The sequence below is a fragment of the Phyllobates terribilis genome, unplaced genomic scaffold, assembly GCF_046119375.1.
Source record: "Phyllobates terribilis strain yellow unplaced genomic scaffold, ASM4611937v1 Scaffold_5__5_contigs__length_657084704, whole genome shotgun sequence".
Taxonomy (NCBI): Eukaryota; Metazoa; Chordata; class Amphibia; order Anura; family Dendrobatidae; genus Phyllobates; species Phyllobates terribilis.
Window position 1 is genome coordinate 203,269,725 of NW_027362765.1, and position 144,179 is coordinate 203,413,903.

At 45.2% G+C, this 144,179-nt stretch overlaps 1 protein-coding gene and 1 long non-coding RNA gene across 9 annotated transcripts; one reads left to right on the forward strand and one right to left on the reverse strand.

Moving 5' to 3' along the window:
- The first annotated feature begins 13,026 nt into the window (after positions 1-13,026).
- On the forward strand, positions 13,027-20,825 carry LOC141271053 (uncharacterized). The gene is made up of 3 exons (XR_012321811.1): positions 13,027-13,108; positions 13,766-13,868; positions 20,642-20,825. It is a non-coding gene; the product is annotated as an uncharacterized lncRNA (long non-coding RNA).
- A 1,450-nt stretch (positions 20,826-22,275) lies between these two features.
- On the reverse strand, positions 22,276-98,788 carry RALGAPB (Ral GTPase activating protein non-catalytic subunit beta). Of its 8 annotated transcripts, XM_073683735.1 has the most exons (33): positions 98,630-98,788; positions 92,307-92,518; positions 91,851-92,053; positions 77,740-77,903; positions 74,999-75,185; positions 73,807-73,938; positions 73,151-73,332; positions 72,727-72,774; positions 69,611-69,759; positions 60,048-60,264; positions 58,444-58,479; positions 52,821-53,022; positions 51,738-51,905; positions 50,412-50,526; positions 50,164-50,308; positions 49,403-49,467; positions 46,844-46,970; positions 42,457-42,492; positions 41,292-41,413; positions 39,476-39,658; positions 37,923-38,077; positions 37,059-37,246; positions 36,814-36,920; positions 35,640-35,792; positions 34,680-34,889; positions 34,421-34,579; positions 34,143-34,305; positions 27,300-27,422; positions 27,056-27,189; positions 26,317-26,425; positions 25,982-26,060; positions 25,750-25,898; positions 22,276-24,781 (listed from the first exon to the last, which is right to left on the reverse strand). In XM_073683735.1, exons 2-33 carry the CDS (start codon positions 92,490-92,492, stop codon positions 24,588-24,590), a joined length of 4,590 nt encoding a protein of 1,529 aa, XP_073539836.1. In that variant the 5' UTR covers positions 92,493-92,518; positions 98,630-98,788; the 3' UTR covers positions 22,276-24,587. The 8 variants fall into 8 exon arrangements, with proteins under 8 accessions (XP_073539836.1, XP_073539838.1, XP_073539839.1 ...); XM_073683737.1 differs by lacking the exon at positions 58,444-58,479; XM_073683738.1 differs by lacking the exon at positions 42,457-42,492.
- Between the last annotated feature and the right edge of the window lie 45,391 nt (positions 98,789-144,179).

Sequence of the window (144,179 nt, forward strand, 5' to 3'; positions counted from 1 at the left end):
TATCTAGAGGTATAGTGAGCATTTTTAACCCTCAGGCAATTCAAAGAACTGTATAACATGGGGCTTAGTAAGTGAAAATTACCATTTCTTCCACTGAAATGTTGCTTTGTCCCTAAGTTTTTAATTTTCAAAAGGACTAGTAGGTGAAAACGAAAAGTACAATTTATTACGTAATTTCTCCTAAGTTTGCCGATAGCCCATATGTGGTTGAAAACTACTTTTCAGGCACAGTGCAAAGCTCAGAAGAGAAAAAGCGCCATATTACAACGCAGATTTTTTGAAAGTTTGAAAGTGCCATGTCACATTGGCAGAGCACCTGAGGTGCCAGAACAGCAGAACCCCCCATAAGTGACCCCATTTTACAAACTACACCCCCGCAATGAATTCATCTGGGAATGCAGTGATCATATTTATACCACAGGTGGGTCACAGAGTTTTATACCATTGGGCAGTGAACAAAAAATAATTACAGTTTTACCACCAAAATTTTGTTTTAGCCCAGATTTTACATTTTCACATTGTGAAATGGGTAAAAATGGCACCAAAATTTGTCCCACAATTTCTGCTGAATGTGGCAATATCCCATATGTGGCTGGACAGTACTGCTTAGCCACACGGCAAGACTAGGGAGGGACGGAGCGCTGTTTGACTCTTGAAGCACAGATTTTCCTAGAATAGTTGCAGATTTTATACAGAGCTCCTAAGTGCCAGAAGAGCAGAATCCCCCTCAAGTGACCCCATTTTGAAAATTACACCCTTTTAGTTGTAGTGAAGATTTGACTTAATGAGTGTTTTCCCCAAATCAAGCAGCAGTGGATTAGTGGATGTTGATGAGTGAAAATTGAAATACTGATGTTGTAGTGCCCAGCACGTTGTAGTGCCCAGCTTGAGGCTCTGGTGACGCGCACTTGGAAATTAAAGGGTATCCATCAGGTCATTTTTGTGTCATACTCCTAGTATCCTGAAATAGTGATTGGGCAGCCCCTTCAGGATGTGTAGCTCTTATTGCTGTACGTTGCCCCATTGTGTTGTTGTAAGTCCTGGAAAATTTATAGCTGCTCAATCCTTGGGCAAGTAATCCGGTAGTCTGACTGAATCACTGACGCCTCGGCAGAGGGGTGAATATTCATTTGCCTTTAGATATGATTAGCGAGCCGGCACACAACTAACTTTTTCAGGGCTTACAGCAGCACAACGGGGCAACGTACAGCAATAAGAGTTACATATCCTCAAAGGGTTACCCAAGCACTATTTCAGGATACTATTAGTATGGTGCGCAAAAATGACCTGACAGATTCCCTTTAAGCACTCTCATCACTACAGAAATGCCAAACATGTGGATGTTAAATGTGGAGTAACCCCTTTACCACCTTGGGTTTTTCCGTTTTCGTTTTTTGCTACCCTTCTTCCAAGAGCCATAACTTTTTTATGTTTCAGTTAATATGGCCGTGTGAGGGCTTGTTTTTTGTGGGACGAGATGTACTTTTGATTGATACCATTGGCTTTACCATATAGTGTAATGGAAAATGGGAAAAAAATACAAAGTGCAGTGAAATTGTAAAAAAAGCGCAATTTTACAATTGTTTATTTTTACCATGTTCACTAAATGCTAAAACTGACCTGCCATTATGATTCTCCAGGTCATTACAAGTTTGTAGATACCAAACATGTATTAGGTTCACTTTTATTTAACCCTGCTGTTCTGTTCGGGTCTACTATACACTTATAATGTTCAGGTCATTTTTGAACGGACTAATTAAAGTCTTGATTTTTAGCTAATTAAAGTATTTTATTTGAATACTTGTTGCATTATTATACTTTATGTGAACATGGTTGTTCATAAACAAGTGAAAAATGAAATTAAAAACTTAATTTTTACTTTTTTTGTATCAAAAAATGTTACATGGCCTTATTGCAATATTCATGCATATTGCACATTTGCACATAAAAAAATATTCTTTACATAACTGTAAACTCTAACTAATAACGTCAAACTGTATGTAAATATATTTTTTTCCCAAAAAAATTTTAGTTTTTTCTATATAAAATGGTAAATAAGGTTCACTGTGCTAAATTTACTGTTTGCATTCGTCACAAGTATAATTTACATGTCTTTTGCATAAGTACTTTGCACAACTGCAACATAACACATTTGTTTTGTGATTACTTGATGTTGGACAGAAGACGCACCGTTTCAGTTTGAGGCTGGCTGCATTGCTGGTGGAGGCCCTGGGTATCGTAGCAGTGCCGGTAGAAGCCGTTGGTTCACTTTCTTTAGCATGCTGTTGGATCCCGTGGACAATGGCTGTTGCTCCATCATCTCTGAGTGTTACTTTTCTTTCTTCGATATATGGGCTAACCAGTGATTTTCCCAACTCCTCTATAAAAATTCTTCTTTTATATAGTTTATTTTTGTTCCAATTTGGGTGTATTTCACGCCATAACACGAATGCATTGTATGCCGACTAGTGTTGAGCATTCTGATACTGAAATATCGGGTATCGACCGATATTCGCGGTATCGGAGTTCCGATACTTTTAGAATATCGAATACCGGAATAGGAAGTTCCCATAATGCCTGCGCTCTGCAGTGTCTCTGAAGGATGACAAGCTGGATGGCAGCGCTCAGCTTACTGTACTTGTCATTTAGTGTAAAGGATTTATTAAAAAAAATAATAGTGTTTTCATGCACCGTCTCTTAAAAAAAAACGTCCGGCAATTCAGCAGCGGCATACACCGGTACCCGACAATTTAGAATAGAAAGAATAGAGCATCACACATAGATTAGATACATAGAAACATGTCAGTCACATATATATGAAGTACAGTGACAGTGTTGCTTACTGTACTTGTCATTTAGTGTTAAAGGATTTATTTAAAAAAATATTAGTGTTTTCATGCACCGTCTCTTTAAAAAAGCCGGCCGGCAATTCAGCAGCGGTACCCGACAATTTAGAATAGAAGGAATAGAGAATCACACATAGATTAGATACATAGAAACATGTCAGTCACACATATAATAAGTACAGTGACAGTGTTGCTTACTGTACTTGTCATTTAGTGTTAAAATAAAGGATTTATTTAAAAAAAAATTGGCGTGGGGTTCCCCGTAATTTTAGGCTCTAGCGGAGGTTAAGCAGACGGCTGGGGCAGATGTTTGAAGCCAGGGAAGGGGGTAATACCCATGGAGCTTCCCAGGCTACTAATATCAGCCCCCAGCTGAATACCTAGCCTTTACTAGCTATTATAATGGGGGACCCCAAAAAAAAGACGTGGGGTCCCCCCTATTTTAATAGCTAGCAAAGGCTAGGCAGACAGCTGGGGGCTGATATTAATAGCTCAGGAAGGGTGCCATGAATATTGGCCCCCTCCCAGGCTAGAAACACCAGCCGTCAGCCGCCCCAGAAATGGCGCATCCATAGGATGCGCCAATTCTGGCACTTAGCCTCGCTCATCCCACTGCCCTGTAGCGGTGGCAGTGGGGTAATAGGGCTGGGGTTGATGTCAGCTTATAATGCCAGCTGACATCAAGCCCAGGTTAGTAATGGAGAGGCGTCTATAAGACACCCCCATTACTAACCCCATAGTCAAAGTTAAAAAAAAACACAAACACCCAGAATAAAGTCCTTTAATTGAAATAAACACACAATTCTTTATTGTTCTAAATTAAACCATACTTACCATCACGTCCATTCCAGCTGAAGCCAACGATCTCCTGTAATAAAAGTTAAATAATAAAGCAACATCATCCTTACCTTTCCATCGTTCCCACGACAGCTTCAGCTCTGCTACATTCACATGACAGGCTGGATCGCTGCAGAAAGCTGCCATCCAGCTTGCCATGCCGCAGACACTGAGAAGCGCAGGCATGCTTGCGCTCCTCAGTGTCTGGCTGTGACGGCATAAAGATGAGCCGAGGTCATGTCCAATGAACTCAGCTCACCTCATGCACGTCACTGACAGCGTGGGAAAATTCTCCTGCACTCAGCGCTTCAGCGTGAGAATTTTCCCACGCTGTCAGTGATGTGCATGAGGTGAGTTCTTGTCCAATGAACTCCGCTCACCTCATGCACGTCACTGACAGCGTGGGAGAATTCTCCTGCTGAAGCGCTGAGTGCAGGAGAATTCTCCCACGCTGTCAGTGACGTGCATGAGCTGAGCTGAGTTCATTGGACAAGAACTCACCTCATGCATGTCACTGACAGCGTGGGAAAATTCTCACGCTGAAGCGCTGAGTGCAGGAGAATTTTCCCACGCTGTCAGTGACGTGCATGAGGTGAGCTCATGTCCAATGAACTCAGCTCACCTCATGCACGTCACTGACAGCGTGGGAAAATTCTCACGCTGAAGCGCTTCAGCAGGAGAATTCTCCCACGCTGTCAGTGACGTGCATGAGGTGAGCTGAGTTCATTGGACATGAACTCGGCTCATCTTTATGCCGTCACAGCCTGACGAGGAGCGCAAGCATGCCTGCGCTTCTCAGTGTCTGCGGCATGGCAAGCTGGATGGCAGCTTTCTGCAGCGATCCAGCCTGTCATGTGAATGTAGCAGAGCTGAAGCTTTCGTGGGAACCATGGAAAGGTAAGAATGATGTTGCTTTATTATTTTACTTTTATTGCAGGAGATCGTTGGCTTCAGCTGGAATGGGCGTGATGGTAAGTATGGTTTAATTTAGAACAATAAAGAATTGTGTGTCTATTTCAATTAAAGGACTTTATTCTGGGTGTTGTGTTTTTTTTAAATACTTTACTAGAAATTCATGGCGGTCATGTCTAATATTGGCGTGACCCAATGAATTTCGGGCTTAAGGCCAGCTGATAATACCAAGCTGGCCCTAACCCCCTTATTACCCAGTGAGCCACCGCACCAGGGCCCTGGATGAGTTGGGTACAGCGCCAGAAGATGGCGTTTCTATGAACGCGCCATTTTCCGGGGTGGCTGCGGACTGCAATTTGCAGCGGGGGGGGGGCAGAAAGTTTGGGACTCCCTGCGCTGCAGATTCCAGCCCCCAGCTGCCTTGTTGTACCTGGCTGGACACAAAAATAGGGCGAAGCCCCACGTATTTTTTTTCTTTAATTATTTCATGAAATTCATGAACAATTTGAATGAAGATTGTATGTAATCAATTCTTGAGATAGCATACCTAGTAGGACCTGGAGTATCTTTTATGACATTTGAAGACCTTCTATGAGCCTGAGTAGAAAACTGCAAGTTCCAAACTACATCTTTGCTTTTCTAATGGATTTCCTGCATCAGACTAGTTGTCTGGGTTTCCTCATCAGATTCCACTTCAGAATCAGATTTCTTTGCATTGGTTTCCCCATCACTTATGTGGTCCTCCTCTTCGGACACATTTTCAAGCAGGACATCATCATCTTAATCGGAGGCGTTTACAAGCTCCTCCAATTCAGCTTCAGTCAATATCCGTTTTCTCATCATGCAAAAAGGCAACACAGTGTAATGAAAAATAAAATATATACATAAGCAATAATAATAAAATGAGAGAATAAACTATTACCAGTTTCACAACAATACACACAATAAGGGCCGTGTCACACATTGAGACATCCCCTGCAATTGTGATGCTGGAGCGTCGCAAACGAGACCATCCATATAAGCATGCACTCATTCTATCACAGCAGTGAGAATATATCCCCCTCATAAGCAGACATTGAGTCTACACAGCCCTAATGCTCCCCCCACTTGCATACCAAAGAAAGGGTCATAAAAAGTACAAGTCTCATTCAAGATTAAATAAGTGTTGGGCATTATTTCAACAAGCAGGCAGTGAACATTGTCTTACATCATGACACAGTAATCAACCAATGGCTGAGCAAAATAAAAAAAATGCTGCTTTACACTATACAATCAAATCAAAAGAATTTAATAATTTGAGAATAAAAGAATAGTTTATCTGCTACATACCGTATTTTTCGGACTATAAGACGCACCGGACCATAAGACGCACCTAGGTTTTAGAGGAAAAAAAAAAAATGTAAACAAAAAATGTGTTCATGATGCACTTTTAAGGGGGAGGGGGGGTCTTCTGCTGACACTGGTATAGGGGTAATATCCCCCAATTCAGACAATATCCCCTATCCTGGTATATATGCCCCCCCCTTCCTTTTATACGTGGTCCCCATCCCCATCCTGGTATGCCTGGCACCCCTCATCCCTGTCCTGGTATGCATGGCACAGCAATCCCCATCCTGGTATGCATGGCCCCCTCATCCCCGTCCTGGTATGCATGGCACCCCTCATCCTCACCCTGGTATGTATGGCCCCCTCATATTTATCTTGTTATGTATGGCCCCCTCATCTTTATCCTGTTATGTATGGCCCCCTCAGCATTACCCTGGTATGTATGGTCCACTCATTCTTACCCTGGTATGTATGGCCCCCTCATCCTTATCCTAGTATGCATGGTCCCCCTAATCCTCATCAGGCTGCACATAAAAAAAAAAATAAACACTCCTACTCACCTTTCTTCTCTCTCCAGCGCTGCATCCTGTCTGCCCGCACTGATCTCTCCATGTGAGTCGCGCATGGAGAGATCAGCTGTCGGAAGTCACTGCTCCCCAAGCCGGGACTGTGTGCGCGGGGAGCAGTGACTTCATGCTCCTTCATAGCCGGCACACAGTGTAGCCGCAGCGCGGCTCCTGCTGAGGTTATTAGCAAAGTTATTTTAACCCCTTTCTGACGCGAGACGCATCTATACGTCCCTGCGCCCTGAGCCTTAATCATCAGGTACGTATAGATACGTCTCGGCGATCGCGCCTGCACCGAGTCTGTGCGTGCGCGATTGCCGACGAGTGTCTGCTGATTCTGACAGCTGACACCCGGCACTTGGTGACAGGAGCTGTCCTGCATTGCTCCCGGCACATTAACCCACGAAATGCTGCGATTGAAGTCTATTGCAGCATTTCGGGAGAAGGCAGGGGAAAGACAGCCCCTCTTACTTTGGATCGGAGACCCCCGCGACATTGTCACAGGGTCCCGATCATTGCCATGGTGACCCGATGTCATCATGAAGACATCCGGGTCACCAGCATGTTATTTAGATCATACGCAGTGCATGATCTATCTAACTTGTCTCAGTGCAGCTCTGACAGCCAGCATAGCATAGGGATGCTCCTTTATCCCTATGCTATACAAGCGATCAGCCTGAAAAAATATATATACACAGTTATATGAAAAAAAGTGCTTTAGTAATTCAGTAAAAAGTAGGTAGGAGTATTTTAAAAAAGAAAATGATAAGGGTGCCCATACTTATGCACCTGTCAAATTTTGTTTGAATGCAGATTGCACATTTTCTGTTAGTACAATAAACCTCATTTCAAGGCAGAAACATTACTGTGTCCAACAGTTATTACATATATCAAACTGAAATAGCTGTTGCAAAAACACCACTTTTTATAAAACATTAAGCTTAAGATTAATAGGGGTGCCCAAACTTTTTCATATAACTGTATATATATACACACACCGTAAATAAAAAAGAATATATATATTGTACCCATAAATAAATATTATGAAAAAAAATAAACGAACAATGAAAGTACACATATTTGGTATCGCCGCGTCTGGAACGATCTGACCTATAAAACTGTCCTGCTAGTTAACCCCTTTAGTGAACACGGTAAAAATAAAAAACGAAGCAAAAAATGGTGCTTTATCATCATACCTCCGAACAAAAAGTGGAACAAAACGCGATCAAAAAGGCAAATGTAAATAAAAATGGTACCGCTGAAAAAACAAGCTGCCATACAGCTCCAAAAATAAAAAAGTTATAGCTCTCAGAATAAAGAGATGTAAAAAAAATTATTTATCCTATAAAAGTTTTTATTGTGTAAAAAACAATATTACTGTACTATCGCTGTAAACGTACTGACCCAAAGAATAAAGCTGCCTCATCAATTTTACCACACGCGGAATGTCATAAAAAACAAAACAAAAAACAATTCCTGAATTGTTGGTTTTGGTTTATTCTGCCTCCCAAAAATCGAAATAGAAAATGATCAAAAAATGTCAAGCCCTTACATGACTGTCGGCCGAAATATGGAAAAATTATAGCTCTCAAAATATGGTGATGCAAAAACTAGTTTTTGCAAAAAAAAAAGTGTTTTTTTAGTGTGTGACAGCTGTGAATCAGAAAAACCCCATATAAATCTGGTATCGCTGTAATCGCACCGACCCGAAAAATAAAGTCGTCTAGTCACTTATACTGGACAAGGAATGGCGTAAAAAATAAATAAAACCAATTCTTCAGCCTGAGCAGTGAAAATAGCAGAAAGTCAGCATTCACCAACAGATGCTGAAACAAAGTCCTTTATTCCAAACTGGACATATCAGAAACAGTGGATGGCTAGGAGGTGCGGGGGTGAAGCGAGGACGATGGCCGTTTCGCGCACCAAGTTGCGCTTCTACGGGTCCAGTAACTTAGTATTTCTGCTATTTTCTCTGCTCAGGCATACAAATTTTGTCTATGACTAGCACCTCCTAAACACAGATTGCCGACAAGGCTAGTTATTCTGGAAAAAGGTAACATATTTAGAAGGCTGAAGATTGGATCAGATGCCGCTTCACTCCCTATTGAAAACCAATTCTTCACCTGCTGCTGATTTGTTCATTCTGCCTCCAAAAGATCGCAGTAAGGCTCGGTGCACATTTATCTTGCGCTGAGTGCTTACACCGGGGTTTCCGTGTAAATCTCTGAAATACGTGATTCAGATAGAACCCCAGGCAGATTCCCTGTAACGAGGCAGATGGAGTCACCATGGACGCCGTATGGCCTGTGATGCCACGGTGTCCGTCTTTTTATTAGGCGTGCATAAAAGTGCAGTTGGACAGTTTTGTGAACCTCTGAAAAAAAAGGACACCGCTCAACAGAAGCCAGATGGAGTCCAGAGTAACTCTGCTGCCTCATTATCGTGAATGGTTCCCTCGGGGGTTCATCTGAATTACGTCACTCTGAGATTTAAATGGAAACCCCGATATCAGTGCTCAACGTAGAGCCCAGGATAAATGGGAACATTTTACATAACATTTTGAATAAATATAAAAGCTTAATAAATAAAAGCTTAGACTCTATCCACAAAAAAGCAAGTCCCCACACAGGTCCTTCACCTCTTAATGGAAATATAAGGGGATTGCTATACTAGTAGCACAAAGGCTCTGGAAAAGCGAAATGGCCCTTGCCCCCAAAAGAAATTCAGCAAATTCTGTGCTCCCAATACAAATGCCCACCTCCCTTTTCAGCCCCACGGAGTGGCTAAACCGCACTCCACGTCCACATGTTTGATAATTCTGTAGAGATGAGAGCCTGCCTAATTTACGGGTGCATGTCTCCAAAAGCATGAGCTGGTCACTACAATGGCAGTTTGCCATTTCACTCAGCAACATCCACTACTGCTTGTTTCTGGAAAACACCCATGTAGTGAAAATCCTCACCACTGCTGTAGATAAATTTCCAAAGGGGTATAACTTCCAAAATGGGGTCACTTGAGGGGGGATTCTGTTCTTCTAGCACTTAGGTTCTCTGTATATGGAGTCTGCATACTGTTTTAGGAAAATCTGCGCTCCATCTCTCTCGAGTCTTGCAGTGTGGCTAAGCAGTACTGTACAGCCACATATGGGGTATTTCTACATTCAGCAAAAATTGTGACTAATTTTGGTGCCATTTTTACCCATTTCTCAGTGCGAAAATGTAAAATCTGGAGCTAAAACAAAACTTTGGTGGTAACAATGTAATTATTCTTTCTTCACCGCTCAATGGTGTAAAATTCTGTGAGGCAAATGTGGTGTCAACATGCTCACTGCACCCCTTGATGAATTCATTGAGGTGTAGTTTGTAAAATGGGGTCTCTTATGTGAAGGGGGGGGGTTCTGCTGTTCTGGCACCTTAGGGGCTTTGCCAATGTGACATGGCACCATCAAACCAGCCCAACAAAATATGAACTCCAATATGGCGCTCCTTCATTTCTGGGCTTTGCACCGTGCCTCAAAAGTAGTTTTCAACCACATATGGGGTATCTGCATACTCTGGAGAAATTGCACAACAAATTTTGGGGTCTATTTTCTTCTGCTGTCCTTGTGAAATGAAAATATTGGGGGCTAAAACAACATTTTTGTGGAAAAAATATAATAATAATAATCTTTATTTTTTTTTTCATCTTTACTGATCCACGTTCTAAAATTCTGTGAAGCACCTGTGGGTTCAAGGTGCTCACCACACACAGGTCTAGTTTCCAAAATGGGGTCACTTGTGGGGGGTTTCCACTGTTTAGTCACATCAGGGGCTCACCAAACACAACATGGCGTCCGCTAATTATTCAAGCAAATTTTACATTCGAAAAGTCAAATGGCGCTCCTTCCCTTCCGCACCCTGCCGTGCATCCAAACAGTGGTTCCCCCCATATATGGGTAACGGCGTGCTCAGGAGAAATTGCACAACAAATTTTTGGGTCAATTTTTTCATGCTACCCTTGCAAAAATAAAAAAATTGGGTCTAAAGTAAAATTTTTGTGAAAAAAAGTTAAATGTTAATTTTTCCTTTCACATTCCATTAATTGCTGTGAAGCACCTGAAGGGTCAATAAACTTCTTGAATGTGGTTTTGAGCACCTTGAGGGTTGCAGTTTTTAGAATGGTGTCACTTTATGGGTATTTTCTGTCATATAGACCCTTCAAAGGGACTTCAAATGTGATGTGTTCCTAAAAAAATGGTTTTGTAAATTTTGTTGGAAAAATGAGAAATCCCTGGTCAACTTATCCCATCTAGCCAGAGTCCCTTTAGATGCTGTCTGGCCTTTGTTTGAACCCTGAAAAAGAACAAACAGAGGTAGAAAACACATTTGGATGGCAGAAAACTAAGTATTGAATTACTGTATTTTTCGGACCATAAGACGCACCTAGGTTTTAGAGGAGGAAAATAGAAAAAAAAAATTGAAAGCAAAATATGTGGTCACGATGCACTGTTAAGGGGGAGTGTATCTGCTGCTGACACTGGAATAGGGGTAATGTCCCCCAATTCTGATAATATCACCCATCCTGGTAGATATGCCTCACCATCCTATTATACGTGGCTCCCATCGCCATCCTGATATGCATGGCACCCCTCCATCCTGATATCCATGGCACCCCGCATCCTTATCCTGGTATGCATGGCACCCCTCATCCCTATCCTGGTATGTATGATCCCTCTCATCCTTATCCTAGTATGCATGGTCCCCCTAATCTCCATCAGGCTGCACATAAAAAATAAACACTCCTACTCACCTTTCTTCTCTCTCCTCCAGCGCTGCATCCTGTCTGCCCGCACTGATCTCTACATGTGAGCCACGCATGACGTCACTGCCATGCACGGCTCACAAGGAGATCTGCTGCCGGAAGTCACTGCTCCCCACGTCGGGACTGTGTGCGTGGGGAGCAGTGACTTCATGCTCCTTAATAGCGGCACACAGCGTAGCCGCAGCGCGGCTCCTGCCGGGCGATTGCGTGTGCCCGCTATTAAAGGGCATGAATATTCATCCCCTCCCCACGCCGATGGGCATGGAGAGAGGTTGAATATTCATGCCATTTAATAGCGGGCACACTTGATTGCCCGGCAGCAGCAGGAGCCGCGCTGCTGATACACTATGGGCATGGGGAGCACTGAATATTAATTTTCTTTAGCAGCGCAGACAGTGTAGGCTGCAGCAGGTGGCTACTGCCTCCTGTGCCCCGCTCCTCCGCCGCAACCGCTCCCCCCAGCACAGTATTCATATACCCCCCAGCAACATTCGGACTATAAGACGCACCCCCCATTTTCCTCCAAAATTTTGGACGAAAAAAGTGCGTCTTATAGTCTGAAAAATACGGTAAACACCTAATGACATCTAAAGTATGGAATCTCATTCTTGGGGTCATTTCAAAAAGAGGGTAATATAATCTCTTGAGTCCTATGAACAGTTGAGGACGCCTTAGGGAGAAAAACTGGGTCCGGTCTAATGACCACTCTGTCAGGGAGAATAGAGCCAGTAATTTCCTTATCCTTCTAGCTGAGGTAAGGGCCACCAGTAGGATAGTTTTAAAGGTTAGAATTTTAAGCTGTATTTCAGCTAACGGCTCAAATGGGGATCTAGTTAGGGCATCTAAGACTAAAAAATGGGCCCATGGTGGAACCGGAGGCGGACCCACAGGTCTAGACCTCCCCACCGACAATATGAATCTCACTACCCATGGGTGGTTGGCAATTTTCAGGTTAAAAAGAACGCCCAAGGTTGATCTGTACCATAAGGGTGTTAACAGACAGCCCTAATTCCAGGGCTTTTTGAAGAATTCCAAAGTTCTAGACCATGGCTCTGGGTTATTCACAAAGGAATTTATATTGGAGAAATGTAAAAAAAACTCTTCAAAAGCCTTTCATAAATGTTTGTTGCTACCGTCTTCCTACACCCTATCAGGGTAGAAACTTTATTTTTGGAAAATCCCTTTAATTGAAGGGGCTGCCACTCAAACACCACACCGTGAGATGGAAATTCTTTACCCCGGGACCCTGAGAAAGGAGGTCCAGGATTTCTGGGAGGACCCATGGATCCTCCACTGCAATTAGTCTTAACCAAGTGAACCATGCTCTCTTGGGCCAAAAGGGTGTCATCAAGATTACTTCAGCTTGGTCAGACTGAATCTTCTTTAAAACCAATGGGAGCAGGGAGATTGGTGGGAAGTCATAAGCTAACTCCTGAGACCATTTGTGGAGAAAAGCATTCACCCCACAGGGGGATTACCTGGGATCTATGGAAAAAAAGAAAACAAAAAAAAAAACAAACTTTGGCACCTTCCTGTTGACTTTGGTCGCAAAAAGGTTCATCAGACCCTAAGACCCTTGTAAAATACTGCAAGGGTTCAGTGACCATTCGTCCTGACTTAACTGGTGGCGGCTTAGATAATCTGGTTTGGTATTGTGCTTTCCTTTTAGATAATCTGCTGATAGAGACAGATTTTCTTCTGTCACCATCATGAGTTTTCCTACTTCCGTCATCAGAGACCTGGACCTTTGCCCTCCCGCAGCTTGTTTATATAGAACACTGCTGTCCGAAAGAATTTTCATGTTTCAGCCTTCTAGTCCAGGTAAGGCTTCTACCAGAGCGAACCTGACTGCTGTTAGTTCCTTCAGATTTGAGGACAGTCGTCTCAGAGCTAGTGACTACTGCCCCTGAAAAGTTCTGCCCTCAAAAAGTGACCCCCAACTGAAAGGACTCACATCCATGGTGATAACTGACTGATCCAAGATTTCCCAGGGAACTCCCTGTAAAAAATAATCCCGGCAGAGGTACCAAACTAGGGACTCCCGCACTGTTTTTGAAATCAGACTTCTCTTATCTAGGTGTGTCCTGCATCTTTTTTCAGCATCCAGAACCTTCCACTGTAGTGTTCTGAAATGAGTCCATGCCCATGCAACTGCCGGAATGCACAACAACAGGGACCTTAAGATGGGTATAGCTCACCTCAGTGAGATTATTGGATTCCTGATCAGACTGGAAACACTTCCAGATACATTGCCTACTTTTCCTTCTGGAAGAAAAGATCCACAAATCCAGAATTCCCCGAAAAACTTGTCTCTGTTCCGGAAACACCTTTGATGTTTTTGCATTTACCAGCCATCCTAAGGAAGCTAGGACACTAGATACATGTTTTACCGGCGGACTGCAATCTAACCTTGTTTTTCCAACGATCAAGTCGTCATCTAAATATTTGGGATAAACAATATGTCTCTTTCTGTGATAGGGGCTGACATCTTTGCAATTATCTTTGTGAACACGCATGGACAACCCGAAGCGAAGAGCCTGAAACTGAAAATGATGCCAGCTTCCGTGTTTCTGAAGGATAGGTATGTGGTAATATGCATCCTGTAGATCTAATATGGTCATGTAGCATTTCAGAAAAAGGAGTTGTCCTGCTTTCAAGGGCTGGATTTCTGTGACTAAGAATCTTTCTGGCGGCCAGAAGCTGAATGCTAGCTTCAAACCCAGAACTATGGTATTTAAAATCAATTTGTTTCTTGAGATTTCTAACCACACAGGAAGAAAAACCTTTTCAGTCTTCCACCTACCCGGGGCGTGGCATCGTCTTCCGGATGTTTTTGTGGAGGGGTAAGGAGGGGATCAGAGGGAAACACCAAGGTTACTTACCGGTAGCCATTTTTTCCTGAGCCCATGACAGCACACCTGGAGAGAGGGATCCGCCCCACCAAGGACAGGAAACCGTCTGAAATAAAAGGGCGGCACCTCTCCCTCGCTTCAGTTGTTTACAGAGCATTGAGAGGACCTCCCAAACAGGTTAGGCATATAACCAACACCTACAATATATATATAACACCCAAAACAGTGCACACCAGGGTATGAGAAACAGAAAAAACAGGGGGGGAAAACTACAGGTGCTGTCATGGGCTCAGGAAAAACCGGCTACCGGTAAGTAACCTTGGTGTTTTCCCCTCACCCATGACAGCACACCTGGAGAGAATTATGAGCACCCTAGAGAGGGACCACAGCCTGAAGTACCCTTCTCCCAAAGGTAAGGTCAGATCCAACCGATAGTGTTTAAAGAAGGTGGATGGTGTAGACCAAGTAGCAGCTCTACATATCTGATCGATTGAGATGTCTGCCCTTTCCGCCCAGGAGGTTGCGACGGCTCTGGTGGAATGAGTCCTGACATTGTCCGGGGCCGGAACTCCTGTAGACGTATATGCTAAACAAATGGCCTCCCTAAGCCACCTAGAAATGGTACCCTTGGACACCCCGTGACCTTTACTATTCCCCTGAAAGGCCAGGAACAAGGAATGGTCCTTCCTCCATAACTAGTCATGTTAATGTACTGTAGTAGTGATCTTCTAACATCTAGGTAATGGAATCTAACTTCCCCTGGGTTTTTAGGATTGCTGCAAAACGAGGGAAGTACAATCTCCTGGTTACAGTGAAATCTAGATACCACTTTGGGAAGGTATGCTGGATCTGGACGCAAGGTGACCCTATCATCATAAATTTGTGTGTAGGGAGGATTAACCGAAAGGGCCTGCAGGTCACCCACCCTACGAGCAGACGTTAAGGCCACTAAGAGGATGGTTTTAAGGGTGAGGATCTTTGGAGAGACATCCTGTAGGGGTTCGAACGGGTCACTGGTAAGTGTGTTCAAGACCAAATTCAGGTCCCAGGAAGGAACTCTTAGGGACCGAACCGGTCTGGCTCTGGCACAGGACTTGATAAACCTCGAGACCCACCTGTTCCCAGCCAAGTTACAATTATAGAGCGCCCCCAATGCCGACACCTGAACTTTAAGAGTCCCCGTGGCTAGACCTAGGTCACACCCCTTTTGCAGAAACTCAAGGATTCCCCTGATTGGAGGCTTGTCTGATAATGGGGCATCTATAAATTCTAGGAATTTACTCCAGACTCTGTTATAAATCTTAGTCGTTATTGGTTTCCTACTACCCAGCAAGGTAGAGACTAACCCTGGTGAAAACCCCTTGCTACTTAGTAGTGACCTTTCAAATTCCACACCGCAAGATGGAAACCTCTGGCTTGGGCGTGGAATACTGGTCCCTGAATGAGAAGGTCCGGCCTCTCTGGTAGAACCCAGGGATCTGAAACCGACATTAGTCAAAGCAGGGAGAACCAAGGCCTCTTGGGCCAAAAAGGGGCTATAAGAATTACCCTTGCGCCTTCCTCCCGAATCTTCCTCACCACTACTGGAACCATTACTAACGGGGGAAAGGCATAGGCCTTCCTGAACTTCCAAGGGATCTGGAGGGCATCCACGGCATGGGGACTTTCCTGTTTGCTCTTGTGGCGAACAGGTCTATGTCTGGCTGCCCCCATAACTGGACAATCTGTTGGAAGACCTCCGGGTTTAAGCTCCATTCCCCCTGTCTTAGGGTATGGCGGCTGAGAAAATCTGCCTTTACGTTTTCTACCCCCTTTATGTGAAGGGCACTGAGGGATGGGAGGTGTCGCTCTGCCAGATGAAGGATTCTGTCTGCCACAGCCATCAGAGAGCATGATCTTGTTCCCCCCTGATGATTCACATAGGCTACCGATGTCCGGTTGTCGGACCTGACCTGGACGCGGTGACCCTGAATGTGAGGAAGGAAGCCTATGAGGGATCTCTCTACTGCCAAAAGCTCTTTTATGTTTGAGGATGCCCCCATCTCGTGGTATGTCCAGTGACCATGTATTGAGAGCTCTGCCAGATGACCCCCCCCCATCCAGAACTGCTCGCATCGGTCGTAATCACCCGATCTACTGGTCTGGACCACTGTACGCCTGAGGTCAGATTTCCCCTGTCTGTCCACCATGAAAGGGAATCTACAGCTTCTGGGGAGAGAGAGAACTTGCTTTCTAAATGCCCGTTGAAGGACCTCTGCGCTGACAGGACCTCCCACTGAAGAAGTCTCATATGCCCCTGAGCCCATTTGACTGCTGGGAGACAGGCCGTCATAGAGCCCAGGAGGGACATTGCCTCTCTTAGGGACATCACTGGAGATCGCATGGCTTTCAAGACTAAAACGATCAATTTGCGGACCTTGTCTTCTGGGAGGAAGCAGGCTTGGAGACGAGAGTCTAGGATTAGACCTAGGAAGGTCTGAGTCCTTGAGGGGGTTAGTTTTGACTTTTGGGAATTTACCAACCACCCTAGCTGATGCAACACCGTCGTGACTTCTAGAAGTTGACTGGAGCAGTGGACTTCTGATTTCCCTACTATTAAGAAGTCGTCTAAATAGGGCACGATCACTACGTTCTTGATTCGTAGAAAGGCTGTTACTTCCGCTATTAGCTTTGTAAATATTCTCGGGGCTATGGAGAGGCCGAAGGGTAGGGCAGCAAACTGAAAATGCCTCAGCTCTTCCTGAATGAACAGGGCTACTCTCAGATACTTCTGGTAGTCTGGATGAATTGGGACGTGATAATATGCGTCCTTCAAGTCTATTACTGTCATAAAGCAATTGTGGTGTAAGAGCTTCACTACCGAGCTCACTGACTCCATCTTGAAAGTCTGGTTTTCTATTAACTGGTTCAGACTCCTGAGGTTGATGATGTTCCTTAAGGACCCGTTGTTTTTTTTTTATCATGAACAGAGGGGAATAGAATCCCTTCCCTCTTTGTGGTATCGGCACTTCGAGAAGGACTCGTTTCCTTACTAGCCCTAATATTTCTGCCTCCAGTGTTATCTGTTCTTCCTGGACCTTCCTTTTGGGGGTAACCACAAAGGTCCGACAAGGGATCTGGCTGAACCGTATCTTCAGGCCACCACTTACAATGTTCAAAATCCAGGGGTTTGCTGTAATTGCTTTCCAAGCTGGAAAAAAGAGGGAAAGCCTCCCCCCAACCTCCGGCTTGGCGTCCTTGGGAGGATCGCTTTGTATTTGAGGACGGTCCTCCAAACATATAGCCCGACTCCTTTTTGGACTTGGTCTCCCATCTTCTCCTGTCTCCTGGAAGGCGACCTCGATTAAATTTCCTCCTCCGAAAACCAAACCTTTTTGAGTCCCCTGAAAATCCTGGGAACCCTTTGTTCTTATCGCCCGCCTTTGATAAAAGGTCTTCCACCTTCTGGCCAAACAGGAGTCTACCGTCACACGGGAGGGAACACAATTTATGCTTTGACTGTAGGTCGCCTGGGCAACCTTTGAGCCACAAGGCCCGTCTGGCAGCATTAGATAGACCTGCTGCTCTAGCCGAAAGCCTGACAGAGTCTGCTGAAGAGTCCGCCAGGAAGGCCGATGCCGCCTGCATTAAGGGTAGATCTGAAAGGATTCTATCCCTGGAGACCTTTTTATCTTTAAGTTGGTCCTCCACACCATTAGGGATTTTGCCACACAGGTGCCAGCTACCGCTGGCTTCAGGCCTCCTGCGGCAGCTTCCCAAGTGTGACGCAGAAAGGAGTCAGCCTTTTTATCAAGGGCATCTTTTAGGGCGCCAGAGTCCTCCAAGGGCAGGGAAGATTTTTTTGGACGACCTGGCTACAGTCCCGTCAACTTTGGGGATTTTATCCCAAGGCTCAGAGTCCTTCTCCTCGAAGGGGTACCTTCTTTTAGAGAAGGAGGGTAAGGCCCCTGATCTTTCTGGTTTCCTCCACTCCCGGTCAATGAGGCCCTGAATTTTAATGTGTACTGGAAAGGAGCGTCTCTTTTTCTCTCCAAGGCCCGCAAACATAATGTCTTCCTGGGATTTGGATGCTTTCTCCTCCCCCAGACCCATGGTTGATCTGACTGCTCTAACCAGCCTGTCCGTACTCTCAATGGGGAAGCAGGGTCTACCGTTATCCGAGGAGGAAGAGGATGATGAATCACTCAGCCACAGATCCTCGGACTGGGAGGAATCAGAGTTGGAGGAGACATCTCTATGGGATCTTTTCTTTCCTCTAAGCAACCCCTTCAGGGACCCCTGAACCTCTGCGTAGACTATAGACTTTAAATTAGATGCGAAATCCAGGGAATTTTCCGCTATAGTTTTAGCAACGCAGTTCGGGCAAAGCGGTTTTTGCCAATCTCTGGGGAGGGAAGTTTGGCATAGGGCACACATTCTGTGCTTTTGCTTGGCGCTACTCTTCTTAGGCTCCTATAAAAAGGAAGCACATAAGAGACTTCCCATTACTAAAAAGGTGACATTCACGAAGATCACTCACCCCCGGAAGTCACCAACGGGTACCGGATTCGGAGGCTGTAGCGGAACCGATGATTCCTTTCTGGATGGTCCAGAGACGCTTGACACCTTGCTCCTGCGGCTGCCACTACGATTGCTCGAGCGGCTGTCCGTGTGCGAGGCATCCCTCTGCTTCTTCCGTTGCTGGGGGGGGAGGGGGGGTTAGCTGCTGCTCTTGGCTATCCTGGTCAGCCATGCTTCAGAAGCGTACCACGCTTCCAGGATAACACCCCCCCCCCCTCTAAAATAGGGCCATCCAGAACCTCCTCTAGTTCATGGGCCCTCCCCCTTTCCCAGGCCGGAGCTCCAATCCGAAAAAAAACGTCCTGGAACGCTTCAGAGGGCGCCGCCATCTTGGATCGGGTACCGCCCCCTGACACGCCTCTCCCAGCGTGCCCCGCGCTGTGACGTCAGGCGCGTCATACCCGGAAGCGCGGCCGACAGGAGCGGCAGGGGGGAGGACGGCGCCGCAGTCTAAGGGAGGACGGAGCCTGCCTCACCGTGTGCGCCCGCTCGGACGCAGGACCCCAGGGGAGCTGTGGACGGCGCTTCTGGAGACTGGAACCCGGTGCACAGGCCAGTGCCCGCTCTTCCACACCGGAACAGCCCCAGGTAAGTCTTCTTTCTTCCAGACAGGTTCCCATCAAGGACAGGAAACCAACTGAAGCGAGGGAGAGGTGCCGCCCTTTTATTTCAGACGGTTTCCTGTCCTTGGTGGGACAGATCCCTTTCTCCAGGTGTGCTGTCATGGGTGAGGGGAAAAGGGGGTCATAATTGAAGCTTTTCCCCTTAGCTCTTAGGACCTTCCATCTGGGATCTCTGGTCCTTGTGGACACAAACTGTCTACTTCCAGAAGGACGAAATAATTTCCTCTGAAACAAATTAGTGGGGAACCCTACTGCTTTTACCAGGATCTCATCCAGGACTGGTCCGAAAATAAATTCCCCCCGACTTGGAATGCTGCAGTCTACTTTTAGATTGCAGATCCCCTGATCAATTCTTTAACCCAAGATCCTAGCGAGCGTAGTTAGATAAAGAGCACGAGCTGGCTGTAAGCCTTAGGAGGCCCGTGTCATCAAAGGGCAAAGCCGATTTGCGGGATACATGTGAAATGTATCCAACACGATACATTACAATAGATCCAATGTATCTTTTTCCAACACTCACAAATATGGATTCAAAAGGGGTATTTTCTTTTAACCCCTTTCAGAATGAATCCTTTTTTTTTTTTTTAATCAGGCTTCTTCCAATTCTAGATCAAGGAGGACAGTTTTATGTACTGGAAAGCAGAATCTCACCTCCAACCTCCCAAACATCACATCCTTTATTGTTTTGCTTCTCAGTAGGAACATAAGGGGTCCTATTCTTAAGTGATCTAAGTGAATTCCTGACCTCTGTTTTAATTATCGCTTCAGGTTCTTCATAAGGGATGAGGATTCTTCTACCAATGTTTTTCAATGCAATGTTGACATTGAAAATCATATGACTAATAATTTGGCTCTACAAAGTGCACATTCTTTATTTTATTCTGTGCTTTCCTAGGTCTGTCCTACAACAAAACACATTCAAGGGGAGAAAGCATTAGCACAGAACTCAGAAGGGAATTTGACTTACCCACCCCAGTAGGCAGGAACTATCATGCACAGAGGGGCTGCTTCCTCAACAGGATCCCTGGTTGTCTTCTTTCCATTCTGCACATGGTACACGGCAAGCACCTCTAACACCAGGTGTGCATCCATCTGAATCTTTATTTGAAATCTCCCGCCTTTGGGACACTGTCCCCCGGAAGGGACATCAGACACTTCAGGTCACCATCTTCTCCCCTTCACACATGCGCGCCCGTTAATTTTTTAATAAATTTTATTTCTATAGCGCCAACATATTCCGCAGCACTTTACATTTTATAGGGGACTTGTACAGACAATAAAAGACATTACAGAATAACAATAATCACATAAATCAACAGATACCATTACCCTCGAAACCATCACTGCACCCGTCGAGAAAGGAAGGGGAGACTTCGCTGCATCCTCCTGAGCTAGGCCTCACTGGACACAGGCTTGGCAGTCGGCGGCATGCAAGCCACATCATTTCAGCTGGGCGTACTGCCAAGAACCGCTGCGTCTGCTTCAGCCTCTGAAACCCACCCCCAGCCGAACGGGGAGTAAAGTAGGTAAGTCCCGAATATCCCTGGCATCACCAGGGACTGTAGGTTTCCCTCCAAGGACAGGAAACTACTGAAGCAGGGAGGAAAGGCCCCACCTTATATATATGTAGGTTTCCTGTCCTTGAGGGCGGATCCTCCCTCTCTTTGTTAATGTCATGGGGATGGGAAAAATATAATTTTTTTCAATTCAAGATTTTATTGATTTTATCGATGACAGAAAAAAGAAAATATATATTTTTTTGTCTCCCATGTCATAGGTGTTCCTAGCCTGTTTAAAAGAACCGGTCAGCTGATTCTTGCAGTAATTTCGGCATAAAATAAAACACACACACATGGACTTCTTTAAATAATAATAGCCTTTAAAATTTATTTGACTAAATGTGTTACATTCAATATCAGATGTGTATTCCTTTCAGAGACAGGCGACTGGCATGAACAAAAACCATGTTTCGTGGCTCAACAGGAAAAAGGTTACAGGAAATCTGCTAAACAGAGTCATACCTTTCTATTTACAGCTCTGTGCCGTCACCCTATATACAGAATAAAATACAGTAACTGGGAAGAAATCCACAGTGTCCATGACTAACAACAACTTGGATAAAACTGTGCACGCACTTTGCATCGGCAGATGCAAGCCAAGTGACTACATGTGTTCCCAAATAAAGTTATATTTTATTAAAAAAAAAAGTGAATACAAATATGAGCTTCAGAGTGCAAACGGGGCGCTGTCTAATCTGCTACATGGAAGCCAGATTAACCATTAGGTCAGTGGAGTTCAGACACAGAAGAAGAATCTGTACAAGTCATACCATGACAGTACACCCCACACAAAGGCAATAATTCAAGTGATAGTAAAGATCAAAGAAAATATTTGCAAGATATAACAGAAATACATATATGTACACTTAAAAGATGCCCTAATCGTAGACTATCGGGAGAGGAACCAGCCCCTCCGATTCGCAAAGTAGCAATTCTACTTGGACTTCTTTCCAGAGTCCTCGGTAAAGTGAATGTTGCTTGGGTAACTGTCGGGATTAGTTACCACGTGACGGAGCTTGCACGTTACAGATGGCAGTGGAGAGGTGTGTATGGCATAGAAGATAGCGCAGTGGTGTGGGACGGAAGATGACTCAGACTATAGTCACAATTCTTATTGCCATCAACAGGATCTTCAAAAAGTAGATTTCTTTACATCGAAAATAACTACAGTAAAATTCCCTTCTAGATAATCCAGAATTTCCAAACTGTGAAAGTAAAGCTCTAGAAGTATTGGGAATTTTCAGATACATATTTATGAAGGAGGATCACTTGACATCAAGCTGGGCATTGCTGAACTGAGGACGGTAAATATGCCATGGGCTGAAAAGGTTTCTCATGCAAGCAAAGTAGTTTACTGCAACCCAGCCCCCATAAAAAAAAAAAAATCTGTGGTGATATATTAAATAAATCTTTATATTGCTTTTAGCCCCATTGCAGCCACCTACAGGAAGATTACCGAATAAGATCATTGACAGCTGAAAAAACAAAAAAAGGAGTGCCAGAAGACGAGCACGGTAAGTCCACACGGGGAGTTGAAGGATTGAAACTCCACTTACTTTGTAGGGGGGAGAAGGATTCCTATTCCCCCTTCTTCCTGGTCAGCCTCGCCTCCTTGCACACTGAGCAATGAAGTGGAAGTTAAACCATATTCTGGAGTGATTGCCAATCCAGCCAGAGACTCGCAGAAATAATTTAATAGATAAAAATACTTTTACAGCTCGATAACAAACAGAGCCAAACCTTCCACTGTATTGTTCAGTGTGCAAGGATCAGAGGCTGACCTGGAAGAAGGGGGATAAGAATCTTTCTCCCCACTACGAAGTAGTTTTTTTTTTGTCTGTTTGCTTTTTCAGCTGTCTGAATAAGATCATATTACTGAGCTCAAACTATATGCTCCAGCAGACTACACATCACAAACTATATACATTAAAAAATGGATCTCGTAGATCTGATGAACTTGCTTTAAAAATCAATGTTACTATGCTGAAATGTAAAGAGCTTGACTTAACATTAAGAAAACTTTTTAAAGGGAATCGAGTAGGGAAAGATACCCTGATTCCAGTGATGTATCACTTACTTTACTGGGTGCAGCAGTTTTGATAAAAAAAAACAAAAAAAAATTATTTGTTGCAGATCTAGAACTCCTCTGAATGCTGAGCTCTTTTTAACCCCACTGATTGGCAGCTTTCTGTGAACACTGTGCATAAGCAGAAAGCAGCCAATCAGTGGTAGGGGTGTGGTTGGTTTACTTGGCAGCAGTAGTCCTCTAGTGATAATCTGATGCTGATAAAGCAGTGATTTTCTGAAAACTACACTAAGCAACCCAGTAAAATACATTGCTGGAATCAGTGTCTCTGCCCCTACAGTATGCTGCTCTCAGATTAGGTAGCAGAAAGCTGGTGACGGATACCCTTTAATGGGATTATACAGACATTATGACATGGATTTAGAAGTACAACAGTGTCATCGGGTCTGGGAGACCTGTTTATGTATACAGTTTGTATTGTGAAATGTGGACACAGATCCTCCAATTCTGTATTTATGCAGCAGATGCAGAGTTTCAGAAAAATAGCTCTCTGACTGAGCTCCAAGATATATTGACACACATATAAGACCAGAGCTTAAGTTTTTAATTTAGGTTTACTTTCGTAAGGGGTGGACATTCACCCAATACACGGATATATAACTTTCTATACCCAGAATTATATATATTTTTTTCCACAAGTACAACAGAAAACAGCTAAGGCTTCAAGATCACTGTTTCCATTGACTTCATTATCAGTCTGTACTAAACACAGAAATAAGTCTTCACAGAGGAAATATAGTTTTAGCATAAAATCCTGCTACCAAGAACTTGATTATAGATGACATTGCTCTCCCTAGCAAAAAAAAAAAGGGGAGCCGTTTGGAATTATTATAAATTATATAAATGGGAATCTAAAATATAAAAACATACGAATACAGCAAAGTTGTGGTTTAATCTATAGATACGGCAATATTTGATACGGCTATCTTCTGTAGGCTCAGCCTAGCAATTTGAACGAATGGCTAAAATGATGAAAACCTAAACGTAATGGTCATCTAGGCCCACAAATTGCAATGGATTTAGAAGCCTGTAGGGAATGAAATGGGTCAACAAGTCTGAATACATTTGCTATTTTGGACTAAAGGAGACTTTATGTAGGGTGCCTACTGTCCGAGCACACCTCACACCTCAATGCTTTTGGTGGAGTAACATAAAATAAACCCAACTGGAGGCTTGACGTTTGCATACATAATGAGGCTCCCTCCTAACCCCAACAAGTCGTCTTCCTGAATGGCCAAGTTACTAGCCCGCAAGTAATTTTATGCAAGATGGTGGCTGTTCGTGGGATGTATAAACGTATATGGCTAAACCCTTCGCACGCCTGCCCACAGCCTTCTTTCACGTCCTTCAGCTCACACCGGAGCCCGATTTCTGACATGTTGGCTATTTCTTGCATTGAGGATCCATTAAATAAAATAAATCTACTAGAGGCGGCCAGTGACAATCATTTGCCTACATCGCCCTTGAATATAATCCTATGGAAATCCCTCATGCCACAGACCCTCCTCACGCACACTGAGTGCATCAGCTCTTATTTTTTGGTTTCCAGACCCTGCCACATTGGCCCCCTTTAAACACAGTCACTGGCCCCTAGGCCCCACGGAGTGGGTGAATTTTGGTTTAAGGAGTGCAGCTCTTCAGGCCAACTTCATGGAAGAGAGAGGTGTAGAACTCAGGCTCCAGCTGTCTGTTTCTGTACTTGTTGACTATTTCTGTGATTTTCTGCTTTCGTCGCACGTGAGGTGTATTGTAAGAGTCACTTTCCAATCTCTTTCTCCTGCAGATGTTGATCACTGTTTGTCTTACTAAAAAGCCTAAAAAGATGGAGAAACCAAAAAAACAGCAAGAATGCCTTATCTTGTTTTAAGAGTCACTTAGAGGGTCGGAAACACATTTTAATTATTGCTTCAATGCATTGAAAAAAGAATTAACTGTGCAATTGGCCTTTATCAAAACTCTTAAGGTTTTGTCTTCAGCTCCTATGCAGTCACATGTGTCTCCATAGTAACAGATTACAAACAAACCCTTTTCAGTTTAATCCTACACTCCTACTCCCATCGCTCCCCCTTTCTCTGCCTAACATTAAGGTAGGCTAGCAAGATGCAGGGTACAAACGGAGAAGAGTACAACTTGATCAGAGTACTACAATTTGTCGGTCACCATGGACACACATAGCTCTGCTTGGCAGCTGTGAACAGAAAACATTAAGTTTTTAATGAACACTATTTGCAGAAGTGATGGAGTAATAAAGTGTGTCCATAGCCTTTAAATATGAGGATCAAAAAAATGTACGAGTCCAGAAAAAAAAATTATATCTATGAAGGGTTTAAAGGGGTATTCCCATTTCCAAGATCCTATCTCAATATGAGGTAGATGTAGTATTAGCAAATACCTCCAATTATAAATGTAATCTAGTTCTTCTGGTTCACTATGTTGCGTACCTCATGTAGGGCATAGAAGTAGCTTATGTATCCATGGTTACGACCACTAAGAGCTGTCGAACTGCCACTAAAAAAAAAAATTATATAGATCTAGATAGATATAGGTATCTATCTATCGACACCTAAGCTACTGCAGGGCATTGCACATGAGGTAAGTGGCATAGCTAATCAGGAGAACTATATTAAATTTCCCATTGGAGGCATTTCCTAATATTAGACTTCCTAAATATTGGATAGGATCTTGGAGATGGAAATACCCTTCTTTAATTCACAAATTTAGTTCTACTTCACCATATTTTTTTTGCTGTGAATTTAGATGAAACCTCAGACCTTGCACTTACCGAGTGCTCTCCTGCTCACCACCATTCCATCCACCAATGGGATCACCATATTGAATTTTCCAGAAGCCCCATGTACTTTCACACGGAACAAGCCGGTATATAGGGGGTGAATGAATATTACAGGAACCTCCTTCTCGGGTGTGCTGTTCCTGAGGAATGATGAAGAAATACATAAGACATTCAAAAGAATTCAGTTCCAGAACAGAAAGCTGATGCCAGGCGAATGTGTTACCTGAAGGAGGTGTTGCTGTTTGTCGTAGACTCTATACCAGTGCTGGTCTCTGCCGTTAGGTCTGACAACGGGAAGTTTTCTGGAAGGCACATAGAACACAATTTTTGTCATTTAGAAGTAGCTGATATTTGCGGTCACTGTGACAGAGGCAATTACAATATGAAAGCAAGTGGAGTAATATCCCACTGAAGGTGGGAGAAAATGCAATTAATGTGATTGTACAGGACTTAACAAAAGCAGGAAGGGCAAAGATAATACTCAGCTGAGATATAAAGCAATGAGCAAAATTGATAAAGAGAGGCAGAAAGGAATAAGTTACTTCCAAAAAAACATACCCAAGTCATCATATTGCTCCAGCCACACAACAGCCACCTTCGTCTCTGGCCCTAGAGGGGGAAGTGTTCGCCCGGGTGGAGCCTTCTTTGTCCTAGATGTGGGACTGAGCTGGAGAATAAAAAATAAAAAAATCCAACAGTTTATAAATAAGTTTCCTAAATCTGCATCCCCCATCATTAATAAAAGTTCTCATTGGAAAAAAAACTCAAGTGCTTCACTGTGTTCCCTAGTTCTCCTTCTCCAGCCTAAGCTGATATCAGTACATCATCTAGGGGCCTGCCTATATACTTATTACTTCTGGAGTGTCCCTTAACATTGGTAAGTCTTGCACAAATTAGAAGTGTCACTTTAAAGCAGGCCATAGAAAAAATCTTGATTAGCTGCATTCTGGCCAATCACCCAGGCATAGGGGTTATTTGTACAAACCATGCCACTAGCAACATGACAAAAAAAAAACAAAAACAGTAAGCCTGCACAAAGTGGCAAATAATAGGCCCCAAATCAACTGACTATGCCATAAACTCTTATTCTTGACTAACCACAAATTTTCACCTTGACAGATAACATTTTTTGCTTTGGTGGCGTTTATAGTTTTCAAGTGATTGTTGTCAGATATGCAGTTTTGGCTAATATTTAAGTTGAGTGTGCGATCTGCTTCGCACGCATTCTCTCGGAGTTGATTCCATTGAGTGGGTGAGTTTGTGATCTCTCTGATACCGATCTGAAGTAAGATCTCACCCTTTGTGTAGAATTCAGATTTTCTGTATGGTTCGGAAACAGTTCCAATGTCAATGGTTGCTTTAATATTCCTGGCATAAGATCCATGTTGGAGTCACCTTCCTGATCAGATACATTGCTTTCTGAATTGTCTGCTGTTATGAGGAAGAGCAAAGGTAAAATCGAATAGTTAATATGTCACCAAGAGAAGTTGTAGGAAAGTCAATCTAGGAAACATCACCAAATACAACCGAGCTGAACTTACTCTGAGATTCCACCGCTGATGGTACAACAAAAGCGATTTCTGTCAGGGCATCGGCATAATAAAGGACCTTCTTCTCCCCATTAAATATGCTTCCTCCAGTATCCCCAGATATCGCAGTTTCCTCTAGAGAAAGAAAAGTGAAAATCATGCCTTATTCAGATGACAGGACTTCTCTTTTCAGTGGGATCTTTACATTGGTTCCAGACATAGCATTTTTTCTTGTCAGAACAACAAATAAAGAGGGATTTTTGGTACTCACCGTAAAATCTCTTTCTTGGAGCCTTCATTGGGGGACACAGGACCATGGGTGTATGCTGCTGTCGCTAGGAGGTTGACACTAGGCAAAAAAGAAATCGCTCCTCCTCTGCAGTATGCACCCGCCTACAGGCACCAAGCTCACCAGTTAGTGGCTAGAGCAGTAGGAGAAACATAAAATAACCAACTATGTAATGCCCAACGGGGCACAACCGTGAAAAAACTAAATGAGATGCCCAAAAGGGCCAACTGGACATATGCCCAAAATCAGGGAGGGTGCTGTGTCCCCCAATGAAGGCTCCAAGAAAGAGATTTTACGGTGAGTACCAAAAATCCCTCTTTCTTTATCGCTTCATTGGGGGACACAGGACCATGGGACGTCCTAAAGCAGTCCCTTGGGTGGGAGAACACAAGATAGTCACAGACTAGGCCACCGCCTGCAGGACCTTCCGTCCAAGACTGGCGTCAGCCGAAGAATAAGTGTGGACCTTGTAAAACCTTGAAAAGGTGTGGAGTGAAGACCACGTTGCGGCCTTACAGATTTGAGAAGCCGAAGCCTGATGGCGAACCGCCCAAGAGGCCCCCACCGCCCGGGTGGAGTGAGCCCTTACTCCCGGAGGGAGAGGTTTGTCTGAGATGCGATATGCCTCCAAAATGGTCGAACGTATCCAACGGTCGATGGTTGACTTGGAAGCAAGAAGACCCTTGTGACGCCCCTCAGGGATGACAAACAGGGCATCCTAATGCCAAAGGGAGGCCGTTCTAGAAAGGTACACACATAGAGCTCTGACCAGATCCAGTTTATGCAGGGATTTCTCCCGTGGATGCACTGGAGCCGGGCAGAAAGAAGGCAAAACAATGTCCTCATTGATGTAGAAAGAGGAGACTACTTTCGGCAAAAAGGAAGGCACCGGCCTGAGCACTACCTTGTCTTGATGGAAGACCAGAAAATGTGACCGACATGAGAGGGCGGCGAGCTCTGCAACCCTTCTAATTGAGGTAACAGCCATAAAAAAAAACAACTTCCAGGAGAGAAGAGAGGCTGAGATGTCCTGAATGGGTTCAAACGGGGGCTGTTGGAGAACGCTTAGGACCATATTAAGGTCCACTGGAGGGCGATAAGGCGGCGCCAGGTGAGCCACCCCTTGTAGAAACGTCTTGACCTGAGGACGGCCAGCCAAGTTACGTTGGAATAGAATGGACAAGGACGAAACTTGGCCTTTGAGAGTGCTTAGAGAGAGTCCCGTCTCCAGGTCAGACTGAAGAAAGGCCAAAATGACCGGTAACGAAAAGGACATGGGAGCTAGCTGATCTTGCTCGCAGTGACGAAAAAAAGGCTCTCCAGGTTCTGTGGTATATGTGCGAGGTAGCGGGTTTTCTGGCACTAATTAGGGTCTGAATGACGTTGTTAGCAAAACCCACCTTCCTCAACACTGCGGCCTCAATGGCCATACCATTAAGTTCAGAACTCTGATGAAGAATAGGTCCTTGAGAGAGGAGATCCGGACGGTCTGGTAGTCTCCAGGGGGAGTCGACGAGTAGGTTTACTAGATCTGCGTACCAGACGCGTCTGGGCCAATCCGGGGCTACTAGAATTACCGGTACTCATTCTGTCTTGATCTTTTTGATGAATTGAGGGATCAAAAGTAGAGGGGGAAAGAGATAGGGCAGTTGGAACTGAGACCACGATATGACTAGCGCGTCTTGAGCGATCGCTAGTGGATCTCGGGATCGAGCTACAAAGGATGGGACCTTGTGGTTTAACAGAAACGCCATGAGGTCGATGTCCGGCGTGCCCCACCGTAAGCAAATCTGATGAAACACCTCGGGATGGAGGGACCATTCTCCTGAGGCAAAGCCCTGCCGACTGAGAAAGTCGGCCGCCCAATTGTCGACCCCCGGAATGTGGACTGCTGAGATTGCCGGAACAGTCTTCTTGGCCCAAACTAGCACTCTTGCCACCTCTTTCAAGACGGGTTTGCTGCGCGTTCCTCCCTGATGGTTTAAGTATGCCACGGCCGTGGCATTGTCCGATTGTACGCGGACTGGGAACCCTGCTAGAATCTCCTGCCAGTGACGCAACGCCAGGTAAATTGCCCTCATCTCCAAGACGTTGATCGGTAGGGAGACTTCGTGGGGACTCCACCGGCCCTGCACCGTGTGGTTGAGGAAGACTGCCCCCCAACCGATGAGGCTGGCATCGGTCGTGACCACCTGCCAACGAAGCGGTAGGAATGACCTCCCGGGTCTGAAGGAAGAGGGGCGGGTCCACCAGGTTAGTGACTTTCTCATCTGAATAGGTCACCTGATGCGTCGATCTAGAGATGACTGGTTCTTGTCCCAAGTCGACAGAAGAGCCAGTTGAAGAGGCCAGGTATGGAACTGGGCAAACGGCACTGCTTCCATAGCTGCCACCATTTTTACCAGGACACTCATGCATAGGTGAAGGGAATGTGGATTTGGGTCGGAGAGAAGGTGGATCCCCCGGAGAGAGTTTATCTTTTCCCTCGGAAGAAGGACCCGGGCATGGGTCGTGTCGAACTGCATTCCTAGAAAGGTTAAACGTTGAGATGGGACCAGGGAGGATTTGTCTGTGTTGATGAGCCAACCTAACCGAGAGAGTGTGTTCAAGGTGATCTAGAGGCTGTGGAGACAGTCCCTGAACGTGGGGCCTTTGATTAACAGGTCGTCGAAGTAGGGGATAATTACAATCCCCCTGGCTCGTAGAATGGCCATGACCGTCGCCATTACCTTCGTGAAAACCCTCGGGGCGGAGGCGAGGCCGAAGGGGAGGGAAGTGAACTGGTAATGTGCGTTCTGGAAGGAAAAGCGAAGGAACTTCTGATGTGATACGTGTCCTGAATGTCCACTGAACATAGATATTCCTCGGCTTCCATTGAGGCGATTACCGACCTGAGGGACTCCATTCTGAAGTGCCAGGCGCGTACTTGTCGGTTTAGTTGTTTGAGATCCAGGATCGGACGTAGTGAGCCGTCCTTTTTTGGGACAACGAAAAGATTGGAGTAAAAAACGGAAAACCTTTCCTGAAAGGGGACGGGAACTATGACTCCTGAGTGCAGAAGGGAGGCGATGGCCTAAGGAAGCCGGGAAGCAGAGATGGTTGTGGGGGGCAGGACTTGAGAAATCGTGTTCCTGGCCTGGCGTTGAATTCGATTTTGTAGCCGGAGGTCACAATCTCCTTGACCCAGGCGTCTTCTATTGCCGAGACCCAAGAGTCTCAGAACAGAAGCAAACTGCCGCCCACCCTGGGAGAAGTCCCAGGTGGGAGTGACCAGTCATGCTGAGGAAAATCTGTTGGATCGTGAACGGGATCCAGAGGACTTGGAGGAGCGACCCTTTGCGCGCCAGTTGGGAGTGGGCCTAAGGAAGGCTTACGTCTCTCGCTGTGCTGGGGTACGGTCCTGTTGAGAGGAGGGGCCCGGTTGAGCGAACTGACGAAAGGACCGAAACTGAAGGGAACGTCTCCTAGAAAAGGGGCGTTTAGGTCTTGGCTGGGGAAGGGAGGTGCTCTTGCCCCCAGTGGCATCAGAAATGATTTGGTCTAACTTAGACCCAAACAGCCTGGAGCCTTGAAAAAGAAGATTTGTTAGAGATTTTTTGGAAGCCGGGTCGGCGTTCCAAGCCTTCAGGGAAAGAATTCTACGTAAGGCAATAAGATTGCTAGAGACAAGGGCTGAGCAGGCAGCGGCGTCGAGGGACACCGTGAGCAGATATTTCCCTGCGTGGGTTATCTGATCCGCTAGGTCAGCCAGATAGTCCGGGGAAGCCCCCGTTAAGATGCCCTGCCTAAGCTGTTTGGCTCATGCGGACACTGCTTTTGATGCCCAAGTAGGGGCAAAGGAAGGACAAAGCAAGGCACCAGCAGCCTCGAAGGCTGACTTAGCCAAGGCTTCAACCTGTCTATCCGTAGTGTCCTTAAGGGAGGAGCCGTCTGGAAGAGACAGCACCGTTTTGGCCGAGAGACGAGACACGAGGATCCACTGATGGGGACTCTGTCCATTTGCTGACAAGGTCATGGTTAAATGGATATAGCATGTCTTACTGTTTCTTTCCAGTGAAGCGCTTTTCTGGATGCTCCCACTGTTTCTGAAAGACACCGTCAAATTCTGTATGGTTAGAAAAAGTGCGTGCTGGGCGCTTAATTCTCTTGAAGGAAACGGAGTAGTCCTGAGAAGGGCTCGCGACCTCTTTAACGTGCAGAGTCTGATTGACGGCCGATATAAGGGTGTCAATCATGTCCTGGCTCTTGGAATATTGGTCCGTGTCGGAACCAGAGTCTGAATCTGATACAGAGTTAGATCCCAGGGCGACCTCTGGGGAAGAGATGTGAGATGCAGGGAGCATCTTGCAGTCTGGAGAGCTGGAGGATGAGCTTGTGCGAGTCCGTTTTTGAGAACGTGCTCTCAGTCTGCCCTTGGGAGGAAGGGGCAGGGGTGCCTGCGAACAGTCCGTGGGAATGATCGGAGCACTGGTGGCCGTGGACAACATAGGCAAGCGTTCTAGGATCCGCACCAGAGATTGAGATACCTTGGTGAGGTCAGAGACAGACTGGGACAGAGCAACAGCCCACTCCGGAGGAGAGGGAGTTCCTTCGTCCTGGGTGGCGGGGGGGATCTTAGGGTGCCAGCATGGCGGGAGGTTTGCAGGTCGAGCAGAAAGCTGTTGTGAGACCCGCGGGCCACTTAGTACCGCAAAGAGCACAGGCGTAGTATGTGACTATGTGAGAGGGACGGACAGAGAGCTCCCTGGGTTTGGGCATATGTGCCTGACCAGGAATACTGCAGAGGAGGGAGTCTGTATGCAGGAAAGGGTGTGGGTCGGTGCCAGGGCAGAGCCTACCCGATCCTGAAGTAACCATGGTCCCGTGTCCCCCGTCGGAACTCCGGAGGGGAGGCTTGAGCGGGCCGCTGTTGCCAGGCAGAGTGGTGCCGCCGGAGTCAGGAGCAGAGCGGCGGTGATGAAGCAGCCAGGCAGAGTGATGGTGTCGGCGTAGAGGGACGGGGCAGGAGCAGAGCACGCTGCCCTGATGACGAGGGGCGCCGAGGCTGATTGGCGGAAGGAAAGGGGGCGGGCTTAAAGGACCCGGCCGCTGATAGGTTCGTGGGAGGGCTTGAGGGCGTGGCGGAAATGTCACAATAATCCTCGGCCCTGATTGGTCGACGAAGAAAGCGCAGGCAGTTTTGCCGCTCATAATGGGGAAGGAGGTGGGAATGAGGGACGCTGAAGATTCGAGGAGAGGGGGCGTGGCCCGGGAAGTGCTGCTGAAGTAAGCGTCATGTTTGATGTGAGGGGGAGAGGTGGCAGGCAACGCTGGTGGACTGGGACGTGCGGTTGTTAAACAGCAGGAGATGTACCTTTCTGTCCTTTTTTAGGGTCCCGATACCTCTTCTTCCTCTCCCCTTCTGAGGATGGTCACAGGAGGTCCTCCGTGGATAGGGGGGGATCCTGGCTCTTCCGCCTTCCCGCACTGTCTGGTCCTGGACAGTGCAGGAGACTGTGTCAACCCCAGAATCTGGGGGAAGGTCACCGCAGGGACCAGTGTCTCCCTCCCAGGCCACTCCGAGGAGGGGGCTGGGGTGGGGAATAGGCAAGGACTGGCCACCAGGAATCACCCTGAGACACCGAGAGGTGACAGGGGATAGGTCCTGCCCAGCGGGTCAGAGAGTGGGCGATGTGGGGGTTGCCACACTGCTCTCTCAGTCGCTTGTGAAATGGATTAACAGGGGACGCAGTGTTCCCTGTTAACCCTGAAGAGCTGTATCTGAAAAATAAAGAACAAGTAATAATAAAACACAACAGGGTTGGATCTGTTAGGATCCAGTCTACCTCCTACAGACACTAAGCTTAAACTGGTGAGCTTGGTGCCTGTAGGCGGGTGCATACCGCGGAGGAGGAGCTATTTCTTTTTTGCCTAGTGTCAACCTCCCAGCGACAGCAGCATACACCCATGGTCCTGTGTCCCCCGAAGAAGCGATAAAGAAAAACCCAAAGTTTATCCTTCATTCTTAAGATGTCATCCAACCCAAGATTTGAAGACAACATGGTGATCTATGCCCCTATTGACTCCTCTCCTCAGGAGTCTAACTGAAGAACTCATCCTTCTCTATGAAGGGTCAGTAGAGTCAAGAAGGGGTCAATTGTTTGCCGTTTGTAGGGGCTTTCGGAACAAGCAGGTCTAGCTGGTTGTGAGATGTAGACATCATATCCATCTGACTTTAGGTGAGGTTAAAGAGGTTGGCCACTACTTTAGTATTGATGACCTATCCTCAGGTGTGGGTGCGGCACCCGGCATGATCAGATGCTACCATTGCTGGTGGTAGCTGGAAATCCCGCGCTGATCAGATACCGATGGCCTACACAAAGGATAGGCCATCAACAAAAAAAGTAGTGGCCAACTCCTTTAAGTCTGATCTGACATATTATGCATACTGAAACGTAAACACAATCTGCACATATGAATATGCACCCTATAAAGGTTTACTGACTTCAGTAGATAGAAAAAAAAATTAGCGGACAGTTGGAATATCAATACAAAGAATCTGATGTTCTCATTGATTGCAAACATACCATGACCTTGATCATTTTCTCCTATGCAATTAATGGACCAGCTTGTAGACACGTGCCCTGTCCAACCTGGATGAGTCTCAACATCAACAGGCCAGCCTAGGGAAAGCAGAAACTCCAAGAAGTGGGGCTGAACGTTACTAGAAGACTCTACATTCTTCAAGATCTGCAAAATATAAGTCACCAATGGTTATAAATACAAAAAAATCCTTCAAAGCGGCAAGCAAGAACCAGACTATAGTCCTATAGGATGGCTAGGAGAAAAACCTGAATTCTCTTACCTCCTGACTTGTTTTTTGGCCAGCCTTCATGTAGAAAATAAAAACTGTATCAAAGGGACGACAAGGTAGCAAATCCAAGTATCCAATATCATCAAAGAAACCAGTGATGTGAGAGTCAAGTGCAATAAGGTGAGGAGGTAGACGGCTATTTACTGTCTCCTGAAGAATAACAAAGGTTACAATGTATTCATAATGACCTAGGACAGGTCTGAATGGAATGACTAAACTCATTTCAACATCGGGAATTTTTCTCACTTACTTTCAGTGCTTCAAGTGAGAGGAACCCAAAATGTGACAAGAGCAGGCGAGCGGTCTGGAACTCCTGTGCTGAAGGTGGAGGCTTGCACTCCGTAACAGGATCAGGGTAATTTTTCTTCTTAAACTCCTCTTCCTTCGTATGATCCAGCCCAGTCTCGTATGCAATCTGTTTGGCCATTCCAAGTTTCAGCTTCTCATGCCTCAGCTCCAACTTGGAAAACAAGTTATGTAAATCATTAAGCAATTTTATTTAAATTTAGGTTTTCCATCAATGCAAAAGAATGCACCGCTCCCCAGGTACCTACTTGTCGGAGAAGGGGGGGGGGGGGGCACTTGGGAGAAAGGGGAAGAATGCTGAGCTCCTGATTGAGCAACAGTTTTGACCAGTGGTATAGTCAGGTTGCTGGCCTGAACTGTACGCTCTTCCATGATGCAAACAGAGGCAGATTTATCCCTGCATCATTGGAGGAGCGCAGGAGCAATGAAGCTGGTCCGTTCCAGCCAGCTTCATAGTAGCACATAGAAACTCTATACTTGTAAGCACTGTGCTCCTTGCCCAAGAGCCTGGCCGCCTCTAATAGACTGCAGAGATGGCTATTAACCTAGACATCGAGGCGTAAACAATATAATTAAAAATCAAATTACAAAATTTAAATTTTAACCATTTATCACGGAGACATGGATGTAACCCTGTAGTGGAGAGCTGCAGGAATGCAGCATGCCACCATATGACGCCCAGTTAGCACCTTACTGCAGGGTTATTCTGCTACAGAATCAGAATTCATTAACACATGCACCATATTTTTCTGTTAGCTATCAAATGGAAATAATAAACCTAATCCCTAAAGCAGCTTGATACAACCCAGAGTCATAATACAGGCATGTGCATGAGGTATAAGGCAAGTAGTGTTCAATCTTGTTTAACGGAATGCAGTGTAGAAAAAAAAAAAAGCCGCCTTACCTCTTCAGTAACAATTTCATGCAGGTCGGGAATACTAAGATCTGCCTTAACAAAAGGGATCTTATCCACCTCTTCAGGAAATGGCCGATGCTTTACACTGTACTTGATGCCAACATCATTCTGAGGTTCTGGCCTGGTTTCAGGGATGAACATCTGTAAACAGAGGGCAGAGCTTATCAACTGGTTCCCAACATTGCCATTTAATTGTCATTTAAATGAGCCCCATCTCCCCCTGCCTTCTGAACTCAACAGAAATACAGTCAAAATCCATCTAGGTCAGGACAAGATGGACGGCAAGCTCATCAGGGATCAGGTCACAGCTGCCTACTGAAGTCTATGGAGAGCAGGAAGATTCTGCTGCTTTCCAATAAGGGTGTGCAGTGCATGAGAGACATCACTGTTAGTCTCCACCCAGGGACAACTGAAAACGCAGAATGGAAAATGAAGACCAGATATATATATAATGTTATTCCTCAAACACGCATATCTAGTTACTCAGAAAACCCAAGGTTTGGTTTTGGCTCATACACATCCAGATATGTGTCTTTATATACAAAACACTGCATATCTTCTAGAAAAGCTTATTCCAGGATTGCGGACATTACATTTCTCTGCTCAGTATTACATCTGTAAATGGTCTACCAAAGTATGTCATGGCTGGAATCTGACGAGACTCTAGGACATCATTATATTATGGATTATTATTATTATTATTAGAGCACCACACTGACCCCAAACTATACACACAGGCAGAAGTGGTGGCCTGGTATTAACTAACCACGGACTGCTAGGTGTTATAGAACTGAGAACCATGTGCATTAGGACAAAGCCACATTAAGTGTCACCACATTGTTATGTAAAGCCCAGCTGTATGCAATGGTTGTGATTGAAAAAAAGATGTCCACATATGGGTCACTATGTAGTGTATTCCAATAGTAATACAACACCCCCTTAATACAAAATATGAGCTTTATGCATAAAATCTGGTTAAAAAAAAAGTGATGGTAGGAAATTGAAGGATGACTTGTAATTTCATATTTTTTGCCACAATTTTTGTCCTTATGCTTTTTCGTACTTGAAGTTCAGGGCTTCTAGCTGCATACAATAGACTGCACATGTCCGTCTTCCAAGTTGATTAGACATTGATAGAATTTCTGGATTTACAAATACTCACTCTCTGATTGGCTCTTGCTGTTCGCGGTAGGTGGCAGAGCTGCATGGCCCATGCATGGCGACCGGACATGCCTCTGACTAGTACAGTGATGGACGGACATGGGTTACCTAAATAGAAGATCAAGATTAGTAATTCTGCTAAGCTTGGAGATGTTTACTGTCTGTGGTTACGTAGAGGGTAAGCAATGTAATGAGAGAGCCTGGGATAGACCATCACACTGAAATAACAGGACAAAAATGGCTTACTCTGCTCATTCCCAAGCGGTTGCTCCAGCATGGCCAGTAGAACGCTGTTATCTAGCACAAAGTAACGGAAGCTGTACTTGCTGACAGTAGGCAGTCGGGAGTAAGTGATCAGCGTGGTCTCATTCACTAGACTGCATGGAGATGCAGGGCCACTAGGAGGTGGGAATGCCCCAAGAAGCTGCATGATGCTTGACGAAATAAAAAATAGAAGTCCATGTAAGTAGTTAGCATTTATCTAACAGTATAAACCATTCTCTGCTACCAACAAGTGAGAAAACCAACATTCATGAGATGTCAATGAGCTTTATTCTGCCAAAGAAGAACATACTCCAATATTGTCTAAGACTTCTATGCTAGCTTGTTTGTTTCCATGGTTACAGACTACAAACTCTGTGTAGTCTGATCCTGCAGTCCTACTCCTACCAGGCTCCTTATTATTGCTAATCTGATCCTGCAGTCATACTCCTGCCTGTCTACCAAGTCTCATTAACCCAACAAAGATATTATAAGGGACAAATGGAAATAAGACTGCAAGATCAGAGTACACAGTTTGTTTGCAGTGTTACCATGGAAACATGTCGTCTACCACTGAGCTGTAGACTAAAAATTATGCTCTATTGTTACTGCTGATTATTTGCAATGTTTCCTTGTGAATGTTATTTCAATGACACCATATAATACATGGGGATACGTCTGCCATAGTAAATGGCAGTTTAGAGAGACATTTTGATATCACATAAGGTAGCTCAGTGTCGACAGAAAATTGATTCAACGATGATAGAATGACACGGGCATGTGTTTTAATCAGCCTGCACTGACATATCTAATGAACATGACCTGCTCTACAAGAATGGCGCTCAGTACCAGGTTAATGTGGCTTCTGCGGCATCTTTTACTCTCATAGAGGCTGGGTTGTGCTCTTTGTCCCCTTTAAATCGCACTTCTTGTAGCTCGGGGTTTTTGGACTTGCTGCCAGATATCCCCAGCTCTACAATCTCCAGCACCTCTTTTAGGCAGTCCTAAGAACAATAAAAGTTTAGTCTTATAAAACATAGCACAAAAGGTCCACCATCATACAAGTGAGCAAATCAACGATGCATGAGAACCTTCTCGGATATGGGAAATGGCAACCATTTAATTTAAAGCTCAATAGCTTATGGACACACAGTTGAGAAAAACAAAGTACACCCTTCGTGAATTCTATGGTTTTATCTAAGTGGTCTTAAAAGTACAACCTCAGATGACAAATTACACTTTTATTATTAACCAAAAAAATAAAAACTAAGCCCAAATGCTGAAGCAGTGTGTGGAAAATTAAGTAAACCCCATGAATCAATAACTTGTAGAACCACCTTGACTTCATCAGTCTCTCACATTGTCCAGGAGATATTACGGTCTACTCTTCTTTGCAGTGTTGCTTAAGTTCACTGAGTCTTGTGGACTTTCTAATTTTAAAGACCTTCTACGCTACGAACTAGAATTTTAAAAAATGATGTCCCGATTTGTAAAACCATAGAGTTCAAAATGGTGTACATAGTTTCTCATGACTGTATATGTACTTTTTTTTTTGGAAGAAACACAGTGTTTGCAAATAAGCAGCTTAGTTAATACTTGCAGTGTAAAAGAACCTAAAGATAATTGTAAACGAGAGTGATTAGGCTCATTTCACGATTATCTTCCAGTGTATAAACAGACAGCCGATCACCCAATGAACGAGGAAAACGCTCATTCATCAGGTGAAATGATCTTTTATGCAGAACAAAATATATTTCCTTGTGATGCATCATCTTGTGTAAACAGGACTCGCGCTGGCGAAAGCTATAACAGCTTAAGTGCACTGAGTGATCGAGTATAGATCGCTCAGCGCACATCGCTTACTTTGGTCTTCCTGTGTAAACAGGCATTCAAACTACGGCTGATCGGTAAAAGTTACTGGAGGTCATATGCTGCTGGTAGGTCTGTGTAAACAGGCATTCAAACTACGGCTGATCGGTAAAAGTTACTGGTGGTCATATGCTGATGGTAGGTCTGTGTAAACAGGCATTCAAACTACGGCTGATCGGTAAAAGTTACTGGCGGTCACATCATGCTGCTGGTAGGTCTGTGTAAACGCACCCTTAGTAATAGACAGTAGTGTACACTGGATAGAAGATAAAAGCGGAGACAATAAAATCTAAATAACAGGTAATGTGGGAGTGGGGAGAGCTATATACAGGACTTGACTGTACAGTAGTCGGCACAGCTGATCAGAGCAGGACTGTGGTTTGTCTGAGATTAGAAAGAAGGATAGTTTTAAAGGAAATGAGCTGCAATACCAAACACAACCCATGGACTAGAGGGGCACACATCCAAATTTATAGTCTCAGACAACCCTTTAATGAAAAGTAGAAGATCTGTGCTAGAATCGGTCAGGTCACCTTTTCATTTAACATATCGGGATGCTCGGTGAGCCAGACGCACAGGCACTGAAATGCGGCAACGATCATAGAGTGCAGGTCTCTGGAGTGATGTGGAGCAGGACGGGAGCACTGGTACACGATGTAGGTACACACAGAGCTCACAGCTCTCTTCCTGTCAGCAGAATCAATGCTGACCTTTACCTGGAAAAAAAAAGAGGATAACATGAGCATGTATGAGTAACTAATGGCACTAATTGTAGCTTAGGGTTCTAGGAGATCTGCATTTTAATGGCATCAGATTGGTGGCCCACGCCACATACAACCCCAGGTCACCGAGTGGCATGCCCATCACATATAAACCACTCTGCAGATTCTTATTGGAATGGAAATCTAGAGATTGCGGTTGTGCCTTCCTTTAGTTTGTGAACAGCCAGGTCAGTGATGGGGATCTGATCCTTCAACAATGGGCCCCATGTACAAAACTAATGCTGGTGATAGCCAAACACATATCAACTTTGTGTTTAAATGCAGGTCTGATATGGGGCTGAGATAACGTGCAATGAGCAAAACCTCCAGGTCTTCTCTTCTTAGGTTTGATACATGAGGCTCAATAACTAGCCCTGCAGGTCTCAAACTATCAGGAATATTTACCACTGACTCATTGTCAATTTATTCATACAATTCACAGCCCAGCTTCGCGTGTGCGCTCTCCTGCACGGCTTTCATACAGAATGCCGCAAGCCCGCGCGATGCTGGGCTGTGACTTGCAGTGAATATCTGCCCACAGCCCAGTCACTCAAGGAGACTGGGTCCCGCTTCGGTGCTGCCGGGTCAGCTTCCAATTCCAGAAGTTTAAGTGACATCACCGGACATCAAAGGCAGCTGCAGCCGGGGGGGGGGGGGGGGGGGTCACGTGATGAGGATGAGCGGACAGTGATAGCGCCACTCACAGACACATTTAAAACGCAAGGTATTTGAAGAAAGCCTTATTTCCAAGGTTTAAATCAATCTGCCCACTGCACATTGTAGTGGACAACCTCTTTAAAGAAGAGAAAGTCTCCTATAATTTTTTATTTTGGGAAATAAAAAGGGTTTACAAAAAAAATATATGCCTGGAAAACCGTGATCTCCTTCAAGTCTTTAGGCCAAGGGCTTACATACCAGTAAGCAAATCAGTGCACTTGTCTAATTATGTAAACCATAGCCCATTTCCTATAAGTAGTTCTGGCAGACCGATTATATTCTCACATGGTCAAAAGTATAACAATAGTGGATTGCTTATGACGACAAATGTCCCTCTGCTCACTAGAAGCCATCATAGTAAGGCCTGTTTCACAAATCAGAGTTTGGCGGTCTAAGATACATGGACTAGCTATGGGTCTCCTGCCTCAAGGGTATACAGATGCATCTTCCCCATGATTGTGGAGCCTACTTAGACTAAGGGACCCTTTTAAACATGTAGGAAGCCTTTGCAGGTGTTTTTTGTTAATTATTCTAATTTACTGAGATAATGACTTGTGTTTTCATTGGCTGTAAGCCATAATCAACATTAACAGAAATAATCATTTGAAATAGATCACTCTGTTTGCAATGACTATATAATATATGAGTTTCACTTTTTGTATTGAACTGAAATAAATTAACTTTTTGATGATATTCTAATTTAGTGAGATACACCTGTACCGGAGGCTGCAGAGATTGGCTTAAGAGACCCACGGCCAATCCGAGCAAAGTAGTCCTGGTACGGACTGCAGAACATGGATGTGTGAAACTGGCATAAGAAGACCATAAACCTAAGGAGACCATAAAACGAGAAGAAAATGTAACTACTGACCTTAGCGAGACCAGACAGCAGCTCCAGGGCCGCTAACGAGATGCTCATGTCTGGCCTCCACTGTGAGTTGAGTCTCTGAGTCACCAAGTGGATGCTGCGCATGAGCAGGCCGGCAGCTGTATCTGTATGAAGAGCTAGGATGTAACCGCAGAACCAATGCAAAGCAGGGGAGGGAAAACAACCGCTCGTTAGTAACGGGAAGCGGACAGCCCAGGAGCAGGGCACAGCCACAGGGCACAAAGACATGTAAAACATAGCTCCACTCCCTTATGATCATTACGCGGCACACATACAGGTGTTAATAAAATTCAGTCCACAATAAATGGACATATTAATTCACAGCAGATTCACAAGAACCACATGTAAATGTGGGTCTCACCGAAACTGAAGGGTCTGCACTCAAGTGAGTGAGGCTGATGGCAGTCCCCAGCACAACAGCCAGGCTGGCTTATAGGAAGAGAGGCTACAGGATCAAAATAAAGTTATATTCTCCCTGTAGCCTCTCGCTTCCGGCCATCGGGACGGTGCAGGGGGTGTTAGAGTCACCACTCCCTATACAGTGAGCATTCCCTCTGCACGGTGACAAAGCCTACGTTGCACACACTGCACGCAAACACTGCAGAGCGGACTGTCAGTCTCCAAGCAGGAGAGTGATGACAGTGCACTCACTGTATAGAGAGCAGTTATTGTAACCGCTCTCTGCACCGCTCCGATGACTGGAAGGAAGTGGCTGCAGGGAGAACAACATGTTATCTTCTCCCTCACTTCACCTCCAGTAATTCAGCCAGGCATGATTTAAAAGTCAATTACCTGCAGCCCCGTTTTTCTTTTGCTCCCTTTAACTGTTTTCCTTCCTACTAAGCCTATTAATAAACCAATTTATTATGTGCAAATATATATAGCAGACATCCTTCATGCTCAATGCTCATGTAATAACAATATAATAATCATCAGCATCAACCTTTAGAGCCCTTTAATCTACTGTGAATTAACATTAGCACGTTCAATGATGGATATCCATGCAGCATACATTTTGATAACATACAGGAAAAGTAGGGATTACACAGTGTTGTACATTGTCGGCCCGTGATTGTTAGTTGTGGATTTTTATCTGAGAAGTATTGTGCAGATTTGAGTGTAATGAAGAGAGAATTAAATGATTTACAATTAAGATAGCTGGCTGGATGGGTACCTGGATATCCTATGGTAAAAACAGTAAAGAGAACCAAGGTTATTTAATCCCCTCAGTGACACCAATGTAACTAATGACTGATAATCGTCGTGTAAAGCAATTATATAGTAAGGATCAGGCGTCGTGAGACAGGGGAATGTCAAACTGGGCATCTAGAAGGTGCAGACGAGTCCTAATCCAAGTACACCAGGATCTGCCCAGAGGGACGATTCATGGTAAATTAGGGAGAGGATGCCTGCACAACCTTTATAGCCAATGTCCTCCTGATCTGACAATGGATGTGACAAGAAGTCACTGCACGCCGGGCAGAATAGCAGCCTACACACATCTGATGCCCACAAGTATCATACATGGCTCCTGGTCTAATTAATAGGACTTTGTAGAATATTCGCTGGACATCCCATGGTTGTCTCAGTCTCTCCACATCCATGTCAGATAGCTGCACAAACCTTTAAGGCTACTTCCCCACGATGAGTTTTTGATGTTGCAGATTTTTGCCATTTATTAGGTAAATTAGGTTGCTTGTGTTTTTTTTTTTTTTACATGCGTTTTTGTCTTTTGTTGGTATGTCATGTTATAAATAAAGCTGCTTTGTTTTTGACACATCCTGGTATTTGTCTTTGATAAAACTTTATCGATACATTCGTGTGTGGATTACATGTGTTTTGATGGCTTTTCTGCTGCGGATATGCACTAAAAATGCATATGCATTTTTTACTTGTGGATTTAACACATTTAATGCAAGTTTATGGGAAAATCGGCACATAAAACTCAGTACCCACAAGAGAAATTGACATATTGATTTGAAACATGCACCACAGGTCAATTTACACAGTGTAAATAAGAAGCACAGTGAGATTTCTAAAAATCCCATTTTGATATAGGGAAAATATATATCTTTGTACCGTGTTAGCGTGTAGATAGAAAAATATTTAGCTTTGAGAGTCCTCAGTGGTTGATACCTTTTAATGGCTAACTGAAAAGATGGTAACAAATTGCAAGCTTTCGAGACTACGCAGGTCTCTTGATCAGGCTAATATACCACAAAATCTGAAGAGTCACATATTTATACACAATAAGACACACAAAAAATGCAATAGGTAATAGGTAAGACAGGTGATGGAAAGCAAAGTTATTATGGAAGAGATAAACCGTTCTGGCTGTAAATATTTTAGCAGTTAATAGATGAGGAGTGTGAAGGTTTTATTGTCCTGTGACTAGGTCCAGTGTTATGATAGCCTCACAAGTCTGAGGGGCACATTCCTTAGTTGATGTAGAATGGCATAAATCCATGCGACACATTCATTCCTGCTCTGAAAGTGTTAAAGGTCATCATCCGTTTATATTCTAAGATTCTTCTTTCTCTTTGAGATTTGAAGTTACCTTTTAATACCAGTAATTTCATGTCTTTTATGCTGTGATCAGGGGAACAAAAATGCTTGGCTACAGGTAGATCTATTCTTTTTTCTTTTATTGTGTGGAAATAATGGTTCATCCTTGTTCTAAGTTTTTGCCCTGTCTCCCCTACATAAAGACCCCCAGCTGGACATTTGGTACATATAATTAAGTACACTACGTTAGATGTGATACATACATACTTAGATATATAATTATTTTGAATTTCATAACATATCTACAGGAAACTGGTACAGCGATGTAAAGTAAAATGGCTCCACAGTACGCAAATCTTTTCATGGCCAAGCTTGAAAGTGACTTTTTGTCCTAATGTCCCATCAGGCCTCTGGCCTACTATCGTTTCATTGACGATATTTTAATCATCTGGACGGGGTCTGAGCAACAGCTGAAGACGTTCCATGAACACTTTAATCGATTTCATCCCATCATCAACCTAACACTCAACTACTCCTGTACTGAAATTAACTTTTTGGACACCATCATCAAGCTACAGAACAATGAAATAGAGACATGCTTGTACCGGAAACCAATCGACCGTCCTACATACCTTAAATGGGACAGTTTCCATCCAAAACACATAAAAAACTCTATTGTTTACAGCCAAGCCATCAGATACAATCAGATATGTTCCAACCCTATGGATAGAGACAAACACCTTGATGGCCTCAGAAAGACCTTTTTTAAACAGGGCTACCATCCAAGAACAATTGAGAACCAGATTACAAGAGCCACCAGAATATCAAGGAATCATCTCCTACATTACAAAACCAAAGAAGAAAACAACCGGATGCCTCTAGTAGTCACCTACAATCCAAATCTGGAGGCGCTAAGGAGAGCTGCACGGAAACTACAACCCTTACTACAAAAGGATGCCCGATTACAATCCATATTTCCAGACCCCCCACTTCTGTGTTTCAGGCAGCCCCCAAATCTAAGAAGCATCATTGTCATCAGTTCCCCGTCATCTCCTCCAGCTACAGGTACCTTTCCTTGCAACCAGAAAAAATGAAAAACCTGTCCGTTTATAATGACCACAGACAAGATAAAGATCCCCAATTCACATCAGGACTATAAAATCCCAGGTACTTTCAGCTGTATCACATCTAAAGTAGTGTACTTAATTATATGTACCAAATGTCCAGCTGGGGGTCTTTATGTAGGGGAGACAGGGCAAAAACTTAGAACAAGGACGAACAATCATCGCCACACAATAAAAGAAAAAAGAATAGATCTACCTGTAGCCAAGCATTTTTGTTCCCCTGATCACAGCATAAAAGACAAGAAATTACTGGTATTAAAAGGTAACTTCAAATCTCAAAGACAAAGAAGAATCTCAGAATATAAACTGATGGTGCCCTTTAACACTTTCAGAGCAGGAATTAATGTGTCGCATGGATTTGTCATTCTACATCAACTAAGGAATGTGCTCCTCAGACTCTCAGACCTGTGAGGCCATCACAACACTGGACCTAGTCACAGGACAATAAAACCTTCATACTCCTTATCTATTAACTGCTAAAATATTTATAGCCAGAACTGTTTATCTCTTCCATAATAACTCTGCTTTCCATCACCTGTCTTACCTATTGCATTTTTTGTGTGTCTTATTGTGTATAAATGTGACTTCAGATTTTGTGGTATATTAGCCTGATCAAGAGACCAGAATAGTCTCAAAAGCTTGCAATTTGTTACCATCTTTTCAGTTAGCCATTAAAAGGTATCAACCACTGAGGACTCTCAAATCTAAAAATCCCATCCACTTTGGTGGAACTGTAAGACGCTGCGTTTTTGAAGCAGAGAAAAGACAGCATCAAAAAGTCACCAAAAACTCATTGTGGGCACACAGCCTAAGGGTCCAAGCTTTGATACCCCCCGCTACCCAACCAAAACAGCATGACTCGTGCATGAGGATGAGCGTCAATTTCAGCTATATGGACAAGAAAAATAAAAAGGCTTATAGCTCTGATTTTGTTTCTTCAGTCCAATGTTGGGAAACCCATTTATACAGTCCATATATATTGGGTTAATGTTAGGGTCATCCATAAAGGAGTTGGCCGGCCTCCCTAGTGTCCTTCATTGAGAAGCATCAATAAAACAAGGGTCAGACATGTTGGATTTCAACATGCCTAATCATACCCAAGTTTCTGGCAGTGTCTTTCCAGTGAAATAATATCGGGAGATCACGGAGATTGTATGACAGCCATCATAGATGATAGATAAAGAAGACTTCTGCCAAGCTGCACCTCTCACTCATGTATGGTCATTCTGGTAGTAAATGGCTGCAGGTTGCAGCACCTAAAACTTTGGAGGAGTGGGCAAGGATCCCACATACTCATTTGGCATGTATATGGCTATCCTCTCGATGCTTGATTTGTTGTCTACAATATCATACATTAACTTACAAAAGGCGCCTCCCTGTGGTCAAAAAACTTAATTTTTCTAAACATTCATTTAACTTGGAGCCAAGAATCCATTTATATACAGGACGTCAAACAAAGCAAACACAGCACATGACGATGCACACATGACAATTTTTGGAAATAAATGCATAAGATCATGCAAAATGCAAGTTTCCCACAATGACTTGTGATTTTAAGTGCATCAGGTAACTACAATAATGAATGTAAGAAAAGGGGAGACATGGCACTTTATGGGGGGCTACAGGAGATCAGAAAAACATGGCTTTCTTCCACAAGCAGCACCACATCCACGAGTCCATAGGCAGCAGTAAATGAATACCCCACGTAACCCATGCACATGAGTTTGGAGAAGCAAGCAGCCATGTTTTTACAATCCTGTACAACCCTTTAAACCACTCAATCAATATAAAGAGCAACCTAACTTTTGTTATACATTTTAAAATAAATAAAAATCTTCCAAAATGCAAGTCATGCGATTTATTATCTATGGAACGTGTGCAGCAGTACGGAATGACTGTTCTTACCATAGTCCCGCAGCAGTGCCTGGGCTGGCCTATCACTGTCCGGGGTAGTGGGCTCAGTGCTGCCTCCGCTGGCGGTGCTGATGCCACTGTTTGTTCGGCTATGACTTTTCATCACATTATTCTCAATCTGTATCACACAGTTACATACACATAACTGCACTGAATTAAATGAATATGTCTATATATAAAATTATACACTGCGCATACGAATGTACAGGAGCTTTGATCACATCCCATAGTAGCATAACCTATGGGCACTCCAGATTTCTCACATACTCCTAACACAGTCTGGTTATTTCTAGCAAACTCTTACCAAAGAAGTATAAAATGTAAGAGATCGGGAAATTTAGTTGTGTGCTCCATGGGGGAGAGGGACAGATAGGAGTAAATGTAAGTGATGATCTGTGTCCAGTACTATGGACCATGCAGGTGCTATATACAGTCATGGCTGAAAGTGTTGTTCCAGAAAATGGGAGTATTTCTCCCAGAAAATTATTGCAATTACACGTTTTGCCATACACATGTTTATTTCCTTTTTGTGTTTTGTCACAACACAAAAAGAGAAGAAAAAAAGCAAATTGGACATAATTTCACACAAAACCCCAAAAATGTTGGCACCCTCAACTTAATATTTGGTTGCACACCCTTTGGTATAAATAACTGCAATCAATCGCTTCCTATAACCATCAACAAGCTTCTTACACCTCTCAACTGGAATTTTGGACCACTCTTCTTTTGCAAACTGCCCCCGGTCTCATACTTGAAGAGTGATTTCTCCCAACAGCAATTTTAAGATCTCTCCACATGTGTTCAAAGGGATTTAGATCTGGACTCATAGCTGGACAATTCAGAACTCTCCAGAGCTTTGTTTCCATCCATTTCTGGGTGCTTTTTGAAATATGTTTGGGGTCATTGTCCTGCTGGAAGACCCATGACCTTGGACGCAAACCCAGTTTTCTGACACTGGGCACTACATTGCAACCCAAAATCCTTTCGTAATCTTCAGATTTCATGATGCATCAAATGCACCCAGTGCCAAAGGCAGCAAAACAACCCAAAAACATCTTTGAAACTCCACCATAATTGACTAAGTACGGTGTTCTTTGCTTTGTAGGCCTCAATTAGTTTTCTGTAAACTGTGCAATGATGTGCTTTACCAATAAGCTCTATATTGGTCTTATTGTCCACAAGATGCTTTCCCAGAAGGATTTTAGCTTACTCACGTACATTTTGGCAAACTGCAGTCTAGCTTCTTTATGTCTCTGTGTCAGCAGTGGGGTCCTCCTGGGTCTCCTGCCGTAGCATTTCATTTCATTCAAATGTCGATGGATAGTTCGCGCTGACACTGATGCACCCCGAGCCTGCAAGACAGCTTGAATTTCTTTGGCACTTGATTAAGGCTGCTTAGCCACCATCTGGACCATCATTGCATTGCAATCTTTCATCCATTTGTCTCTCCCATCTAAGTCCAGGGAGATTAGCTACAGTGCCATGGGTTGTAAACTTCTTGATTATGTTGTGCACAGTGGACAAAGTAACATCAAGGTCTCTGGAGATGGACTTGTAACCTTGAGATTGTTGATATTTTTCACCAATTTTGGTTCTCAAGTCCTCAGACAGTTCTCTTCTTCTCTTTCTGTTCTCCATACTTAGGCTATGTGCCCACGATGCAGAATTGAAGCAGAACATTTCCGCATCGTTTCTGCATGTCCTTGGCAGTAAAAACGCTTGTGGATCTTACATGTGTTTTTTAAGCATTTTGCAGCGTTTTTACATGCGGATTTGACTTACTGTTTCAAATGCATTGAGTAGTCAAATCCGCATGCGGAAACGCACAAATAATGGACATGCTGCGGATTTTTCCGCACAGAAAATCCACTGCGGAAAATTCTGCAGCATGTGCACTGAACATGCGGATTTTCATTGGGGACAATGGGGCACGTATTACCAAGCATTTTTAAAGCGTTTCCGCTGTGGAAATTGCGCATCAAAAACGCTTAGAAAACGCATAGTGGGCACGCAGCCTTAGTGTGGCACACACAGACACATAATGCAAAGATTGAGTTAACTTCCCCCCTTTATACCTTGTTTCAGGTGTAATTTTCATATTACCCACACCTCTTACTAGCCATAGGTGAGTTTGAAGGAGCATCACATGATTGAAACAAAGTTGTTAACCTGCAATTTTGGAAAGGTACCAACAATTTATTCTGACCCATTTTTGGGGTTTTGTGTGAAATGTCTAATTTGGCATTTTTTCCCTGTTTTTTTGCGTTGATCTAATACACATAAAAGGAAATAAACATGTGTAATTGCAATAATTTTCTGGGAGAAATACTTCATTTTCTGGAACAATTTTAAGGGTGCCAATACTTTCAGCGATGACTGTAAGCATTAGGAAATAAACAAGATATAATCTAGTTTTGATCATACATTATTAATAGCAGAAGAGCACTGCATCACTGCATTGAGGATGGTGACAACAATATCACACCTACATGTTTTATCTGTAACACAATGTATCTAAAAAGTGCCATGACATAGCCAAAGTAACCTTACCGTCTCCACCTGGTTTCCCGTAGCTTCCAGAAAGGCAGAGTCTTGGACAATGTTCAGCATCGCACCTAAAACATAAATTCCACCTTCATACATAGTACATTTTGTCGCCTTGACATTTACCTTTCCGTACACGGTATGGGAAATAATCCATACAAAGCCGAAACTAGATACTGGTATTAAATGGAGTGCACATCAGGGGCATCAGATCACGGTAACATCTCACCAACATTTATGGGGAAGGGACACTGGCAACCAGCACAGATTATAGCCAACTAATAGGGAGGATTTATTTCTGAATACAGTGAAAGATATGGGACTGTGGCCAAACTCCACACCAACTCTTTCTAACATCTGTGCTTGAGAAGTGGCCAAAGCATCAAAAAGGGGTTCCCACATTGCAAAAATCACAGGACAATGCATTGTTTTGCTGCAAGTGTCAAAAATGCTTCCGCCTTGATCGGAGAACATCGAGGTAAAAGTGCATAGTTTTTACAGCAGCTCGGAACACTGCAAAATTGCATTGACAAAGCATCACTTGCCGGTAACCTAACGGAAGGGCTTTATACTGCCCAAATTTAAGTCCAGAAGCCAAGGAACAAGGAGCGCCATGGGAGCAAGAAAAGAGTTTAGAGGGCTGCAAGATGTATGTTTTTAATGAACAGATTTACAGGATACGGAGGAAAAGGAGAGATAGGAACACCCTTTAAATAAATTTGACTATCTGTTTCTTAACCTAACAAACATTTCCAGGAAATCTCTACCTAGGATCATCTGAGTGTTGTTGGGATCAGTCTCAGTCTGTAGCGCCCCAATCAGAATATTCACAAGCCTCAGTTTCAATGACAGGAAGGTAACAGGTTTGTCACTGCCAGTGTCATCGTTGCTGAACTTTCCTTCCAACAAGACCTGCAGATGGAAGACAAATCGTTACAGTATCAGGAGGAGTAGACACCGGAATAAAGCAGGAAACAAGCCAGCACTAAAGCCTGCATTGCTGCAGGCACGTTACCTCCGACTTCACAATCCCAAAATGGTGCGGCAATGGCAGTAGTGACAACAGGATGTGGATGCTGGACCGTCTCAGCTCGGTGGGATTTACATAGCTCTTGAACTTTGACAGCTCCCTACAATAAAAGAAAATAGTCACAAGGCATACAACAGAGAAATGTCTGACAACTGCCTGATTTGGCCACTAGCGGGAGTAGCTGGTATTGTCTGCACTACAAATCAGACCTTCGTGTGGGGTCTGCTGGACAAAATCATCTGCTTGATAATGACCTGACCAACAGAGAGATGGCTGCCCTGCCCCTGTGCGTTTTAAAGATGTTCTGTACCATTGAAGGGACCCTTTAAAGGAAAAACTCTGTTTACACAGCCTTTCTGGCTGAAAAATGCATTGTTAATAAAAAGAAAAAAAAACTCTCAGAAAACATCTTTTTTAAATGTGATTTTTGACAGTGGAGGTGGCGATTTGTACAGCTTCAACTGATTCACTTCGGTGCATTTTTTTGAAGCAGAAATGAAGAATGTTGACTTTTCGGTGCACTATAGATGTTCTCCCCATTGAAATAAATAAGAAGCTTATTGAAAAAGTATTTGAAGTGCTTTTTCATTTGGATTTTGGGGTACAATCTGCTTTAAAAGCTACATAGCGGTGATTTTTGGAATAGCCCTTTAATCATTAAAGTTTATGTCCTTGATTTAGACAAAAAGGGCCAACAGGAGAAACTGCAATATAAGAAAATAAGCATTATATAGCTGTTTAAACCACATCTGCTGCCCCCCACAGCTTTTTGTTTACTTGCCTGCATCAATGACAACTTGCTGATTTACCGCCGCAGCCAGTCACTAGCCTCAACAGTGTGAGTATGGCTAGTGATCGACTGCAGGGTTCACCTGGCTAAAGGGGACTGCATTGCCGCAGACAAGTAATGGTAGGCTGGCAGGGAGCACAGACCTGCAGCACTGGAGCGGAGGTGGGTTAAACAGGTAAGTAATGCTTCTTACATTTTTTTGCATCCCTCCTAATGGTTTTTTTCCTGACTCATTGACAACCCCTTTAAATGGTGAAGAAGAAATGACTCCATGTGAAGAAGCTGCTGGCAGTTTTACCTTGGCGATGTATTCACCTTATCTTTGCCTTAAGAAATTTGCAGACTGAAAACACTTTGGGAGAGTGCAGCAGAAGTTTCCATATTGTTTTGCAGCCATTACAAGTCGATAACAGACAAGTTACCCTGTATTGCACATCAGAAAATGGGACCTGGATACACTGACATACATTTTATGGGGGACATTATCAGCCCCTTCTCGACTTCAGGTAATGAACACAAACCTGTCTGGTAAAATTATTTCCAGCGCAGAAATGAAATATGGAACCACCACGTTGATCCCTTTCAGGTCACAGCAGAACAGGGGAGGAGAGTTTAGGATTATGCTGGCCAGAACTGGATGGCAGATAAAATCTCCAATCTGCAAACCTTGGACGAGCACCATGTAAAACCTAAGAGAAAAAAAGTAAATGAGATGAAAACCTGGGGCTGGGAACCAAAGTCTCCATTCATAGCAGGAATCGCAAAGGATGCTATGTCAATCTGTACGGGGGTTTAACAGCGACATGAAACAGAAATGCTAAAATCTGTAGTAGATTGAAAAAGCTCGATTAAATACCAATACCTTTCCTTCAAACTCTGCATTGTCATTCTTCCCGAAAATTAATTTGGTAACAGGGTGTCACCACTAGCTTTGCCAATGGGACATGTACCTACACAATGACAGTCACCGCTATTGACAAGGGAAACAAACACTCAATTTCCAATTCATTCTTACATTTACTGGAGGTATAACAGAGGAATGGAATAATCTAAAAGATAACATACAGCAGCCTATTTTTATAGAGTATTTAATAAAACATGTCAAGAGCTTCCCATTTAAAAAATAAATAAATTCTGCTCCTTCCACCTATGAGATTGGCTGATCTGTACTGTATGTATAGTACAAGGTAACAAAATCACCAAACTCTGAGGCTGTGGTCTCCATGGGTGTTCTCACTATCACAACTTATTGCTTATGCCCAGAATAGGTGAGGTGTTTGATCGCCAAGAATCCCACAGTCAGAACTCCCATCAAACAAGAGGACAGGGGTCTCGCGTCCTCCATTTGGATAGAGCAGGGGACAAGCCATGCTTTGGCACTGATGGAGATAGAGAGCTGTACTTGACTATCCTCATCAGTCCCATGGGCTTTGAATGGAGGGGCACCTCACTTGTGCAATCATGCAGATAGGTGGTATGTTTTTATTCTGGGAACATACAAGTAGAAGTCCAAAAATTGACAGATTGTTCCACCCATGAAGCCATCAGCCGCTTTCCACTATTACATAGGGGAGAGGGGCGACAGTCCTTGATACACACATTACCTGGAAAGATAGGCCGATAAGATCTCCTCCCCAGTCTTCTTGCTGCAGAAGATCCTACATAAGGTGCCGCACGCTTCTGCCCGTCCGGCCTCATAGTTTTCAGGGAATTCATTTGCATCAAACACTGTGCTCGAAGACATAGTGTCTGTGGACAACTGGGAACCTTTGCGCCGTAACTCCACAGTGGCCTGGGTAGCTATTGCTGTAGACAATGAGGAGAGAGGGTTTGATGACCTGTTACTATACACAATTCACGCTCAGGCTCATGGGAACTAAGGACACAAAGATTTTACAGAACGACACAAAGCCGCTAGGATAGCACTATACTCCTGACTAGTATAAGCCAACAGACCAACCATATATAGCCACATACAGAACGCATGTGCCCAAACAACAAGACAGGGATCTAAGTATATAGCATGTAACCCAGGTGGCACATTGTCTACATAGACCGACATTCCTGGCAAAAGTGATGAGGACCCCAGCTCCATAAGACCCCCTGGACCTGGGTCTGCAGTGCTTGGATGTAGGAGGCCATCTGACCTCATGATGTGTGTAATTTTGATGCTTTTTTAAGTTAATTGTGGGACCCCCTATTTGTTGACAAGCCACATTTCTAGCCTGTAGTGGGTCCTGTGCCCATAGAGTACATATTCCAGGCTTTAAGAAGTTCAAGGCTGAAAGAAGTATGACATATGGGGTGGAAGCAATGCATGAAGCAAACCACGTTGTGTGTAAGCCACCGATGTACATGGCATCAGTAACGAAGCAGGGTCACAATTTTAGCACATGCCAAAAAAAATCCTGGGACCACCATTAAGAAGCCCATGACGTGATTTGGCCAGAAGTGCAGTGTTGGCATAGTGGGTAAATTGCAAAGTTGCTTCTTTTTACAGGTGACTGGGCAGGATATATCTAGGCCCTTTAAAGGGAATGTGTCAGCAGGTTTCTGCTCTGTAATCTGAGGACAGCATGATGTAAAAAACCGAATTCAGGGATGTGTCACTAATCAGGCTGTGTGCTGTTTACCTACAATGAAGGTTTTATCACCAGGACATTATCATTGCCAGGACTAGGTCTCACAAGCCCGTTTGTCTGGCCACACCCCCTCCTGTGATAAGCAGCTCACTGTCTATGGACTTTGAACATTGAGAGCCTGGTGTGGGGAAGAGAGCTCTCTCATGTCTGTTGCATTCTACATCTAAAAACTTTGATTGTATCACAACTGCTGCAGCCAGTAAACTAAGAGGTACAGTACAGACCAAAAGTTTGGACACACCTTCTCATTTAAAGATTTTTCTGTATTTTCATGACTATGAAAAATTGTACATTCACACTGAAGGCATCAAAACTATGAATTAACACATGTGGAATTATATACTTAACAAAAAAGTGTGAAACAACTGAAAATATGTCTTATATTCTAGGTTCTTCAAAGTAGCCACCTTTTGCTTTGATGACTGTTTTGCACACTCTTGGCATTCTCTTGATGAGCTTCAAGAGGTAGTCACCGGAAATGGTTTTCACTTCACAGGTGTGCCCTGTCAGGTTTAATAAGTGGGATTTCTTGCCTTATAAATGGGGTTGGGATCATCAGTTGTGTTGTGCAGAAGTCAGGTGGATACACAGCTGATAGTCCTACTGAATAGACTGTTAGAATTTGTATTATGGCAAGAAAAATGCAGCTAAGTAAAGAAAAACGAGTGACCATCATTACTTTAAGAAATGAAGGTCAGTCAGTCTGAAAAATTGAGCAAACTTTGAAAGAGTACCCAAGTGCAGCTGCAAAAATCATCAAGCGCTACAAAGAAACTGGCTCACATGAGGACCACCCTAGAAAAGGAAGACCAAGAGTCACCTCTGCTTCTGAGGATAAGTTTATCCGAGTCACCAGCCTCAGAAATCGCAGGTTAACAGCAGCTCAGATTAGAGACCAGGTCAATGCCACACAGAGTTCTAGCAGCAGACACATCTCTTTAACAACTGTTAAGAGGAGACTTTGTGCAGCAGGCCTTCATGGTAAAATAGCTGCTAGGAAACCACTGCTAAAGGACAGGCAACAAGCAGAAGAGACTTGTTTGGGCTAAAGAACACAAGGAATGGACATTAGACCAGTGGAAATCTGTGCTTTGGTCTAATGAGTCCAAATTTGAGATCTTTGCTTCCAACCACCATGTCTTTGTGCGACGCAGAAAAGGTGAACGGATGGACTCTACATGCCTGGTTCCCACCGTGAAGCATGGAGGAGGAGGTGTGATGGTGTGGAGGTGCTTTGCTGGTGACACTGCTGGGGATTTATTCAAAATTGAACGCATACTGAACCAGCAGCATGCTATTCCATCCGGTTTGCGTTTAGTTGGACCATCATTTATTTTTCTTCAGGACAATGACCCCAAACACACCTCCAGGCTGTGTAAGGGCTATTTGACCAAGAAGGAGAGTGATGGGGTGCTACGCCAGAGAACCTGGTCTCCACAGTCACCAGACCTGAAAGCAATAGAGATGGTTTGGGGTGAGCTGGACCGCAGAGTGAAGGCAAAAGGGCCAACAAGTGCTAAGCATCTCTGGGAACTCCTTCAAGATTGTTGGAAGACCATTTCCGGTGACTACCTCTTGAAGCTCATCAAGAGAATGCCAAGAGTGTGCAAAGCAGTCATCAAAGCAAAAGATGGCTACTTTGAAGAACCTAGAATATAAGACATATTTTCAGTTGTTTCACACTTTTTTGTCAAGTATATAATTCCACATGTGTTATTTCATAGTTTTGATGCCTTCAGTGTGAATGTACAATTTTCAAAGTCATGAAAATCCAGAAAAATCTTCAAATGAGAAGGTGTGTCCAAACTTTTGGTCTGTACTGTATATCATTGGAATCAGGGTCTCTTTTCCTATATTATGCTGCTCTCAGATGAGGTAACAAAAATCTGGTGACAGATTCCCTTTAAATGTACTGAGAGTCGGGTAGTATTACAAATAGAAGGCTGGTTGTGGCTTGTTCCAGCAAGAAGGAAGTTCATGTTAAATGAAGTTAATAAAAAGTTGTCCACAGCACCAAGAGAAAAGAAATGCCCGGTGGATGTCAAGCCCTTACATTACAGAAAAGGGGGCTGGAGGTGCAGTTCGATTTATGCACATATTTGAGGCAAATGTAAAGTTATTGCCAAAAGGTGTTCGACTGACACAAATTGCAGATGAAGCCCATCAGACTGTTTGGAAAATATGTAAGAATGATTGTCTGGAGAAGAAGAGGTGAGCACTACCATAAGCCCTGTCGTGCCTACTGAAAAGCATCCTGAGACCATTCATGTGCAATGTTGCTTTGTATCCCACAGTGTGGACCCTCTCACAATTTTGCCTAAAAACACCGCCATGAATAAACAACGTATCTAATGATCCTCCAACTTCGCTCGCCACTCCAGAAGCAATTTGTTGATGAACAATGCTTATCCAGGATGATGGAGCACAATGCATCAAGGCAAAAGTCATAACTAAGTGGCTCAGTGAACAAAATATTGAAATTTTGGGTCCATTGCTAAGAACAGCCCCAGAACGCAATCCCATTTAGAACCTGGGGTCAATCCTCAAAAAGCTGGTGGAGAAATAAAAACATCTAAACGGAGATAAATCTCATCACTAATAAGACTAGAATGGGCTGCTGTCAATCAGGATTTGACCCGGAATTGAGTGGCAGTTCCCTCGGCCATCTCTGGCAGACCAATAAAGTAGCATATGTATTGCCGCTCCTTTCAAATTAGGGCTCGCTCACACTGGCGTATAATACGGCTGAGTGCTAGGCGATGTTTCACTGCATATCACTCGGCCCAAATGTTATACCATGGGGGAAGTGCAGATCTACAATTTTTTTTCTCATACCGATTCAGAATAAGAAAAGAATCGCAACATGCGGCGTGTGGCTCCGATATTCGGATCACGCGCTCCCATACAAGTCTATGGGAGAATGTAACACATAGGACTGGTTAAGATGTGCATATATAACAGAAAATCCACACATGGTGAGTCTTCAGTTAAAACCGGTATTAATGGGGTATCTTGTAATGTTATGGCATTTTACTAGGATAGGAGTCTGTTTATTTGGTGGTCCTGTGGGGTGCCAGAATCACTTCTTATTTAGAACAGATTCTTCTCCAGCCAATTTCCAAATAGAAAACACCCCCTATATAAATCTAACAAGATCCATTTCCAATCTTTGTGAGAGAACGTCCACACAGGAAGCATCTGATGGGGACATTCTGCAATGATTAAGGACATGAATCCGAAACACGTTTGCCTGGAATTTTAATATTTTAGTGGTGGTCATGTTTTTTTTTGTTTCCTTTTGAAAATTATTTTATATAATACAATTCTGGATGTTTATGGAAGACCCTGATGTTTAATATTGCTCTCTCACCCTAGACCGCCCAAATCGGTGTAGTCATGATGATCCTGATAGATGGAGATTTGGCTTTTGAGATGCCAGAAGGATTAACGACAGCTCTGAATTCATAGAGGGGGTCTCAAGTAAAATAACTCTTACTACAATGTCCATTTGCCCAGACGGCATATTGACTAGGATTGCCCTAATAGGAAATATATGAAAATTATATAAAATTTAAGTAGTTAATGGGTTTTCCCAAAAATTGAGAGTTAGGCTCGATTCGTAGAATAGGAAACATCATGCCCATTGCTGGGGGGGGTGGTCAATCACCACCTCCAGGCCGGTCTGAAAGGAGCAGGGGTGCAGATGTTTGCCCTCTGCTACATTCATTATCTATGGGATTACCAGAAGTAGCAGAGCAGTGTACTCCACTTTCTCCGAAAGTCCCACAGACAATGAATGGAGTGGCGGTTGAGCAAGGGCACCTCTCCTCAATTTCGACTGAGCTCGGTCAGCTCCTTGGAAATCAACAAGTTATCCCCGATCCTTCCCAAACCTTGTGATTTTTGGGAAAAAAACCTTAGCTAAAGGCGATCATTTAAGAATTTACTTTATGGAAGGATTGTCCTAGGGGGCAGAAGAAATAGAATCACTATTAAGATAACTTTATATACAAAACTGAAATTAAGCAGGGCTTTTTCTGAACATTCCCCTATAATTAGAGCAGGTCATGCAGGTTATAATTTAACAGAGGACATGCTTCCTGGGACCATGAAGAAATCTTTATGCATTTTTTTCCCATGAGCCTCTGCTGCTTTTGATGCAAGTTACACCAACAAACTACACTGAAAATATCTAATGAAAAAGAGAAAAAAAAATCTACATGCACAAATATCAAAAACAGTACATTCAGAAAGAATAAACCAAAAGGAATGCGAAATGAAAACCTCGGTTAGTGCAAATCCTCGACTTAATGGAGATGAACGAAATGGGGAAGATTGAAAAACAGATTCCTCTGTACTAACAATCGTTCCCATTTAGGCGGACAGGACGGAGGGAATGACACATTTCTCCCCACAGTGCAACATAGAAGATGAGGAAAACCAAAAAAGAAGGGGAAAAATGAAGAGAAATGAAAAGCAACAAGACCACAAGTATGTTAGGAAGAAACGGAGGGAATGCGAGCCGTTATGAGGAAACTGAAGTCAGATGATTGCAATTGAGGAGAAGCTACAGATTCCTACTTACAAGATTTATAAGAAAGGAGAATTTGGATAAAAGATGCTGCAAGATAACAGAAATAAAATGGAAAGAAATCAAAGGACAGAAGTAGTTACAAGAAAGTACTTTAAAATATGGCAAAAAGTTCAATAAAAAAAAAAAAAAAAATTGTATTTTTTTTGTCTAAAAAGAAAAAAAAAGGGGGGGGTAGGAAAATCAGATGAGGGGTTTGTGTAACAGTGAGGTGTGAGTGTGGAAAACATTGTGTACAACAATGGGGAAATAATTACAGAACGGATGATGGTGTGTCACTTATAGGGTAGAACTGATCCAATGAAATGAATCGCACCCGGCCCAGCTATATCTACACACTTAGAAGGCCTCGCCCCCTCTGTTATATCAGTTATCTACCCCTCCTACAGTCTTAGGCCTCGGGATCGGCATTTATACGTTAGGTGGTTTGTATAGATAAAGAGGTGTGGCGTTTTTTCCTCTTTTACATAAATATGCTTATATTGTGGATTATTACTACATTGAGTTGTGATGGGAGGTATTCTGTATTGCTGAGAAGCTCACAGGGGTGCGGTTGGCATGAAGATGGGCCCAGAAAAGTCTAAGAGCTGGTCCGCTGCTAACCGCATTAACAAGACATCTGCACTCGGACCCCCTCCAATCAAAACATGTGAAAATCAAGAGTCTTTTGAAAGTGTAGATACTATTTAAAGTTTCTACAATCTCAATAAAGGCATTTAAAGGAGGTGTACAAGGATTAAATAAGTTATGCAGTATGCATAAGATAGGGGATAATTTACTGATTGTTGTGGATCAGGCCGCTGGGATCTTCATCAATCCAGAGAATGGGATTCTACAGAGACCCATCTGAATGAAGTGGGGGTCTACCATGCACACCTCAGCTACCTCCACTGTCTTTGGGATACTGCCTATCTACATCCATAAGTCCCACAGACAAAAGTAGTAGAGCTGCTCCACTCCACCTATACTCCCCATTCAGCATTCAGACGGGGGTCCGCAGAGTCGCTTTTTCAGGATCGGTGCAAGTCCTAGCAGTCAGACCCTATCCCACGACACATAAAATTTTAAGTATAAAGTTTTTGGCAAGGAATTTAGGGCACCATGTCAAAAAAAAAAATAAAAAACAAACTCTGCCTGGGATAACAATACATTGAAAACCGAATCAGTCCTGATGGTTGGCCTGTTAAACTTTATGGTGGGTCTGTCACGTTATATATGGCATATTTTCACCAATGGTCTGCCCAACGTCATAAAAATATGTAGCCATTTTTCATATATATATATATATATATATATATATATATATATATATATAATTGTCGGCTGCCTTTGCACACATAGTGAGGCCGTATCCCTGAGAAGACAGATTGTGTGAGGCCTTGTGAGAAATAAACCTTCCCTTTAAACTGTGGTGCATGGATATAGCCGAGAAAGGTTAAATAGGATTCATTTCATTTCTGCAAGTATGAATAAATTCATTGATGCATCTTCAGCCCACCCATCCCACACCTGCCCATCAAGCCAAGTTTAATCTTGCAGGTAGGAATAATGGAAATTCTCAGGTGAAATAAAGTGGCGAGAACGGTCAGAGCACTTACCCGTCATACTGCTGTCACGGTTAACTCCATTCTGCAGCTTGCAGTGGACAAGGGCAGCATCAAACAGCCATGACCCAAACAGATTCAAGATGCTGTTGACTTTGGGTCTTGTGGGGGCTGGTAATGGACGAGGCTCAGAGTTCGTTTGGTTTGGACTGGACAGTGGGGAGGTGGAAGACGCTTGCTGCTGAACTTTTGTGCTGTGTGTGGTGTTCACCTGGAGCAGAAACAATGAAAAGTTAGTCAAATTCTATGAACAAATGTAGTCTCCACAAAGATGGACACACATCATCATCTAATAAACATGCAAATCGTATGTCAGCGATGTGGTAGTTAGAGCTGCTAAACGTGCACCAACTCCGACTATGTTATTAACCCCTTCCCGACCCGTGTCACACCGTTTGTGACATGGAAAACAGTTCGTTCCCGACCCATGTCACAGCGTCTGTGACATGGAGGGAAAGAGCTCCTGCAGCGCCTGCGAGCGGGGTCACTCAGGTGTCACAGTTGCTGATGCAACTAGACAACTTGAAGTTGACCCCAGGGGGGGTGGATTAACCCCCCCGTGCCTGGGACCCCTCCGATTGGTAGTTTCATTTTCACTTTTAGTGAAACTGCCAATCGGAATGAATGAAACATTTCACCAATGAAAATTGGTGAAATATTTCAATCTGGGCATAGCCTGATGCTTACAGCATCAGCCATTGGCTGGGGGGAGTGTCACCTCTGTCCCCCCCCCCCCCCCAGATCTGATTGGGGCTAGTGTCCATGTGACGCTAGCCCTCCAATCAGATGTGGAGGAGGAAATTTAAATGGCTAACCAAATTCCTCAGCTTCTATCCTGTCCGTGGATACTGAGGAGATTGGTTAGCCGCCGCCGACGTCGACCCCAGACCCGCCAGAGACCCGCCAGCAACCCCCGCCAGAGACCCTCGCCGCCAGCGACCCCCGCTTCCTGCGATCCGCTGCCGCCCGCGATCCCCTGCCGCCGGTAATTGTTTCTCCCCTTGTCTCACTCCAGCCCCCACTTAGCCCCCGACCCCCCCCCTCCATCCCCTACCACCCCCCACCCCAGCCCAATTTCCTACCGCGTCTTCATCCACCGGCTGCTGCTCTCCTTCTGACAGCCGGTGGTCTCCTGCGCCTGTGATCACAACACCATCCCCCAGTCCCAGGGATCACAACACCATCCCCCAGTCCCAGGGATCTCACCCCCCCCAGTCCCAGGGATCTCCCCCCCCCCCCCAGTGATCACCAGCCCCCCCCGCCATCCGAGTGATCACCCCCCCTGCTGCCTGCCGGCTCCTACCCCCCTTTCTGCCCAGTGATCACTGCTGGCTCTTCCATCTCCTCAACCTCCTCCTGCGCCCCGTACGCCTGAGCGCGCCCCCTCCTGAGCTCCGTACGCCTGAGCGCGCCCCCTCCTGCGCCCCGTACGCCTGAGCGCGCCCCCTCCTGCGCCCCGTACGCCTGAGCGCGCCCCCTCCTGCGCCCCGTACGCCTGAGCGTGCCCCCTCCTGCGCCCCGTGCGCCTGACTGCGCCCCCTCCTGCGCCCCGTACGCCTGAGCGCGCCCCCTCCTGCGCCCCGTGCGCCTGAGCGCGCCCCCTCCTGCGCCCCGTGCGCCCCCCCTCCTGCGCCCCGTGCGCCTGAGCGCGCCCCCTCCTGCGCCCCGTGCGCCCCCTCCTGCGCCTGACTGCGCCCCCTCCTGCGCCTGACTGCGCCCCCTCCTGCGCCTGTCTGCGCCCCCTCCTGTGCCCTGTGCGCCTGACCGTGCCCCCTCCTGCGCCCCGTGCGCCTGACTGCCCCCACACGTGATTTACACCAAGCACTCACACATACACACGTACACTCATACTAATAATAAAGTTTAGATTTTTTTTTTCCCCACAGCACACAAAATGTCCCGCCCTAGGGCGTACTCAGCTGAGGAGGCATATTCATTTATTGCCTCCAAAGCTGATAGTGAGGGAGAGGACCCCACGTTCCTCTATTCCTCTCATTCTTCCTCCTCCAGTGACACCGAGCCGGCACCAAGACGACGTCAGAGGTCAAGGCATCGTCCGGAGGCCGTGGAAGAAGACCCACAGCCATCTGTAAGTAACCCTCAACCTGGTGCTAGTCACACCCAACCTAGCACCAGTGCCCCGGTGTGGACCCCCGTCCCTGAAAATTACGCTCCGCGGATTCCTGATTTCCTTCCCCAATCAGGAATCCAGTTTGAGACCGCAAACCTCAGGGAAATAGTATTTTTCAAAGTCTATTTCTCTGAGGCCATTGTCAGTCTCATGGTGGAGCAGACTAACATTTACGCCCAACAATTTTTGTCTGCAAACCCAAATTCAATGTTTTCTACTTGGAGTCCCGTTGACTCAGTAGAAATGTTAAAATATTGGGGACTGGTACTTCACATGGGGATTGTGAAGAAACCAGAAATCCGTCAATACTGGAGTACCGATATTTTATATCAAACTCCAGTGTTCGGAATGGTGATGACCCGCAAAAGATTTGAAGTCATTCACAAATTTTTACATTTCAGGGATAACACGGACAGCCTTCCCCGCGATGACCCGAATTTTGACAGACTGTTCAAAATTCGTCCGGTCATAGAACACTTCAGCAAGAAGTTTGCTGAAGTGTACGTTCCCCAAAGGGAAATTTCTGTGGATGAATCCCTCATCCACTTCAAAGGGAGGCTTCAATTCCGACAATACCTGCCCAGTAAGAGGGCCAGGTACGGAATAAAGCTCTACAAGCTGTGCGAGAGTGCCTCAGGGTACACTCACAGCTTTAGAGTTTACGAAGGAAAGGATTCGAGGATTCAGCCCCCAGAATGTCCACCTGCTCTGAAGGTAAGTGGGAAAATAGTGTGGGATTTGATCCGCCCACTGCTTGATAAAGGTTACCATCTATACGTTGATAACTTTTATACAAGCATTCCCCTATTTCAGTCCCTCTCTGCCAGAGCTACCGCCGCTTGCGGTACTGTGCGCAGAACCCAGAGGGGTCTCCCTTTGACGCTAATTGAGCAGGTTTTCCCAAAGGGTGAGAGCCGAGCTCAATGTAGCGGCAACATGGTTGTGGTGAAGTACAAAAACAAAAGGGACGTCTTTTTCTTGACCACAATCCATGGTCCCGGCACCACGGCCACCAACGTTAGAGGTACCCCAGCACCGGTCCGCAAACCGGACTGTGCCCTGGGGTACAACAAGCACATGGGGGGAGTTGATCTTTCTGATCAAGTCCTCCAGCCCTACAGTGCGATGAGGAAGGCGAAAGTCTGGTATAAAAAACTGTCCGTGCACATCGTTCAAATGGCACTGTATAACGCATACGTGCTGTCACGATGTGCAGGCCAGACCACCAACACCTTCCTCAACTTCCAGGAGGCGGTGATAAAGGCCCTGATTTTTAGAAGCGAAGAAGAAGCGGGCCCCAGCACCCCTGGAACTCGAGTCTCCCGTGTGGTACCAGGGCAACATTTTCCTGGTGAGGTCACGGTAAGAAAAAGGTGCCGGGTCTGCCATAAAAGGGGGATAAGAAAGGTCACCCGTTTCCAATGTGAAAAGTGTCCTGATAAACCGGGACTGTGTTTGAATGAATGTTTCAAAATTCATCACATGTCCCCGGACTAAACACATCCTGACCTTCCCCACAGAACTCACCCACACTAGCATGACATACAAAACATCACGCACACACACAACAACCTCACGTACACTACAACACACACCAACCTATGTCAGGTTGGTGTGTGTGTTGTAGTGTATGTGAGGTTGTTTGTGTGTGTGTGTGGTGTATACACCACACCACACCACACACCAAACTCACATACACTACATCTAGATAAGTTCCCTGGGGGGTCTAGTTTCCAAAATAGGGTCACTTGTGGGGGAGCTTCAATGTTTACACACAGGGGCTCTCCAAACGCAACATGGTTCCAATTTGTTAGCGGACACCATGTCGTGTTTGGACAGCCCCTGTGTGCCGAAACATTGGAGCTCCCCCACAAGTCACCCCATTTTGGAAACTAGAACCCCCAAGGCACCTATCTAGATGCATAGTGAGCACTTGGAACCCCCAAGTGCTTCACAAATTGATTCGTAAAAATGAAAAAGTATTTTTTTTCCACTTTTTCATTTTTACGAATCAATTTGTGAAGCACCTGGGGGTTCCAACTGCTCACTATGCATCTAGATAGGTGCCTTGGGGGGTCTAGTTTCCTAAATGGGGACACTTATGGGGGAGCTCCAATGTTTACACACACAGGGGCTCTCCAAACGCAACATGGTTCCAATTTGTTAGCGGACACCATGTCGTGTTTGGACAGCCCCTGTGTGCCGAAACATTGGAGCTCCCCCACAAGTGACCCCATTTTGGAAACTAGACCCCCCAGGTGCTTCACAAATTAATCCGTAAAAATTAAAAATACTTTTTTTTTTACAAAAAATTTCTTTTAGCCTATTTTTTTTTAATTTTCACATAGGTAACAGGATAAAATGCATCCTAAAATTTGTTGGGCAATTTCTCCTGAGTACACCGATACCTCATATGTGGTCATAAACCACTGTTTGGGCGCATGGCAGGGCTCAGAAGGGAAGGAGCGCAATTTGACTTTTGGAGCGAATTTTCCAATCAAAAAGTGAAATGGCGCTCCTTCCCTTCTGAGCCCTGTCGTGTGCCCAAACAGTGGTTTATGACCACATATGAGGTATTGGTTTACTCAGGAGAAAATGCCCAACAAATTTTAGGATGCAATTTACCCTGTTACCCATGTGAAAATTAAAAAATTTAGGCTAGAAAAAAAATTTTGTTAGAAAAATTAAAATGTTCATTTTTTTCTTCCATGTTGCTTTAGTTCCTGTGATGCACCTGAAGGGTTAATAATCTTCATGAATGTAGTTTTGAGTAGTTTGAGGGGTGCAGTTTTTGGAATGGTGTCACTTTTGGGTGTTTTCTGTCATGTACACCACTCAAAGGGACTTCAAATGTGATGTGGTCACTAAAATAAATGGCTTTGCAAATTTTGCTGGAAAAAAGAAAATTTGCTGATGAACTTTGAACCCTTCTAACTTCCTACCAAAAATTTTTTTTTTTCCAAAATTGTGCTGATGTAAAGTAGACATGTGGGAAATGTTATTTATTAACTATTTTGTGTCACATCACTCTCTAGTTTAGCAGAATAAAAATTCAAAATTTGAGAATTGCAAAATTTTCAAAATTTTTCCCATATTTTTGATTTTTTCACAAATAAACGCAAATATTATCGACCTAAATTTAATACTAACATGAAGCCCAATATGTCACGAAAAAACAATCTCAGAATCGCTAGGATCCGTTGAAGTGTTCCAGAGTTTTTACTTCGTAAAGGGACACTGGTCAGAATTGACAAAAATGCCAAGGTCTTTAGGGTCAAAATAGGCTGGGTCCTGAAGGGGTTAAAGCACCACTCCAGCGAGTTTTCTTTTGCCAGTGTGGTATCACTAATGGAAGTTCCCTGCCCATAATATTACACTTACCAGCCACCGTCGTCTTGTGTTCTCAGCGCCGCTCCGGTCGTCTTCCGCTATATGTGAACTGCAGATCGCTCCAGTGTTTGCTTGGTGACCCGAAAGTCACTAATCGACGAAAGCCAGAACGAGGCCCTCATAGACTTCCACTGAGAGTAAGTGACTGTTACCTGTGACTTCCGTTCAGTCAAAAGGTGCGGTCACAAAAAGGCAGATCTGAACCGGAGTGGCACTGGGAGGAGCAGAAGACGGGGGCTGCTGGTAAGTATACTACTACTAGGTGCTGGGAACATGGATTAGTCATACCACTCTAGTGGAGAGGTGATTAACATTGCATGAGTATTTTTTAGATGCATGGCCGGTCGCAACTTTGGGTAATTGATTCAACAGCCTTTCCTTTTATTGAATTTTTAAAAGGAATGTGACTTTAGGAAAAGACCTAACTGTTCAAATTGGCATTTCATGTATTTTTAATATCACTACCTGTAGAAGGGGAAAAAAAAAAAAAAATCTTGGAATTTTCATACTGACCACTAGGTCTCATATTACACTCTTGGGCACATGGACAAATGCAGCAATAAACGAAGACCGGAGTCGTTTAAAAGTACAAAATCTGGGCATGCTCTAATAGGAGTCACGATTAGTATGAAGGGAGGGAAAAAAATGAGCTGTGACATCCCCTATTGTGAATGGTGGATCCTACATTAAGATGTAGACTGCATGTCTGCACCAATAATGAGATTGCAGAAAAGTATGATAGTGGGAAAATTGCAAGATTTTGAATTTGGTTTTATTTATTTTTTTACTATAAGTAATGAAGTGAAAAATACAATTAACATAAAAACCTTATTTAAAACAATAGGCAATTTTCTGATTACACTATATTTACAGGGTAATTGTCACTTTAAGGCTGTGTTCACACGATGCGTATTTCATGCGTTTCCATGTACTGTTCCCCCTAAGGGTATGTGCACACGATGCAGAAATGAAGCAGAAAATTTCTGCATCATTTCTGCATCTCCCTGGCAGAAAAAACGCATGCAGATTGTACATGCGTTTTTCCTGTAGAATACATGCGGATCCACATGCAGATTGACATGCGTTTCCGCATGCAGATTGACAAGCGCTTTCCAGGCGATTTTAGCATCACCTGGAAAGTGCTTGACAACTAGGTCACACTATATAAATCCATGCAACCGGCATCCGGCATGAATTTATATAGTGTGACCCGAGAGAGTGTATATACTTACCTCTGATGGCCCGCGCTGTCCTGCTTTACAAAGTTCCCGGCTGCCGGCAACTTTGAATTGAAAGACCTGCCGACGTCAGCGTCACGTGACCCGTCACATGACACTGACGTCACCGCAGGTCCTACAACTCACTGCAAGTGCCGGGAACCAAGCGGGAGCGCTGCGCGGGCCGACAGAAGGTAAGAATACATTTATTTTTTATTTTATTCTTTTTTTACAGCTTTTTTAATGGTACCTGGGTGTGGATGAGACTCTCCTCTCCTCCACACCCGGGTACCATCCGCATATTAGAACGCGCCAATAACGCAAGTACAAATGCTGTCTTGCGGAATTGGCGCGTTCTAATGCAAGTCAATGGCGGCGAAATCGCCGCGTTTCCGCAAAATTAATTGACATGCTGCGGATTTTTGACCGCAGCGTTAACGCTGCGGAAAAATCCGCATCATGGGCACAGCACATGCGGATTTCCATTGGGGAACATTGCTTCCCTTCTACCATGCGTTTTTCATGCGTTTCCGCGGCGTTTACGCAACTGCAAAAACGCCGCGGAAACGCATGAAATACGCATCGTGTGAACTCAGCCTAAAAAAACTTGTCAGAAAAAGTGATCCCATTGGATCCAGGTGCTGGGCTCTAATCTCTATAACTAGAGTGCTGAGGGACTATCCGGAATTGTGTGCCCCCCTTCGTCCTGGTCAATTTTCCTTAAAGAACAGTGTACAGGCTATATATTGTCTATTTCACAAATATAGCCCTCCAAGCAGTGCTGAAGGGCGTCATACAGGAGAGTTATTGGGTGAGATGTTTCCTTCACGAGAGAGACCATAATGAACTTAAGGTGACCATGAACTTTAGATAAAAGTAGGAAAGTGGTCAAGCAATCATTGACTGAATGGTCACCTGGAAAATGATTATTCCGCAGATCCAGACATACATATTTTAAACCATATTGGCCCTTACAGTCATCCCAACTGACCAGACTGTCACAGATAAACAGCGGTGAGGGACACGCTGAACCCATAACTGTTACCACTTGGTCACAGATGACACCGGAGAGATCACACGGATCCCACCAGTTGTCAATGGAACGCAACTCCTCTGCCTCCAATCGCCAGGACACTTTTGGCTGACGAGTGATAGACGAGACCGCGGCTGCTTGCACTACCTTTATTGGGGAACTAACAGTGAGCATATGGTATATACACCTGCGATTCCAACACATGGAATATATGTATATACCCCGGGTACGGTCACTGCCAGCTCCGCAACAACAAGAGAACTACTAGCTGCCACCACCGAACCTTTATACAGGCCGATTAGACTCTCGTTACAGGTAACATATGGCTACAGGAGTACGGTTTACAGAGTAAGAGGAGCAGAGCTATTACATTTATATATTTAACCAAGAAAGATGGGCAGTGTTTATAAAAAATATACAAGATGATACAAGATGGGAACTAACAATACGATATATACAATTACATAAAATAAAAAATAACTAAAGTTACTGAACCTAGTCACGGAAATGGCTCAGAGCTTAGCGGAGGGAAGCACTCAGATTGGGAAACCAAATGTCTTCCAAGGACCGGGCCAATAAAAAGCAGTATTTGGGTGTACGTCATTTGTCAAAGTTATGCCCACACACCTCCCCCTTGAGCTCATGTGCGGATGGATTATGGGATGTGCTGGGTCTGTTAAAATGTTACGAGATCCCCAACTTATAGGATATCTTTGCCCCTGAAGGTTCCAGGTGGTAGATATTGTTGTCATATTTCTTATCAGCATTTTACCGTTACATAGAGCTCAAACATGGCCAGGTTCGCATCATCTAAAGGACGGTTATTAATTTGGAGGGATTCTAGTGGCACCACGGAAATGTGAGTGAATCCTTAGATTTTCAGCTTTGTCGCAAAGGGACAAACAATGTCCCATAAATATCAGATCGATACAAAACCCTGATATTCATATCTGAACAATGGAGACATCAAGTCTGGAACACTTTCAGAAAAATCCTTTCAACCGCATGCTTATTCCTTGGGATAAAGGCAGCCTCTGCACTTCTCTCCTGCATAAACAGATGTCACTGCTTACTGTCTTTTCCCAGGTAGATATTCTGTTTTAATCACCTGTCCACAACAGGAGGTCTCTGCTTCAAATGTTTTAATTAGTTTCTCACTTCAAAAAGGAAGGTTGAAGTGTCAGCTCTTCTCCATATGTTCAATGTGGGGACGACGACATGTCCCTTCCCTGGAAATGTCTTATGGATCTTAATTTTCCTCTATGAAACAGACCTATTCTATGGCACCGGGCAAATGACAAATTATCAGTCTGGGAATAAACTTTCACAAAGATTTCTAGTGCACAAACAACCACTGGATGCAAAATTATAATGGTCTGTCATCAGACAACTGAAAAAGATCACTCTATTACAATTCACCTGACAAATGATCATTTAGGTCGAAATCATCCGTTTTGGACAACTTTAGTATGGTGAAAACTTGTTTAGTGACTAGGCCACCAACTATCATAACCAATCTTACACTGTAGTACCCTTTTGAATGAAGTTACTGCACATATAATTCATTTAATCGGATGTATTGACTAACCTTATACTTCTATTTAGTGGATTCACAGTGAGCACCACCCTGATACTTCAGATCATACAATGGGAAACTGCACATATTAGAGCTGGTATTATACATGACATGAATATATTTAAAGTAGAAACATCAGGAATACAACCATAGGTTGAAGAAACCTGGACCAGGACCACACACACACACACCAATAACATTACCACTTACAGAACTGGCTTTAATGGTGGTTTTGTTCACTGTAACAGTGCGGTGCCTCCGGCTGTGTGGAGGGGTAGTGTTGCTTGCCGTTGTCTGAGACATGCTGAGCCTGTTGACGGGAGTTGGTGGAGCGCTATCAGCCCTGGGTCGAGAGATACCTTGGAGAAAAAAGTCAGTACTGGAAAATCTCATAATTATACATGTAATAAATAGTAAGATTAAAGAAAACGTGTCACAAAATCAAAAAACTGGCCAGTTTTTGCTCTTAATTTATTCTCGCAGCTCCTTTGAGTATTCCGTTTTTTTTAACCCGCCATATGGATCTAGAGATATGGGTTTTTTATTTAATGCAAATTTTCATGATTTTTACCAAGGGGGCGTTGCTCACAAGGTAATAATGCAGAGCAGCCTAAATACATGCCCCCATAAAAGCCATGAGCCAAACCCCATAGGTAAAGACCCTAAAAAGGAGCACTAAATAAAGGTCCAAATGTCTGGAAACATATCGATGATTAATAATTAAAATTTATATATATGATTTTTAAGATTTCTCTTTAAAAATTATTTGACACTAGAATTTATCTAACATGTAATTAAGGACTAAAATTCCTAATATTCAAAATAGCAGAATGATGGAAATTAAACTTTGACTAATGCATTAAGGGCTAAAGGGCTTGATCCCATTAAAACGAAGCTCCACTTAACCTAGCCAAGTATGAACATCATGATTTGTGTGGGTGCGACTTCTCTGATCCCCAATGATAACAAGAAGAGCTTCACTCCACAGTGGCACTTCAAGTCACCTGTCATCCAAAGCTGCCCCATTCAAGTGACAGGAGCCATGTTGTACCTTCTGCTCAACGAGTGGCCAGAAAGAATCAGGAAAATACTAAAGATCCATGGGATTCATGGCAGTAGGACTCCAACTGATCACTAGGATATAGCATCACTTACCATTATGGGAATACTTGTTTAACGTTGGCAAAAAGGTCATTACCTGCATCACTGGCATTAAAAGAAAATGTCTGCCTTAAACCAGCTTTCTACAATATTTATTAGCCAAGTAAAATGTTGAGTAGCTGTACAAATACCTGGGTAATGTAATGCCTGATGTAACAGAGTTTGCCTTATACACATTTAGTGGGTGTTAAGATGTAGCTTTCAGTTATGGGAAAGCAGTGCATTCTGGGTGCTCAGACAATAGAGAACATGGGGTACATTTACAATTACTGGTAGTGGTGTCGCAAAGATCTGGTTCACCACAGCTAGAAAATCACAAGTCACCACAAGCAGCTGTTAATTGGCATCTTTCAGCAGGTTTTTGCTACCATATCTGAGAGCAGCATGATGTAGGGGCAGAGAGACCCATTCTAGTGATGTGCCACTTACTTTACTGGGATCTGCAATTTTCATAAAATCACTGTTTTCCCTGCTGTAAATCTAGCAGGTCTCTGAATGCTGAGCTCTGTATGAGCCCGCCCACACCACTGATTGGCTTCTTTCTGTGCATAGGCAGAAAGCTGCCAATCCGTGGTGAGGGCGGGGTTATACAGAGCAGGTTTACTAGTCCTCTAGTGATAAAATCACTTGTTTTATCAACAGGAGATTTTCAAAACTACAGTAAGCAGCCAACTAAGTGACACTGCTGGAAAATCAGGGTCTCTTGTCTCTACTCTATGATTAAGTGGCAAAAAATTGTGACAGATTCCTTTAAGCATTTCTGGATAATATTCCAAAAAGCACTTTTTTTGAGCTGTGGTTTTCCTACTTTTACCAGATCTGTCAACGGAACTGACAATAGCATTTTCGTGTATTACTAAATAGATCTTAGATCTGATGAGACTGGTGTACTTTCTGTGCAGAATCATATCAAAATGGCTGTACATTTCTTTATGGAAGTTAAATTAAATTTAAGCCCACCTCGACTGATTGAGGAGCTCCTCAGTGTCCCTTCTCCCTGCTTGAGACATCACACTACTCAGTACAAGATGCAGCTGGACACCAGGCTGGGTGGGTGGGGATTGAATACACTTGGGAGTCATGAGCTGTCACTCTATAGCTCATAACATGCTTATCTAACTATCATTTCCAAAGTATGGACACCAGTCTCACCAGGTCTAAAAGATCTATTTCATAATGTATGCAGTTTGTATTGTAAAATCTGGAGACAGATCAAGAAGCGGAATTTTCATATAAGCACCAGTAATAAGAAACCCAACACCCAAAATGTGCATTCTTCTGTTCAGCATTGTGTGAATGGGGTTTATGAATAGCAGTAATGTTACAAATCACGAAGCATGGATTTCATTTTGTGATGTCTACTACTGTATTTCATTTTAGTTCAACTCCAAAAAAGTGCATGGGTCAGTCCCGTACCGTCACACATGAGAACATACCCCATAATTGTGTAATGCTAAAGCACCACATTAAATATGCTTTAAAGGGGTTGTTCACTACTTATTAGTTTAAAAATTGGTGTCTTTTTTTTTTTTTGGAGGGGTGGGGAGAAGGCTCAATGGACTTTTTTTAACCAATAAAAATTAGTGGAGAAGTCCTATAAGTTTATGACCCCTCTTGTTCTGTGTCAAACGTCTATTTACTCATATCGAGTCCATAATAGACATAAACATGTTGCCCCTTACTACTACTGAACTGAGAACTAGTTAAAAATTTTTTAGAACCCAATCAGCAGAGACCCCACAGATAGGCATTTAATCGTACATTTATTGATTGATAAAGATACAAGTTTCACCATCACCAAAGGCACCAGATCATTTTAAAAAAAATTTAGGGCTCATGTAATGCCAAAAGAAAACATGCTATAAGATTGGGGCCCCTTTATAAAAATTGATCTTGGGCTTTCCTAAAAAGTAGGAGGGCACCGTAGCCTACAAAGGATCATTGTTTGTGTCAATTTCTTGTAGGCAGAATTGATACTTCATGATGCAGAGTGTAGGACCTGATGCCATTCTTATTGTCTTGACACAAACAATGTGACTTGTAGGACTTCGGGCAGCATTCTGTGACATGGTGATTAGTATTTCTAGCTCAAATCAGTAGTTATTAACCACCAATACCAGATTTTTTGGAACAAACTAAACACGTAGTTCATGAGGCTTGGATACCATATTTTGATAATCTTTCCAACCCAATGTTCTTAAAGACAGCAACTCCTGAAGAAGAAACATACGAGTTTACCACCGTTACATACAAAGCATTTCCTAATTAAGAAACAAATCGAGCAGCCAATGGACTAGCGTATTGTACTGTGGCTACTGCAATGAAATGTATTTTGCATAGTGAACCTGTTAGCCTGGTGTGTCCACTGTCAAACACAATGAAAAAAGAAAGACAAAAAAAGAGGGGGGGGAGGGAGACAAAAAAAAAAAAAACATGCAACTAAAAATCACACACCAAGTTTTGTTTGAGAAGTGGCTTTTCATTGCACCAAAAACTAATATTTTATAGAAAACGATTAACATCCACTAAGGTTTCATGTAAAAAAGGTGAAAAGCAGAAGAGTGCAATGCAGTGGGGATATAACATTACCTAGAAAAGCATCCACTAGACAGCTGACCCCACGCATGGCACGGAAGAAGATCTGCGGCAGCTGTTTGAGGCATAAGTACTGGTGGAGTTCCTGGCTGGGCACCCCGCTCACATTTAGAAACTGTTCCTGAAACTTTGGAGTTGTGCCGATAATACTTGGGTTACTTAAATCCACGGGGTTACTAAAGACGAAGGAAGAGACGGTAAAATATTACAAAATCTCGGAGGCTTTCCATGTTTTCTTTTTGAATTATCTACTGGATACACGCCTTGTTTATGGGGTCATTAGTAGTGATGAGTGCAAGTGCTTGTTACTAGAGTTTGCCTAGGGTGCTCAGGTATGCACTGGTTATATCGGGTGATCGAGAAATATGTTCGAGTCCCTGTGGCCGGATGTTTCGCATCCAGCCACAAAACATGCAGGGATTATCCATGTATGTCAGGCAATCCCCACATGTTTTGTGGGCAACAGCCGTGAAACATGTGGCCACGGGGACTCGAACAGGTTACTCGGTCACCCGCTAGAATCTGTGCATACCTGAGCACCGTAGGCAAACTCTAGTATCAAGCACTGGCGCTGTTCACTAGTCAGTAGACATCGCCCCTATTCTGACACTGATGAAAGGAAATATTCACTGAATAAACTGATGGCGCACCTCAGCATGTGGAGAAAGCGGAACCAGGTTTGCGTCACACATTCATTAACCATTTCTGTGGGGATTAAGCTGGCATCTTCCTCCGGAACTTTGAATGGGGGGAATGAAGGCCCATATGTGAACCGCAACAATCTGCAGGAAACAAAGAAAAAAATGAATTGAATAATAAACAAATATAAGTCTCCTTATATTCACCATCATTCAGCACTGATGCGCTTGTTTGGAGAATAGAATTAAGAGTAATTTATAGCTAAGAAGGATGTATCTGTCTCCACAATACATCAGACTTCTGGCTCTGCTCGTCTTGGAAACATAATACTAGAAACTCGCTGCCAGATTTCAGTTGCCTCCTTTTGCATTTGGACCAATAGCAGAGATAATGTTCTACAAGGGAGCCATGTGATTGCAGGGGACATGCACAGTGTGAGCTGCCTGTTCAGCCAGTAGCTGGATACCTACGCTACAGCCATGCCCTGTACATGGAGAATATGGTGACAGGTAGTTAGCGGTTAGTGGTCATAACCATGGATACATAACCTACTGCAATGACATGTACATGGGGTAAGCAACATAGAGAATCAGAAGAACTATATTACATTTCTAATTGGAGATATTTGCTAATATTATCATCATCACACCTACTACATACTGTGATAGGATCTTGGAGCTGGGAATACCCTTAAAAGGGGTTTTTCCACAAATAAAAGTTCATTCTAATCCATTGCTGTGTCTGACCGTGTACAGAACATATCATAGCTACTGGACAGGGGAGGAAGCAAATGACTATACAGATCTTACACTACGGGATCGCAGAGGATTCATTTTGTGAGGTAAAACGTTTCCCTGCCTGCTTTTAAACAATATTTTACCTTACAAAATGAATCCTCTGTGATGTCTGTACACTCTTTTGCTTCCTTCCCTGCCCAGGAGATGTGGTATGATCAGACCATGTTCCTGTACGGTCAGACACAGCCATGGATTAAAATGAACTTATGTTTGTGGGAAATCCTCTTGAAGGATTTAAAACTTCATTAGGATTTAAACATGGAAACTTAAATTTGGGTGACAAAAGTGAAAGCCCTGGGATGTAAAAGGATTCACTCATCTTGATGATGATTTATCATAAAACACTAGTAGATTTTCAGTATGTTCTCCTCAACATACTCTTCATATTTAGCACAGAAATCCTCACCTAGATGTTAGGGCACAGATTGCTTTACTCCACTGTTCGACCACAGCTGGATGATGTCTCCAATTGGCCACCATTTCTTTGGCTGTCTTCCAGTAGGGAGGTGTTGGGAAGCAGCGAGTACAAGCCAAGAGCCACACTTCAAACAGAACTCCAATTAACTTGTCTGCCAAATTTTCTGCAATGCCTCCTAGGAAAGAATGGACAGTTTTGAGGGAAAAAAAAAAAAAAAAAAAAAAAAAATCAAGAAAAAAAAAGAAAAAACATATCCATCAGTTGATAATTTCCATAACATTTTTAAAAAGGTAAGAAACTACTTAAAAAAGGACCTGGCGCCAAGAGAAAAGTGGCCAGGTTTTTGTTGGAAGCACTTGCATTATGTATAAGAGTGCAGACAATCTGGTGGAGGTGCAATTATAGAAAAGAAAGTGAGTGACAGCTGTAACTGCGCACCCCGCACTATGTACTGAGCAGTGACTGAAGCTGCGCCAGCCCTCCCCTATGACTGAAAGCCCAAGGCTGCCGGGAGGAATAAAGTTCATTAACCCCATATCTGCAGTTTAATAGCGTTTTCCACATGACAGGTTCCCTTTAAAGAAGCCTTTAATCAGGTGATAAGTGGCCTGCTTTTGATTTATTTGATTTCTGCTGCTCTGCTGAGTATGCCATTTTTATTAATACACAATATGGACAGGTGATATGGACCCTTTTTATTTAGTGCCAATTTTTATAGCCTGTGCCAAAGGCAAGTAGCTCACAGGGAAATGAAGATCAGGCTAAAGACACGCCCCCAAAGAATCCTGTGAGCCACGCCACCTTGTAAAAATGATCACCAAACAAGACCCATATCTCACGTCCGTTAAAGAAACAGGCATACTCAGCAGAGCAACAGGAATAAAATAAGAGCAAAAACTGAACACTTTAGACCTGGTTAAAGGTCCTCTACAGAATCACTCCCTCTTTCTTTAACTGCACCTCCACCAAAATGTCTGTTACCTCATGTATAAAAGTGCAGACATTGTAAGTACTTCCATGTAGTTCAGCCCCTATTATTTCATCTTAATTTGTACATCTTATCCTGCATTTTAATCCTCTATATTTAGCTATAAATCCAATGATAGGCAACTACTGCCATCACCACCTCAGCCTGCTGAGAAGACACTTATTATCCTTACCTCTATATTTCCTTAAATTAGCGATTACAAAAATACAGTCAGAAGGCTGAGCAGTAATCTCCTACATTATAATTGGTGTGCTGGGAGCTGTGCAGTCATCATCATCTGTGATAGACGCTTTGGTCTCTCCATGTGGAGAACTTCAGTTGTACAGTACATGTAATTTCATCATACAATAAGGGTATGTGCAGATGAACTGGAGCCGACTGCAGCCCCGAGGCTGCGGAGAAGCCACCTCCTGCTCATTATGCAAATGAGCGGCGGCCGGGTTTTTTTTTTTCTTCTCACAGGCGGGCTTTCCCCATAGAAGTTAGGTCTATGGGGAAAGCCCGCATGCAGACCCACAGGAGGAAATAGACATGCTGCGCTCTGGAAAGATACGCCGCATGTCCGTTTCCGTGGGTGTGCCGCACCATCTATCCACTATGCTGTAACATCTGGCCGCTGCGTGAAATCCGCAGCAAATACTGATCGTATGCACATACCCTAACTTCTATTGACCTCCTTGAGAGGACATAAAGGTGTGCAATTCACAAGGGAAGTTACCATGAGATTACATGAACTGAAGAGAAGTAGTCCACAACTTCTATTCATATCGGAGAACTAGTGACAGAAAAAAAAAGTTAAAAAAAAAAAAAAAAGAAACCCAGCTACTAGGATAACACCTTCTTATTCCTCATGTTTGGCACCATTAAAACAAAAACACCTATACTCACCTCCGATGCCAGCTCCGTTCCAGTGGCGCTCACGTGAGGTTGTTACATCACACGAGCAATGCGCCCAATCTGCGCTGGCATCACTGTCTCCGCCTTCGGTCGTCTTGAATATCAACAGGAAGCCAGGGCTGCGGCTGCTCTCTGACAACCTCTTGATGTTCTATTTGTCTGAAGGTGGGGACAGAGATGCCAATGCTGATTAAGCGCAGCGCTCACGTGACATGACAACCACACGCGAGTCCCGGGAGCGCTGACACTAGAACGGCACCAGCACGAAAGACGCGTATACGTGTTTTTATTTTTAATGAGGCCAAACATGAATTTATTTATTTTACTCACTTATATAGCATCATTAATTCCACAGCGCTTTACAGACATCATCGGCACGGTCCCCACTGGGGCTCACAATCTAGATTCCCTATCACTATGTCTTTGGAGTGTGGGAGGAAACCAGACAACCTGGAGGAAACCCACACAAACACGGGGAGAACATACAAACTCCTTGGAGATGTTATCTGTGGTGGGATTTGAATCCAGGACCCCAGCGCTGCAATGCTGTAGTGCTAACCACTGAGCCACCATGTGCAAGTAGTGGACAATTCATTAAGCTTTTGAGTTTTAATAAAATATGGCCACCGCGACAGCACTGCTCATATAAATGATAGAAATTGCCAGAAAAACAAATTTTGGCCATTTCTACCAACCTTTATTTGTACATTTCTGCAAATGTAAGGTAATTCTCCACATTTTTAGAAATCTAGATAGGACTAAGAAACAGCTGAATAAAACTCATACAGTGAATGCAGCCCCCCAATTACTTCCTGGTAAGTAACAAGATGGTGCCATGTCTAACCTGGGACAGTTGGAGCAGCAAGGAGAGTGTCATTGATTTGTAGAAGAAAAAGCAGGAGAACCTCCCAGGTTTCCCGGTCCATGTTGGTAGAGTCTCGTGCCAGCTTCTGGACAGAACGCAAGACCTGCAGGCACAGCCGAATCTGGCTAAGTATCTGTTCCTGCCTGCAAGAAAACCAATATAAAAAAAAAACAAACCAAAAACTTAAAACAAATGTCTAGATCTCAATTTCCCAGAGACTCATGACAGGAGTTTACAGAAATCCGTGCTTACATACACTGTATAGTGAGGAAAACGCGAACACATGGTGGCCATCTCTGGAGGTTGAACCCCGTCTGCCCAGCCTTTCTACTCGTGTGGGATGGACCAGCTCTGTTGATGATGGTGCAGTGTCCATGCCACAGCAGGGAAAGACGGAGTGGGGGGAGGGGAGATGGAGGAGGAGGACAGACTAACCACACCGATACTCATGCCTTGGCAGTAGTCATTTTGTACATGAACATAACAGAACACTGACTGAAGAAGTAGGAGCAAAACAGTGGTCACTAGAATAGTGACTATACTTTAGAAATGTATGGTCACATTTACTATGGGAAAGTGGAGGTTTACTAAGAACAGACTTCATTGGCTGCCATGTACCACCCAATCAATGTTCTCCACTTCACCTTCACTATTAATATTATGGCTGATCGGTAGCATAGATCATATAAACTGCCACAGAATCTGTCCCATCGCATACGTCAATTCCCATATGAAAGTCAATCAGTGTCTTTTGTACCAGGAAGTCACCCCCCTCTACTCCTCTTTGGTCAGACCTCATCTGAATACTGTGTCCAGTTCTGGGTACCATATTTTCAAAAAGACATTGAAAAACTGGAACACGTTCAGAGAAGAGCTATCAGGATGGTGGCCGGTCTGCAAACAATGTCCTATGAGGAACGGTTAGAGGATTTGGGAATGTTTAGCTTGCAAAAGAGAAGACTGAGAGGAGACTTAATAGCGGTCTACAATTATCTCATGGGCTTTCAGACTGTAGGGGGATCATCTTTATTCTCATTTGCACAAAGAAAGACTAGAAGCAATGGGATGAAACTGAATGGGAGGAGATACAGATTAGATATTAGAAAAAACTTTTTGACAGTGAGGGTGATGAACGAGTGGAACAAGCGGCCACGAGAGGTGGCGAGTTCTCCTTCAATGGACGTCTTCAAACAGAGGCTGGACAGACATCTGTCTGAGATGATTTAGTGAATCCTGCTTTGAGCAGGGGGTTGGACCAGATGACCCAGGAGGTCCCCTCCAACTCTAACATTCTATGATTCTATGTCGTCATCAGCGGCTCATTTCCCCTTCAACAGCCTCTACAGGGGAAATTAAGTATTACATGCACGTCTATAAAACACATGCTGCGTCAAATGCATTTTTTAATGGATCTCTTTCAGAAGAGGGTCCTGAGTGGCTCTCTCTCCCCGTGACCTACTTATGTCCTAAAAGGGTATATTGGAAGAGTTGAGACAAGCCCTATTAAAATGAGTGTAAGCCACTGCATATATTGGCTGCTGAAGATTCTAGTACACAACTTGAACAGCATGTTTTATAGTTTGGAGACCAATAATATCATCATTTTTATTTATATAGCGCCAACATATTCTGCAGCACTTTACAATTAAGACCAAGAGGCCTCTAGGCTTTCCCCTGGATATGGAAACGTTAGTTCTCAAACGTACTGTATACAGAAAAATGTATAGAATATTAGGAATTTTAGTTGAGCCAACGCAGCGGATACAAATGTATAAATTTAAAGTGCATTTAACAATCCCTCTGGGTCTAAACTAATTATAGTCTTCAGGATAATGTACAGGGCGCCAGGAACGGTGCACAGTAATCCTATTCCAAACTGTTATTCCTGTACCCAGCAGCTACAAAGACTCAGGTTTTCCACTCATCTCTCAATACAAAACGTCCAAGCCGTTTCCAAACAGCAATGCTCCACATGTATAAACTGACGAAATGCAGCAAGCCCCATCCACAGTGATCCCATATTCGGCTACATTTGGGTATGGGCATCATAATTCTCATGTATACACAGATTCTGCAAGTCTGCGCTTGTGATAGAGCACCGAGGAGTGCCAGACATTAACATATACATAAGAGTGCGAAAAATCTGTAGTAGATTTATCTCTGCATATACTACCTACCATGAAACAGGAGCGGCACAGATCGGGGACATCTTTCAAACTAGAGTGTATACCTCTATGGCCACGTTCACACTTTAGTGTTTTACCTCAGTATTTGTAAGCCAGAACCAGGAGTGGGTGATAAATACAGAAGTGGTGACGTGTTTCTATTATACTTTTCCTCTGATTGCTCCACTCCTGATGGAAAATACTGACCAAATACTCAAAGTGTGAACGTGGCCCAACATGTAGAATTGCAACTTACATATGTTTAAAAGTCATAAGTTATTTACCGGTTACTACAGGCTTAAAAGGGGTGGCCCGCTCTTCTCGCCTCAGTTTGGATTACAGAGCATTGAGAGGACCACCAGGTTAGTAGACATACCAAAACATGATAAACCAACATTTCTATAAAGAGTGAAAATTATTGAACAAGGAGTGCTCCCACCAATGTGAAGGGAGGGAATACAAGGGTGCTGTCATGGTCTCCGAAAAATCCCGTTACGTAACTTATGACTATCGGTCGACCATTACAGCACCACGAGAGAATTACAGAGATGAAGTTTAGGGAGGGACTACAGCTTGGAGCACCCTTCTCCCGAAAGTGAGATCAGATGGAACACCCGAATCCAGTCTATAGTGCCTATAGAAGGTAGACGGAGAAGACCAGGTAGCAGCCTTACATACGTCTCCTATCGAGACACTCGTCTTCTCCGCCCAGGAGGTAGTCACTGCCCAGGTGGAGTGAGCCTTCAATTCTTGTGGCATTTCCTCACTGCTGGATGTATAAGCTAGGGAAAAAGCCTCCCTGATCCATCTAGCTATGGTGGACTTTATGACTTTAGAGCCTTTCCTAACACCTTGGTAGGATATAAATAACGAACTCTCTTTTCTAAACTCTCTGGTGACCAAGAGGTACCTAATTACACATCTCCTTATGTCTAGTGTATGAAACTCTTCTTCTTCCGGTTACCCGGATTAGGGCAGAAGGGGGGGTAGGACTACTTCTTGGAGTCTGTGAAAACGGGTAGCTACTTTATAGAGATAGGCGGGATCAGGTTTAAGAATTATTTTATCATCCAGGATCTGAGTGAAGGGCAAGGCTGAAGACAGGGCAGGAATATCACTAACTCTCCTAGCAGATGTTAAAGCTATCAGAAGTGCTGTTTTAAGGGAGAGGGACTTAAGAGCGACTAACTCTATTGGCACAAAGGGTGGACCAGTTAAGGCTTTAAGAACCAAATTTAGATCCCAGGGTACCAATTTGCTTTTGACAATGGGCCTGGACCTAAAGGCGGCTTTAATGAAACGAGAAATCCAATAATTACTCGCCAGATCACAGTTATATAAGGCGCCTAAGGCAGACACCAGAACCTTCAGGGTGCTAGTGGCTAGCCCTAACTCAAGACCTTTTTGCAGAAATTCTCGAATTTTACTTATTGGAGCCTCCTCACCGACTCTGGAACGGGAAAAAGAAAAACTTCTTCCAGGTTCTCGCATAAATTCTGGTTGTAATAGGCTTACGGCTAAACATTAAGGTTGTCACTAAGCCTTGGGAGAATCCCTTTTTTCTTAATAGCTCCCCTTCAACTTCCATACCGTCAAGTGGAGGCCAGACACTTGAGGATGGACTATAGCACCCTGGAAGAGGAGATCCGGAACTTCTGGTAGAACCCAAGGATCTGACACAGACATGCTCCTGAGGCATGAGAACCAGGGCCTCCTGAGCCAAAAGGGTGAGATCAGCAGAACTCTCGCCTTGTCCTCCCTGATAACCATAGGAAGAAGGGTTAACGGGGGAAAGGCATAGGCTAGACTGAACCCCCAAGGTATCTGGAGAGCGTCTACTGCCAGGGTTTTTTCTTTGGGATCCAGGGAACAGAAGAGCTGAGTTTTCCGATTTAACTTTGTAACAAACAAGTCCACTACTGGAGGTCCCCATCTTTGGACAATTTGGGAGACAATGTCCTGATTTAGTTTCCATTCCCCCTGTCTCAGGGTACAGCGGTTTAAGTAGTCTGCCCTTGAATTTTCTTTTCCCTTAATATGAAGAGCTGTTAGGGAACGAAGATGGCATTCCAAGACCTGAAAGAGATGATCAGACACTCTCAGAGATCTTGATCGTGTACCCCCTTGGTGGTTCACGTAAGCTTCTGGGATTTTATTATCAGAGAAAACCTTTACGTCACGATTTTGAAGAAAAACTAAAAAATAATTGACTGCCCTGTCTATCGCTAGCAACTCTTTAGCGTTGGAGGAGAGACTCTTTTCCGAATTAGACCATGACCCCTGGGTTACCATATCTCCCAGATGGGCCCCCCACCCACTGGAACTGGCATCGGTAGTAATTGTTTGGGTTGTTATAAAAACCCAGGGGACCCCTCTGGATGAGTTCACTTCATTATCCCACCACTGTAAGGATTCAACTGACCGGGAAGACAAGGAAAACCTCCCCTCCAAGAGCCCCTTCAACATAACTTCATTATGCAGTACATCACATTGTAAAACCCTGGAGTGATATTGAGCCCACAGAAGCCCGGGAAGGCAAGATCCTTAGTTTTTTGGCTTCAGGAAGGTAACATGTCTGAGAATCTGAATCCAGTATTACTCCTAAGAATTGCTGAACTTATGTGGCCGTTAACCTAGATTTATTTAAATTGAGGACCCAGCCCAGATTCTCTAAGATGGAGATCACTATTTTTAGATGCTTACTACATTGAAGGGCCGAGTTACCAACTATCAGGAAATCATCCAGATAAGGGATAATTAATATAGGTCATGCTCTCTAACATGAGCCATTACCTCTGCCACGATTTTGGTAAATACCCGGGGGGCTATGGCTAACAGACTGGAAATGCCCTATATTGAAAGTGCTTGATGACTCCAAGTATAACCACGGCCACTTTAAGATATTTCTGGTAATCTGAATGGAAAGGTACATGGTAATAGGCATCTTTCAAATCCAAAACTACCATGCAACAATCTGGAAACAGCAATTTTATTGTTTACCTTGTCGATTCCATTTTGAAGGTGGGGATTATCAGGAATTTATTCAGGGCTTTTAAATTTATAATACACCTGAAAGAAGAAACCGGCTTAAAGACCAGAAAGAGAGGGGAGTAAAATCCCAACCCCTTTTCGGACGCCGGGACCTCCACCAGTAGTTCTTCCTGAAGAGCGAGTTGTTCTGATATAGAGGAACGGACCGGGGTCAAGATAAACCTTCCACGAGGAACTGGAATCTCAGACCTGAACCTATCAGATTAAGGATCCAGTTACTGGCTGAAATCTTTGTCCAGGCAGGTAAGAAGCCCGTCAGCCTCCCCACTACCTGGGCTACGAGTCATTGACTCGATTTTCAGGGCTCCCGAGTGGAAGAAGACGTACTGAACAGAAGACCTCTACCTTTTGGTTTACGGTCTTCCCATTTATCCTCGTCTCTCTGTGGCCTTTTACGCACAAATCTTCTCCTGCGAAAAGACCGCTTATAGGCAGGCATGGACAGGCTAGGGAAACCTTTCTTCCTGTTGCTTGCTTTGTCTAGGATTTCATTCAGGACTGTACCGAAGAGATGTTCCCTTTCGCAAGGTATAGCACAGTGTAGTTCTAGCCTGGATGTCACCCGGCCAACACTTGAGCCACAGGACCCTGCGGGCTGCATTAGACATGGCGGCCAATCTAGCAGCTAATTTAACAGAGTCCGCGGAAGCATCTGCTAGGAAGGCTGCTTCTCTCTGTATGAGTGGGATACTAGACAAGATCTCTTTCCTGGATGTGTTGTTTTCTAAATGTGATTCCAGCTGATCTAGCCATATCATCAAAGGCCTAGCTGTGCAATTCGCAGCAACTGCCGGTTTTAAAGCCCCAACGGTTGTCTCCCAGGTGCCTTTGAGAAACACATCAGCTTTTCTGTCCAGAGGATCTTTAAGGGTCCCCATATCATCAAAGGGGAGAGATGACTTTTTAGAAGCTTTAGTTAAGGCTGCATCTAGTTTGGGAGCCTTCTACCAGGAGGAGGAGGCCGAGTCCTCAAAGGGGTACTTTCTTTTAAAGAATGGGGGGAGAGAACACTTTCTTTCCGGCTTTTGCCACTCTATGGATTAGACCCTGAAGTTTATCATTAAATGGGAAACATTTTCTCTTCCTCTGCTCCAGTCCTCTGAACATGACGTCTTGGATTGACTTCTCTTGTCTGAGGTGCATAATGCCGATGGTTGAGCGGACCGCTTTAACCAACCCATCAACTTCATTTAATGGAAAGCAGTGCTGGCCTGAACCACTATCCGAAGATGAGGAAGATGAATCGTCAGAGTCCACCTCCTCGGCTGATGATAGGGAATAATCAGGAGTTGGGGAGACCTCATAGTTAGCTTTCTTCCTCTTAGACTTTTTAGAGAGGAGTTTGCTCACCTCTGATTTAACTAGGGTTTTTAAGCATGAGGTAAAACTAGAGGTTTCATCCACCAAAGTTTGGTTTATGCAGGACTGGCACAGTCTTTTGGAATATGAGCCCGCCAATAGGGCCTCGCATAACGCACATTGCTTGTGTTTGGTTTTGGAGGTACACTTCTCCCCCTAAACGGATAAGAAGGGACACCTTATCACCCAAGTGAACTTTCTCGAAGATCACTTACCCAGAGCTCAAATAGCCGGTACCGGTTTAGCTGGAGGACCTCTCTCAGCCGGGGGATCGTCCCTAGGGGCTGCAGATTCGTCCGTCTTGTTGGAGTCACGATGGCCGGACCGGGTTCGTCTACCTGAAGTCCGAGAATTGCTGGTGACTCGAGGGGGTCGTGTCTCCTGGGGCTCCCCAGGCGACCGCTGAGATAGAGAAAGCGGCAGCCGTTGGATTTGCTGCTGCTCGTCTTCAGAATCCATTAACAATAGAGTTCTGAAGTAGCTGGGAAGCCTAGAGCAGTGATATCTGGACGCTTAAAGGGGTATTCCCATCTCCAAGATCCTATCCCGATATGTAGTAGATGTAATAATAATAATAATATTAGCAAATACCTCCAATTAGAAATGTAGTATAGTTTTTCTGATTCGCTATGTCTCTTTCCTCATGTGCAGGTATTGCAGGACCTTAGGTATCCATGGTTACGTCCACTGATAAAGTGACAGTTAGCTAGCTGCTAGTGGTTGTAACCATGGATACCTAAGGCATTGTAATGCCTGCACATGAGGAAAGAGACACAGCGAATCATAAAAACTTGGGATAGGATCTTGGAGATGGGAATACGCCTTTAAATAGGAGTGTCTTCTGCCCTTTAATTTCCCCTCTTTTTTTTTTTTTTCTTTCATTGCCACCTGCTGGTTGGAGGGGAGAATGCAGCACTCACGCGGCATCTGCATGCATGTGGACAGGACTTCCTGTCTGGTCACATGACCACCCGGTATCAGGCCCCGCCCCCAGCCTAGTAAAAGACCGGAAGCATGCGGCGCCAGTCATTGAGGAGCTGCTTCTGTAATCGGCGCTTTCTCCCTCCAGCAGCCTGCTCCAGCTAGCGTTCACCTGCTGCTACGGGCGGCCCTACCCCCGGGGTGCAGCTCCCCCAGCATCCTGCACGCAGGTCTGGGGCTGCCAACCCCAGACAGGGGCGCAGCCCCCCAATGCTGTGCGCATCTCAAGTTGGGCTGCCGTCCCCAGATAGGGGCGCAGCCTCCGTCATCACGATCAATCTGGCTGGAGCTGCCACCCTAGACAGGGGCGCAGCTCCCACAGCCGAGGGCACAGGACGGTATTGGATATCTTCACAGGTAAGCCTGTCAGAGGTTCCCTCCATCAAGGACAGGAAACCAAACTGAGGCGAGAAGAGAGGGCCGCCCCTTTTAAGCCTGTAGGTTTCCTGTCCTTGGTGGGCAGATCCCCTCTCTCTTGTGGTGCTGTCATGGTCGACCGATAAATTAAGGTTGAAACAAATGTATTTGTTCCACTCCAAGATGTCAGATGAGATTTGGCATACTCGCCCTTCCAGCTCAGGCTTTTCTGGAGGCTTACAGCGGCTTTGAAGCAATGCCTGCTCGGTTCTGAAGTCACAGTGACTTTCTGCAGCAGTCAAGTGACTAGAAGAGCATATCATCAAATGTTTCTCTTCTATATCAGACAACATCTTTAAGAGAGATCCTGCCAGGTCCGATAACGCTATTAACTAGCAGATAGGGTTAATCTGAAAGTTAATGCAGCTCGGTTGCTGTACGGAAAAGTTCAGCACCCAGGAAAAAAATAAACTGTATTCCTCCCAGTAGCTCCTGGCTTTCAGTCATACAGGTGTGGCCGCATGGCTACAGTCCGTCATCACTCACAGCACAGAGAGAGGCGGCTGTAAGTATGTCCCGGCACTGACTGACTGGCAACTCACTCAGCAGTGCATCTATGTTGAGCTGGCTATCAAAGTGCCAAGGCGTGCTTACAGCTGCCGCTGACAGTATAATGATCGATGACAGTAGCCACACTGGCACGCTTGTATGACTGAAAGCCGGCGGATCCTGGGAGGAATAAAGTTAATTTCCCACCAGGTGCCGCACTTTCAAAGCGGCAGGGCACCTTCCTAAACACTATTTTCCTGCAGATTACCCCCATATCAGCAGGTTAATACAGTTATCCTACCTGACAGGTTCCCTTTAAGAAAGATGTGACCTCTCTTGAATATGTAACTTTTATGTAGAAATATATTCATTTAAAAAAAAATAATACCAAAAGTTTTTTCGTTGCCATTTTTAGGTTTTAATGTAGATACTAAAAACAATGAGAAATGTGGGTTAGGCATTTATGAAAGTGAAATGCCACAACAAAAATGTTAGTGCAAATCCAATGGTAAAAGCTCCCCAATATATTTATATAACAAAAGATCTGCATGAACCTGTATATTGCCAAAGATCTCCACCTCAAAGATAGCGTTCTCTGCGGCAAAATAATGGTTTCTTTACACAAATAGGTTCTGAGCAACTGCTGATGTTATGTCAAATGCAAGATTACAGAGTAACCAGATCTGATGGAACAAGGGTGTACCGAGGACACCAATTAGTAGGAATCATTAAAGGGGTTGTCAGGTCTTCTGAAAAAGACGTTGTGACTGATGAATCCTTACAGCTTGCCCGCACGCTGTTAAAATTCTGTGGCATCGCTGGTCAGAGAGCGAGTCACGTGATTGCAAGTATGCATAGTGCATACTTCTGGCCACATTCTGACTAGACATGCTCAGCCTTGCTCAATTCACTCGTATTAGCGAGGACTAGCATGTCTAGTTGGAATGTGTCTGAAAGTATGCAAAATGGAGCTAAATAGAGTGACTGCAGACTTTGTCAAAAGACCAGAAAATTTAGCTTCAGTTTCTGCAGAACGAGGCAGCGATTAGACCGCTCAAGATGCAGTTTTTATAGTGGCTATATTCCCTACAAGGCTATGTGCCTAGCTTTTACTGCCAGTCTAAGGTCTGAGAACAAAATGTTCCACATGTTCCTTTTTATGCCACAAATGTCACTACTAGAATAAGGCCAGTCTGGTCTGATGGTGATACTACAAGCAATGAGTCACTTTTAGAAGCAAGAAGTGAATGCATTATAAGATTATTAGTATTAAATATGGGGAGCATCTCATATGTGACCCAATTAATCATCTAGTATGACTCAACCTCTTACATAACGCGCTTCATTTACTGTCAGTCCCACACACATCAAATGCCAGTCACTGCCGTCTTATTGTTACGCCACGCTCTGAAAGCGCTATGTATACAGTGGGTCCATAAAAGCTGTGATATACAAGAGACATCCATATAACACATACACTATAAGGGTTGGCACTTTTGTTGACAAATTGAATATACAATAAAAAAAAAAAAAAATAAAAAATAAAAAAAAATAACCTGTATTTTTTTTTACCCAAAACATCCTCCTCTCCTATATCGAAAGAGAATATCTATACCCGGCTGCATGAGGGCATCTTAATATAAGACCAGGCACAATAAAGCTGCAGTTAAACACAGATGGTGACCGATCAGACCAATCTTATATATGGCGAAATTGGAAGTTTATAAGCAATTACTTTCTTCATTTTTATGATCTTCCTAAAGAAGCCTTTCATATATTTCCTATAATAGAGTATTCGTTCCCATTTTTTTAATTTTTTTTATTTGTATGCTACAGTCATTAAGATTGATGTATCCGATCAGATCAATACAAAAGTTTCTTTGAACAACATCTAACACACTCCACCTTAAAGGGAATCTGTCAGTAGGATCAACCCTCCTAAGCAGTCTTCATGGGCATGTAGGTCATATGAAGCAGAATAAAATACCTTGATATCTATGTTCTGATGTCTTATTTCAGGGAAATCATGGTAATTATTAAGGACCTCTTCCAGGCAATGGGGACAATTTTGTCTGGAAGATAACTTTGCCCCCAGAGCTTGTTTTACATGAAGGGGAGTTACCAGTGTGACGTGTATGAAGTTTGCTGCTTCTGTGTCTTTAAGGCCACAGCCCCACTATCTATATTTGGTCAGTATTTTTTCTCAGGAGTGGAAGCCAAAACCAGGTGAGGAACAATCAGAGAAAAGGTATAATAGAAACAAGTCACCAATTCTGCATTTATCACCCACTCCTGGTTTTGGTTCCCACTCGAGAAAAAATACTGACCGAATACTGACCCAATACTGACAGTGGGGCCGTGGCCTTAGTCAGATGCTTCTAAGGTTTCTAAACTACAATTATGAGCATTTCATAAGTTTTTAAAGATTTTAATAAAATCTTTTTTCCTTATTTTTCCCCTCCACTGCAGATATTCGCTTGTAAATTTTATATGCTAATATTTACTTTGACCAAGTGGGTGTGAAACGATTCTTCACTAGAAGAGTTTACCTTCGGCGCTGCTTGACACTGACCAATCATAATCAGGAGGTGTCAAGCTGGGGGAAAAAAAAAAAGGAAATGCCCCTAGAGGAGTTTGGAAGAGACGTCTCCAGTGTGACATGGTAAGACTCATGTCTAACTAGGTCAACACAGATCTAACTGCTGGTATTAACTGTGCAGGGGAGCAGAGCAGGCTTGTGTGTCATTAAAACCACTGCTCTACATCTATCCCAGACATTGGAGAATAATGCTCCGGGACCTAGAAATGATACAAAGCAGTGTTTGTGACAAGTCCTGATCACATCCTACAGCTCTAATCTCACAGCACCATCATGCCGTGAGATCAGAGCTGTAGTGACATATCAGTGCTTGCCACATACAGCAGTCTGCATCTAACCCAGGTACCAGTGTATTACATACAAAAATAAAGTTTTATTTAGAGCTTCACTTAGCAAGTAAATGTAGTGAAAAATAATCTTTAAACTTGATGAATTTGTCAGTAAAAATTCATACAGAGGCTCAATATTTACAGTGTTGACCCTTATTTTTCAAGACTTCTGCAAGTCTGAAAGGTTGCACGATGCTATACAGTGGGCATGACTGGACTCGTGGTAGTGCTCACCTTTTCTTCTGTGGACAACCAGTCGTCCATATGTCCGAACGGGGTTTCATCAGAGAAAATAACTTTACTTCAGTCATCTGCAGTATAATCCCTCTACTTCTTGCAAAATGTCAGTCAGTTGTTGATGTTTGTCTTTGGGCGAAGTGGCTTCTTTGCTGCTGTTCTTGACACCAGGCCAGCCTTACAAATGCTTTTCCTCGCTGTGTGTGCAGATGCACCGACATAGGTCTGCTGCCATTCATGAGCAAGCTCTGCATTCATGTTGAACATCGTATAGCCAAATCCTCTTTAGGAGTTGGTCCTAGCACTTGCTGTACTTTCTTGGGTGCACTGAAATGTTTTTCACATCATTTGAGCCTCTCTCTTTGAAGCTCCTGATGATCCGATAAATAATTGGTTTAGGGGCAATCTCTCTTTTTGAAGCTCCTGATGATCCGATAAATAATTGGTTTAGGGGCAATCTCTCTTTGAAGCTCCTGATGATCTGATAAATAATTGGTTTAGGGGCAATCTCTCTTTGAAGCTCCTGATGATCTGATAAATAATTGGTTTAGGGGCAATCTCTCTTTGAAGCTCCTGATGATCTGATAAATAATTGGTTTAGGGGCAATCTCTCTTTGAAGCTCCTGATGATCTGATAAATAATTGGTTTAGGGGCAATCTCTCTTTGAAGCTCCTGATGATCTGATAAATAATTGGTTTAGGGGCAATCTCTCTTTGAAGCTCCTGATGATCTGATAAATAATTGGTTTAGGGGCAATCTCTCTTTGAAGCTCCTGATGATCTGATAAATAATTGGTTTAGGGGCAATCTTAAAAGCAGCAATATCTTTGCCTGTAATGCCCCTTCGCCACAAAGAAATGACGCACTCACACATTTCCTTGGAGTTAACTGAAGACTATGATTTAAAGCACCAGCCCCCTTTTAAAGCAACCAGTCTGCTGTTATAATTCAATCTGCATGACAGAGTGATATTAGCTGACCTCATAATACTTTCTCTTGAGCTAATGAGAAGATAACAGATGATGTAAGCAGGCAATTTTGTAGCACAGCGGAAATGGGTTTTTTGTGATTAAGCAAGGAATGACTTTGTAATTTGTTGCAATTCATCTGATCAATCTTCAGTTCGAGTTAAAGCAAATTACAACAAAAACTGAAGCAGCAAACTTTGTAAAAACCCCAAAATATGCCACTCTCAAAACTGCTGGCCACGACTTTAGTGGCTGCTCCTGGGTACTGCAGGTCAGCTCCTTTTCATTTGAATAGAAGGCTTACACATGGGGTTTGTTGAAAATTTGTTAAGTCGCTGGAATACTCCTTTAAAATCCATGCTAATGTTGGGGAAAGGGGTAAAAAGTGATAACTGGATTACATAATACCCAAACATAAACACACTAAATCGGGGAGCGATCATCATGCAGATCAAAAGAAAAAAAATATAGGCTAGACTGTCACCTGCAATATCCACAACTTTGTTTTCTTTGTGTGTTAGAACAAAAATCTAAAAATATTTCCTGTCTTCTGCTGTTGTAAAATGGAAATGTACTTGCCTAAGAACAAACAGGAATTCCTGCCTGCGGGAGCAGATATCTAATAACGTGCTGATCCTTCATTGTTTCAGCACAAGCCTCTCCAATCCCCATTAGCTGGGAAGTTAACTACAGATGGGTGTAGACTGCTCATTCCCTGTCTTTTTAAACTTTGGCAGATTAAAAACATTTGTAGAATGAAAAAAAAAGACAAAACTATACTATGAAGCATCCAAACCCGTTTAGTGTCAATATACATGTATCATATGACCATGTCCGTTTTTGTGTGGACCCTTTGGCAAGGGAGTAACTATAATAGGTTTAGAGGTTGCAATTGCACCAGAGCCCTGAAGCCCAAATGGTTCTTTTGCCCTACTTTAGTAGACCAATACTATTATAGGCCCATGATAGTTGGGGGTCCTGTTGGAAATTTTGCATTGGGGCCCAATAGCTTCATGTTACGCCACTAGTTTTGCGTGATATCAGTTTTCAACAGAGCCTCATGCATTAGATGATCAATTCTGATTCACGAAAAAATGGATCAGAACAAAACATGCTCTGAGCTTGAAGGGATTGGGCCACAACTGAGTAACCCCAAATGAATGGTCTCAGGGTGCCGCTTTTCTGCTCTGAACACCGTGTCCCCCATAGTCAGTCTCATATGTCATGTGATCACTCCAGCCTTCACATTTCAATACGAGCAGAAGAAACACTGTTGTCCATTCAGACATAATAGAGAAGACCGCGGTGAGCGAACAAATGACATGGTCCATGTCAGTAGACCAGTGAGGAACACATAGCTGTGAGCAGAGTAACCTGAAATTGCACAAATAACTGGAAAAATTACTATATATATTTTTTTTAATAAAAAAAAGTCCAAGGTTAGAGATTCTTATTAGGGCTTTCCTACTGGGTTGGTTAAATTAAATGTTCTCACCTTGGAACGAAGACATTCTGCAGGTGCTTGAGAATGATCTGAATGTACTTGTTTGGTTCCCGGATAACAGGCTGGGGAATGGTATCTTTAGGAGTAACCAAAGCCATGATCCAGTCGGTGTACACGTCCACGCAGTACTTCACAGTGTCTCCCTCTAGTGGTAACGTGAGGCCATAACAGATCACCTCCATGGTCCATTTCACCTGGAATGTAGAATCACAACATACTGGTAGATCATTTACAGATCCATAGCAAGACTGTCTGATAGTAACAAGCCAACATTAGTAATTTGGGAGGATCCCAGGCAGAAATACATCATTAAGAAGAATCACTGCTTTTCTGTAATGTGTTTTATCTACCTGAAAACAAGTCCTTCTCACACAACCTTCCCCACCAACTTCCCAGCACTGACCACGCAGCTTTTAGCGTACGGCCTGGGCAAGGCATTGCTCTTACCTGTTTATCAGTTTTCAGTATGCTTTCATTTCCAGCAGTGGAGGGAACATTAAGTGCCTGTCCCAATGGACGGACCACGGCGTTTGCCACGTCTCGGCCCACATTTTCAGGATAGCTGTGCAATACACTGGTGTGACCCTGATCATTCTTAATAACAAGGTGCAGCGTCCGCCACTCCGAGTACATGATGAACGCGTCTCAGGTCCCACTGCCTAAGAGAGGTGAAAATAAATCACATTACGTCAAGCCAAAAGGGAAGTTCAAAAATCACAATCATCTAAAGTATAACATACATATTTATGGGAAAAAATTACTTACAGTAAGTGGCAAATATACCATCTGCAAAAACAGGCTGCACGTAAACCTCCACGTGAACGAACCCAAGTCAGCACAGAATGACTGTTCAAACTAAGTCCCACCGCTCCACGGAGTGGCCAATCATTTACATACACCTTCTTGTTTTCCCTGAATCTTCACCCCGTCCCTCTTCTTTGACAGCCCTGGCTTCATAGAGCCAGAGGAGTGTGGAGATAGATGGAAATTAAGCAGATGGGAAGGTGCATATAAATGATTGGCCGCCGTGACGCATCGAGCGCCTGTACTTGGCTTGAACAGACATTCTGTGCTGACAGTCCCTTTAAAAGGGAACCAGCCATCAGATTCATGCTGCCCAAACCATAGGCAGCATGAATCAGAAAAAGGCTTTGCGATTGCAGATGTATATGCTTTACTCCGAAACACTCAGGACTAGTCAGGCGGGTGTCTGGTTTATGCTGCTGCGGTTCATTTCTGCTGCTCTTTAAAGCGGACTATGTTTGTCAGACAATTATCTTACGTATATGGGCAGGTTAACATGACTATTCGTGTTGCAAGCTGTGAACATGCCATACAATTTTTTGTTGTTTACTGATGTACACTAACCTAACCAAGACAAAAGTCACCGATCAGACTTCCACGTGGCTACATGGACCCCCGTTAAAGAAGTTATATTTTAGACTACCCCACCAATGTATCCCCCCCTGGCCCCTAAGACTTTTTGTAAATACCTTATGTTGCTGATAATGCCTGTAAGCGGCGCTATCGGTGGCCGCTCACAGGCATCACGTGACCCCGCGCTGACGTTACGTCAAGTGAGGCGTGACTGAGCGCTGGGGTCCCCGTGGAACCAGGAAGCCAAAGACCCCCGGCTGCTGCCAGCACTTGTCGTGACATCGGGGGTCACGTGATGCCTGTGAGAGGCCAGCGATAGCGCCGCTCACAGGCATTATCTGCAATGGAAAGTATTTACAAAAAGTCTTAGTGGCCCCGGGGGATAGTCTAAAGTAGTGGACAACCCCATTAAACATGCATGCAGCAAGCGTTCCTGGTACATTCTAAGCGCATATTACAAAGACCATGTAAATACAGCACAAGACATCTGGAAATGTAGCTGTTCTCCTAAACCCTTTTATAGAGATAAATTGGCACTTCAGTTTTGTTTTCTTCATGCTGTCACTAGCCCCCAGTAGATATAATTCTGATAGTGTTACTTTAGGGCTCATTCAGAAATCAGTAATTTTTCTCAAATGCACAAAAAAAACCTGACAGTTTTATCAGTATTCTGGACCAGATTTTCATCAGTGTTTCAGTTTCTACCACTAGAGTTTAGGCAGTTTTTCTCATATGCAAAAACCCTTCCCTAAAAAACTGAGGTTTCTCAAATTACATGAGTGGCACCCAAGTGCTGTCTGATTTTTTCATGGACACAAACTAACATTGGTGAGTTTGGACATATCTTCATGTGTTGGTGTGTAGAACTTGTCCTGTAATAACACAAGGACACATGAACAGCCCCATAGACTATAACGGATATGAGGTCTATCTGTCAAAAACACAAAAAGAGCTAGTATGTGAAAAACTGCATGGACTGTACCACTAAAGTTCTCCACAGTTGGGAAGATAGTATCACATATTATGATGATGACTGCATAGCTCCTGTCACAGTTATAATGTTGGAGATCACAGTTCTGCCTCCCAATATAATGTTTGCTTTTTCATGAGACTATAGAGGGAAAGATAATCACAATGTCATCACAGCAGACAGGGTTGGTACTAGGTCTAGCTGGTTGTGTGACAGCATTTATAAGTGAGGTGTGGCTAACAAAGTGGGGGTAGGAGAGCATGGATGGAAAAAAAAACCTAAACACTTTAATGTTTGGTGTGATCCTCTGAAGCTCAAACACATAATGCCATAGAAAAATGGAAGTCACTTGTGTGAATGACCGAACATAATAAAAAGACAGAATTATGCAGCCAAGCACCAATTCCTCATTCAGATGTCAAACCGAGTCCAGTTTTTAATCAGCCAAGCAGCCTAATATACAATACTGGGAACAAGTGCTGCCTTCCAGATCTGTTCACACAGATCCATAACTCAGCGCAAACCCAAAGGTTAAATACAACCATCCATAATGCAGAAGGATTATAGCACCCATTCTACTCATGGTGGCCTTCCTTCACGAGTGGCATCTTACATTCAGGGAATCTGCAGAGCTTTATCAAGGACTCATGACACTATAAAAAGCTGTGACAGTCTTCTCTATACACAGGCACCACCTCCACAGATCTCATTATAGGAAGGTTCCAAAATCAGATAAGCGATATATACTATAAACCATCACGTAATCGTATATTTGATTTCCCTCTAAAGGTTTGATTAAAAGGGGTATTCTCAAGTTATCGCTTATCTATTGGATAGGGGATAATATCCTGATTGCTGGGGGTCTGACTGTTAAGACTAAATCACTGATCCCAAGAACCAGGGCTCTAAAGAGTCCAGTGTGAATGGAGCGGTGGTCTTCATGTGCACGGACGCTCCAGTCATTCCTAATGGGACCACCAGAGATAGACAAGAGCTGCACTCAGCAGGTCTTCTGCACTTCCATATGTACAAAGAGAGCGACAGAGCAGACGATCGACTTCCGTTCAGGAGAGTGAACCTCTGTACAGAGCTGTGGCTGAAACCAGCACTTGTAACATAAGGATAGATGTAGCAAAACAAGAACTATTCCTCCCCCAGTGCTCATCACCACCGTCCCAAAGAGGAAACCTTGAGACCCAAATGGTAGACCAGAACCTATAAATAAAATTATTTTACTTCATACAGAAAGGGAAAATCACAGATAAACCCATGAAATGACATCGTTTAAAGAAGAGGAAGCGTATAGCCACACAGGACTACTATAGAATGAGCCAGAGCCGGGGGCGGAGAGGAGCCAGCGAGTAGAGCCAGAGCCAGCCGGGGGCGGAGAGGAGCCAGCGAGTAGAGCCAGAGCCAGAGCCAGCCGGGGGCGGAGAGGAGCCAGCGAGTAGAGCCAGAGCCAGCCGGGGGCGGAGAGGAGCCAGCGAGTAGAGCCAGAGCCAGCCGGGGGCGGAGAGGAGCCAGAGCCAGCCGGGGGCGGAGAGGAGCCAGCGAGTAGAGCCAGAGCCAGCCGGGGGCGGAGAGGAGCCAGCGAGTAGAGCCAGAGCCAGCCGGGGGCGGAGAGGAGCCAGCGAGTAGAGCCAGAGCCAGCCGGGGGCGGAGAGGAGCCAGCGAGTAGAGCCAGAGCCAGCCGGGGGCGGAGAGGAGCCAGCGAGTAGAGCCAGAGCCAGCCGGGGGCGGAGAGGAGCCAGCGAGTAGAGCCAGAGCCAGCCGGGGGCGGAGAGGAGCCAGCGAGTAGAGCCAGAGCCAGCCGGGGGCGGAGAGGAGCCAGCGAGTAGAGCCAGAGCCAGCCGGGGGCGGAGAGGAGCCAGCGAGTAGAGCCAGCCGGGGGCGGAGAGGAGCCAGCGAGTAGAGCCAGAGCCAGCCGGGGGCGGAGAGGAGCCAGCGAGTAGAGCCAGAGCCAGCTGGGGGCGGAGAGGAGCCAGCGAGTAGAGCCAGAGCCAGCCGGGGGCGGAGAGGAGCCAGCGAGTAGAGCCAGAGCCAGCCGGGGGCGGAGAGGAGCCAGCGAGTAGAGCCAGAGCCAGACGGGGGCGGAGAGGAGCCAGCGAGTAGAGCCAGAGCCAGACGGGGGCGGAGAGGAGCCAGCGAGTAGAGCCAGAGCCAGACGGGGGCGGAGAGGAGCCAGCGAGTAGAGCCAGATGGGGGCGGAGAGGAGCCAGCGAGTAGAGCCAGAGCCAGACGGGGGCGGAGAGGAGCCAGTGAGTAGAGCCAGACGGGGGCGGAGAGGAGTCAGCGAGTAGAGCCAGAGCCAGATGGGGGCGGAGAGGAGAGAGAGTTGGGGACCTCTAAGCGATGCCAATACCGGTGGTCTGGACAGCTATTCTTGCCACCCAAGCTGCAGTGCAGTTTTAACTTGTTGCGGTTCAGCCACCTGAGTAGCAGTTCAGAGGGTGTTATTCAGACACGGCAAATTTACTAGACGCAGTAATCCCAGTCCAGGACTTTAATATAACTTATTATTCAGGGCTGTGGAGTTGGAGACCATTTTGGTGGAGTTGGTATAAAATGGAGACTCCAATTCCGACAATATATAATAAATTGAGTACAGTAGTTCAATGCAGTTTGTGGGGAATATTTTTTCATAAGAATTTGGGAAAGTTATGAAATGTCCTATAAATGTCTGTCCTATTCCTGATCTAAGGGTCTAGACTTTTAGCTGAGATGAATCTGTGCTACAGTAAATGTATCACTTAAACATGAGCCATGTATGAGGGAGTCGGAGTCGTGGAGTCAGTGTCATGGAAATTGAGGAGTCAGAGGTTTGGCTTACCGACTCCACAGCCCTGATTTGCATATTCTGCTAATAAACCACAATTATGCCGAGCCAGCAGGCGCATTGACTGGGCGTTGTGTTTGACACCAATCTCTCCTTCACCTTCCACATACAATCTCTTGTCGCTTGCACCTGAAGAACATCTCTAGAATCTGCCCCTTTCTCACCTTGGAAACAACAAAAACCCTCACTGTGGCCCTGATCCACTCCCGCCTTGACTACTGTAACTCTCTATTAATTGGCCTCCCCCTCACTCGACTTTCCCCCCTCCAGTCCATCCTTAATGCTGCAGCCAGGGTCATCTATTTGGCTAACAGTTACTCAGACTCCTCCGCTCTGTGCCAGTCATTGCACTGGCTGCCCATGAATTACAGGATCCAATTTAAATTGCTTGTTCTCACCCACAAAGCCCTCCACAGTGTGGCACCCCCCTACATCTCTTCCCTCATTTCTGTTTATCAGCCTACCCGTTCTCTACGCTCCGCAAGCGACTTTCGACTAACATCCATACTAATCCGTACCTCCCACTCCCGGCTTCAAGACTTCTCCCGAGCTGCACCTATTCTTTGGAATGCTCTACCCCAAGAACTTAGGATGAACCACAACTTACACAGTTTTAGGCGCTCCCTAAAAACACACCTGTTTAAAGCAGCCTATCACCTTCCCTAATCGAAGTCCTTTTATCTTCTTATAGCCCATCCCTTATTTCTCCAAACATGAGTCTCCACCGAACCAAAAAGCACTACAGATACTGGTTGGTGATGAGCTCATGCAGCCTTTATCTATCCCTCATCCCCTCAAAATGGCTGGACCATCCTTGTAAATAAGCCATTGTCCGTTGTGTCACCCCCACCTCATTGTAGATTGTAAGCTCTTACGAGCAGGGTTGTCATTATTTTTGCTGTAACTATTATCTTTAGCTATGTTACTTATGACGGTTGTATATGAACCTGTGAATTGTTAAGCGCTGCGGAATATGTCGGCGCTATATAAATAAATATTATTATTAAACCTTCCAGCTCCAAGATCACTGCTTGCTGTCAGAGAAGATAAACACTTGTTTACTCCCAGAGGCGACAAATCTAGTACAGATGTATTCAGGCTCATAGACCACCTGTGTGCCCAGCACCAAACAGCCCAACACACGGGCGTATCAGCCACGGACCCCGCAGTCACTGGTGGACCCCATCATCTGTGGTGCTGTCCTCTATAACCAGTGAAACGCCTTATCACCACCCGGGAGCCTGTGATTCACCAATACTAATATCACAGACGGGCCCCACTCAGGATCACAGGGTGGGCACCACTCCCTGGTGTGGGGGGGCATCCCATGTCCTGGGTACATGCCCATTCTCACCATGTTGTTATTATTACAAGGTGTCAGCCCTAAGGGAGGATCAGGCTGTCCAGCCAGGAGGAACTAAAGAGCCACAACACAAACAAAGTGACTCATGGGAAGAAGCAGCCACTAGGGCAGGGTCCTCAGCACCAGGACGAGCCATGGTGACCAGCACACCCCTGCCGACTCCAGGGTAACGCACTCGCTGCCCAGCAGGTACAGTAACGTGCCGAGCCCGCCTCCTACCGTACCCAGTGCTTCTCACAGCTTCAGTCTGGCATTAGTGGCGCTTTCCTTCCCAGTAGAGCAGTCACAGGCCCAGCCTGGTCACCGCTTCCGCAACCCGCAGGGCGGATCATCTACAGCCGCCGCAAGATGGCCGACTCGCCGCTCCGGTCACATGACGCAAGACGTCCTCAGAGGCCATTGGCTACCAGCTGACGCACGTCGCCATACTACCAATAGAAATTCTTGTTTCATTGACGTTAACCCCGGAAGAGGGCGGAGCCTCTGTTCTCTATAGTGAGTCGTGGAACGCATATTGTTGACAGTGACAGGTCTAGGGAAGCTGCGCATGCTCATTCTGCTGACAGTTATCTGGTGCAGCAGGATCTCAAAGTCGTTTGTTTGTGCGAATGCTGCTGGTGGGAGGACGGGTCATCATAGGTCATAGGTTACACTAGGGGCCCAGGTTATAGCAGATCTGTCTATAGGAGTTGTCTGTATTGCCCCGGGACACGTGTGTGAGCAATGACTATGTACTGCTCATTATTTTCTATAATAATAACTTTTAGTTATATAGCGCCAACATATTCCGCAGCACTTTACAGTGAAGGACATGTACAGCCATTACAAACAATACGATGTATCACATTTCAACAGTTACAGGAGCTTACAATCTACAATCTATAGTCAGGTTATTGTTACGGTAATGCAAAGTGGTTATTAACCCCTTCATGAGCCAGCCAAATTTAGTTCATCCCCCCTTTCTTCCACGAGCCATGACTGTCCCCATAGCCGTATGATCACTTGTACTTTGCAGGAAGAGTTGTAGTTTAGAGTCACGTTTACTTTACTATATCATGTACTGGCAAACTGGAAAAATAAAGTCAGGAGAAATATTGAACACCCCAACATTCCTTCATACGCATGGCTTGTGCAGTAGAGCTGGCATTACATTCCACCAGTCACTATGGATACCAAACTGCTGTTTTTTTATGGTTTTAAAAAAAAATCCAGAACTTTGTAAGGCTATGTTCACACATCGCGTTTTTTCAGCTTTTTTTTTTCTGCAGCAAACCTGATCTCTTGGCAGTTAAGAAGCTGCATAAAAACTCAGGTTTTTGTGCATTTTTGCTGCGTTTTTCAGGATACCAAAATTCAGCTTTGCTTCCACCACAGAAGCATGAACACAGGTCACCAATGCAAGACATATGTGAAACCATATTAACCAGAATTATAAATGTAACAGTGGGGGAGGTGAATTGTTCAGGAATAGTTTAACTAAGACACTGGCAGAGCATTGAGTTTGTAGGACACTATTTATTTTCACACTATGGTCTGCCATTGAGTTGCTCAGGAATTGTTCAATTTCACACCTCCGTGGGCCATAGGTATTGATCAATCTCATACCTTGGTCAGCCAATGTTTACATTGTACGCATCACTAATTCAATTAAACTGTCCTTAGGCTATGTGCGCAAGATGTGTATTTGAAGCAGAAATTTCCTGGGCGTTTCTGCATCTCCTTGGCAGGAAAAACACATGCATTTTTTGGTGAGTTTTTGGCGCATTTTTAACATGTGTTTTTTTAAGCTTTTTGAATCGTTTTTGTACATCAATGAATGCCTTTTGGCGCTAAATAAAGTTATTTGGTGGGACATTGCTTAAACCCTTGGATTACCATCAGAACTGGTGTGAATATATTGGTGCATTTAAATGATTAAAGAATGTGTCTGTTGCATTTCAAATAAAGTGTTTGCTCTGTGTCTGTGTGTTTATGTAACGGGTCTGGGAGGCGGAACCTCTGGGCTACTATACAAGGGAGCGGTCCTTGTAAGGGAGCGGGTGGCGACCAGGCAGGCAGTCACAGCAGGTGACCGGGACAGTCTCTGGGTGTACGGGCAGAAGGTCACGGCAAGTGATCAGGGCAGTCTCTGGAAGAACGGGCTGGAGGTCACGGCAAGTGACCGGGGCAGTCTCCGGAAGAACGGGCTGGAGGTCACGGCAAGTGACCGGGGCAGTCTCTAGGTAAAGGGTAGGTACGACCTGTGATGGCTGAACCTCCAGGTAGGCTAGCAAGGCAGATGGAGGATGTGTGCTCCCAGGTGAGCAAGCGAGAGTCTCTGGAATAGCAGGTGGTCACAGCACGTGACGGAGGAGCCTCCAGGTAGGCAAGCAGGCAGGTAGCGGAGAAGCGCTCCCAGGTGAGCGGGCAAGAGTCTCTGGAATAGCTGGTGGTCACAGCACGTGACAGCGGAGCCTCCGGGCAGGCAAGCAGGCAGGTAGCGGAGAAGCGCTCCCAGGTGAGCGGGCAAGAGTCTGGAATAGCTGGTGGTCACAGCACGTGACAGCGGAGCCTCCGGGCAGGCAAGCAGGCAGGTAGCGGAGAAGCGCTCCCAGGTGAGCGGGCAAGCTGGTCCATAGACAGACTGACCGGAGTTGTAAGGCAGACCGTCGGACCTCAGGCAAGCAGGCAGGTAACAGGAAATCAGGCAGGATTAGGACAGCAAGCTGGCAGGAATCTGGCAGGTAACTGGCAACGGGACCTGAGGGCTGAAGCAGAGTAGAACGGTGCAACAACATTGCTCGGGCACCTCCATTTTGGAGGAGGTGCCTTATATATGGTAAAGTCCTCCGGCCATTGGCCGGGGACTCCTTAGGACGGCGCGCGCGGCCCCTTTAAGAGGGAGGGCGCGCGCGCGCGCCCTAAGCCCAGTGGCCGGGAAGGAGCGCGCGCTGCCAGCAGAGCGGGAGAGGGACGCCGGGCACGGAGCAGAGCGGTGAGGGTAACAGCGTCCCTGCCTAGCAGAGGGCAGGGACGCCGGCACTACAGTACCCCCCCCCTTTAGGCCCCCCCTTTTTTAGGCCAGATAGAAATTTAGCTAGGATGAGAGGGGCATGGATGTTCTCCCGGGGCTCCCACGTTCTCTCCTCAGGACCAAACCCCTTCCAATCTACCAGAAAAAAGGTCTTTCCTCTTACCCTTTTGGTGGCAAGAATGTTCTCTACCTCAAACTCGTCCTCAGCAGAAACCGGAGCAGGAGGCGTACCTGTAGACTTGGAAAAAGAGTTAAGCACCACGGGTTTGAGGAGAGATACATGGAAGGAGTTAGGGATCCGTAAGTTGGCCGGGAGTTTCAATTTATAGGCCACCGGGTTGATCTGACTGATGACCTCCAGAGGACCGATGAACCGAGGCCCTAACTTGTAAGAAGGTATCTTGAGTCGAACATATTTAGATGAGAGCCAGACTTTATCTCCTGGACGAAATTGTGGAGGATCCAGGCGTTTTTTGTCAGCGTGTCTTTTCATACGCTCGGATGACAGAAGGAGTGCGGACCGGGTACTCTCCCATATGGAGGAAAATTTGCTAACGAGAGATTCCGCAGCCGGGTTGTCCACAGAGGTGGAGACAGGAAAAGGAATCCGAGGATGCTGACCAAAGACTACAAAAAACGGGGATTTGGAGGAGGATTCGCTCTCGTGATTATTATAAGAGAACTCGGCCCATGGTAGGAGATCCACCCAGTCAGAATGGTGGGCATTAACGAAGTGCCGGAGGTAACTGGTCAGGTTCTGATTGATCCGCTCCACTTGACCATTGGACTGTGGGTGGTAAGCGGAAGAGAAGTCCAGGGTGACGTCTAGTAGTTTACAAGTGGCTCTCCAGAAACGTGAGGTGAACTGTACCCCACGATCCGACACGATGTGGAGGGGCAGGCCATGAAGACGGAAGATGTGGCGGATAAAGTCTTTAGCCAGCTCGGGTGCAGACGGAAGGCCTGGCAGGGGAATAAAGTGAGCCATCTTGGAAAAGCAGTCAGCGACCACCCAAATGACCGTACAACCGGCAGAGACGGGGAGATCAGTTATAAAGTCCATTGCTATATGCTGCCAGGGGGCAGCAGGTACAGGAAGCGGAAGAAGGCGTCCGGCTGGCAGATGTCTCGGGACTTTGTTGCGGGCGCAGGACACACAGGCAGAAACAAAGTCTATTATGTCCTTGTGCAGGGTAGGCCACCAATAGTGCCGGGCAATAAGCTGGAGGGTCTTTTTCTGACCGGCGTGGCCAGCTAGTTTAGACGAATGGCCCCAGTGTAGGATCTTCTCCCGATCAGGTACTGAAACAAACGTCTTACCGGGAGGGAGACGATTTAGACTCACGGGAGCCACCTGCATTACTCTGGCGGGATCGATGATATGTTTAGGTTCATCCTCGAGATCGGACACCAGAAAGGATCGGGACAAGGCGTCTGCTTTGACGTTTTTGTCAGCCGGGCGAAAATGAAGAACAAAATCAAAGCGAGCAAAAAACAAGGACCACCGGGCTTGGCGCGGGTTAAGTCTCTGGGCATGCTGGAGGTAAGCCAAGTTCTTGTGGTCAGTGTAAATTATTACCGGATGAAGAGCCCCCTCGAGTAGGTAACGCCACTCCTCCAACGCCAGCTTGATGGCCAATAACTCTCGGTCTCCTATGGAATAGTTGCGCTCAGAAGAGGAGAAGAGTTTGGAGAAGAAGCCACAAGTTACCATTCTCCCGGAAGATGATTTTTGAGTAAGTACCGCTCCGGCTCCAGAGGAGGAGGCGTCAACTTCCAGGAAGAACTGCTTGTTGCCGTCCGGGCGATGCAGCACCGGGGCGGAAGAGAAGGCCTGTTTTAGGGAAAGAAAGGCCTCCTCTGCTTCGGGCGGCCACTCTTTGGGATTAGTACCCTTACGGGTGAGCGCGGAAATTGGGGCAGTCCGGGAAGAGAAGTGCGGGATGAAGAGGCGGTAATAGTTGGCGAAGCCCAGGAACCGTTGAATAGCCTTCAACCCCTCTGGTCGGGGCCATTTCTCGATGGCAGACAGTTTCTCAGGATCCATTTGTAGGCCGGTCTGAGAGATAATGTAGCCCAGAAACGGAAGCGAGGTCTGCTCAAAGAGGCACTTCTCATATTTAGCGTAGAGATGGTTCTGCCTGAGCCTGAGCAGGACCTGACGAACATCCCTCCGGTGAGTCTGGAGATCCGGAGAGAAGACCAAGATGTCGTCCAGGTACACCACTACGCAGGAGTAGAGAAGGTCCCGGAAGATGTCATTGACCAACTCTTGAAAAACGGCAGGAGCGTTACAGAGGCCAAAGGGCATTACCAGATATTCATAGTGGCCGTCCCGGGTGTTGAATGCCGTCTTCCATTCATCCCCCTGACGGATACGAACCAGGTTGTACGCCCCACGAAGGTCCAGTTTGGTGAAGATTCTAGCCCCCCTCAGACGATCAAATAACTCCGGAATGAGCGGAAGGGGGTACTTATTCTTCACAGTGATCTGGTTAAGGCCTCTATAGTCTATACAGGGACGGAGAGAGCCGTCCTTCTTTTTGACGAAAAAGAAGCCTGCTCCCGCCGGGGAGGTAGATTTCCGGATGAATCCCCTGGCCAGATTCTCCTCAATATATTCGGACATCGACCGGGTCTCAGCAGCGGATAATGGATAAATACGCCCACGGGGAGGAGAAGTACCAGGTAACAGGTCGATAGGGCAGTCGTATGGTCTATGAGGGGGTAGTGTCTCTGCCTCCTTTTTATTAAAGACATCAGCATAAGACCAATAAGGAATCGGAAGTCCAGGTAGATTAGCTGGGGTAGGAGAAGGACGGACGGGATGAACGGGAACCAGACAGGTCTTATGGCAGCCCTGTCCCCAGCGAAGGACTTCTCCGGTCTGCCAGTCAAGAACGGGTGCATGTTTCTGGAGCCAAGGTAGGCCTAGCAAGAGGGCGTGAGAGAGTCCAGGCAGAACATGGAAGGAGATACTTTCAGAATGCAGCATTCCCACCTGCAGAGTAATGGATTCGGTGATGAGTTGGATGGGGCGTGGTAAGAGCCCCCCATCCACGGCAGCAACAGACAAGGGTACAGCCAGAGGTTTGGTGGGGATGCGGTATTTCTCTACCAGGGACTGTGAAATAAGATTCCCGGCTGCTCCAGAGTCCAGTTGGGCTAGTTCGAAATAACGGTTCTCCCCGTAGACGATTGAAACTGACAACAGCAGGGATGGAGAGGATTTATTCTTGTCTAGGTGGACCTCTCTGAGCGAACCTAGACACAGGCGTTTCCCGACCTCTCCGGGCAGGCACGGATCCGGTGCTCCTTACTGCCACAGTAGAAGCAGGTCCCCTCGGCACGGCGTAAGTCCTGACGGGTCTTGACCATCTTGGTCTGGTCGACCTGCATAGGCTCAGGAGGGTGTACCTGGTTAGAGACAGAAGGAGTGACGGGTTTCTGAAAAGTAGGAGCTAGACGTGGTAACCTCCTCTCACGGGTGACCTCTCTGGCACGCTCCTGGAACCGTAGGTCAATCCGGGTGGCAAGAGTTATTAAGTCATCGAGAGTGGTAGGAATGTCCCGACCGGCAAGTTCATCTTTAATACGGCCGGACAGACCCTCCCAGAAGACGGAAACCAGAGCGTCGTTATCCCAGGCCAGCTCCGAGGCAAGAGTACGGAACCGTATGGCATATTGGCCCACGGTGAGACTTTCCTGACGGAGGCGTAGCAACGATGATGCGGATGAGGTCTTCCGTCCGGGTTCGTCGAAGACTTTCCGGAAAGCCGTGAGAAAAGCAGGCAAGTTGGACACCAGGGGGTCTCCTCTCTCCCATAGAGGATTTAGCCAGGCCAGGGCCTCCCCGGTGAGATGGGACATGATGAATGCAATTTTGGCTTGGTCGGAGTTAAACTGGTGGGACAATAGTTCAAAGTGCAGGGTGCACTGATTTATGAAGCCCCGAGCCTGGGCTGAGTCGCCTCCGAAGCGAGGAGGTGCAGAAAGCCGAGGTCCGGGGTAGGATATCATGGTGTTAGTGGACAGCGGAGCTGCCGGATTGCGAGACTTGGTACTGGCGGAGGTTGTTGGTGGAGCAGTCAGAGTGTCCAGGCGAGTATTGACATTCCGCAGGTGACCCAGGATGGACTCCTGTTGGGACCTTTGACGGGACAGTTCATGACACAGGTCCGAGAGCGAGGGAGCTTGGGTGCCACCGGGTTCCATGGCCCGAGCAAACTGTAACGGGTCTGGGAGGCGGAACCTCTGGGCTACTATACAAGGGAGCGGTCCTTGTAAGGGAGCGGGTGGCGACCAGGCAGGCAGTCACAGCAGGTGACCGGGACAGTCTCTGGGTGTACGGGCAGAAGGTCACAGCAAGTGATCAGGGCAGTCTCTGGAAGAACGGGCTGGAGGTCACGGCAAGTGACCGGGGCAGTCTCCGGAAGAACGGGCTGGAGGTCACGGCAAGTGACTGGGGCAGTCTCTAGGTAAAGGGTAGGTACGACCTGTGATGGCTGAACCTCCAGGTAGGCTAGCAAGGCAGATGGAGGATGTGTGCTCCCAGGTGAGCAAGCGAGAGTCTCTGGAATAGCAGGTGGTCACAGCACGTGACGGAGGAGCCTCCAGGTAGGCAAGCAGGCAGGTAGCGGAGAAGCGCTCCCAGGTGAGCGGGCAAGAGTCTCTGGAATAGCTGGTGGTCACAGCACGTGACAGCGGAGCCTCCGGGCAGGCAAGCAGGCAGGTAGCAGAGAAGCGCTCCCAGGTGAGCGGGCAAGAGTCTGGAATAGCTGGTGGTCACAGCACGTGACAGCGGAGCCTCCGGGCAGGCAAGCAGGCAGGTAGCGGAGAAGCGCTCCCAGGTGAGCGGGCAAGCTGGTCCATAGACAGACTGACCGGAGTTGTAAGGCAGACCGTCGGACCTCAGGCAAGCAGGCAGGTAACAGGAAATCAGGCAGGATTAGGACAGCAAGCTGGCAGGAATCTGGCAGGTAACTGGCAGGTAACTGGCAATGGGACCTGAGGGCTGAAGCAGAGTAGAACGGTGCAACAACATTGCTCGGGCACCTCCATTTTGGAGGAGGTGCCTTATATATGGTAAAGTCCTCCGGCCATTGGCCGGGGACTCCTTAGGACGGCGCGCGCGGCCCCTTTAAGAGGGAGGGAGGGCGCGCGCGCGCGCCCTAAGCACAGTGGCCGGGAAAGAGCGCGCGCTGCCAGCAGAGCGGGAGAGGGACGCCGGGCACGGAGCAGAGCGGTGAGGGGAACAGCGTCCCTGCCTAGCAGAGGGCAGGGACGCCGCCACTACAGTTTATTTAGCTCATTACTTTACTTTAATTAGTTTTGGTCATGAAAAGGTCTGATTGACACCTTGTCATAACCAAACAAAAGAGCTGGGTGTCAGCTAGTCCCATTCACCCAATCTTCATTAGCATTTCTATTCATGTAATTTATGCAGCTGCTGTGAGCTGTTATTTTTAGCCTGGTAAAGTGCCATTAGGCTAACATTTTCCCTGGCCATAATTAAATCTCACAGCTGGTTTGTTAGCCACTAGGTCCCCCTGATCAGCAACAAGCAACGCTTTGGACGAATAATATTTTTGTTGTGTCCAAGACGCTGTGTTCTAATGCCGCACATTTGTTGTCGGTACATGTGAATCCAACGCATATAATGACACTTCAATAGGTCAAAATCTGCAGCGGAGACTGGCGTGTCCGCTACAGAAATTGACATGCTGTGGGTGAGTTTGGGTACGTGGCCACAGTCAGGAGCGTCAAACCCGCATCATCCAGATGTTACAGAATAGTGGATGGGATCTATAGAAATCCCATGTCCACTATGCGTGCATCAGAGGCTGCGAATCACCTGAGGATACGGACATGCGGCTTGTCTTTCAGGACCGCAGCATGTCAAATTCTCTTGCGGAGTCGCTAGTCTCTGCAACAGAAATTTGACCACTAGAAAGTATAGAATGCAATAAATCCGCATGGTTCAGTGAACACATGTGGATTTACCTGCGTTCAAAAGAATGCAACGTTTTGGACGCAGCAAAAAATATGCGTCCAAAGCGCTGATATGTCGGGGGCACAGAGCCTAAAATAAAAAATGGTGTGTGCTCCCGCATCATTTTTATAATCAGCAGAGGGAAATCCAACCACTGGGGGCTGATATTAGTAGCCCGGGATGGGGCCATTAGCCAACAATGTTCCCTGGCTATTAATATCAGTCCACAGGTGTTTGTTTAGCCTGTGGGCTGATATTATTATTATTATTATTATTTAGATTTCAGGGGGACCCCAGAAAAAAATTGACGTGGGATCTCCCTGTAAAATCTAAGCAGCAAAGGCTAAACTAGACAGCTGCGGGCTGATATTAATAGCCAGGGAAGGGGCCATGAATACTAGCCACCTCTGCGGCTATTAATATCACCCCTCAGCAGTCCCAGAAATGGGGCATCCATAAGATGCGCCAAATCTGACGCTTAGCCTCCGCTCTTCCCACTGCCCTGTAGCAGTGGCGAGTGAGGCAATGGGGTTGAGGTTCACGTCAGCCTTGTATTGGTGGCTGACGTGAAGCCCAGGTTAGTAATGGGCAATTGACTAATGGGTAATTAGACGCCCCCATTACTAACGACATATTAATATTGTTGGCGCTTTTTCAATAAAAGAAAAAAGAGAGCGGTCGCTCACTGGTCTATTTGGGTGCTCTGAAGAAAAGAGTCATCTCAATTGCAAAAAGAACTTCGGCACTCCATACATGAATATATAAGAAATATTGTATCTAGACTAATGTCACTTTGAAAAATGACGTTTTTTTGCGCATAATTTGGCTTTTTCAATAAAACACACGGTCAGAATAAAGTATTTTAATGAAATAAAACACACACGGTTCTACAATTTTTTTATTACACTGGTCTGCGAAGCTATCGATCTCCTGAAACAAACCTTAAAATAACAAACAACCATATTCCTCACCTGTCCGCCGTCAACGACGAAGTCCACGATTACGCCGAGTGTCCCAAGACAATCTGTGTGAATTCTACAGCAGTGACATCAGAAATCACTGATGTCACTGCTGTAGAAGACAGCAATATACACTGACAGGGGTGTAAAATCACTCCTGTCAGTATACACTACCCTTCAAAAGTTTGGGGTCACCCAGACAATTTTGTGTTTTCCATGAAAACTCATACTTTTATTTATCAAATGAGTTGCAAAATGAATAGAAAATATAGTCCAGACATTGACAAGGTTAGAAATAATGATTTTTATTTGAAAGAATAATTTTCTCCTTCAAACTTTGCTTTCGTCATAGAATGCTCCCTTTGCAGCAATTACAGCATTGCAGACCTTTGGCATTCTAGCTGTTAATTTGCTGAGGTAATCTTGAGAAATTTTACCCCATGCTTCCTGAAGCCCCTCCCACAAGTTGGATTGGCTTGATGGGCACTTTTTGCGTACCATACGGCCAAGCTGCTCCCACAACAGCTCAATGGGGTTGAGATCTGGTGACTGCGCTGGCCGCTCCATTACAGATAGAATACCAGCTGCCTGCTTCTTCCCTAAACAGTTCATGCATAATTTGGAGGTGTTCTTTAGGTCATTCTCCTGTTGTAGGATGAAATTGGCTCCAATCAAGCGTTGTCCACAGGGTATGGCATGGTGTTGCAAAATGGAGTGACAGCCTTCCTTATTCAAAATCCCATTTACCTTGTACAAATCTCCCACTTTACCAGCACCAAAGCAACCCCAGACCATCATATTACCTCCACCATGCTTGACAGGTGGCGTCAGGCACTCTTCCAGCATCTTTTCAGTTGTTCTGCCTCTCACAAATGTTCTTCTGTGTGATCCAAACACCTCAAACTTTGATTCGTCAGTCCATAAAACTTTTTTCCAATCTTCCTCTGTCCAATGTCTGTGTTCCTTTGCCCATATTAATCTTTTCCTTTTATTAGCCAGTCTCAGATATGGCTTTTTCTTTGCCACTTTGCCCTGAAGGCCAGCATCCCGGAGTCGCCTCTTCACTGTAGACATTGACATTGGCGTTTTGCGTATACTATTTAATGAAGCTGCCAGTTGAGGAGCTGTGAGGCGTCGATTTCTCAAACTAGAGACTCTAATGTACTTGTCTTGTTGCTCAGTTGTGCAGCGGGGCCTCCCACTTCTCTTTCTACTCTGGTTAGAGCCTGTTTGTGCTCTCCTCTGAAGGGAGTAGTACACACCGTTGTAGGAAATCTTCAGTTTCTTGGCAATGTCTCGCATAGAATAGCCTTCATTTCTAAGAACAAGAATAGACTGTCAAGTTTCACATGAAAATTCTCTTTTTCTGGCCATTTTGAGAGTTTCATAGAACAAACAAATGTAATGCTCCAGATTCTCAACTAGCTCAAAGGAAGGTCAATTTTATAGCTTCTCAAACCAGCCAAACCGTTTTCAGCTGGGCTAACATACTTTCTGTAACGGGTCTGGGAGGCGGAACCTCTGAGCAACTTATACAAGGGGGCAGTCCTTGTAAGGAAGCGGGTGGCGACCAGAGAAGACAGACAGGTGGTCACAGCAGGTGACCGGGACAGTCTCTGGGTATACGGGCAGGAGGTCACAGCAAGTGACCGGGACAGTCTCTGGGTAAACGGGCAGGAGGTCACAGCAAGTGACCGGGACAGTCTCTGGGTAAACGGGCAGGAGGTCACGGCAAGTGACCGGGGCAGTCTCTGGGTAAACGAGCAGGAGGTCACGGCAAGTGACCGGGGCAGTCTCTGGGTAAACGGGCAGGAGGTCACGGCAAGTGACCGGGGCAGTCTCTGGGTAAACGGGCAGGTACGACCTGTGACGGCTGAGCCTCCAGGTAGGCTAGCAGGCAGATGGCAGATGAGTGCTCCCAGGTGAGCAGGCGAGAGTCTCAGGATAAGCAGGTGGTCACAGCATGTGACGGCGGAGCCTCCAGGTAGGCTAACAGGCAGGTAGCAGATGAGCGCTCCCAGGTGAGCGGGCAAGAGTCTCTGGACTGGCAGGTGGTCACAGCACGTGACGGCGGAGCCTCTAGGTAGGCTAACAGGCAGGTAGCAGATGAGCGCTCCCAGGTGAGCGGGCAAGAGTCTCTGGACTGGCAGGTGGTCACAGCACGTGACGGCGGAGCCTCTAGGTAGGCTAACAGGCAGGTAGCAGATGAGCGCTCCCAGGTGAGCGGGCAAGAGTCTCTGGACTGGCAGGTGGTCACAGCACGTGACGGCGGAGCCTCCAGGTAGGCTATCAGGCAGGTAGCAGGTGAGCGCTCCCAGGTGAGCGGGCAAGAGTCTCTGGACTGGCAGGTGGTCACAGCACGTGACGGCGGGGCCTCCAGGTAGGCTATCAGGCAGGTAGCAGGTGAGCGCTCCCAGGTGAGCGGGCAAGAGTCTCTGGACTGGCAGGTGGTCACAGCACGTGACGGCGGAGCCTCCAGGTAGGCTATCAGGCAGGTAGGTGAGCGCTCCCAGGTGAGCGGGCAAGAGTCTCTGGACTGGCAGGTGGTCACAGCACGTGACGGCGGAGCCTCCAGGTAGGCTATCAGGCAGGTAGGTGAGCGCTCCCAGGTGAGCGGGCAAGAGTCTCTGGACTGGCAGGTGGTCACAGCACGTGACGGCGGAGCCTCCAGGTAGGCTATCAGGCAGGTAGCAGGTGAGCGCTCCCAGGTGAGCGGGCAAGCTGGTCCATAGACAGACTGACAGGTGTCGGAAGGCAGACCGTCGGACCTCAGGCTAGCAAGCAGGAAAGCGGATGACAGGCAGGAATCAGGCAGCAAACTGGCAGGAGACTGGCAGGTAACTGGCAGGAAACTGGCAACGGGACCTGAGGGCTGAAGCAGAGTAGTGAACAGTGCAACAACATTGCTCGGACACCTCCATTTTGGAGGAGGTGCCTTAAATATGGAGGGATCCTCCGGCCATTGGCGGGGGACTCCTTAGGGCGACGCGCGCGCGCGCGCTCCCCCTCTCTTAAAGCACAGTGACCGGGGGAGAGCGGGCGCTGCAAGCAGAGCGGGAGGAAGCCGCCGGGCACGGAGCAGAGAGGTGAGGGGAACAGCGTCCCTGCCTAGCAGGAGGCAGGGACGCCGACGCTACACTTTCTAGGGTTTTCTAGGGTTTTCTAAAGATCCATTAGCCTTCTTACACAGTTAGCAAACACAATGTACCATTAAAACACTGGAGTGGTGGTTGTTGAAAATGGGCCTCTATACACCTATGTAGATATTGCAATAAAAACAAGACGTTTGCAGCTAGAATAGTCATTTACCACATTAACAATGTATAGAGTGTATTTCTGATTCATTTAATGTTAGCTTCATTGAAAAAAAATTGCTTTTCTTTCAAAAATAATGAAATTTCTAAATGACCCCAAACTTTTGAACGGTAGTGAGCATTGGTGCAGGAGGTCACTGGGGTTGATCAGCTGAAGATCAGCTGATCAGTACCGGTGCGCTTGCGATCAGCTGATGGTCACGTGACCATCAGCTTAGCAGTAACGTCAGTATCAGCTGATGATCCCGTGACCGCTCAGCTGAGTGGTGACGTGACCGGGAAAACCACCGCGAAAACGCATCAAAAATGCATCGTGTGAACTCGGCCTAATACAAACTACCATCTCAGTGACCAAGACACGATGGTAAAATCACAAAAATAAACGTGTTTTACATCCTGTTGTACTTGCTTATTTTCACTAAAACTGCAGCAAAACCTGATGGCTATGTTCACACTAGGCATATTTTCAGCGTTTTTTTTACTACCCATTACTTCCAATGGGTGAAAAACGCTGAAAAAACACTGAAAGAAGTGACATGCTCTATTGTGCAAAAAACCATGCAAAGCACAAAATCCCGATAAAAAAAACAAGATGTGTGCATGAGATTTCTGTAATCTCATAGACTTTTCTAGTACTGTAAAATGCAACTGCAAATTTGCATATAAAAACTCATAAAAAAACGCTGAACAAAACAAGATGTGTGAACATAGCCTAAAAGAAAAAAAAATTTGGTTTGTGCCGGCATATTCTCAGAGCTATAAATTATTTATTTTTGTGTCAATGGAGCTACATGTGAGCTTGTTTTCTGCTTGATAAGCTGCACTTCTTATTGGTACCATTTTGGGTTCATACGTCATTTGATTCTCTTTTTATTTAATTTTTGGGGAAATGAGGAGACCGAACAATGTTCTGGCATTTAACTTATGGGTTAATTAATTTTATTTTTTGATATATCAGACTTATACAGATGTGTGTGTGTGTATAATATATATATATATATATATATATATATATATATATATATATATATATATACAGTACAGATCAAAAGTTTGGACACACCTTCTCATTTAAAGATTTTTCTGTATTTTCATGACTATGAAAATTGTACATTCACACTGAAGGCATCAAAACTATCAATTAACACATGTGGAATTATATAATTAACAAAAAAGTGTGAAACAACTGAAAATATGTCTTATATTCTAGGTTCTTCAAAGTAGCCACCTTTTGCTTTGATGACTGCTTTGCACACTCTTGGCATTCTCTTGATGAGCTTCAAGAGGTAGTCACCGGAAATGGTTTTCACTTCACAGGTGTGCCCTGTCAGGTTTAATAAGTGGGATTTCTTGCCTTATAAATGGCAAAAGAAGGGAGCTAGAGCCACACCTGGGGGGTGTCCTAGAGTTCAGGAGGGGTCTGAGTTGCTGCCCAAGGTCCCACCCCATAATATAGTGTGCTGGAGATGTCATACTGTAAAGGGAAGTGTCCTAGGTTGTACATGTATATATGTATCTGTATGCTAGCCATGCTTGCAGATAAGTGTACATGTATATATTGGCCCCCATCTCCTTATGTGTTTCAGTCTGTTTGCTGCTGTTGGGGGCAGGATCAACAAACTGTCCAGCCATGTACTAAAACAGGTTTTGCGAGTATGGCTGGACATGTACAAAGACCTTAGCCAGTGGGCGGGGAATACCACCTCATTTCCTGTGCAGGACTAAAAAACCCCAGAGCACTCATGTGCTGCCCTCTTTGCTCTTTGGATGGAGAGATGGAGAGATGGACATAACACATGGCTGAGTATCGCTCTTCCCCTGTAACTCTTTACTTACTAGCCCTACATACATTGTACTAACCTTACTATCCTTGTATATATATATATATATATATATATATATACTGTATATAGGGAAAGTTAGTATAGTTGGGTGGGCTGATATTGCATGAGTGATTAGGAAACATGGGTGGAAAATAGGTAATTGGGAATTGTATATTGTTATTATTATTGTGTACTGTGTTAGTGGGATAAACAGTAGTATATTAACTGCAGACTTTTGTGTAATAAATACCTTTTATTAGCACACGGTTTTGTCTCAGTTGGTGTATAGTATAAGGCACAGATAACGTTAGTGGATATTAATTATTAATAATCAAGTTTGATGTTAATAGTTAATATCGGACCTCAATAGAGGAGTAGGAGAGTTCCCCCATTAATTACTGATATTTTTGGAGGGAAACCTCGTCCTTTAACAATGGCGAGCCAGGCCCAACTGTTGTGATTTTGTTTTTTGTGTTTTGCTCTGTGATTATCTGTCGTTATTGTTTGTGAACTGATCAGGCCAGGGGAACATGGACAGATTACATTGATACAGAGTGAACTGTTGTGTAATTCTGTGTGTTCAGAGCGCTGAAAGTTCAGACGAATGACACAGCTTTCCAGCATGAGCTGTACACGGGACAAAATCTATAACAGAGAACCCAATCTTTTGTTTTCTTCTGAATTTTAACGTTTTTCTGTTTGCTTTACAATCTTTGAGCATTTGGGGTGATCTATACCAAGGCATTCTTCCAAAGAGGCATAGTCGTTCTCAAGGGAAAGTCCAGCTGGTCAGGAAAAGGCGTTCCGGAGGTAAAAGGACCTTTTTCAAGCAGCACAGAAGGGACAAGGAGGATGACCGTGATGGCTCCAGGAAGAGTGAGTATGGATTTATCCACCCTGAAATGCTTGGCAAAACACAGTAAATTTAACCCAGTGCACCCCAGTACACCCAAATCTGCAGAATTGCTGTGGTCTGCTCTATTGGAGCAAGCATGTGCTCATGATAGTATGTGTATAGACAGACGGTCTGTTTTGAATAAAACAAGCAAACGGCTCCACATGCTAGCAAAATTGATTTGCGTATATGAGGACTCACTGTGTAAGGAAGATCCCCCTAAGTTTCACTGCCAGTGTTGTGTAACAAATTTGCAGAGAGTTTGTGCCTTACAGACACAACTGGCAGAGAATGGTAAATGTGATATGGATAGAGATAAGCAGATCTGCATGCTTGAATTGCAACTGCTTGAGATGAAAAATCATTGTATTGATATTGAGGCACAGCTGTCTCGGTCTGGGGCTGAGATCAAAGCTTTTAAGGACAAGGCAGCATCTAGTGATGCCATAATCAACCAGTTGAGTGTTGATCTTGATACTAGATCCCAACTGATTAAAAATTTGCAAAATATCATCAATGATTTTTCAAACATGGTGCCGGCCTTCTCTTTGTCTCTGAGACCAAGGCCAGATTCTCTACCAATTGTGCCCTGTGCAGGGCAAAAAGGGGGGAGTGATGGATCAAATATTTCATCAAATTTTGATCCAATCAATAAATGTAACGACAAATGTAAAATAATGAGAAAATGCAAACGTAAAATTGTTAAAAGTGCATCCCTAGTGATGGAACAGTTTAAAATATCCAAACAAAAGGAAGTATGTTCTGTTAGGGGCCCTACATCAAGCATGGCATCCATTAGATGTTATGCCTGTGATGGCTCAGGTCATATTGCCAGGCACTGCAAATTGTCAGGTACAAGGAGAGAGAGGAAATATTGCTCTGCTAAGTGTTTTAAATGTGGTCACTTTGGGCACATTGCAAGGAATTGTCATTGCACAATTAATTGTGAGAAGTCCAGCATGGAGAACAGACATTTACAGAGACAAAATAGTATTTTCTCTCAGTCTCATGTGCCCTACCATGTGCAGATGTGTCAAAATGGCCGACTGCAAGCAAGGGATGAAAGGGTAAATTTTGCTCCCTAGTATGCCTTGATTTAAACTCAATTAGCAGAGTTTCTAACAGACCTGTACTGTTACAGTTGTTTTGTCTTATTAGTTTATTTTACTGTTCTGTAATTTACTCGGTTTGTTCTTTTAAAATTTAAATATATCGTTAGACCTGTGAGGCTCTGAGAGGTGGCAGAAAGGCTTTATATGAGGCTCAATGTGTATAGCAGGATTTGTTAGTATGCTGGTTGTTTTCTGTTTTCTATCAGACCCCCTGTCAAGTAAATGAGGTTTATTTGCTGGTACTTTTAATTTTAGCTCCAGTTTTTCCATAGAATTCATAAGGTTAGGAGTAGCTCAGATCGCAAGAATGTGTATTTTATTTTGTTTTGTTTTCATTTGGTAATAGAGCCACATCCGTGGATGAGCTGGTTTTTCGGCATGGACTAAGATAGGTAGAGAGGTGTGGACAGGTATATTGTGCACCTAGGCCTTGAAGTTCAGGCGGATAATTTGTTACATGAGCTAAGACAGGCAGAGAAGCATGGACAGGTAACTGACGTACACGATGGAGTGTCGTGTTATACTGTGTGCTTAGACCTTGAAGTTTGGACGGATAACCTGGTTTTGTTTAAATCTTGATGCAGGATACAACTTAAAACAGTGAACCTTAGTTTGAACATATTTCCTTTGATAATAGAGTCATATCCACGAGTGAGCTGGTTTTTCGGCATGGACTAAGATAGGTGTGGTGTGGATAGGTATATATTGTGCACCTAGGCCTTGAAGTTCCAGCTGGTTGTGGTTGCCTACATATCTTAATAGGTAGTATGTGGCAACGGGGAGTACCGAACCCAGGGATGGGCAGTTTCATGATGAGGCATGAGGCTGGCAAACTGGGATGTTACTCCAGAAATCCTGAATTAGTTCAAGCCAACTATACACGCTGAGCCTTTGTCTCTGTGTAGTCTGTTTGAAGCTATGTATAGGAGAATAAGTAGCTTCGAGGGCTGTGTGTTACTCTTTTGTATTGTGAAAAACTGGAAGGGGTGTCTGTATAGGAAACAGAGGCAATTGACTAGGAGCATACTAAAGAAAAATTGCATTCATTTTGTGGGGTTCAAGAGAGTCAAGGCATTGCCTATGCAATAGGAACTTGCTAGGCAGCTCAAGAAAGGTTAACAGGGGGAGGTCACCCTGAAGGAACGGGAGTTTGATGGGACAGGGAAGATCAAAATAAGGGAGGTTATCCAGTGCCAGGATGTTGAATAACTGCACCGGGAGAACTCCCAGGAGCGTATTGTTCCCTTAATCCCATTTTAGGTATCGATGTAGCAGAGCATAGTGCTGAAGAACACCTATCACTCCTGAGAGAAGTCTTGACCTTCACCCAGATACCCCTGAGAGATGCCAGAAGACCCCTCTTGTGTTTGTCACAGAGCTGAAACATCTCCACTTTGATTTTAGTCATGAGGAGGAGACTGTAATAAAGCCCCAAATCTGCCTCTTCCTGTCATTGCCTCCTGGTTGCGATCTTATATATTGGACTGTTTCTGATTTGCAGGAGGATCAAAAGACTGTCTGCCCAACTGCACAGAAGTCAGGCTGGGCACCATGAGCTCAGCCAGAGACGGGGGTTAAGGACATAAGACAAACACAGTCCATTACCCCGAATCCAATATATATTGTGTATATATAATTTAATATAAATTTATGAGTTTTACTGTATACCGAAATTCCATATGTGTGCGTATAGACACTTTAGGTGTAAGTGCAGAACTACCTGTGCATGGACATACTCAGTCCACAATAAGTGTATTCATGTGACGGTGTTCATGCATTTGCAGCCGGTAGTTACTCCAATTGCACATGGGTCAATGATCTGCATGTGCTCTGTGGATCAGTTAGAATACATGCTATTTTAGCTCAAGTCTCTATATGCATTCAAACCAAAAGCTTATTTTGGAATGGAATTGTAATGTGTGTTCTGTGTGAATGGGGGGATAGAGTTAGGTTTCTCTAGGGACAGGTCCCCTCACTTTATAAGGTATTTGCCACTTCAACCCTAGCTATTGTGAAGTTCGTAAGGGATGGATTGAATGTCTGTTAGTATCAGACGGTGTTTCTTCCCGCAGTCAACTTAGGTATTGTGACATCAATCCCTACTCGAGAAACTCTGACCTGCCTAGTAAAGATCTGCGTATCTATCCATGGAAGAAACTCATCAACGATCTTCAATCAAGACTACAGGAAAATTGCCTGACGAAAGTCATGCCTGAGGGATGTCGTGCCTCTGCTGAAAGATCACGATTGACCGTACCCCAAAAAGAAGGAGGTGCTCAAAGAAACCACGTGGTGAGGCCCAACTACACACTGTGACACCCAGCAGTCTCATCACGCCAGGAGAACTCATAACCCTGCAGAAGCAAGCTGCGGGAGAGGACTAGAAAGACTGGCAGGGTGAGGGGTGTACACAGGATAGTGACTCGGGCCAACCTATACACTGAGGGTAAAGCCATTCCAGAGTCTGACCAGCAAGACGACTTTGGGGTAGGCAGATACCTGAAGACTGGCAACGACAGGACCACAGCAAAAAGACTTTAACAACAAAAAGACTTTGATTAAAGATCCAAGAAAGAAGCAGAGTGTATTCTGTGGAGGGATGCGTTGGATTACGGTGAAAGGCAGGGAAGAGTTGATGGCCGTAATGGCTGATGTCTAGGTACCTAAGTGCAGTATTATACTTCATTTCATCCTGAACTGTCACAACTTATAAATGGGGCTTGAGTAGGCAAATATATCCCAGTACAACACTTCCCTCAAATTTCATTGTCGTGTTCTCGACAACAGGGGGATTGTAAAGGGAAGTGTCCTAGGTTGTACATGTATATATGTATCTGTATGCTAGCCATGCTTGCAGATAAGTGTACATGTATATATTGGCCCCCATCTCCTTATGTGTTTCAGTCTGTTTGCTGCTGTTGGGGGCAGGATCAACAAACTGTCCAGCCATGTACTAAAACAGGTTTTGCGAGTATGGCTGGACATGTACAAAGACCTTAGCCAGTGGGCGGGGAATACCACCTCATTTCCTGTGCAGGACTAAAAAACCCCAGAGCACTCATGTGCTGCCCTCTTTGCTCTTTGGATGGAGAGATGGAGAGATGGACATAACACATGGCTGAGTATCGCTCTTCCCCTGTAACTCTTTACTTACTAGCCCTACATACATTGTACTAACCTTACTATCCTTGTATATATATATATATATATATATATACTGTATATAGGGAAAGTTATAAGAAACACTACAGCCAACATAGAAATAATCACGAGTAGGGGGTGTGGAGAAACCACGACTCACACCCCATGGTCGTGGAAAAATTGCTTAACTCAAGAGATAGATGTAAAAACACAAGAACAACTGAGTATATAGCATATAAAAAGAACCTTTATTCATAGAAATAAAAGTGTACAAAGTAATCACACTAATGGATGAATAAATACAAGGGGAACAGTACAAAACGACAGGGGCCTATAGCAGCTAGTCATGGTAATACAAGACCAAAAAATATGAGGGAGAAAAAAATAAAAGGAAGAAAAAGAGGAGGAGCAATCCAAGAAACCATGTGCCCACAGTGGCAAGGGAGGGAATGCATCTATGACTGGGTCTCAAATATTGAGTAGTAATGGACATGTGTCCCATTATTCCCCAAAATGGGGGCAAAGTGAATAGAGACCATAGTCCATGATGCACTAACCCATCTGAACCATAAGGGGACACTAGATAAAATAGTGTGAAGTAGAATCAAAAAAGAAGAAAGAAGGGAAAAGAAAGGAAAAAAGGGCAGCCCAAAAGCAGCATATGCATAAATAAGCAACAAGGGGGAGGCATCTAAAGAGAAAAAACATACATAAGATGACAATAGATGTAAGTCCCATTATTGGCCCAGGTGAGAGCAGAGTGAACACGGGCCATAATATGAAGATGCACTCACCGATCAAAGCCGCTAGAGACCACTGGGAAAGGGGTCAAGGGGTCGGAAGCCACAGCAGGGGCAGCCCGAGATGAGACCAAACGAGCCTCGACGCACGTTTCGCAGAGAAGCTTTATCAAGAGGCATGACACTGGAAGCACCAGCGTCTTTTTAAATATCCCCCCAAAAGAAGGAGTCACCAATGAGCATTCAGACCGGAAGAAAATGGCCGCCAACCGGAAGGCGTAAGCGGCGCATGCGCGGGGATCGTCAGATCGTCCCGCCCCCAGAACGCCCGTCAAGGCGTCGGCGCGAACCCGGAAGTACTACTGGGAGTATCCGGGGTAGCGCCGATACCATGGAGACGGACGCCTGGGAAGCCAGGACGACGAGTAGCCACGAGCATGCGCACCGCCAGGTGAGGAGCCCAGATGTATAAACCAGGATATCAATATTCACATATCCACAATGACATCCACATCAGTTATGACGGATGTCATACAGAGTGTATATACATAAATACATAAGTGCATATACAGATAAATAGTATGCAACATGCATGAAAAAAAAAAAAAAAAAAAAAAAAAAAAAATTAAATTATATAAGGTTGTCCATGGCATAAGGATAATCTGAGAATAATATCCAGAGGTATCAAGGGTCCGTCCATTTCCTTAGCTCCAATTTATTAGCCCGCAGGAGGGGGGATATCGCAGGAAGTGGGCTTCGCAGTAAATGTAAGATCCACAGAAAAAAGAACTATATGTACATAAAAGGAAAAATAAGAAAAAGTAAGAAACAATGAAAAAAATTACGACATAGAATAAAGACGAAAAAAGGGGGGGGATAAGGGGAGCTCACAACCATAGGGACATATATGCAAAAGGGGCCACGGGAGGGCATATAGACATAGGCATAATCAGGAAAACAAAATAAGATGTGTTCCTGCATATTATTCAAAAAGAAGATATAAAAGTTATCGCTCGGAGCGAGGCACAGGACACGAACACCGGATAGTGATTACAAAAAGGGTGAGAAGCCAAGATTTTCATTCAGACCCCGCGGCGCCAGGGTATTAAGGGTGATGATCCATCTCGCCTCCTTCTGGGCGAGGAGGCGTTTGGCATCTTTTTTTTTTTTTTTTTTTTTTTTTTTTTTTTTTCATGTATGTTGCATACTATTTATCTGTATATGCACTTATGTATTTATGTATATACACTCTGTATGACATCCGTCATAACTGATGTGGATGTCATTGTGGATATGTGAATATTGATATCCTGGTTTATACATCTGGGCTCCTCACCTGGCGGTGCGCATGCTCGTGGCTACTCGTCGTCCTGGCTTCCCAGGCGTCCGTCTCCATGGTATCGGCGCTACCCCGGATACTCCCAGTAGTACTTCCGGGTTCGCGCCGACGCCTTGACGGGCGTTCTGGGGGCGGGACGATCTGACGATCCCCGCGCATGCGCCGCTTACGCCTTCCGGTTGGCGGCCATTTTCTTCCGGTCTGAATGCTCATTGGTGACTCCTTCTTTTGGGGGGATATTTAAAAAGACGCTGGTGCTTCCAGTGTCATGCCTCTTGATAAAGCTTCTCTGCGAAACGTGCGTCGAGGCTCGTTTGGTCTCATCTCGGGCTGCCCCTGCTGTGGCTTCCGACCCCTTGACCCCTTTCCCAGTGGTCTCTAGCGGCTTTGATCGGTGAGTGCATCTTCATATTATGGCCCGTGTTCACTCTGCTCTCACCTGGGCCAATAATGGGACTTACATCTATTGTCATCTTATGTATGTTTTTTCTCTTTAGATGCCTCCCCCTTGTTGCTTATTTATGCATATGCTGCTTTTGGGCTGCCCTTTTTTCCTTTCTTTTCCCTTCTTTCTTCTTTTTTGATTCTACTTCACACTATTTTATCTAGTGTCCCCTTATGGTTCAGATGGGTTAGTGCATCATGGACTATGGTCTCTATTCACTTTGCCCCCATTTTGGGGAATAATGGGACACATGTCCATTACTACTCAATATTTGAGACCCAGTCATAGATGCATTCCCTCCCTTGCCACTGTGGGCACATGGTTTCTTGGATTGCTCCTCCTCTTTTTCTTCCTTTTATTTTTTTCTCCCTCATATTTTTTGGTCTTGTATTACCATGACTAGCTGCTATAGGCCCCTGTCGTTTTGTACTGTTCCCCTTGTATTTATTCATCCATTAGTGTGATTACTTTGTACACTTTTATTTCTATGAATAAAATTACTTTGTACACTTTTATTTCTATGAATAAAGGTTCTTTTTATATGCTATATACTCAGTTGTTCTTGTGTTTTTACATATAGGGAAAGTTAGTATAGTTGGGTGGGCTGATATTGCATGAGTGATTAGGAAACATGGGTGGAAAATAGGTAATTGGGAATTGTATATTGTTATTATTATTGTGTACTGTGTTAGTGGGATAAACAGTAGTATATTAACTGCAGACTTTTGTGTAATAAATACCTTTTATTAGCACACGGTTTTGTCTCAGTTGGTGTATAGTATAAGGCACAGATAACGTTAGTGGATATTAATTATTAATAATCAAGTTTGATGTTAATAGTTAATATCGGACCTCAATAGAGGAGTAGGAGAGTTCCCCCATTAATTACTGATATTTTTGGAGGGAAACCTCGTCCTTCAACACATACCCCTGGCCATATTGCCACCCGGTGACCCATAAACTCTAAGCCAATGGACTGCAACATGGGCCGGCGTTGCTCCTATTTTGCCTACCCCGCCTGCAGCGCAGTTCCTCAACATGGCGAGGGCCCTCAGGCATACTCAGTGTCAGTAAACAGGGCAGAAGTCTCTGGACTATTGGACTCAGGAAGTTTGGTGACCCTGATAAGGGCCACACTCCCTCATCGACTGGTTCCTGGGAAGGTGGTGGGTATCCGGTGTATCCATGGGGACGCTAAGAACTATTCTGTGGCCCGGGTGGATGTAAACACGGACTGTGGTACCACATCTCATGAAGTGGCGATCGTTAAGGACCTATTGCATCCCATAATAATTGGATGTGACTTTGCATTATTCTGGGAAATGTGGGGGAAAGCGGGGACACTTAGTTGCTCAGACGACAGCCAGATTGCCCCAAAGGAAACTTACCCACAGAATATGGTAGATGAGTTTCCCATGTATGTGTTTGTTCGCGATGAGGATGAAGCAACATCCTCCTGGAGGTGTCCGAGGGAAACATTGGAACTGCCCAAGTCAGGGATTTAACTGTGAAAGGGGCCTTTGAAAATGTTACTGTGTTAAATGGAGTGCCTCAGGAACTGGGAGCTGACACTCGGTTCCCTTATTTTGCTATGAATGGGGATTTGCTGTACAGAGTAACCAAGCCAAGGGGTGAGGTAATAGAGCAGTTGCTGGTGCCAGGGCCCTCTAGACGCAGGGTGTTAGACATGGCTCATTCTCATGTGTTGGGTGGTCACCTGGGTGCAGACAAGACTCAGGAACCCAGAGATTCTACTGACCAGGTTGCTATAGAGAAATAAAGAGTTATTGTCGTCCCTGCCCCACATGCCAGATAACCTCCCCAGTGGCCCACTTCCGCAGTCCCTTAGTGCCCCTACCCGTCATCGAGGTTCCATTCAAACGCATAGCTATGGATCTAGTGGGACCTCTGGTCAAGTCCGCCCGAGGGCATCAGTATATCCTGGTGGTATTAGATTATGCTACATGGTATCCGGAGGCCGTACCACTACGAAACTGTTCCCCCAGGTGTATAGACCGGGAGTTAGTCCACATGTTTTCAACAACGGGGTTGCCTAAGGAGATCCTAACAGACCAAGGAACTCCATTTATGTCGAAGGTCATGAGAGAATTGTGCAAGACATTGCAGATTGCACAACTGAGAACCTCCGTGTACCATCCCCAGACGGACGGACTGGTCGAGAGGTTTAACAAAACCTTGAAAGCAATGTTGAGGAAAGTAGTGGAAAAGGATGGCCGAGACTGGGACTGTCTGCTTCCCTATCTGTTGTTCGCCATCAGGGAAGTTCCCCAAGCTTCCACAGGTTTCTCCCCGTTTGAACTACTTTATGGACGACACCCTCGAGGACTCCTGGATGTGGCGAAAGAGTCCTGGGAAGTTGAGACCACTCCCTATAGGGGCGTAGTGGAGCAAGTTGCCCAGATGCAAGAGAGGATTGCCCATTGTGAGGGAGCACCTCCTCAATGCACAAGACACACAATCCAGGGTGTATAATAGGTCGGCCAGGGTGAGATCGTTCAACCCAGGAGAGCTTGTGCTAGTGAAAAACAGTGGAGAGCAAGTTCATGGGCAAGTGGCAGGGCCCCTATGAGGTGGTAGAGAAAGTGGGCGGAAGGCAACTATAAAATCCACCAACCGGGGAAGAGGAAGTCCAGCAAATTTACCATGTTAACTTGATTAAGCCATGGCAAGATAGAGAGCCCGTGGAAGCTCCCTGTTTAGTGGCTGAGGCTGAGGCCTATGTGAAAGAGGTCAAGGTGGCAGTCACTGTCACGTGCCCAAAAGCAACAGTGCAAAGAGTTGCTACAGCGAAATAAAGACCTGTTTTTGGAGTTGCCAGGACTCACTCAGGTCATAGAGCATGAGGTTCTCACAGAGCCTCATGTTTGCGTCAATCTAAAACCATACCAGATCCCCGAGGCCCGCAGAGAGGTGATTTCAAAAGAAATGAGGCGGATGCTTAACCTGGGAGTCATTGAAGAGTCCAAAAGTGGATGGTCCAGTCCTATAGTTTTAGTGCCAAAACCAGAAGGGAAATGGCGGTTTTGCAACGACTATAGGAAGCTGAACGAGGTCTTGAAGTTCGACGCCTACCCAATGCCTAGGGTAGACGAGCTTATCGAAAGGCTAGGACCCGCTCGGTACATCACCACTCTGGACCTCACCAAAGGATATTGGCAAATTCCCCTGTCCAAAGAGGCCAAGGAGAAGACAGCCTTCTCGACGCCAGACGGATGTTATCAATACGTCAGGATGCCGTTTGGGTTGCAGGGAGCTCCGGCCACCTCCCAGAGAGCTATGGACCGGATCTTAGCACCCCACAAAAAGTATGCAGCGGCCTACCTAGATGATTTCGTCATATTCAGCCAGGATTGGGAAAGTCATCTGGACATAGTTCAAGCCATACTAGATGCCCTAAGGAAGGCGGGCTTTACTATCAACCCTAAGATATGTGCCATGGGGATGGAGGAAGCCAAGTACCTAGGGTACGTGGTTGGTAGAGGGGAAATAAAACCACAAATAAATAAGGTTGAGGCGATCTTGAACTGGCCACAGCCCCTCTCGAAGAGGCAGGTCAGGGTGTTTCTAGGCATTGTGGGCTACTATCGAAGATTTGTCTCTAACGTTGCCCTGACAGCAGCCCCGCTGACTGATCTTCTGAATGGGACGAAGTCGGCTATGTCCAAGTGGTCCCCGGAAGCAGAAGCGGCCTTCCAGGAATTGAAACTGGTCCTCTGTAAACAGCCAGTCTTGGTGGAGCCCAACTTCTCCAAGGAGTTTGTGGTCCAGACGGATGCATCGGATGTCGGGCTGGGAGCAGTCTTGTCCCAGGAGATTAACGGAGAAGAACACCCTGTAATATACCTCAGTCGGAAGCTCTCCACTTGTGAGAAGAACTACTCCATTGTAGAAAAAGAATGTTTGGCCATTAAGTGGGCGTTAGACACTCTGAGGTATTACCTGTTAGGTAGAAGGTTCAGGTTAGTGTCAGACCATGCCCCACTGAGGTGAATGCGAGAAAAGAAGGGGACCAATGCCAGAGTGACTAGGTGGTTCCTGGCTCTACAAGATTTTAGTTTCCGGGTAGAGCATAGGCCTGGGAAACAACATGGGAATGCTGATGTCTTGTCAAGGGTTTATTGTATGGTGACAGAAGGTGCCAAGCCCCCCGGCTTTGGGCAGAGGGGGGATGTGTAAGGTGGCTGCCGGACAGGTCGTGGACGGGAGGTATGTGTCCCCGAATTACCAAGCTTCGGTGATGTAGGACCCGAAGAAGCAGGCTCCAGCACACAAAGTGCTGAGAGGAATTTAATGGGCCTGGATTACAGGGCCGGGTTTTACAAGCAGCTGAATGAGCTGGGGGGGGGGAACAGCTGCTCACTTACCTCCAGTCCAGGTCTTGGAAGGCTGATTTAAGACAGCTGCGCCTGTCTCAGTGTGTCTGTGTGTGTTGGGCAAGGTGAGCAGACCTTGCATGTGCTCCTTAGACTCTGCAGGAGGCAGGGGAAAGCACTTTGTTTAACTCCTTTACAACCCAAGGTGGTTTGCACGTTAATGACCAGGCCAATTTTTACAATTCTGACCACTGTCACTTTATGAGGTAATTACTCTGGAACTCTTCAACGGATCCCCCTGATTCTGAGATTGTTTTTTCGTGACATATTGTACTTCATGATTGTGGTAAAATTTCTTCGATATCACTTGTGTTTATTTGTGAAAAAAATGGAAATTTGGCGAAAATTTTGAAAATTTTGCAATTTTCAAAATTTGAATTTTTATGCCCTTAAATCAGAGAGATATGTCACACAAAATAGTTAATAAATAACATTTCCCACATGTTTACTTTACATCAGCACAATTTTGGAACCAAATTTTTTTGTTTGTTATGGAGCTATAAGGGTTAAAAGTTGACCAGCGATTTCTCATTTTTCCAACAAAATTTACAAAACCATTTTTCTAGGAACCACATCACATTTGAAGTCACTTTGAGAGGTCTTTATGACAGAAAATACCCAAAAGTGACACCATTCTAAAAACTGCACCCCTCAAGGTGCTCAAAACCACATTCAAGAACTTTATTAACCCTTCAGCTGCTTCACAGGAATTTTTGGAATGTGGAAGAAAAAAATGAACATTTAACTTTTTTCACAAAAATGTTACTTTAGACCCAATTTTTTTTATTTTCGCAGGGGTAACAGGAAAAAATGGACCCCAAAATTTGTTGTGCAATTTCCCCTGGGCAAGTAGATACCCCATATGTGGGGAAAAACCACTGTTTGGGCGCACGGCAGGGCTTGGAAGGGAAGGAGCGCCATTTGAATTTTCGATTGTAAAATTTGCTTGAATAATTAGCGGACGCCATGTTGCGTTTGGAAAGCCCCTGATGTGCCTAAACAGTGGAAACACCCCACAAGTGACCCCATTTTGGAAACTAGACCCCCCTGGGAACTTATCTAGATGGGTGGTGAGCATTTTGAACCCCCAGGTGCTTCACAAATTAATCCGTAAAAATGGAAAAGTATTTTTTTTCCACTTTTTCATTTTTATGAATCAATTTGTGAAGCACCTGGGGGTTTCAAGTGCTCACTATGCATCTAGATAGTTGCCTTTGGGGGTCTAGTTTCCAAAATGGGGTCACTTGTGGGGGAGCTCTAATGTTTAGGCACACAGGGGCTCTCCAAACGCGACATGGTGTCCGCTAACAAATTGGAACCATGTCGCGTTTGGAGAGCCCCTGTGTGCCTAAACAGTGGAAACCCCCCACAAGTGACCCCATTTTGGAAACTAGACCCCCCAAGGCACCTATCTAGATGCATAGTGAGCACTTGGAACCCCCAAGTGCTTCACAAATTGATTCTTAAAAATGAAAAAGTATTTTTTTTCCCACTTTTTCATTTTTACAAATCAATTTGTGAAGCACCTTGGGATTCCAACTGCTCACTATGCATCTAGATAGGTGCCTTGGGGGGGTCTAGTTTCCAAAATGGGGTCACTTGTGGGGGAGCTCCAATGTTTAGGCACACAGGAGCTCTCCAAACGCAACATGGTGTCCGCTAACAATTTGAGCCGATTTTCCATTCAATTTGTTAGCGGACACCATGTCGCGTTTGGAGAGCCCCTGTGTGCCTAAACAGTGGAAACCCCCCACAAGTGACCCCATTTTGGAAACTAGACCCCTCAAGGATTTTATCAAGGGGTATAGTGAACATTTTGAACCCAGAGGTATGACACAGAATTTGATAACATTAGGTCATCATATTGAATAAGCTGTCATTAGTCTTGAGTGCAAGTGCTCGCTACTTAAGTTTGCATTGGGTACTCAGGTATGCACCATGTACTGCTTGTGCTCGAGTGACATGCTCAAGTCCCTGCCCCGCATGTTTCACGGTTATTAGGCATGGCAGGCAATCCCCGCAAAGTTTTTTTGGCCGCGAAGCATATGGGGCGGAGACTCGAGCATGTCACTCAAATACCCACGATACTCAATGCGGGATCGCTCCCTGCATATAGTACCGGGTGTCAGCTGTGACAATCAGCTGACACCCGGCGGCGATCGCGCCCACACAGCCTGTGTGCGCGCGCGATCGCCATGACGTACTAATACGGGTCAGGTTCTTAAAGCCCAGGGCACAGACGCGTATTAGTACGTCATGGGCTGTAAAGGGGTTAAACGGCTGAAGCCGTGCTGTATGGGCTTGTTATTTTGAGCTTTGTTCAAAAGACTTCAAGCTGTCATTGATGCTAGAGGGGGCAATATAGTATTAAGATGCGGGGTATGTGAACTTTTGATCAAGGTCATTTGGATGTTTTTGGTTGTCATTAAGATTTAAAAAGAGAAAACACAGTAATTTTGACAATAAATGGCTTCATCCAACCAATAACCATGAGTGGAGAAAAAGTTTTTTTTGTTATCATTCATATTCTCTGAAACAAGGCCAAGAAAGGAAAAATTCTGCCGGGGTATGTAAACTTTTGAGCACAACTATGTATATATGTGAAATAAGTGAAATAAGTATTGAACACATCACCAATTTTCTAAGTAAATGTATTACTAAACGTTCGCTTGACATGAAAATTTTCACCAGATGTCAGTAACAACCCATCCAATACACACAGGCAAAGAAATCAAACCATAGATGGACATAAATTAAGTTATGTGTAATAATGAGAAAGAATTGAACTCATGAAGGAAGGTGCAAAAAGCCATGGAAAGTCAAGACACAAGCTGAAATCTATCATCAATTAGAAAGCAGTGAAACAACTTAGTGAAATATAGTATCAGCTGGTTCAACTGATGGCCTATAATAAGGTGTCTCATTACCTAGGTGCCTTACAAGAAACATCTCATGATGGGTAAAACCAGTGAGCTGTCTCAAAACCTTCGCAATCTTATTGTTGTAAAACATACTGATGGCATTGGTTACAGAAGAATTTCTAAACTACTGAAGGTTCCAGTGAGCAATGTTGGAGCCATAATCCAGAAGTGGAAAGAACAGCATTTCACCATAGACCAGTCACAACCAGGTGCTCCCAGCGAGATTTCAGACAGGAGTGACAAGAATATTCAGAACAGTTGTCTAAAAGCCAAGGACTACCTATGCAGAGCTACAGAAAGACCTGGAATCAGCAGGTCCAATGGTTTCAAAGAAAACAATAAGTAGTGCACTCAATCTCTATGGCCTGTATGCACGCTCACCATGCGAGACTCCATTGCTAAACAAAAAGCATGTTCAAGCACATTTAATGTTTGCTCAATAACATTTAGACAAGCCTATAAAATACTGGTACAGTATAGTCTGGTCAGATGAGACCAAAATTGAACTCTTTGGATGCCATAATACACACCATATTTGGAGGCCAAAAGGTACTGCATATCACCCCAAAACACCATACCAACAGTGAAGCTTGGAGGCTGGATCATCATGGTGTGGGGCTGTTTTTCAGCATACGGCACTGGCAAACTTCATATGATTGAAGGAAGGATAAATGGACAAATGACAGCAGATTTTTTTTCAAGAAAGTCTCTGTACATCTACCAGGATGATAAAAACAAGGGTGGACATTTCAGCAAGACAATAATCCCAAACAAACAGCCTAGGAAACTCTCAATTGGTTTCATAGAAAGAAAATAAAGCTGCTAGAATGGCCTAGCCAATCACCTGACCTGAATCCAATAGAAAAATTATGGAAGAAACTAAAGCTCAGAGTTCATAGGAGGAGCCAACACGACCTTCAGGATGTGAAGAGTGTTTGTGTGGAAGAATGGGCCAAAATCACAAGAGCAATGCATGTGACTAGTTTCTCCATACAGGAGGTGTCTTGAAGCTGTCATCACCAACAACGGCTTTTGTACAAAGTATTAAATATATTTCAGTAAGCGTGTTCAATACTTTTTTCCTGTGTCATTTCTCATTATTACACATAACTTAATTTATGGACATCCATGGTTTGATTTCTTTGCCTGTGTGGATTGGATGGGTTGTTACCAACATCTGGTGAAAATGTCATGTCAAGAGAACCTTTAGAAATATATTTACTTAGAAAATTAGTAACATATTCTATACTTATTTCACCCACTGTATATATATACAGTTATATGAAAAAGTTTGGGCACCCCTATTAATCTTAAGCTTAATGTTTTATAAAAATTGGTGTTTTTGCAACAGCTATTTCAGTTTGGTATATGTAATAACTGTTGGACACAGTAATGTTTCTGCCTTGAAATGAGGTTTATTGTACTAACAGACAATGTGCAATCTGCATTCAAACAAAATTTGACAGGTGCATAAGTATGGGCACCTCACCAGAAAAGTGACATTAATATTTAGTAGATCCTCCTTTTGCAAAAATAACAGCCTCTAGTCGCTTCCTGTAGCTTTTAATGAGTTCCTGGATCCTGGATGAAGGTATTTTTGACCATTCCTCTTCACAAAACAATTCCAGTTCAGTTAAGTTTGATGGTCGCCGAGCATGGACAGCCCTCTTCAAATGATCAAACAGATGTTCAATGATATTCAGGTCTGGGGACTGGGATGGCCATTCCAGAACATTGTAATTGTTCCTCTGCATGAATGCCTGAGTAGATTTGGAGCGGTGTTTTGGATCATTGTCTTGCTGAAAGATCCATCCCCTGTGTAACTTCAACTTTATCCCTGATTCTTGAACATTATTGTCAAGAATCTGCTGATACTGAGTGGAATCCATGTGTCCCTCAACTTTAACAAGATTCCCGGTGCCGGCATTGGCCACACAACCCCAAAGCATGATGGAACCTCCACCAAATTTTACTGTGGGTAGCAAGTGTTTTTCTTGGAATGCTGTGTTTTTTTGCCCCCATGCATAACGCCATTTTGTATGACCAAACAACTCAATCTTGGTTTCATCAGTCCACAGGACCTTCTTCCAAAAAGAAATTGGCTTCTCCAAGTGTGCTTTTGCATACCTCAGCCGACTCTGTTTGTGGCGTGCTAGCAGAAACGTCTTCTTTCGCATCACTCTCCCATACAGCTTCTCCTTGTGCAAAGTGCGTTGTATAGTTGACCGATGCACAGTGACACCATCTGCAGCAAGTTGATGATGCAGCTCTCTGGAGGTGGTCTGAGGATTGTCCTTGACTGATCTCACCATTCTTCTTCTCTGCCTTTCTGATGTTTTTCTTGGCCTGCCACTTCTGGCCTTAACAAGAACTGTCCCTGTGTTCTTCCATTTCCTTACTATGTTCCTCACAGTGGAAACTGACAGGTTAAATCTCTGAGACAGCTTTTTGTATCCTTCCCCTGAACAACTATGTTGAATAATCTTTGTTTTCAGATCATTTGACAGTTGTTTTGAGGAGCCCATGATGCCACTCTTCAGAGGAGATTCAAACAGGAGAACAACTTGCAAGTGGCCACTTTAAGTAGCTTTTCTCATGATTGCATACACCTGGCTATGAAGTTCAAAGCTCAATGAGGTTCCAAAACCAAAAAAAGTGCTTTAGTACGTCAGTAAAAAGTAGGTAGGAGTATTTAAAACAAGAAAATGATAAGGGTGCCCATACTTATGCACCTGTCAAATTTTGTTTGAATGCAGATTGCACATTTTCTATTAGTACAATAAACCTCATTTCAAGGCAGAAACATGACTGTGTCCAACAGTTATTACATATATCAAACTGAAATAGCTGTTGCAAAAACACCAATTTATATAAAACATTAAGCTTAAGATTAATAGGGGTGCCCAAACTTTTTCATATACATATATATATATATATATATATATATATATATATATTATTTATTATTGAAACCTTTTGAAATTTATGTTTACCTTAGATTCCCTGGGGTACTTGTACCTATGGCATTTCATTCATACCTCACAATTGGGGAATGGACTTCCGAATGGTCACTGTTTAAAACTATTTTAGAGGAATCTGTCAACACGATTACACCTATGCAACTGAGGCTGTAGATCTGAAGCTTCCATCACTCGAGCTCTATTCCTTGCCCAGCACTGCCTCCTCCTGTGTGACTGACAGCCTCTAACAAGAGGTACCTGGGGAACCCTGGGTTTCCTTTCCCTCATCCCACTATTGCCTCTTTTCACAGTTCCCTTTTGCTTTATATCTATTATGCTTTTTATGTGTTACGGATCCGGGTGTTAGAACCTCTGTGCTTGGGTGCAAGGAGGGACCAGAGGGGCGTGACTAAGTGCCTACTCGGCCTGACTCAGGTCACACGGCGGCTTAGTCGACTCTGTGAACTAGGGAAGGACCGAGCAGGTGAACCAGGTGCCACTCTGGGACCGACCTTGTGTGAGAGCAGGTGACTCCCACGGGTCAGATGACAGGAACTGACCGGTACAGTGGATGAGCACGGCAGGTAGGCAGACGGGTGGTCCGGGTAGATGAGCAGGCTGGTACGGCAGATAGTGAGACAGGTGCTCCGGGTAGGCAAGCAGGCGGGTATGGCGGATAGCCAGACAGGTGCTCTGGGTAGGCAGGCTGGCGGGCATGGCAGGTTACTGGCAGGTTACTGGCAGGTGCTCTGGGTAGGCAGGCTGGCGGGCACGGCAGGTTACTGGCAGGTGCTCCAGGTAGGCAAGCTGGTGGGCATGGCAGGTAACTGGCAGGTGCTCCAGGTAGGCAGGCTGGCGGGCACAGCATTTAACTGGCAGGTGCTCCAGGTAGGCAAGCTGGTGGTCACGGCAGGTAACTGGCAGGTGCTCCAGGTAGGCAGGCTGGTTGGCACGGCAGGTAACTGGCAGGTGCTCCAGGTAGGCAGGCTGGCGGGCACGGCAGGTAACTGGCGGGCAGAACTATTAGGCAGACTGGACTGTAGACAGACTGACGGGCTGGACGGTTAGACAGACTGGCAGCGGGACCTGAGGGCTGAGGCAAGTATTAGCACATGGAACAACAACCTTGCACAGGCGCCTCCATTTTGGAGGAGGTGCCTTATATAGGAGAAGTCCCCCGGCCATTGGCCGGGACTCTTTGGGATGGCGCGCAGCCCCTTTAAGAGAGAGGGAGCGCGCGCGCCCTAAGCACAGTGCCCGGGAAGCTGCGCGCGGTGCGCGCCATAGCGGCAGGGGAGCTGGGAGACGCCGGACCAGGACTGCGGCGGTGAGAGGAACGGCGTCTCTGCCCGGCAGGAGGCAGAGATGCCGACGCTACAGTACCCCCCCCCCCCTTTACGCCCCTTCTTCTTTAGGCCTGCGAGAAATTTTTTAAGAAGATGAGTGGCATGAATGTTTTCCCTGGGTTCCCAAGACCTCTCCTCGGGGCCAAACAGCTTCCAATCCACAAGAAAGAAGGTCTTTCCTCTTACCCTCTTGGTGGCCAAAATGTTTTCTACCTCAAAGACGTTCTCAGCGGAGACTGGAGCTGGAGTGGTACCTGGATCGTCAGAGAAGGAATTAAGGACAACTGGTTTGAGGAGGGATACATGAAAGGAGTTGGGAATCCGTAAGGTGACCGGGAGTTTCAGCTTGTAAGCCACGGGATTGATTTGGTTCAGAACTTCGAACGGACCGATGAACCGCGGACCCAACTTATAAGAAGGTATTTTGAGATGGACATATTTGGAGCAAAGCCAGACGTTGTCTCCCGGACGGAATTGAGGTGGATCCTGACGTCTCTTATCAGCATGTTTCTTCATCCGCTGGGAGGACTGAAGAAGTACAGATCTAGTGTCTTCCCAAATAGCTGAAAATTCGCTGACAAGAGACTCTGCGGCAAGATTGTCCACTGAAGAGGAGATGGGAAACGGAATCCGGGGGTGTCGACCGTAGACCGCAAAAAACGGGGATTTAGTAGAAGACTCGCTCTCATGGTTGTTATAGGAGAACTCGGCCCAGGGCAGGAGCTCAACTCAATCGTTATGGTGAGCGTTGACAAAGTGCCGAAGTAAGCTGGTAAGGATCTGGTTGATACGTTCCACTTGACCATTGGACTGAGGATGATAAGCAGAAGAGAAATCCAAAGAGACATCCAGCAGCTTGCACGTAGCTCTCCAGAAGCGCGAAGTGAACTGAACTCCACGATCAGACACAATGTGGAGGGGTAGGCCGTGAAGACCGAAGATGTGATGGATGAAGTCCTTAGCCAGCACAGATGCAGACGAAAGACCAGGCAGAGGGATGAAGTGGGCCATTTTAGAAAAGCGGTCAGCGACCACCCAAATGACAGTACAACCGACAGAAACTGGGAGATCCGTGATGAAGTCCATTGCAATGTGTTGCCATGGAGCAGAAGGCTCAGGAAGAGGAAGGAGATGGCCGGATGGAAGGTGCCTGTGAACCTTGTTACGGGCACAAGAGGCACAAGCCGTGACAAAGTCCGCAACATCCTTGTGCAGGGAAGGCCACCAGTAATGTAGGGTGACGAGTAGAAAGGTCTTCCTCTGGCCAGCATGACCGACTAGTTTGGATGAATGGCCCCAGAGTAGAACCTTCTTTCGATCTGGAACCACTACAAAGGTCTTACTGGGTGGAAGATGAGACAGGTCAAACGGAGCAACAGTCATTACTTTGAACGGATCAATGATATGTAGAGGCTCCTCCTCTTGGTCAGAAGACATGAATGAGCAGAATAGAGCGTCAGCTTTAATGTTCTTATCCGCCGAGCGGTAATGCAGAGTGAAGCAGAATCAGGCAAAGAATAGAGACCACCTAGCTTGACCCAGATTTAGTCTTTAGGCGTTCTGAAAATAAGCAAGGTTTTTGTGGTCAGTGTAGATGACCACCGGGTGCAGAGCCCCCTCCAGCAAGTAGCGCCACTCCTCCAGCGCTAATTTGATGGCCAGCAGCTCACGATCTCCTGTGGTGTAGCTGCGCTTGGACGAGGAGAAGAGCTTGGAGAAGAAGCCGCAGGTTACCATTCTCCCGGACGAGGATTTCTGGGTGAGCACCGCTCTGGCTCCGGAGGAGGATGCATCAACCTCCAGGAAGAACTGCTTGTTGCAATCCGGACGGTGCAGCACAAGAGCAGAGGAGAAAGGTTTTTTAAGGGAGACGAAGGCCTTCTCTGCTTTGGAAGTCCATTCCCTGGGATTTGCTCCTTTACGGGTGAGCACGGAGATGGGAGCAGTCCGGGAGGAGAAAGGAGGAATAAAGAGGCGGAGACACTTTAAGACGGCAGACACCTTCTTGGGATCCATCCGCAGACCAGTCTCGGAGATAATATAGCCCAGGAACGGCAGATAGGTCTGCTCAAAGAGGCATTTCTCGAGCTTAGCGCATAGGCGATTCTTCCGGAGCCTTAGCAGAATCTGATCAACATCCCTCTGGTGTGAGGGCAGATCCAGAGAGAAAACCAAGATATCGTCCAGGTATACCACCATGCAAGAATACAGGAGATCACGGAAGATGTCGTTAACCAGCTCCTGGAAGATGGCTGGAGCATTACAGAGACCAAAGGGCATCACGCAGTATTCGTAGTGACCGTCCCGGGTGTTGAATGCCGTCTTCCACTCGTCTCCCTGGTGGATCCGGACCAAATTGTACGTCCCATGGAGATCGAGCTTGGTGAAGATCTTCGCGCCTTTAAGATGGTCAAACAGCTCCGAGATGAGAGGCAGCGGATACTTTATTTTTGATGGTAATCTGATTAAGGCCCCTGTAATCGATACAGGGACGTAGAGAGCCGTCTTTCTTCTTGATGAAGAAGAATCCTGCTCCAGCTGGAGAGGTGGATTTCTGGATAAATCACCACTGGAAATAGAAACAGACAGAGTCAAGGACGGAGAGGATTTACTCTTGCCTAGGACGACCTCTCCAAGCTGTCCTAGACACTGGAGTTTCCCAGCCTCACTGGGCAGGAACGGATCAGATGCTCTATACTGCCACAGTAGAAGCAACTCCCCTCTGCTCGGCACATCTCCAGGCGAGACTTGACCATCTTGGTTTGGTCAATTTGCATAGGCTCAGGCGAACATGCTTGGGGAATGGCTGGTTGAGAGGCTGGCCTTTAGGGCGAGACGTGGAAATCTTCTCTCCCGGGTAGTCTCCTTAGCACGTTCCCGAAAACGGATGTCAATCCAGGTAGCTAATGACACCAGGTCGTCCAGCGTGGAAGGGATGTCACGACCGGCTAACGCATCCTTGATCCATCTGGAAAGACCCTCCCAGAAGGTGGACACCAGGGCCTCATTGTTCCAGGCAAGTTCAGATGCGAGGGTTCGGAAACGTATTGCATACTGGCCCACAGTGAGACTCCCTTCGCGGAGACGGAGAAGTGAGGAGGCAGTACAAGATTTTCGTCCGGGCTCATCGAAGACCTTCCGGAAGGCAGCAAGGAAATCCAGAACATCGGACACCAGGGGATCCCCTCTCTCCCACAGAGGGTGGGACATGAGGTGAGGTGAGACATGATGAACGCCACCTAGGCCCGGTCGGAGGTGAACTGGTGTGCCAGGAGTTCAAAGTGCAGCGTGCACTGATTTATAAAGCCCCGACATAAGACGGGGTCACCACCAAAACGAGGAGGCGCAGAGAGCTGGTTCCAAAGCCGGGTGCCACAGCGCCACTGGGTTGAGGTGCCGCCAGAGTGGGTGCCGCTCGGCTAGAGACGGACAGAGACGGGGTGGACAGCGTGTCCAGGCGGGAGTTGACAGTCCGCAGATAGGACAGGATAGTTTCCTGTTGGGATCTCTGACGTGAGACCTCCTGGTACAGGTCAGAGAGCGAAGGAGCCTGGAGGCCACCGGGTGCCATGGCCTGTGCAAAACTGTTATGGATCCGGTGATGGAACCTCTGTGCTTCGGTGCAAGGAGGGACCAGAGAGGATTGACTAAGTGCCTACTCGGCCTGACCCAGGTCACACGGCGGCTTAGTCGACTCCGTGAACCAGGGAGGGACCGGGCAGGTGAACCAGGTGCCACTCTGGGACCGACCTTGTGTGAGAGCAGGTGACTCCCATGGGTCAGATGACAGGAACTGACGGGTACAGCGGATGAGCACGGCAGGTAGGCAGACGGGTGGTCCGGGTAGATCAGCAGGCAGGTACGGCAGATAGTGAGACAGGTGCTCCGGGTAGGCAAGCAGGCGGGTGCGGCGGATAGCCAGACAGGTGCTCTGGGTAGGCAGGCTGGCGGGCACGGCAGGTTACTGGCAGGTGCTCCAGGTAGGCAAGCTGGCGGGCACGGCAGGTAACTGGCAGGTGCTCCAGGTAGGCAGGCTGGCGGGCACGGCAGGTAACTGGCAGGTGCTCCAGGTAGGCAGGCTGGCGGGCACGGCAGGTAACTGGCAGGTGCTCCAGGTAGGCAGGCTGGCGGGCATGGCAGGTAACTGGCAGGTGCTCCAGGTAGGCAAGCTGGCGGGCACGGCAGGTAACTGGCAGGCTGGTGGGCAGAACTATTAGACTGGCGGGCTAGACTGTAGACAGACTGACGGGCTGGACTGTTAGACTGGCGGGCAGGACTGAATGGCAGCAGGACCTGAGGGCTGAAGCAAGTGTTAGCACACGGAACATCAACCTTGCACAGGCACCTCCATTTTGGCACATGCGGACCCTTTAAGAGAGAGGGAGAGCGCGAGCGCGCACCCTAAGCACAGTGCCCGGGAAGCTGCGTGTGGTGCCCTCTACAGCAGCAGGGGAGCAGGAAGACGCCGGACCAGGACCGCGGCGGTGAGGGGAACGGCGTCTCTGCCCGGCAGGATGCTACATTATGCATATTCACTTTTGCAATTCTGATGGACTTTTGGGCTGATGGTTATCGTCTTTTGTGTTGGCAATATACTATTTAATCTGACATTGTTATGCAATGAACATTTATTCATATTACTTAGTTACTGGTTTGATTACTATGACACTATAATGACTATAATGAGCTTTATTTCTTTGACCATCATTATTTGGTGTTATCGCATATAGGTATATATAGCCTATTGTTCTTAAATTTGTATGTCTTTCTGTGCTCTCATGTCATTAATAATAAAAATGTGGTGTTTTGGTGCATTTCTGCTGCAAAAACCACACCAATAAGCAAATCAAAAACAGTGGCAAAAATATGTAAGATTTATGCCCAGAAAGGCACCAAAGAATTTACATGATGATTTTTATAAAATTTATTAGGCCCTTTCACACGTCTGTTTTCTATGTTCGTGTGCAGTCCTATTTTTAAGTTTTTTAATTGTATTCAATGGTGATGCGCACATGTCAGATTTTTCACACGGACCGTGTGTCCTTGTTATAAACCCGCAGACATGTCAGGTTTTTTTTGCGCAGCACGGACAAAATGCGTGCCACACACATGCACACAGATAACACACAGATTACATATGTGTGTCTTTTTAGCCTTTGCTGGTTAGAATTTATAGGGGGACCCTACGTCAATTTTTTTCTGGGATCCCCCTGTAATCTAGCCAGTAAACGCTAATCAAACAGCAGTGAGCTGTTATTAATAACCAGGGAACATTTTTGGCTAATGGCCCCTATCCCTGGCTAGTAATATCAGTCCCCAGCAGGCGGCTTTCCCTCTGCTGGTTATGAAAATTACGTGGGAGCCCACGCCATTTTTCTATTTAATTCTTAATTTTAAACAGGATGTACACAGCGGGTACTGAATACAACTCCCATCATTGTCTCCTGGTCGCGCTGATCTCAGCGCGACCAGGCAACAATGATGAGAGCTGCCTTCAGCAGCCAGCGCCTGGGTTCAGCGCGAACTGTACCTGCTTTGCCCACGCGCCAGTATGTGTCACATAGTTGGCACATGGATGTGGAACATGGACACACGTACAGCAAACGGATACACGGATCTCACATGGATGTCACATACGTACATATGGATGCCACATGGACCATGGATCTCACCAGTACTGTTTTTTCCTTTACAGGAATCACCAGGACGTGTGAAGGAGGCCTTAAGAATCACGGAAAAAAATGCAGCATGCACTGTAGGCACGTTTTCTTAATCAAATGAATGGGAAGCTGATTGCAAGCAATTTTGAAGACACTTTTTATGGATATTTTTTAATTTAAACTAAAAAAATACATGAAAAAAAAACAAACCTCTGTCGGAACATATCCTAAAAAATTAATGGAAAACTAATTTCAAGTAGATCAGAAGCTTTCTTTTTTAATGTGAATTTGGGTGTAGAATCTTTGACAAAAATCACATCAAAAACTCTGTGCGAACATACCCTAAGGCTGGGGTCACACGAGTGTATAAAAAAATTGGTCAGAAAAGTGGTGATGATTTTTTTTCTCAGTCGTGTAAGCGAGCCCTTACACTGATACACTGCAGCATTTCAGAGAACATACTGTAGTTGAAAGTGCGGACAGGGACAAGATGACTAGTCACAGAAAACAAGATGACTAATCACAGAAAGCAAAATTTACAGGGGTTTTCCCTTTTCTGCACACCATCTGTCTATGGTAAAAATAAGAAAATCAGCTGGTAATTCACAGATTCAGCACTGCATCCATACTGGTGCCTCTGCGATTATTTAACGGCTGCAGTCCTGACGTCATGTCAACAGCGCTGCAGCAAATCGCTGGGCTTAGTGGCCCATGCTGTCTTCTGAACCCAGTAGACGATCACTGAAGCAGCGGCAGAGACCCGATCTAGGGAGGGTGAGTGCTGGCCTATTTTTATTCATTATAAACCAGGCATGCTGATGGCCTACAGATGGGTGAAGCCGGAAACTTTCCTATTTTGCCAACTGAAATGTTTGTAAGTCTGCTGCTGTGACTACTGCCGAGTAAGTAGATATTGTGCTAGCAAAGTATTTGGATCTTGTCAGCTTTTGACAGCATCCTCCAAAAAGAAAAAAACTGATAGGGCATTGTGCTTTTCCAACTATCAAAGTCTTAAAGGGGAATTCCATTTTCAGGAAATAAAGATCTTTTGTTTTCTATTGTAACAAAAGTCAAATCATGTTCTAGCATGTTTCAATTCCTCACAGTTTTCAAGACCAATCCTTGCTGACCTATTAGGAAATCCTGATTGCTTCGTTCCTTTGAATAAATATGGATCTCAGCTTTGGGATGTTCCCATATAACAGGTTTGCTGCATATTTTTCCACAGTGTATCTGAAGCTTATCTGGAGCAAAATTAGCTGCAAAACATTACAATTTCCTCACCTGAAAATTTGTTTTCCTGTATTCTCAAGGCAGCACACACGGAGTTAAGCCTGGGTTCCATCATACTGCCAGAAAGCAACTTGTTAATAGGCAGTAATTAAAACCTAATTACACAGCTAATCATCGCTTGTGTATCATATGCATCAGTGGTCCCCAGTCTTTCTTACCATAAGAGTCACATTCTGCTCTGAGAGATGGGCAACACTATAAGGGCGCAGACAGACGACCGTATTTTTCGCATTGCAGTACACGGACTGGCCCGACACCTCACCTGACCTGAACGTGACAGTGTAAGGTGACCCAGCGAGGTAGTTGTGGGCAAGCTGTGGCCCCTGCTCACCATGGCACCCTACAGACAAGGTGTGTCCTCCCACTGGATGTGCTGTGCTGCAGTGGGGTGCTTCCACTTACTTCAGACCAGCCGGTTGCGTCTGTCTCCAGGCATTTCTCTTCTGGAACCAGGGCAGCAATAAATTCGGAGGACACGAGATTTATAACCATAACTGGGACTTTACTTGGGGAAGAGGGATATGTACAATATTTACAGGCAGATATAATGGATAAGGCCCAACAGGTTGTCATCTTTCCCACATGTACTTGATACAATTTCAGCCCTGGTTCCCTCTTTAAGTGTAGCATCTCTGTTGCTCTGTTCTCTAGTCCTAGAGAATCTTCCTCACCAGTGACAGTATATCCGGATCCTATTACTCTCCACGTCCTAGACTTGAGTCCTAGCATTTTCAGCAGCCTCCAGACAGAATATGCCCCCGGGTCCTCAATAGCTCTCTTGAGTTTCTCCGGCCGGCTAAGGGGACTCTTGTGGAGGGAATCTTCACTCTGGTGATCCTCTGTCTGAAATATGGGGCCCACTTTTACCCTAGCATCCAGTTATGCGAAGCCTGTCTATCCTGTCCCAGGTACTACACACTACTGGCCTGCACTTCCTGTTTCTGGAAACTAAGCAGAGATTTTCTTAACGTGCCCACCCTCTATGGGCTGTCCTCACACACAGTTAACTCCTTCACTGTCCTAAATGTCTGCAATACTGCAGACTCAACCTGTCATCTGCACCCGAGACAGTGGCAACTTGTGGCTGGTTACCAATACTACAGCCCACAAAGAAACATCTTAGCAATAAGGCATTTATTCACATGTTATGCCTAACTAAAGCACTGGGTTCCCCTTTACTCTACTGGGCTGGATTATCACAGCTAACCCCTTAACTGGACCTAACTGCAGCCCAGAGAGATCTAACTATTAAAACATTCTCTTTTAACTCTTTCAGTGCCAGGGGGGAAGCTATGCCCTTCCCCACTATTACAACAGCATGATGGATTTCTATGCAGTTGCCATGCCCAGGTCAGGAGAGCCGACAGGTCAGTCCGAGGATTGCGATGCGATCCTCACATGAGAAATACGGCTGTCTCCCTGCCCCCTAACTGGCAGTAACATCCTTTCTCCAGCTTAAAATATTAACCTACTAAACCCAATGCCAGTATGTGTGCACCCAGATCTGCTCTTCTGTGCAGGACTATTTACATAAGTCACCTTATGAAGACCTGCTTCTGGAGACATGGGGGTCAGCGAGTGCTCTCATCCGCTGGCCCGAGACCGCATGGACTGTGTCGCTGTTGAGAAAGCCATGGTGTCTTGGCTGCTGTTCTGTTGAGTGTCTTCTGTAGAGTTTTTTCCTGTGTCCCTCTTGATGGAGCTATGGTGTCCTGGCTGCTGATCTATAGAGTCTTTTTCTCTTTACAGAAGGAAAGAAATCCCTTTTTATACTCACATCTGTGGTTCATGTCATCATCTACAGGCGACGGGGGCAGGTGGGATGAGATTAACTCTCATTGTTTGAGTATTTAACCAATCTGCCTAGTTTGTCCTCTACTGTTTTTCAGGTCAACAAGCTACATGGACTTATACAATGGGCAATTAACACATTAACAAACATCGATTGTTCAAAGAACCTGTGTCCCTGTCCCCCAAAGATAGGAGACAATAAGTTACAACCAACAAACATCAACTCAAGAATCAACGTTCAAGCTCATATGAACAATGGCTCACCTACTGGCTTGACCTACTGAAGAAAAATATGTCTGGCCTAATTAAGATTAAATGCTATGTCATCACACTGCTCTTCAAAGCTCTTGGCTAGATCTGATACTAATGTACCAAACCAGCAACAAGCGATACATAATGGGCCAGCGAGCCACAGGTTGGGGACCCCTTCCACATACAATTAAAAGTGTCATAGGTGGCAATTAATTTATCTGGAAGGATACTGTGCTGCCTTTGGACTGCAATACCATATATACACATATATATATTTATATACAGTGTATATACAGTATATATATATATATATATATATTTTTTTTACTGGGAGAGGGGGTAATTAAAATTTTTAGATATTGTCAGTGCCCGTGGCGCGGTTACTGAACTCGCCCCCATGACTGAAGCTGGAACGCTGCCGGGGGGTGGTAGTAAATCTGTAGGTTAATAATGTCATTGACCTGTAGATTAACCCCATATCTACAGGTCAATAGCGTTCTTTCTGGCGACAGGTTCCCTTTAAAGGGTTATTTCTAAGATTGCAAGTTAGCCCCTATCCATAGGAAAGAGGTTAACTTACTGATCACTGGGTGTCTGAATGCTTGGAAACTCCCAAGATTAGGGCTCTGGAAATCTGGAAAATGGACACTGCAGAGACTCATCTTGAATGGAGTGGAGGAGAGCATGTTGTAATCTGCTTTCTCCAGCAATCTGATGGGCATTGAATGGAATGCATGTTGAGCATCTCTGCTCCATTGAAGATTGGGCGCTACAGATACCTATGTTCTAGAGCTCTGTTTTTGGGATCACTGGGAGTTCCAGCGATCTTTATATTATCAATTATCCAACGTAATAGGGATATTTTGGGAATGACCCTTAATATAGCCACGCAGGTGAATTGTTTGATTGTTTAATTGGTCAACTATTATTGTGCAGTAAGTTTTACCTCTATCATTTCCATGTCTTTGTTTTACAACTGGGGCACATCTGTTTGAAACTGTTTTACACTGTTGACAGGATATTTGAAGTAGTAATAGTACAAACAAATGAGCATAATAGCAACAGCAGTGCCTTAATACTAAAGTAATCTACTCAGAGAAGTTACAGCACAGGAGTGGAGCCATTTAAACCGTGATGTCATAACACAAAAACAATCTTCTATATAAATAAAAATGTAAATGTTCGTTTGTTCAAAATCTTAAATCTCCGAAAGTTCTTCACTGATTGCTTTGAAATTTTGACACAATGTTGCATTCAAATACACACGTGTTTTTATATACTGTGAAGGATCAGCTCTCGAGTAGACGCAGGTTTACACAGGAATGCAGTCCGCAAGTTCCAAAACAAACTGGTGGTTTATTAAATGTCCATAAACCAGCCAGGAAAACAAATCATAACAGCCTCTTTTTGGCACAAAAAGATATAACTGAACAAAACTCAAAATAACCAGTCCACACAGCACGGCCTCAGCCGTTTAAATAAAGTGCCTTTCTCTGCCACCAGCAGAGTCTGAGCAGCACATGCAAGGCTTGCTCACCTTGCACAACACACAGCCAGACTGAGACCGGCGCAGCTATCTTAAATCAAGCCTTCCAAGACCTGGACTGGAGGTAAGTGAGCAGCTGATCCCCCCAGCTCTTTCAGCTGCTCGTAAAAGCCGGCCCTATAATGTGGGCCCATTAACTACCTCTCAGCACTATGTGTACTGGAGCCTGCTTCTCCTGGTCCTACATCACCGAAGCATGGCACCTCGGGGACACATACCTCCCGTCCACAACCTGTCCAGCTGCAACCATACAATACCTATTATGTTTTTATATACCAGCTGTTGGACGTAAAAGCAACAGTGAGAGGGGGGTGTTACGAGCTCAGTCCCAGGCTGACTCTCCACCCGGCATCCCCCCCCCCTTAGTGACATCTCATTCATAAATTCTTCTCCCTCTCCTTCATTCGCCCCAGCCGCTGCCTGTGCTCTGCTCCTTTTGTGTCCCCCGTGGGAGTTGGGGGGAAGGGGAATGACGAGACCGTCTGTTCGAGGCCGAAAGATGCTGCTGCTCATCACCACCACCGCCTGAGAGACGGACGCCTCTGCTCTCCGGCACCACTGCTGCTGCGGCTTCTTCTTCTCTGGCAGGTGAGTCTTATTTCCGACTGCGCAACAACAAGTGGGGTAGGGAAGGAGAGAGGGAGGTTGCACAGAGAGGCGCACGCCACGGCCGCCCCTCTGGGCGCTGAGCTGGGCGGATAGCGAGCAACTGCAAATCCCACTGAGCTACCGGCGAGAATGGCACTGTGATCTGGCCGGTTCTGGCCCAGGACATGTCAAGCGAATCACCCCCTGCTCCTCTGCCGCTGCCAGCCTTCATCTCTGCGCCCGCTCCTGT

Coding starts and splice junctions, on each gene's coding strand:
- RALGAPB (XM_073683735.1), bottom strand. CDS start 92,492: ATGTACTCGGAGTGGCGGACGCTGCACCTTGTTATTAAGAATGATCAG. Junction 73,333..73,806: donor CGCTTTCTCCACATGCTGAG/GTGCGCCATCAG, acceptor CTTCGTCTTTAG/TAACCCCGTGGATTTAAGTA. Junction 34,890..35,639: donor ATGAAATTGTTACTGAAGAG/GTAAGGCGGCTT, acceptor TTGTTTTCCAAG/TTGGAGCTGAGGCATGAGAA.